The 144179-nt window shown below is 40.8% G+C and overlaps 2 protein-coding genes across 3 annotated transcripts; both read right to left on the bottom strand.

Annotated features, from left to right (window-relative positions):
- Positions 1 to 5668: 5668 nt before the first annotated feature.
- Positions 5669 to 23599, bottom strand: Dynlrb1 (dynein light chain roadblock-type 1). The gene is made up of 4 exons (XM_051192727.1): positions 23448 to 23599; positions 15827 to 15902; positions 9444 to 9611; positions 5669 to 5985 (listed from the first exon to the last, which is right to left on the bottom strand). Exons 1-4 carry the CDS (start codon positions 23448 to 23450, stop codon positions 5942 to 5944), a joined length of 291 nt encoding a protein of 96 aa, XP_051048684.1. The 5' UTR covers positions 23451 to 23599; the 3' UTR covers positions 5669 to 5941.
- A 6830-nt stretch (positions 23600 to 30429) lies between these two features.
- On the bottom strand, positions 30430 to 110037 carry Itch (itchy E3 ubiquitin protein ligase). Of its 2 annotated transcripts, XM_051192543.1 has the most exons (25): positions 109932 to 110037; positions 105094 to 105170; positions 96763 to 96853; positions 88452 to 88593; positions 84586 to 84710; positions 83488 to 83625; positions 76274 to 76319; positions 68979 to 69136; positions 67140 to 67341; positions 64323 to 64418; positions 62152 to 62326; positions 59328 to 59397; positions 56479 to 56563; positions 53549 to 53677; positions 51010 to 51082; positions 49965 to 50036; positions 47508 to 47596; positions 44417 to 44576; positions 43537 to 43670; positions 43075 to 43215; positions 41135 to 41255; positions 40278 to 40382; positions 36550 to 36646; positions 32876 to 32948; positions 30430 to 30539 (listed from the first exon to the last, which is right to left on the bottom strand). In XM_051192543.1, the coding sequence occupies exons 3-25, from the start codon at positions 96830 to 96832 to the stop codon at positions 30440 to 30442; spliced, it is 2601 nt and encodes an 866-aa protein (XP_051048500.1). In that variant the 5' UTR covers positions 96833 to 96853; positions 105094 to 105170; positions 109932 to 110037; the 3' UTR covers positions 30430 to 30439. The 2 variants fall into 2 exon arrangements, with proteins under 2 accessions (XP_051048500.1, XP_051048510.1); XM_051192553.1 differs by lacking the exons at positions 88452 to 88593; positions 96763 to 96853; positions 105094 to 105170; positions 109932 to 110037 and having other exon boundaries at positions 84582 to 84710.
- Positions 110038 to 144179: the final 34142 nt, after the last annotated feature.

The following is a 144179-nucleotide window of genomic DNA, read 5'->3' on the forward strand; positions in this document are numbered from 1 at the left end:
TTGTTTCTAGCTCTCTCCATTTACCTGTGAATTTTATAATTTCATTTTTCTTAATAGCTAAGTAGTGCTCTGTTGTGTGTAAATATGTCATATTTGATGGACATCTGGTTTGCTTCCATCTCTTGGCTGTTGTGCTAGAGAGGCAGTAAACAGTGAGCAGGTATCTGCAGTAGGATGTGGAGACCTTTGGGTCAGTACCTGAGGTGGTATACCTGGGTCACATAGTAGGTCTAGTTCTAGTTTGAGAAACCCCATCCTGATTTCTATGATGGGTGTACCAGTCTACATTCTCTCTAGCAGTGAATAAATATTGTTTTCCCCATATCCACAGCAGCATTTCTTGTCATTGTGTTTCTGTTTTGAGACAGGAGGCTGTCCCTATGTGGCTCTGGGTGCCATGAAACTATGCAGATTGGGCTGCGTTTGAATTCACAGAGATTTTCCTGCTTCTTTCTATGGAATGCTGGGATTTAAAGACCAGTGCCATGATGGCTGGCTAATCATTTTTGTTTGTTTTGTTTGGCTTTCCTGGAACTTGCTGTGTAGACCAAACTGGCCTTGAGATTAGGGAGTTCTGCCTGCCTGTGCCTCCTAAGTGCTGGGATTAAATGTGTTGCTACTGCCTCCCAGCTTTTTAAATTTTATTCATTCATATTGTGTGTGTGTACACGTGCCATAGGGGTGGAATTCGATTCTTTTCCGCCATTGGGTTCCTTATATTGAACTCAGGTCATGAGTCTTATCAGCAAGTGCCTTTATCAGCCCCTCTCCAGGTATTTTTTAAAATATATTCTTTGTGTGGTATATGTGTGATGAATTCCACAGTGTGTGTGGGTCAGAGGACAGTTTTATGGAGTCACTTCTCTCTTCCTTGGATTTCAGAAATGGAATTCAGGAAGTCCCTGTACTCGTGCATTACCTGCCAGAGGCCAGAGGAAGACACCTGGGACTTCTGCCCTTTACCTTAGCCCTTCAAGACAGGATCTCCCACTGAATGTGGAGGTTAGTTTTTTGACTAAGCTAGTAACCATTGAGCTCCAGCAGTAACCCTATCAGCCTCCATAGTGCTTAGGCTACAGGCTCACACCTGGCTTTTTACTGGCCTACCTGCTCAAGCCATTTTCCTATTCCTTCATATTTTTAACTCCCCCTCCCCATAAAGGCAGTCATCTTGCTGTCCCTTCTTAATCTTTTATTGTTTTTGTACCTCTCAGTGTGTTGTTAGCCTTCTGTATTCTAAATCATGGCTGACATGCCTCATGTCAGTGGTTCTTTTTGTTTTTTTGTTTTTTTGTTTTTTTTTTTTCTTCAAGACAGGGTTTCTTTGTGTACTGTTAGCTGTCCTAGAACTCATTCTATACACCAAGCTGGCCTTGAACTTGGAGATCCGCCTGCCTCTGTCTCCCAAGTGTTGGGATTAAAGGCATATACCACCATTGCCTGGTTATATCCTTGGTTCTTAACATAGTAGCTGCAAGTGTCCAAGGGCTTACTCTGAAGAATTGTTTTTTTTGGGGGGGGGAGCCCAGGCATAGTTGTGTTTTTATTAATTGGCTGTCTCATCTACATTAAACTACCTTCCCTCCCAACCCCCCCCCCCCGAGTTTTTTTGAGACAGGGTTTCCCTGTGTAAGAGCCCTGGCTGTCCTGTAGACCAGGCTGGCCTCAGACTCACAGAGATCCACCTGCCTCTGCCTTACGAGTGCTGGAATTAAAGGCATGCACCACCACCAACCAGCTTCGTTAAACTACTCTTAGCGCTATGTCCTTATGTATAGACTGGGTCTTGCACATAGTAGGCATTCACTGAGTGCTAGCTGAATGAATATCAAATGAAGCATGTTCCATAAAGGATGATTAAAAGGGAGGCACAGACATTAAATTTTGTTTTCCTACTAGGATATTAAAATCAAATGCAGGGGTTGGAGAGATGGCAGAGGTTAAGAGCACTGGCTGCTCTTCCACAGGTCCTCATGATGGCTCCCAAGCATCTGTAATAAGACCTGGTTCCTTCCCTCTTCTGGCCTGCAGGACACATCCTGACAGAACACTGTATATATAACAAGTAAATCTTTTTAAAAATCAAATGCATTCAGCACTTTAGAAAATTCAAAACATCACCAAATTCCCTATTTTATCATGCCATTTGTTGTAAATTTGGGTGTTAAATTGGATTTGGTATCACCTTATTGTGTTAGTGTGTGTGTGTGTGTGTGTGTGTGTGTGTGTGTGTGTAAGGCAGGAGGATTCTAAGAGGCTTCATGCTGTGAGACCCATAATCAGGGAGGGGTGATCTGGCTTCAGTTTGGGTCAACAGAGAGGAGGGGAACAGATAGATGCTAGGCAAATGTAAGCTCACAGCAGTGTGGATGAGCTTGCCTCTCCCAGCTCAACAGCCTCTTAGAACATTGGGGGAAAGTGAGGGTGGGCAGGAAGGTTAGGCCAGACTGTGTCACAGTGCCTGTCTCCATGAGGGACACCTGGTGAGACAGAGTGGGAAACAAGATCAAGCTTCTTTTGATGTGCTTGAAATTGTTTTGTTGTTTTGATATACAATCTTTTTTTTATGTAGCTCTAAACTTCTAATCTCTCTCTCTCTCTGTGTGTGTGTGTGTGTGTGAGAGAGAGAGAGAGTGTGTGTGTGTGTGTGTGTGAGAGAGAGTGAGAGAGAGAGAGAGAGAGAGAGAGGCATGCCTTTAATCCCAGCACTCCAAAGGCAGAGACTGGTAGATCTCTTGACCCAAGAAACAGCAGAACTTGGCAGTTTTGGCCATGTGGTTCTGGAGTTAAGGATAGAAGAAAGGGAAGTTGCCTCCATGATTAAGCAGCTGAGGCCAGGCATGTCAGGAGTGTCCCCAAATGGAGGCCCAGAGGGGCCATTTTGTGAAACTGAAGTTGAAGCCTGCTTTATCTTGGAGACCTCAAAATATTGGAAATGACAGAGTAATGGGAAGCTGCTAACAAGGAAAAGAACCAGCCTAGGAGAGAAGTATACTGCAATCAACAAAGCTGGCCAGAGTTGGAGATCTGAAGAGTGCTTTTGACATCAGACAGAGACAGTTTGGAGTTTGCCCAGATGGTTTTAGGTCTTGCTTTGGTTCGGTATTTTCTCAGTGTCCCTTCCCTGTGTTTGGATTAGTGATGTATATCCTATGCCATTATATGCTGGAAGTATGTGATCTGCTTTTTTATTTTGATTTTTACAGGGGGATTACATTTAAGAGATTGACATGAATCTCAGAAGAGACTTTGGACTTTGAAACAAGTTTGAGACTGTTACAGACTATGGGGACTTTTGAAGTTGGATGGATGTATTTTTGCATTATGATATGGTTACAAGCCTTTGGGAGCCAGGGAGTGGAAAGTGGCCCCTAAATGAAGTGGCACTATTAAGAGGTATGGCCTTGTTGGAGGAAGTATGTCACTGTGGGGGTGAGACTTGAGGTCTCTAAGCTTAAGCTACACCTAATGAGACAGACCACTTCCTTTTGCCTGCAAGTCCAGATGTAGAATTCTCAGCTCCTTCTCCTGCACCACATCTGACTGCATGCCACCATGGCACACCATGGCGAAAATGGACTAATCCTCTGCAAATGTAAGCCACTCCATTAAATGTATTCCTTCATAAGAGTTGCTGTGATATGGTATCTCCTCACAGTGATAGAAACCGTTGACTAAGCATATTTACTTATCCTTTCTGTACCTCTCAAGGAGACTGTAAACAACTACTGCTTTTCAGGGGCATGCTCTTTGTTTTGAAGGATTTAGTCACAAGATGGCCTTATGCAACATCCTTTGAGTCCCTCAGTATCACACCCATCTGAGGGAGTCAGGACAGTTTTTATGTTTGCTCCTTAAGTCAGCAGACTTGAGCCAGGTAGGGCAGAGACAACTGAATCAGGCCCCACCCTCGGATCTACACATGTATACACACACAAATAAAGAGTATTTGTGGGATATGTGTGCCATAGCAGCTATGTGGTAGTCAGTTCAGGCATTGATTTTTCTCTTCCACCATGTAGGTTCCAGAAATCAAACTCAGGCTATTAGGCTTGGTGGCAAGTGCTTTTACCAACTGAGCTACCTGCCTCATCCCTCACCCTCCTGGGCCAGGCTCCAATCCCCCACCCCCCAAGAAGGGTTTCTCTGTATTGCTTTGGCGCCTGTCCTGGAACTAACTCTGTAGACCATGCTGGCATCAAACTCATTCATCTGCCTGCCTCTGCCTCCCGAGTGCTGGGATTAAAGGTGTGTGCCACCAATGCCTAGCTTAGGCTCCAAACTCTTGAACTTTTGCCTGTGTGTGTGTGTGTGAGAGAGACATTTGTGCACTACATTCCTTGGGTGCTAGGAACTGAACTTGGGTCGTCTGGAAGAGCACAAGTTTCTCTGAATAGCTGAGCCAAGCCTCAAGCTTTTTTTTTTTTTTATTTCTGAGGTTATAATTAACATCGTTTTCCCTGCCCTTTCCTCCTACCAAACCCTCCCATACAACTCTCCTTGCTTGCTTTTAAATTCAGTCTCTTTTCATTAATTCTGAATCTCTTTTTTTAAAGGCAGAGTTTCATAACTCTTAACTAGATACATGCTGTTTATGGAATCCTGGGGCTTGAACCTAAGGCCTTGCAACATGCCAGGTGAGTGCTCTCCTAACTAAACACCAGCCATAACCCTTTGGAACATTTTTCTTAAAAGATTCTTAATTGTGTGTATGTCTGTGTGTGAGTATGTGCATGAGTACAGGTGCCCATGGAGGCCAGTGGAGGGTGTGGCATTCCCCTGCAGCTGGAGTCAGTGACAGGTGGTTGTGAGCTGCTTGACAGAGATGCTGGGAACTGAAATCAGGTTCTTTGCAAGAACAGTACACATTCAGAAACAAAGCAGTTACTACAGTTCCTCAATATTCTATTTTGTAGATAGTATATTCTCCTAATTTAGTGTGACCCACTAGAGTTAGAAAGCTGCACTAGTCTTTTTTCAATGCAACAAGGAACAGAAGACAAAAATGTAATGGCAACCACAGGTGGTTTTCAGGGTGGCGAGTTGAAGCAGAGTGGGTAGTCTATCCAGAGCCTTGGGGAGAGCTCCTGGTAAGGACCCCCACCACCTTGCACATAATGGTACAGGTAGAAGGGTGACCACCCAGAATGAGCTTGCCAGGGAAAGACAGATCAGTTTCTGAGGAAGACAGTGTGCAAAGAGCAGGCTACCTACAGACCCATGTTTCCAGTTGTGAGACCCTGGAAACTACCCGTTTCCTCCCACCTGCATTACTCTTAATCCCCAGTTCTCAGGCAGTTTTAACACAATGATGTGAGCACGTAGGATACACCAGGTGATTGTGGGTACTTAGTAGACAGCACTTTCTTCTTTGCTCAGTGCAGTGCAACAGAAAATCATTAGCAGGAGTAGGGTTTGATGAAGGCAGGTGTCTAAGGAAGGTAAAGAGGCCCAGGAACCAGGTACCAACAAATATATACCAAGGCTTATTCAGGGAGTATGCCTCAGGTAAAGTGAGGAACAGGACAAGGGACCATGAAAACCTGCCAGGGAATAGAGGCCATGGGTTTGGTCAGCTGACCATGTGCTGACATAGGAATAGACCTTTCCAATCTAATAACGACACAAGAGCCAGGCAGATTTTGAAGTTATTTTTAGTTAAAGAAAAAACAGGCTTTCCAAGGGTGACAAGATCAGAAGGAAGCTGGGTGTGGGCTTATCATAAGCTCCTACTCCAAAGCCTGAAAATAAGAACCAAGCTTTCTTAGGAACTGACTGGATTGCCACAGACACTTCTTGTTGGGGTGGACAGTAACCCTTGATCAATGGCATGGTCTACATAGACTCTCAGGCAACTACCATGTGCCCACTGACATGATTAACACTATTACTCTTGGGGGACCTTAAATTAAGGAATGACACAGGAAGCTGAGACAGTGGCTTATTCAGTTGGATTCTGAATCACAATCAGGAAATAGTCTTTATCTGAAAAAGAAAAACAAAAACAGAAAAATCACTAAATATAAACCGGAGAAAGACAACAGCTCCTTAATCACTAAGCATATGATGCCAGAGGAAGAAAACTTTGAGAAGAGCATCAGTGGCAGGTTATTTTCCACAGCTGGGAACAGGAGATAACCTACAAGTTTGTTTATTCCTCCTGCCAAGTGGCTGCTAGAACATGAGTCTTCACATGCAGGGCCAGCATGCTCTTTTTCATTTTGATTAATAAGACAGCCTGATAACCTGAGGGTTGAACCCCAGGACATACTTGGTAGAAACATCCAACTACTAAGGACTGTAACTAACCTCTGCACTTGAGTGTGTGTGGGTGGGTGCTTTTGTTCAGTGATTCTCAACCTGTGGGTCCCGATCCATTTGTAGTTTGCATATCAGATGCTTATATTATGATTCATAACAGTAGCAAAATTAGAGTTATGAAGTAGCAATGAAATAATTTAATGGTTGGGGTCACCTCAACATGAGGAACTGTATTAAAGGTTCACAGCATTAGGAAAGCTGAGAACCACTGTCTTAGTTCATCTTAACCCTGGCCTTTTACAACACATACCCTGATAGGTCACAGGAAGTTATTTGCTGCTTTGCAGCATTTTCCAGTGATATAGTCTCATGAATCAGACTATTCATAGAGATGACAGGCTTCATTTAGCAAGAAAACAGGGCAAAGTGCTGTCTGTCAAGACAAAACTCAGATTTTGATCATGTTTTAGATCAGTTTGTTTATTTTGTGGCACTAAAGGAACAAAGCTAGGGTCTTGTAAATGCTAGGCAAGTGCTATACCCTCGATCCCAAATTCATTTATGGACTTTAGACACAGGTACTCTGTTCAACACATGTGGATTCTAGGACTCAAGCTCAGGTGGTCAGGCTTGGCAACAAGAGCCTTTACTGGCTCAGCCATCTGGACAGGCAGGGATGTACTAGTAAAGGCTATTCTCGCACTGCCTCAAATAGCGAGGTTAATAAGTCCAACTATGTCAAATACCTTGGCTTGTTAAGATATGGCCTGGGAAGCTGTAAGCAGTCCGTTTATGTGAGTAAGAAAGGGACTGAACCTTTTCCCTCTTTCTCTCCAGTCTGCTCACTGCAAGGTGAGACCACAAGCCTCCCCTCCAAGACTCAGTGAGGCCCAATTCACACTGGGGTTGCCCTGAGGCAATCCTCAGGCATCCTAGCCCTACTGCCTCTGAGGCTTCTGCCCACAGTTCTGGCTCCAAACCTACTAGAATTTCTGTATTGACTACACAAAACTGGGAAAACTGGGTATACAAAGTAGTATTTCATCCCCGGGGCTGGAGAGACAGTTCAGCAATTGGTCAAGAGTACTTATTGCTCTTGTACAGGGCCTGTGATTAGTTCCTACCACTCACATGGTGGCTCATTCTGTTACTCCAGTTCCAAGGGGATCTGGTGCCCCCTTCTGACCTCTACTAGTAGTGCATGCACATACACATTCTCAGATACACATAAATATTTAAATACCATATCCCAGACATCCTTAATGCCTCTCTACTAAATCCAGCCTAACGCCTAACCGGGGGGGTGGGGGGTGGGATGGGGGGGTGGAATATCTGCAGTGGGAGGAAATTAAAGCCATATTGGACCCAGGCATGGGGGCATATGCCTTTGATCCCAGCACTTGGGAGGCAGAGGCAGGTAGACATCTGAATTCAAAGCAAGCTTGGTCTACATAGTGAGTTCCAAAACAGCCAGGGCTATGTAAAGAAACCTAATCTCAAAACAACAAAAAAGTCACCTGTTTAATGTATTTGTTAAATACTGCATTTACAAGTCCCTGCCCTCAAAGAACTTACTGTGGAAATGTAGCTAAGTAGCTGGTTAGCCAAGCAATGGGATGATGGCATGTTCTAGCAGGAGGGAGATGCATGCAGCAGTGTGGTGGCCCCAAGGAACACGACTGTTTATGGCTAACATGCCATATAGCCTGTAGCATAACTTGAGTGTGAGTGTGTGAGATGTACCGACTATCAGGCTGGCATGTGTACTCCTGCACCTCTCTCTGCTGCCTCTGTGAGGGTCTGGCCATTTATCTCCACTGATGAGACTGCTGGAACCACTGAGCCCATGAACCCCAATGAGAACTCAAGCACCAGCTACCCTCGGGGGCGCTGAATGCCATGGGTCCCCAAGGACAATCTGGAGGTGCTATTGCACTGAGCTGAGACCTGCATGATCAGGACTTCTCTGGAGCTCTAAGTGGAAAGACACTCATGTCTACCAAGTGTTTGTCTCCATGGCACTGGGTAGGTACCCTCATGTCTGCACTGAAATTACTAAATGGAAAGATGATGCCCAATACCGGTTTTAGGGACATGGAGCAGGAAGACTATTTGATTACAAGGCTTGGCTCTAACATGACCTTAACATATTCTTCTGCTGTGTTCCAGAGGGTCACAACAGCACCTGAATTTTTTTCTTTTTGGTTTTTCCAGACAGGGCTTCTCTGTGTATCCCTGGCTGTCCTGGAGCTCACTCTGAGTTTGCCTACCTCTGCCTCACAAGAGCTGGAATTAAAGGTGCAAGCCACCACCACCCTGCACCCCAACTCATAATCACTTCCTGCTCTCAGAACCTCTGCTCTCACAGAATCAGAGAGATCCACAGAGCTGGGTCTGGAGTCTGAGGCCCCTTCTAAGTTGGACCCACATCTCACTTTTCTTCACAGACAAGCTGATCTGCAAGCTGAGGCACCACCATGTGCAACCTCATGCATGTCCCAACCAAAGCTTGGCTGAAAAGACAGGGAGAGCGGTAACCACAGAAACAGAACCAGTCAGTCACTCTGGTCTGTGAGTTTGAGTTAGATGAGGAAGAGCAGGAGGTAACCCCATGCCTTCCCCTCTGCAGTTCCAATCCTTGTGGGCTCCTCCAAGTGTGAGCATCTCATTACACTGAGAGTGATCCTAAGGCTAAATACAGGCATGCTTGTACTACCCAGACAAGCTGTTCACTGATGAGCCAAAATAGCAATCCATAGTGGGTAATTGGCTGCATGGGCTGGAGACAGGACTATATATTCTTTTTCATATAGAAATAGCTTTTTCAACCCTCTGACTCATAATGTCCCAGCCCTTAAAATTCAGCTCTAACATCCTGCTTCTGAGAAATCTTTGTTGATTGCCCAGGCAGACCTGATCAACCCTTCCATATCCCAAGTTGAGAATGACTCAGTGTTAATGTCTTTCTCCCTCATGAAACTACAGTTCCCACGTGAGGCCTGATGAAGATCTGGTGGTGGATACCACCTAGATACTGGGTAGGCACTGAGGCAACTTAACTCTTTCCACCCCACCCCAGGCTTACCTTGAGGCTGTGGAGATAACAATGCCACACTTTCCAGATAAGCCACAGGGAACCTGCTATGGGTTCTGAAACTAAACATGGAGGGGCAAGAACTTACCTGGTGCAACCATAATTTCATTTTTCTTGGAGCGAATTCGAAGGAAGGTTAGGTCATTCTGGGGGTCAATTTCACGCACAGTGCTCCGTGCCTTCAAGATGAAGTTGTGCATGAGGTTGGCATATTGTGTAGTAGTGGGGTTGTCCATGGTGCTCTTGATGGGAATGCCTGTGGGATGAATAGAAACCAAGCAATTTACAGGAGTTCCTTTCTGTTAGTGTCTCACCTCACATCCCTAATTCTAGAGTATTGGGCTGGCAGCTAACAACCAATGCTACTATTTATAGAAGGCTTGCCATATGATAGCACAGTGCTGACCTTGTGTGCCAGTGTAAGACCCAGAGCCTCTGTGGGTGGTATCTCCATCTTCACTGGCTACCAGGCAACAGGAGAACTCAATAATGGGGTGACCCGCCTATAGGTACACAAATGATCTGGATTTAAATGCAGGCTTGGTTCAGCTCCATGTTCCTTTCCTAGGGCACACAAGCAATAGAAGGAGAGGTACTCTTTTGCAACACCTACAGCTTGAACTCAGTCATCACTTGGGAAGCAAAGGCAGGCAAATCTCTGGGTTCAAGGCCAGCTTGAGCTGCACAGCTAGAACCTGTCTCAAAAGAAGAGACTGAAAAGGAGGAAGAAAAAGGTCAGCTTGTGCCAGACCTAACCGCACATGTATGCCTCCCCACTCCAAGAGCCCACTGGAGCTGGAGATGGTTCGGCAGTTAAGAGCACTGGCTGCTCTTCTAGAGGACCAGGGTTCAATTCCCAGTACTTACATGGCAGCTCACAACTGTAACTCCAGTTCCAGGGGCTCTGATACCCTCACACACACATACATGCAGGCAAAACACCAATGTACATAAAATAAAAATAAATACATTTTAAAAAAGAAAGAGCCCACTAAGGGGTTGGAGGTATAGTCCAGTGGTAGAGTGCTTTGTGTGTCTGAGACCTGGGTCTAATGCTTAGCACAACAAAACAAAACATAGAAAGAGCCTGTGAAGTAAGACAGTCCCTAGATTCAACATTCCCCTATTGCTAGATGCTTAGGCTAGGATTTACCAGCCAGTGACCATCATTGTGCATCATGTATCTTTTTGAAGACTGAACAATTAAATGGACATTACTGGGTGTCCTACTATCATGGAGGTAAGGAATGTGGCTCAACCTAATGGCCACATTTGGGTTATCAGGTGCCTGGAATTGGCTGTGACCTGTCAGGAGGCTCCATCCAAGAGAAGTTCAGAGGTGATTGACACTTAAAAATATGGTATAAGTAAGTCTTCACATCTAGATAGCCAAGACATAGGCCCAGGGCTCTGTGAATCAGGCCAACAGGTGATCAGCTTAGAGATCAGTCAAAGACAGATATTCAGACTACTTTATTAGGGCACCAGATAGGAGGTAAGAGAGCAAGAACCAAAATTCAGAAGAATTTCAAACAAGGACAAAATTAAGTTCATATTCCTCATGAATGGCCTATTATTAGCAACCTAGTTCAGCCCTTTTCCTTCACAAATACCGTATGGCTTACAGAATTAGCTAGTTACTGGGGAACACAATTCTAGGCATGGTATAGTCAGGTGCTCTCATAGCAACAACAACAACAAAAAATCTGCCCAAGACCTTATTTACCTAGTGTGTACAAGGAATGAGTCTGAGTCCCAGCACTGAAAAAAGAAAATATTAACAGCTACTACTACCAAGCTCACATTCTGTACTAACCTAGGTGTGCTGGGAACAAAAGAGCAGATACTCTGTTGTTAACAATGTAGAACCTGCACAATCCTACTAGGTACAAGGCCCGGCCTGCAGCAACCTCAACACCCATGTTTTGGAGCCCAAGGTCTCATTCAAGCCATCCTTAAACTCAACATGTAGCTGTGGATGACTCTCTTGGGCTACTGTCTCCCTAGTGCAAGGATTATAGGCTGGTGCTACCATGCCAAGTGCTTACTTGATCTCTATTCTCAACCAACTTTCTTGTTGGTAAAATAGGTTATAGTTTAAAAAAAAAAAAAAATGCCTACCACCACTCACTACCCGCCTCTTTGAACTAGGGTTTCATTATATAGCCTTGACTGGCCTAGAACTCATGATGTGGACCAGAATAGCTTGGAATTTGCCATGATCTTCCTCTTGAATACAGACATTGCAGGTATACTGTCTCACTGGATAAGGACTTAGCTGCTGCTCCTTTTCCTAAAATACTTATATTTTTGTATATATTCCTGAGCGTGCGTGTGCTTGTGCGTGTGTGTGTACCATGTACATGTAGGAACCTGTGGAGGTTAAAAGGGGATCAGATCTCCCAGAACTAGAGTTACAGGTGGTTGTAAACTGCCATGTAAACTACATGCAATAGCAGTAAGTACTCTTAACTGCTGAGCCATCTCTCTAGACCTAGAGCTTAGCTTCTTCAAAGATGAGACTCTGAGGTGGTCTTGGAAGGAGGGTGACACAGCGAAAGGTGCATTCTAAGTAAGGGTAAAAACATGCCTAAGGTCAGAGAATAGACTTAAATGATGGAAGACTGACAGCTGTAGCCATCTCAGACAGCCAAATCCTTGGCCTACTCATACCTACAAGCTGTTTGCAGCTTCAGCACACTGGGGTCTGATGCCCTAGTCTGTCAGCTAGCTGTCTACACACTATAGAGGCCAGAAGCAGGGCCTCAAGGCTCTGCTGGAGCTCTCCCTCTTTTGTGGATAGACAGGTTCATGAACCTCTCTCTAAGGCTGGCTCCTCACTTTGGAAGGTATCGATACTTCATTGGCACATAGCTCATAGCTGCTCAAGTGCAATGGTGACTACACACCTACTCTTTCCCACCATTTTATTAACATTGACACTATCATGATTAGTAATGGAAGGAAAAGGGAAGCAAATGTGTTTTCCTCTAGTAGGCCATCTTGGAACACATTCCTCAGTGTGTAATTTTCAAATCCGGGCTAATGTTACCATTGACTGAGGCCTTTTCATTTAACAAATACCACTGCCTCAAATCCAGTGCTTACGCTGGATGGACAGCAAGCATTCCAGTATTGACTCAGACAATACTGGAAGGTCTTGCCTTCATGGTCCTTTCACAGCTGAACTGCTGTCAGCAGCAATGTCTGTCTTGGTACACACCTATTTTTTCCTAGCCCTAAGGAATAATTTATATTAATGTATTTAGCAGGTTAGTTTTAACTTTTGTCTTTTTGGTCTTTCTTTTGAGATGGGGTTTCACTGTGTAGTCCTGGCTAGCTTAGTACTCACTACCTAGAACATATTGGACTTTAATTCAGAGATTTGCCTGCCTCTGCTACTCGAGTACTGAGGTTAAGGTTGTGTGCCACCCTGCCTAGTTTTTTGTTTTAAAATTGGACATGCTTCTGCATGGTGGTGTCAGCAGCTTGAAGCTTCCAGAGTGCTGGGGTTACAGGTTTTACCACCTTACCCACTATATTTGTTGCTGGGAGTTGAACAATGTTCCCTGAATGTTGTTAGGCAAGCACTCTACCAACTGAGCTACATCTCTAGTCCAAAGCTATAGATTTTAGAACAAGAGCTTTAAATGCATGCCAGGCAAGATGTGTCTACTGGTGTTAACAGTGGCATGAAGGTTATGGGGATGACCATTTTCTGCTTAGATCTGAAGTCTGCTCCAAAAGAGGAAATTCATGTTTGGTACTACAAATTGGGGGTGGGGTGGGGGTGGAATACACGGTTTGGGAGATTGTAAACCCTAGGGGAGATACTACTATGGTTGTTTTGCTAATGGACATGTTACCAAACTGCCTTCTAAATATTTGTTTATACCCACAGCCCTGGCCAAAGAAACAGTGGGCAGCACTGCGGATAACCACAGTGTCCAGTGCTGAGCACATGTGGCTGTTGAGTGCTCAGCCCTAACCCCTCAGGGTTATCAGGCTCAGGGAATATCAGGATGGGAAGACTGCTTGAAAATCTGCCTTCTGAACAGGACATGGCCAGTGCACTCACCAACGCACTACTGCTCTGGTCACCTGCTCAAGGCCTTTAAAATCAGTCAGCATTCTAGTAGGCAGTGCTAATTAATCAGAATCATTTTAAAAGTACATGAAGATGAAAGGGGAGATAGCTGAGTGTTGTTGGGGATGGGGAGGACATAGCTGGATATGGGTACAATCAAGATACACTGAATACATGAAACTGTCAACAAATGATAGTTTAACCAGCCCACACCTTTCATCCCAGCACTAAGGAGGCAGAGGCAGGCAGATAGAGGTCAGCCTGGTCTACAGAGTGAGTTCCAGGATAAGAGGGCCCACACAGTGAAATCTTGTTTGAAAAAACAAAGTTTAAAAACAACAAAAGCTCTAAAATGACAGAGTTGTGGCCCACACCTAGAATCCTACACTAGCACTTGGAAGGTGGAAGAAGCTTACAAAGTAAATTCAAAGCAGATGTGTGTGTGTGTGTGTGAGCGTGCGTGCTTGCATGTAAGAGAGAAAGGGAGACCAAAGCCACCCTGTCTCCAAACACTGTGTGTGTGTGTGTGTGTGTGTGCGCGCGTGCGCGCCATGTAACAGCTCAGTGGGTAAAGGTGCTTGGCATGCAAACATGGCGACCTATATTTGCTCCCCAGAGCCCACATAATGATGGGCTAATGTGCACATATAACAAAAAAATTAAGAATAGACGAACAGTTTTGTAACACTGTGGCCTAGAGGCATAAGGCATGAAGCATATGGTGGCTGCCTTCAACCCAACAAGGTAACCCTAAGTAAGGATTTTACATTAACAGGTGCTGTAGGGTCAGAAATGAGGGTGACGATGAAGTGTTTGAGTTAATCTTTATACAGACTTACAGGTTTACAGGTGTGAGTGAGTTGCTGAGGCTACCCTTGAGGCATGCGGGGAGGGGCAGCATAGAGGCCCTTAGCGATGCAAACCACTCCAGTGCACTCAATTAGATTGACACCCTGGCTCTGCAGACTACAGGGATGGCTCGTCCAGGGGGCCTGGGTTTGAGTCCCAGCACCCACATGGCAGTTCACAACCTTCCGTAACTACAGTTCTAGAGGATCTCTAACATTCTTCTGGTCCCATGCACTGCACACACATGGTGCATGCTTATATGCAGGCAAAACACTCATTCATAAAGTAAAAATAAGTCTTAGAAAAGGTCTTGGCTTTGAAATGAGAAGTAATCTTATTTCTAGATTCAAGTTTTGTCAATAAATAGAGACAACAGGCTGCTTGAAGGAATAAAGCACCTGTCCTCAGATTTTGATACAATGTCGGTGTTTTCTGCTAGTTCCCTTTGTACACGTCTTGTGCAGGGAGAATCAGCATCTGCTTCTTATTAGCCATTTAGTAAGCTCATTTCCCTAAAAGGCAGGAAAGAGCTCTGGGCACAAAGAAATCAACACAGATGGATGCACAACACCCATCTAGTGAGCACACAAGAGCAGCAGCAACACAGATTAATCACCATACTTAGCTGGGCATGGTGACTCAAGTTTGTAACCTAAGAAAAGACTCGGGTAGGAGTGCCATAAATTCTAGGCTACTCTGGGCTATACAATGAGTTCCAGGCTAGTCCAAACTACAAAGTAAGATACTGTCTCAAAAAAAAAAAAAAACAAAAAAAACCTAAATAAATTGTACTAACACTTTAAATTTTTGCTTAAAGGGGCTAAAGGAGCATTTCAGTGGTAAAGTACTTGCTTAGTGGGTATAAAGCCTGGGCTCAATTCTTAGTAATAATAAAAGTTTTTGCTTATGTGAAATCTGCAAAACAAAACCTCAAGGTAAACATGTTTAAAAACATAGCAACAGTCAGGTGTGATGGAAAACACTTTTTTGAGGCTATTTTTTCTGAGACAGTTGCCCTGGAACTATGTAGCCTAGGCTGGCCTCAAACACAGTGATCCAACCACCATCCTGGCTCTGATGGGCACACTTTAACCCCAGCACCCAGGAAGCAAAGGGGTCTCTGTGAATTGAAGACAGACTTTATTTCAAAAACAAAAGTAACTGATTATCACAAGAAAAACAGATTTTTCGCAAGGGCTGAAAACAGCACAGATTATTGACAGCTGTGACTGGTCAGTGCAGTGAAACAAACAAAAAAAATTCCTATTTACTAAATTAAGATGTTTTCTTTTTTGGTTTGGTTTTTGAGACAAGGTTTCTCTCTGTAGAGTCTCCTGGAACTCGAACTCAGAGATCCTGTCTCTGCCTCCCAAGTGCTGGGATTGAAGGTGTGCTCCATCATCACCCTAGCATGTGAGAAGTAGAAACAGGAGGATCATGAGTTCCAGGACAACTTAGGTACTGAGGAAGGGCAATGCCATGTGGTGTGGGCTGTTTTGGGGAGCCTTCCTGAGGGTAGCCATGGCCTACCTTACCTTCTGTGTTCACCACGATGATCCCTTGCACTCCCTTCTGGCTCTGAAGTCTCTTGAGTGTTTCCTCCACCTCTGCCTGCCAGAAAAGGGAGACCAAGGTTAGATCTTCAGATCCCAGCAGATGAATGACACATTCATCTAACAAGCAAGTAACACCCAGACATTTGGCACTGCCCCAAAGCTGACCAGGCCAGGCCCACGGAGAGTGCTCCGTAGGCCACTGCGGGGATCTAGAGCTTCAGCCCTAGGCAGTTATTCCCTCCCTGTCCATCAGCTATTTGAGAACAGACTATAAACACTATTTCTGGAATACAGACACACCCATGACTCACATATGGTACAGTACTCTGATGATTTCGAAAACAAAACCTAAACAGTAGTTTCTAACAGGAAAGAGCCACTTTGTTACTTGTGGCTCAGACATCACAAATGAAAATATTTCAAATGATCAAAATAACTACAATAAACCTGGTGACTTAATCTGTCATCCTAGACATATGGCACATGGGCACAGGAAATGTGCTTTAGGAAGCGCTTACTAATTGTGATTATCCAGAAACTGCTCAAGGTGGGGCTGTCCTAGCACATGGAACTTGCCAACAGAACAATGTTTAGGCTCTTCCTCTGTCATATATGCTTCTAACTTGTCACTTCAAGACTTCACCTTTCCATCTATGCTCAATCTGCAGTTATGTCTCCTGTCTGTATTTTTTGTTTTTGAGACAGGGTCTCTTCACAGTAGATCAGGCTGGCCTCAAGCTCAGAGACTGCCTTCCTCTGCTTCCTGAGTGCTGGGATTAAAGGTGTGTACCACCACACCTGGCTTTCCCCAACTCTCTTTAAAAAAGGAAACCAAAAAACCTTACAAGGCTTCTTCTCTGAAACCCAATAGTCTTCCAGACCAGCTAAGACATCACCTCTTCTATGAAGCCTATAATCAATGATCCAACTCTTCAAGCCCTTGACTGCTTCTATAACACATGTATCAGGTACTGTGTCTAATTACTCAGTCTCCACAGTGGTCAGCAGAGTAGGGGCCCATAAACAGAAACCTACTTGTCCTTCCTCTCCCCATGGCTGGGAACCTGGTCTTGAAGTATGCTCTCTCTCAAGGTACCTCTTTCAGAGGTTCAAAATCTAGTCAAGCTCCTCAAAGGCAGGGTGTTGGGCCTGGCATGTGTATCTCTGAGTTCAAGGCCAGCCTGATCTACATGTCTCAAACAAAACAAAACAAAAAACCCAAGCAGATGGTCTTTAGAAATGGGTACCATTCACAGAAAGAATGATTCCCTGTTCCCTGGGGCAAAGGGACCAGGGCTGGGGGCTCCAGAACAACCGAAGACAGCACAACTGATTGTTTTTCTGGAAAGCACAGGCCGACAATCTAGTAACCACCACCTGGAAAGCACAGGCCGACAATCTAGTAACCACCACCCACTTCCTGTAAGAATAGTGCCAGATGCTGCAGAGATGGGCAGAGGCTCCTCCTACACAGTGGCAAGCAGCCCTGCCGCCGCCAAGATCTAGACCTGTGTGAAGGGCAGGGCTGGCTCTGGAGCACAGTACAATCAGTGTGACATGTATGAGATCCTGGTTATTTCAGACTTGCTGACCTCCGACATGCTAGGTGCTGTTAGTCAACCCTACTGGGAATCCATCCTATGGAAACAACCCCAAAGAACAAAAGGAATGTTATAAGATGTCTGCTACAGGAACACCTGCAAAAGCAAACATAAAAGGGAAATGCCCAATAATTGGGAGAGGGCCAAGGAAGACACCAAACACCCACTACAAGTGATGCTTCTCATTAGCTGAGAGACTAGACCATGAAATTACCTCCAAAGTCTGAGATTGATATTCCGAAAAAATAAGAGCAAAAAGTGTTTTTCCACAACTTCCTAGAAACAAGAAATCTTGAGATTATGAAAACAAAGCCATACAGTACGTGTAAACTCCAGCATTTGAAAGCCACAGACAGGAAAAAAAATGAGTAAACATCTAGTCAGCCAATTGTGCCATAGGTCTGTAATCGTACTTGGGAAGTAAAAGCTCAGCAGTTAAGAGCACTTACTACTCTTGCAGAGGACTTGGGTTTAGTTTCCAGCACTCAAATGGCAATTCACAACTACTTATAATTCAAGTTCCATATTCATCTTTCTTTTCTGGCACCTTTGATGCTCATACACACAGGCAGGTAAACACAATGTTAGCTCCATTCCCTGAGAGGTCACTACTACAGGGGCTGTGGAGCTTGACACACTCAATATCTTTCTGTTTTTGAAGGACACTTGTTGGAAATCTGCAGTCTTCTGTCTTCTGACCCTGCCCCCTGATGATGGGCGGGACACTCATGGCCATGTCATTGCTACATCACTCATTACAGGGTTGCATAGGCGACTCAGTTTCCCTTTTAAAGCAAGTGTGCCCCACCTTTCTGTCTGTCTCTTCTCCTCTCCTGCTTTCGGTTAACCACCAGCTACCCCCCCCCCTTCTCTCCACCAATAAACTCCACGTGGGCACTGAGTCTTGTGTTTGTGTTTTATAGGCGAAAGCAAAGCAAAACAACAGGTTTTTGTAGTTGTTGGGTTTTTTTTTTTTCTTTTTCTTTTCAAGACAGGGTTTCTCTTTGTATTGCTTTGGAGCTGTCCTGAAACTAGCTCTGTAGATCAGACTGGCCTGGAACTAACAGAGATCCACCTGCCTCTGCCTCTGCCTCCCGAATGCTGGGATTAAAGGTATGTGCCACCAATGCCTGGCTCATACTCAACATCTTAAGATGGCTCAGAGGTTAAAAGCACTGGCTGCTCTCCAGAGGTCCTCAGTTGTTCCCAGCAACTGCATAGTGGGATCTGGTGCCCCCTTCTGGCCTACATGCATACATGCAGACAGAACACTATACATTCTAGTAACACATAATAACAATAAGAATAGGTAACATGTTTATTTGATGGCTTGAATTAGAAAGGTCCCCATAGGCTCCCATGCGTGCACATTTGGCCTTTTGTTGGTGAAACTCTCAGGAGTATTTGGAGGTGTAATCTTATGGGAAGAAGGCTCTCTGCCTGCATTTTGCAGATAAGATGTGAGCTCACAGCGGGTCCTGCTGCAGTGCCTTTGCACGGCCATCGTGGACTCTGACCCTCTGAAACTATGAAACACTTTCTTTTATAAGTTGCTGTAGTTGAATCCTTGGTTCCCAGGATGGTGGACTGTTGGGAAGGATTAAGAGGTGTGAACTTTAAAAACAGAGGTGTGAACTTGTTGGAGAAGGTTTGTTGCTGCAGGTAGGCTTTGAGATTTCAAAAGTCCATGCCAGGCCCGCTGTCTGTCTGGGCTTGCACAATGCCTGTGGGTCAGGATGTAAAGCTCCCAGCTACTGCTCCAATACCATGCCTGTGTGCTTCCTACCATGATAGATGATGGACTAAGTGGCAAGCCAGCCCCCAGTTAATGCTTGCTCTTTTGAGTTGCCGTGGTCATGGTATTTCTTCACACACTAGAAATATAACTAAGAGTCTGTTATTGGTTAGTGTGTGTTTTGTTTTGAGGCAAGATTTTCACTTTACAGCCCAGACAAGCCTCCAACTCGTGGCTTTCCTTCTGCCTCAGACTCTTTTAATTTTTTTTTTTATTTTTGGTCTGTGGAGTCAGGGTCTAATTATGTAGCCTATTTTTAATCTTTGATTCATATGTTTGGGTGTATATGCATATGTGTGCACAGGTGCCTGTAGAGGGCCAAAGACAGGCCCCTTGGAGCTGTCTGAAGTTAAAGGTATCTGAATTGTCCAACAGTGCTAGTACCCAAAGATTAGTCCTCATGATTGAGTAGCAAGTATTTTTAATCACTGAGCCCATCTTTCTCTCACCCGATTCAGATAAATCATGTGAAAGAAATGCACTCTACGCAGAGGTGAAGAGGAGACAACGCTATGAGTTCTCTAGTTAGATCCAGGATTTGTGGGATCTGGTGCCACCACATCCAGTATCTTAGCATTTAGGAACATTGATGAGGTTCGGGCCAGCCTGAGCTACACAGTGCATTGAAGGCCTGCCTGAGCTACATACGGTGGCTGTCTCAGAACAAACATAGATGACAGACATATGCCCAGCAGGCATGAGACCTTGAGTTCTGTCCTTAGTGTAGCAAAATTTAACAGAAAAAATAACTTCAATAATATTACATAAAATGATTAAAGAAAATGTGTCCAATAAGAAGTACAAAACAATTCTAAGATAAATTACAAACATCTAAAAGATTGTTATTCCTTGTAAATGAATGAAAAGTTATAGCAATGTGGCACTATTTTAATGCTAGTCTCATTAAGGCAAAGCTCTTGAGGTGAATAACCTCCCAAGGATGGGACAAATACAGTCTAAGGCTCTAAGGACTGGGTCCTTTTGCCTCCATTTTGATAATTATTATAAGGAAATAATCTAATTTTAAAAACCAAGCAAAAATTATAGGCGACAGCATTATGACTTTGACTTAAGAACTGGAACCAATTTAGCTTGTTTCAGGGAAATAGTTTGCTAAATTCTAGTACAACCATGCACGGCTGGTCATGGTGGTGCACACATTTAATCCCAGCACTCAGGAGGCAGAGGCAATAAATCGTGAGTTCAAGGCTGGCCTGGCCTCTATAGCAAGTTCCTGGACAGCTAGTCCTCCACATGAGACCCTGTCAACACACTTAAACAACTAGTATGTAGTAAATAAAAGTAATTTTATATCTGATATAACAACATGGTTAAATGCTTTTGGACATTAAATAAAAACCAAATATGAACATCTTGAAAGATAACCATGTGAAAAAGAATATGAAAGGGGAAAACAGCTACATGGTGCAGGAAAAGATCGAACAAAAGTGTGGATGATTTTCTGTAATTGTACTAACGAAAAGTCTCCACTAATATACACTATCCTGTAGAAACACTGTCTGGAGAGGAAACTAAACTAAATGTACACTTGGTCATGCAGCCTTAAAATGCAGTAGGTTTGGAAAACGTGTGTGTGTGTGTGTGTGTGTGTGTGTGTGTGTGTGTGTGTGTGTGTGTTTGGAATGAGTATGAGTGTGTGATCCCAGGGTTCAGATCCTGTCTCTTGTAATGATAGGGTTTTTTGAGACAGGGTTTCTTTGTATAACAGTCCTGGATGTCTGGGACCTGGTTTTACAGACCAGGCTGATCCTCAAACTCACAGAGATCAGCCTGCCTCTGTCTACTGGGATTAAAGGCATGAGACACCACTGCCTGACTTTTTTTTTTTTTTAAGACAGGGTCTTTTTAAGACCAGGCAAACACTGAACTCAGAAACCCGCCTGCATGTTTCCCAAGTGCTGGCAGTAAAGATGTGAGCTACCAGGCCTGGCAATGCTAGATATATTTAAGTGAACAGAAGAATAAATTAATGAAAATATATGAATATGTATACACATTACATATAATTATTATTTTGTAATCATGTCTATGTGTATAGGTTTGTGCATATGAGTGTAGTGACCCAGGAGGCCAAAAGAGGTCTGGTTTCCTGGAACTGAAGTTACAGGCAGTTGTTGTGGGCTTTGGGAACCTAACTCTGGTTCTCTGGAATAGTAGGTGCTCATGATCACTGACTGAGCCATGGCTCCACCCCAGAAGCATCTTTATATTTATCATAAAGGAAACCTTATAGCAAACATGAATAGATTGTTCCAGTCTTGTGCAATAAAAAGCTTACCTATAAATACAATAACATTGCTGGGTATAGTGGCACATAACCAAAATCCCAGCACTTAAGAGGTAAACAAAGAATTGGGAGTTCAAGGTCATCCTTGGTTAAATGGCAAAATGAAGTAACTTGGGCTATAAAAGGGACAACGTAAAATAGTCCTTACATACCAAACAAATCCAGAAGGAAGCATACCCAACTGTCAGCAGTATTTCGCTTGGGAGAATAAGACAGACCCACATGCACTTCTTAAAGACTGTATATGACAGCGCTGTAAGAGTTCATTTGTTAATCTAAATATGTAACAATTTCATGAGTGCAAACAGCAGCACAATACTGGTTATAGAAAGCTACCACTTCAGTATACATGCTTATATAAATACACAAGAAATTGGCTGTTCCTGAAGGAGACTCAAACTGGCTTAGGGATGGATGAGAAACATACTTTCCACTTAATCCATTTCTTAAAACGGAATATGCTATTAAACATTTTATGTATTGTGTGTGCTAGAGTGTACACATATGTGATATGTGCCTGTAGGAGCCTGCAAAAGCCAGAAGAAAGTATCAGATTTGGAAGTAGAGTTACAAACCACTGTTCTGACATATCGGTGCTGGAAACTGAACCTGTCTTCTGCAAGAACAACAAATACTCTTAATGGCTGAGCCCATCTTTCCAGTCCCTTATTAAAATTTTTTACAGGTAAGTGTTGTGAAAGATCACATTACACAGATGTGAAGCAATACTGTTTTTGATCATGTGGAGACATTCTTTGTGGTATAATGAGAAATGTAGAACCCCCAATTAAATAGTTGATGGTGGCTACAGCAAATAAAAACGCAATAAGCAATGTGCCTAAGTAGTTGCCTCTAGATCAGTGGTTCTCAACCTTCCTAATGTTGCAACCCTTTACCACAGTTCCTCATATTGTGACCCCCCCCACCACAACAACAAAATTATTTTCATTGCTCCTTCGTCACTCATTTTGCTACTTTTATGAACTGTAACATAAATATCTGATATCCAGGATATCTGATATTTGACCTCAAGGGGTCTCAACCCATAGGTTGAGAAACAGTGCTCTAGGTGATGTCTGTGTTCCTGCTCAGTTTCTTACATATTTATAGTTTTCTGGGGAGCTGAAGAGATGGGCCTCTGCCAGCTCCAGGGAGCCTAACGGTGCAGAGACATATACACGCAATCAAAACATTATTCACAGACGTAAAAACTAAAAAGTTTCTATTACGTATCTGGTCTACAGATCGAGTTCCAGGACAGGCTCTAAAGCTACACAGAGACACCCTGTCTCGAAAACAAAGAAGTTTCTATTAAAGTTTTTGTTTTGCGACACGGACTCGAGTTTATGGCCCAGGCTGACCTCAAAGTGCAAACCCCAGCCTTCCCAATGCTGGAAGTTCCGGCGAGCACCATCATGCCAGTACTAAGATTCTGAGGTTTTGGGACCCCCGGGTGGACCTGCACCAAACTGAGCTCACAGGCGGCAGTCAAGCTTGTAGATGATTAGAGTCCCAGACGACTGTCTCTGGGTTCCAAGTGTGATATGGAGTTAATGGCCGTACCTACTCCACACAGCGGAGGGAGAAAGGCAACGCACGCAAAGCGCTTCGGTGCCAGCGTCTACAGGACCGCAGCAAGCGCTGCAGCCTGGCTGGGGTCGCCCGACACCGCCCAACGCTAGGCTACCAGCCACGGGAGGGCGGGCCGGGCCTCCGCTCACAGACCGGCTTCCGGTCAAGGGCCTGTGCATCCGGTCGCTCCGCCTCGCCGGGACCAGAGGCCCACACTGCGGGTCCCGCGAGGCGACGCCCAGCGCCTGGGACCCGGGCCGGCTTTGGACGCGCGTCTCGCGGGGTGGCCGGCGCCGCCGAGGCCCTGGGTGGACGGACACTCACCATCTCGGACCGATCCCGCAGCTCCGAGTCGCCGACGCTCAGCGAGTCCCCCGCCTTTCTGAGCCTGCGCACAGTTCTTCGTCGAGACGGACAGCTCGGGCAGCCTATCAGGAGCCAGTGGGGGATGAGGGCGGGCTGACGTGAGTCAGCGGGGCAGGGACTCTTCCCTCAAGGAAAGGCTGGAGCAGCTGTGGGGAATTCTCTCCAGCTGCGCAGAAGAGGCACGGGCTCTCCAGGTCTGTTTTCAATTTTCAACAGAGATCCCTGGGCGGAGGCGAACCGTTGCTGAAATTCCCCGATTGATGCAGAGACAAGAGCCAACATGAGCTGCAGCCCCCAAGATGGGCATCTCAGGAGCAAGCTCTGGGATAAACTGGACAGGACTACCCTATGCGTGTAAGATTTCCCGCACTCCTGTGTTCCTTTGGAGAAAATTGACACATCTGCCCTATTATTATCTTGCCTGTAAAATGGGACCCATTTTCCCAGAGTCCCGTCTTGTCCTCCGCTCTTTAAGTTTACTCTTTCAAGTTACGAAAAACATCCGGGTTTCAAGGAAACAGGTTAAAACATGGCTTGTAGTGAGCCTGGAGTCAGGTCCTGATCCCTTCATAAAGAACTCAGGAAAGAATCAAACGTCTCAAACAAAAGGTTAACTCACAAAGGGTAGTATCACAAAAGTCAGTTAAAAGTCTAGGTGACACCAATGTTGCAAGCAAGGGAGAGCTGTCCCCATTCCGCATCTGACATGCAGCGGCATGGGCAGAGGAGAAACGCCCACCGACCATCAAGCCCGAGACAGGTAGAGGAACTGTCCCTGCCCCTCACTAGCTTCAGCACTTGGAAGAGTGGCCCCTTCACCTGGCCTGGGTCCAAGTTGGGGCATGAAAGCAGGAGAACCGGCCCCACCCCTAGCTCAGTGCTTCAAGGGTGAATTAGCCAGGGCAGTGCTGGAGAGCTCACCCTGGTGGTCAAGTCAGACCAACCCTGCAGCTGCCCTGGCCCAGAACCAAGGTTAGGACTTAGCCTGCCCCAGCATCCACCCTATCTAGGATCTGGGGGAGCACGTGAAGGGACCTGATCTGCACACCCAAAGCTGTAGGATCTCCAGGACACAGACAACAACAGCATATCCAAGAAGACTCCCAGTGACGGGCCAGCATTGATAATGTAGAAACCAGAGGCCTGGCATCAGACCAATGACTGCAATGAACGCTTACAAGATACATGGACAAAAGGGTTTACTGTGTGACTGTCACTGCAGCTTCCAGGATGAGATTTTGAATGTCCTTCTTTCTCTTAAATTGTGTTTTATTGGGAGGGGTTACAGGGGTGGAGGGCAGATGCAAAGGGACAGGGAAATGAGTGGCATCAAGATGTATGATGTGAAAGACACATTGACTAAATAAAGTTCTTAAAAAGCCTATGTGATTAACACTCCAGAATTCAAGCTAGCTAGATGCAGTGCCCTGCAGGATCTCCCAATACGAGGGGAACTCACCTAGTCAGAGCACTTGATGTTCGTGCTGAGGACCTGGATTCAGTTCCCAGCACCCACATGGCAGTTCAGTCATCTAAAGTCCCATTCCAAGGTAGGCAATGACCTCTTCTGACCTCTGAGAGTACCAGGCACACACGTGGTGTACATACATACAGACAGGCAAAATACACATTAAAAAAAAATACTGTGCCAGGTGTGGTGGCAGGTGTCATTAGGGAGGCAGAGGCGGCTGATCTCTGATTTAGAGGGCAGCCAGGGCTACACAGAGAAACTCTGCTAAAAAAAAAATGTAAACAAATGGTTATTGAATGCTAGAAACATTAGGGATGTACCTCACCTCCAGATCTTCATTCCAAATAGGGGCAGAAGTGCTATAGTGAATGGACCCCTAAAAATCCCAGGAATTAGCTCAGCAAGGGCCATCACCTCCATCTTACACGTGAACCAGACGAACGCAGGATGGGGCACTGTGGTGAGGACTCAGGGGCATTTATCTAAAAGGACTTGGAAGTCTGATTAGACAAGATGCATGAGCTACCTGTGGAGAAGGATCTCAGCTTGTAATTCCAATACAGTGTAAAGGGATTCTGGAGTTTTAAAAAAAAATCCTGGATTCCAATTTCAACTCTCCATTTAATTCTTCGGTGTTAATATTCTGGGTTGTTTTCTTTAGTCAGTCACTAGTGACTGCAACATAGTAGTACCTATTGCTAGTCTGGGATGATGTCACTGTGGATGTGGTATTTTTTAACTATACCAGGGAAGTCAAATAGTACAGGTTTGAGTTAAAGATGAGAAAGAAAAAATAGCATGGCTGTTTAGTGATCTAAAGACATGACTGCAAATTTTCTAGGTATTTCTCTTAAGTTCTGAGGAAGCTCTATTGCCTAAAGCCACTCTTTGCTGAACAGGAACCACTTAGAAGCAAGCAACAGACCTAACCAGGACCTAGGAGGGGCCTGTAGTTTCTGCCCACTTCCAGAAGTTTCCTTCTGCTGGTTCAATTTTAAAAGAAGACACAACCCTTCTCTGCTTTCCTAAAACAGTTGTGTGGTTTGTGCCAAGGATGTGTGTGGGATTGGTTCTTTCTACCTTCTCCATGTGCTCTAAGGGTTGAACTCTGGGTTGTGTGACAAATATCTTTACCCAATGAGCAATTTGCCAAACTTATCCATGTTCTTGTAAACATTTTGTCTGTTTCCTGCATGCCACAGGATAAGTCTGTGGCAGACAGAGGACAATTTGGGGGAGTGGTTCTCTCCTCACACTCGGTGGTTCTGGGATTAATCTCAGATCTGTAGGCCTGCTTGTCGGCCAGTGCTCTGCCTCCAATCATCTCAACAGCGCTCACGCTTGGATTTCTAATGAGGTTCTTAAGTGGGTGAGGAGGCAGACTTGTGGAGAACAGTCAGTCTTTTTAGGAAAAAACATTACTTTATGAATGTTTAACCTGCATGTATGCATGTATGTGCACCATGGGCATGACTGGTCTTATGTAGGTCAGAAGGAAGCCTCATATCTCTTGGGATTAGAGTTGCAGGTGACAGTGAGCTAACCCAGAGGGGCACTGGAATCTGATTTTGATCCTCTGGTATAGTAGTAAGCACTTTTTTCTTTTCTTTTTTGGTCTTTCAAGACAGGGTTTTTCTCTGTGTAGTTCCAGCTGTCCTGGAATTCGCTCTGTAGACCAGGCTGGCCTTGAACTCAGAGATGCACCTGCCTCTGCCTCTGCCTGTGTGCTAGGATTAAAGGCATTACTGCCACCACCACTGGGGTGCAAGCATTCTTGCACTGAACTTATCTCTCCAGCTGTTTGGTTTTTGTTTGTTTGTGAGACCAGGTCTGTAACCCAGCTGTCCTGGAACTCACAGAGTTCTCCAGTGCTGGAATTGAAGGCACGAACCGCCAAGCCTGGTTCCACATTAAAAACTCACTAGCAGTTTCATGCCCAGATCTGGTGCATTCTGGTCACACTTACCCATCCCACCTCTCCATCCAATCTTCACGTCTCAAGGGTTTGTTTTGTGACCCAATGGTTTGAACCAGAGCCTTGCTTGTGGGTATGAGCATGACACTATCCACCATAACTCAGCAGTGGGTGTTTCGTCTTTGAGACAAGGTCTCAATGACCCTGGAGTTTATCTGGTCAGCTAGACTGTCTAGCTGGCCAGAGGCTTCAGGAATCTGCCTGTCTTCGCTGCCCTAGTGCTGCACAACACTGTTCCAGGCGTCCATCCATTAGGCTTGTGCAGCAAGCACTTTACTGACTGAGCCCTCTCTCCCTCAGACCACTTCTGTTGCAGGAAGAGGCAGTTCAGATGAAGGTCCCCTGTGGTCCTGCAGGTGGAGCCCCCTGTGGCCCCTGCAGGTGGCCTCACCCAGCTGCACCTGAGTAGCAGATCGACATTTTCTACACCCTCCACAACAGGCAGGCTGTCAACATGCAACTCTAAAGAAGTCACATAAAAAGCTTTGTTACATGCCATTTTCCTAACAAAAACAACAGGAAAGTGTGCAAAATGAAGGGCTCAAAGAACTTTAATTATAAAGTCTTACATCTTTTAAGGAAATCCAAGCAAGGCAACCTCCTCTCTGTGATGTGTAGTTACCTGAGCATTTTAAATCACAGTCTAAGAAAGCCAGGGAACAGGCAAGTGTGCCAATCCCTGGATGACTTGATAGAAACACATACAGACATTTGAAAGTGCAAAGAGAAACTGAAAGGGTGGCGGCTGGAAACACCAATGATATTGCACTGAAGTAGTGAAAGAAATTTAGACCCCAAACATGAATTACCCTGAAAACATTTCAGGTAATTTCACCAGGTAAGTAAAAAGTGACAGACAGCGTTTGACTGAGACAGTCATTTAGAGTGAGAACTTGTAGGCAGATGAGTGGATGTCCTTTGGTGACAAAAATACCTGAATCTTAAAAGAGTTATTTAAATAACTTCTAAATTTAAATGCTTCTACACAGGTCACTGCTATCAATTGCTCAGTTGGCTTTAAATCACTTCGTCTGATCAATTACCCAAGCCCCTTCCCTCTTGACTCTGCTGTGGAACCCACCAAAGAGCAAAAGAAAAGGCAAATGCTCACTGTACTCCGTTTTTATTTTCAATGTAACATGCAGTAAGAAAAAACTGAACAGGATTGATTAGCATTTACAATGCTTACAGAGAAAAAAGATTAAAAGCAACTTAGTCTGGATTTTAAGGAAAAGCACTAATTAACACAAGAAATCTATTTCCAAATACTCACTTTGAACCAAAATGTGAGAGCATTTGGTAAATATTTATGTCTGCTGTTTAGTTGCATTATTTTATATAATCTCTGATTCTTGGGATATCCAGCCCCATTTTCCTAACACAGCAGGGAAGACATATATATGTGATCAATTAAATTAAAGGAAGAAATGGAGTTGGGAGACTCCAGGGCTGCAAAAATATATACAAGCATTTACCTTTTCCAGAACTAAACATTTCTTCCATAAAAATATTAAATAGCCAAGCCCTATAGAACTAGGGCCAGGACTACTTCAAATATAACTTCTGTATTTTAAAAATATAGGGCAGAAAGCCTTTTGGGTGATATTTATACATTTTCACATAATATCTCTAGGTCCCTAAATGAATCATGAAGCATTATGCAGAAACAACAAAGCCTATTTTCTTACATTATTTCTTAATTTAATCTCATAAATCACTATGGATATGGTAGATGACTACATTTTAGTACAAGAATTTGATCCGATGGGAGGTCTTTGTAGAAGGCTTAGTATTTATAACCATATATTAAAGTCCAAGCCTATGTAGTAAATGGGTAGTTGGCAGACATTCGCTCTGTAAGACAAAGCAATAGCATATATATATTTTAACCCTACCAACAAAAAGGCAGAGAGTTCCTACTCTGGAGATAACTAGGGCCTCTAGAGATGACTTGTGTTTCCTGTGGTATACAGGGTGAAGAAGAGGGCTGGGACAAGCTGGGCTTCCCTTCACTGACAGTTTCTAGATGAGGCAGCCCTTCCTCAGTCACTCGTGTCTCCGCTGACCACCGATGGCAGTGTTAGAGCACAGCTGCACAAGTTCAAGATGTTCCAGGGTGAGAACAACAAGAGCAGCTAGGGACAGAGAGACATTTTCCTTCCTATGGAACAGGGGTTTGTCACTCTGTATTCTTCGCTTCATGCTATGCTACCGAACGTGTTCAAAAGTCCCTGTTAAGAGTTATAAGGCTGTTTTGGGGATTTGGCTATAACAGAGACTCACATGGCTGAGGCTTCAGTTTACTACTCATTAAGTCCAATCTAGGCAGCAGCCATCTGGACAGTCTACGTAAAGCCAAGGGAAACTGAGTACAGAGACAGTCAAAGTGCATTCATCAGTTACTAAAGGAACAGTCCGAAATAAACACGTCATGAAGAAGCAAAATCTAATGTTTTTAGGGGTGAGGAAAATACTGCAGATCAGGACCATGAGAGAATGGGAGCGCCTGTTCCCAAACGTGGCTGAAGTAGAAAGACAGCACAAATGTGCTGATGGACTCTGTCCTTTACTGATAGTGTCCTAGACCTCTATTTGGATTAGAAATGGTTGCAACTCGAATACCTTAGCATTAATGAAATGTTAACTGGGGTGTTGGGTTATGATAAAACCATAAAGCTTCAATTTCTGTGTAAGACTTAAAAATCAACAATGATCTTAGATGAATTCATCAAAATTAATTTTAATTTTAGGTTAACTTCTAAAATGTGAAGGAACCACAGTGCTGATACTGTTTGTAAAGTTTAGTATTTGCAAGGCAATAAAATAATTATAAACTGAATGAGGAGAGGTATGAAGTCATATGTCGATGGGGATCAAGGTTTCCCTGAATTCAAATAGACAAAACTATTTTGTAGAAAGGTGTGAGTCCTGCGTCACCTCCAGGAATAACTTCAGAGTGACGCACTGGTTCATGCTCCAGGGATGAAAACAACAGTCAGGCCAGGCTGAAATGAGAGGGAGAGCACAAGCGGCAGTTGCTCAAGTGCCGACGCGGGGCTGAGCTTGCACTGTTGTTGAGCACCTCCTAGCTAGAGGCTTTACCAGGAAGACCTTGTGTATTGCAGCTTTGGAGATGTCCCTGTGTGTCTGCAGAATCTTTACAACAGCCACCAAGAGACCTACTCCCAAGTGGGACTTTGACACCACAGAAAACTGTTGTTAAGGGAACAATCTAGTGGAATAAGACAAGGGAGATTTCATCGCTGTGTTAAATCTCATGTTAAGTAAGTTTCTGACTACTGTTTGTAGATCTGCTTTCTGGAGACGTCGAGCAGAAACCCAGAATCACTGGCAGATAAATCTCAACGGTAACATTGCTCTACTTACACTCAGATAACTCTCTAGTCACAGTCCAAGTTTACAATTAGATGTGCAACAGGCAGAGAAGGAAGGACAGGCACTGAAGATGAGTCCCTGTATTCTGGTGGCCTAAGGTCTCAACAGTTACTCTTGTCCAAATCCTTCTGTTTCTTCAATGGCAAATAACAGCTTTTCCTTCAGTTGCTCATAGCTCTTGTAGGGTGGGAGGTCCAGGCGGTTGAAACTGAAAATAAGAATTGTTGGCTTAAGAAAAGGAAGGATACAAAGACAGACATGGGCAGTGTCCAGCAGAAACACTGTGAAGTTCTGACAATGTGGGCTTGAATCAGGACCTTTGAGGAACTGATTTCAACCTTTCCTAGATTCTCTCAAGTGCCTTCTCTGTAAACCAGATAGCAACACACAGCTCAGAGTCAGAGCTGCACACAGCTCAGTGCCAATGCTCAGCAAATAACAATCTGCTCATGCTGCCCCAACTGCCATTCTAGATCAGTGGTCACAAACTTACTGTAACGGCCAAAAAGAAATACTTTAGACTTTGCAGGCTATAAAAGGTTTTAGGTATATTATGTTAGAATAAGAAATGATAGGCCAGGTGTGGTGGTACACCCCTTTAATCCCAGCACTCAGGAGGCAGAGGCAGGCTGATCTCTGAGTTTGAGGCCACCTGGTTTACATAGTGAGACCCTGTCTCAACATAAACAATATAAACAAATATAAGAAAATGACTCTCTAATACTTCACTCCCTCTACATTTCTCTGTTCTATTCTTAGCTGGGAATTTCTCCAGCCCAGCTTTAAGATTTTTAAGCACTGTCTTTTTTTGTTTGTGTTCCTACAGGTGTGAGACAAACAATTCCACCCTTAAAAAAAACCCAAGGAACTATTTATATTATTGTCAAATATAAGTTATTCTATTTTTTAACGTGTGTTTTGTTTACCTATATATCTATGAACTGCATGTGTGCCTAGAGCCCATGGAGGCCATAAGAGTGAACCAGATCTCTTGGATGTGGTTACAGTTGGTTGTCAGCCATCATGTGGGTGCTGGGAATAAAACCCAGGTCATTTGCAAGAGCAGCTAGGTCCATAAATAGTTGGGCATGATACCCTATGTCTATAATTTCAGTATTTGGTATTAGAGGCAGGATAAACAGGAATTCAAAGCTAGCCTAGGCTTCATGAGACCTTGTCTCAAAAACCAAGTCACATAAAAATATGTACAATTATTTTGTGTCAAAAGTAGTACGGAGGTGCTGGGCATTGGTGGCACACTCCTTTAGTCCCAGCACTCGGGAGGCAGAGACAATCGGATGTCTGTGAATTCAAGGCCAACCTGGTCTATGGAGCAAATTCCAGGGCAGGCTCCAAAACAATACAGAGAAACCCGGTCTCAAAGAAACAAAAAAGAAATAGGGAGGTTGAGGCTGTGGCTCAACAAAATGTTAGCCTAACAAAAATGTAGGTGCTGGCTTTGTTCCCTAATGTCACACGCAACACACAGTTGGTTAAATAAAAGGAAGAAAAAGATAATATGTACTGTAACACATCATTTAGAGTAAAATAAGCCAGGTAGAGAAGGACCTGATTCCACACTGAGAAAGGACCCGAATTAATCAAAAGTCCTAGAGATGAAAAGGATGTTGGTCACTAAGAGCTGGAGAGTGGAAGTGTGTTTTTAGTGACACGTCAGCCAACAGATGACAGGGATGCCTGCATAACCATGTGAACCTATTTAAAAACACTGAGCTACACACACCTGAAAAAGGTTAAAATCTAAATGTGACTACCACAAACTGAATTCCAACATGAACTGTATTTGAGGTTAACACTGGTTGCTTTTTAGTTTGGGAAAACAAGGTCTGGGGATATAGCTCTGTTATAGAGGGCTGCTTGGTATGTGAAAGGCGCTGGCTGGGCTCAATTCCTGGTACTGCAAAAAGAAAATCAAAAAGAGCAATAATTCTGTTCACCACATTACTAAGTAGGATACAAATATTCTAAATCCCATGTTAATACTTTAAGAGGTAGAAAAACTAATGCATGGTAAATGGGCACAAAAGGGATCATCTTGAAGGCAAGGCTCTAAAACAACTTTAGGCCTGTAAAGCTTTATCATGGATCAAAATTTGCAGGTTTGTAATCCCAGCACTTGGGAAGCAGAGGCAGGAAGATCAGGAGTTCAAGGGCAGCTTGGGCTATGAGATCATGTCTCAGTAAAAGGGGGGGGGGGGAGACACTGTTGAGATGGCTCAGTGGTTATGAGCTCTTATTGCTCTTCCAGAGGACCCAGGGTTCAATTCCCAGCACCTGAATCAGGTGGCTCACATCTGTAAGTTACACACGGTCACATACACTCATTCAGCGACACATACAAATAAAAATAAACCATCTTTTAAATGGGGGAAGGAATTTACTTTGTGAGAAATAAAATCTACCTCAGTAAAACTGTTAAGATATGGAGAAATTATTTCATTTCTATTCATTTCATTCTATTTCATTTCTAGCTAGAGGCTAAGTTGATAAAAGTTTATTTTGTATATTTCTCATTTTGCTTACCAAGTATGGCTTCTGGGTAACCAATTTTCTTTCCCAACTTTCTCAATGCAGAACTTCTGTGGTCCATTACTCCCTAAAGCACAGTAAAAGCATAAAGAAATTGTTGATTTAAAAGCTCTTAAATTATGCATCCCAGTTAAGCAGCAGCATTGCGATTCAGAATCCTGGACGCACACACAGACCTGTCCTAAACCTACTGCATCAACAACTCCAGAGGCAGGAGATTAGTGCACATTTTACCAAGATCCTGCCTCTGTTACAAGTGGTGAAATTCAAGAATCATTTTGTTAATGTATACTAAGAAGAAACCCTGCAGCTCTATATATCATTCCTTAGCTAGAATGGCACAATGCCCTGATTAATAGCCCACATAAGAAGACACAAATATCTAATTGTTGGAACTCTACTCATGTAAACAGCCAGCAAATTCAGTGTAAGGCCTCTGCTCACAGGTCCTGCACAGCTAACCTTGGACACACTCACCCTCCATGATGCTTGCCTCCTGGCTCCTGTTAGATGCAGCTGTGGTGCTCATCAGCACCAAGAACAGCTTTATTAAAGGACACTCCTGCTCCCTAGGAAGCACTCGATGGTGGTCAAAATGACTGGTAGTGGGTGCTGCTCGCCTTATTCTAAGTGTAAGGGGCACCCGGGCACAGAGCTCCTGTGTCCTAATGAGTAGGCCCAGAACAACAGAGATGGGTAGTTCTTTATGTCCCACATTCACAGGTATTTGCACATGAAATCCAGAAGGATAAGGGAACAAAGATGGTTATGAACAAGAACTGTTCAAAATGTTCTATACTAAAGACACATTTATTCCCTTTGCATGCTCCCTTCTATTCATTTCAATATTTCTTCCCCACTTCCCTCTTTTGATTTTTGAACAGTCTTTGTGTAGCCCTGGCTGACCTAGAACTCTCTGTAGATCAGGTTGGCTTTGAACTCACAGAGATTCATCTGCCTCTCCTCTCAAGTGATGGAACTAACGGCTCATTACAGTATTTGAACCACAGAATAAGCAGTCAATGATGTCAATTAACATGTAATAGAGAAGACTGTGAAATACAATAGAATCTCATGTGCCATATGTGTAGGGTAAAAAGGGCTAATGAAAAACACCCTGGCCCTGAGACCAAAGCCAAGGAAACACATGCTGTTCCTAACCAATTCAGGGACTGAAATCCAACCAATTCCTCAGCACAAAAACCAACTAATCTCAATCCTCACTCTGAAAACCTCCACCTTGTTAAGCTCCACCCCTAAGAAACCCTATATAAGGCCTGTACCTGTTCAGTTTGGGGCTACCCTTTTCCACCCTGGCAGAGGCAGCTACTCTCATGGATTCTTCCCTCCCAATAAATCTAAAGTGAGGTTTGTTTATAGTGACTTTCTTTCCCTGGGGCAGAGCAGAACTCTAACACTGTGTCTGGGGAAGCTTTCCCTTGCTGGAGCAGAACTGTTATACTCTGGGGAAGCTGAGCAGGGCTGTAACACTTCTGAGCAGAGCAAAGCAGAGGAAAGGAGAGGAGAGCACAGGAGGGGAGGGGAGAGGAGAGGGGAGGAGGGGAGGGGAGAAAAGAAGAGAGCAGAGCTCTAACAACCCAGTTGGGGAAACCCTCCCCTGCTGGATGGAGCAGAGCTGTTATACTGACATTAGAGAAACTGTTCCCAGAGCAAGGACCCAACTTCCCCCAGCCCCTTGCCAGAACAGAGCTGTAACACTTCTGTTGGGATACCTTTCCCTTCCAAGTTATAGGTATCCCTTGGCTTCCCACTGCCACGGTAGCTTTCCCTTCAGAGCTGTAACACAATATGACCATCACCATGACTGTATTCTCAAATTAGATGATGTAATAATACACTGAACTACAGGCCTGAAGCCTACAGTTCAGGTCAAAGTCAGCCTCTCCTACAGTTGAGGTCAGCCCTAGCTACCTGTTAAAGAAAAGAAGGGAAGAGAAAAAGATGGGAAAGAATCTAACTGTACAAGTAACATGCTTAAATTCTTTTTAGGTAGCCTCTTGCTTTTACTCTTACCTGACACTGTCCCTTAATTATATAACTTCCATGTAGACTCCTGCATCCACATTGCTATTTTTAATTTTATTTTTTATATTTTAATTTTTAACTTTATGTGCATGGTGTAAAGGTATCAGATCACTGAGAACTGGGTTATAGACAGTTATAAGCTGTCATGTGGGTGCTGGGAATTGAACCCTGGTCTTCTAGAAGAACAGCCAGTGCTCTTAACTATGGACCTATCTCTCAAGCACCTGTACAACTATCTTTAGTTGCTTTTTTTAAAATAAAAATATTTTAATGGTTTATTCTTATTTTATGTGCATTGGTATTTTGCCTGCATTTATGTCTGCATGAGGGTATCAAATTTTCTGGAACTAGAGCTAGAGACCGTGGGAGCTGCCATGTGGGTGCTAAGAATTGAACCCAGGTTTTCTGGAAGAGCAGCCAGTGCTCTTAACCACTAAGCCACCTGTCCAGCTCCTAAGATATATGCTTTGACACTAGTTTACTTCCTTTTAGGGATAAAATCCAGGATCTCATGCATGTTCAACAAGGGCTATACCATCAGCCTGATATTACACTTTTAAATAAGGTCCATTTTTATTTTTCCTCAAATTGATATTTTATAGTTTACTTAGCAAGTGTACTATTATCCTACTGAATTTAGCTTATTCCTTTTCTTTTCTTTTTTGTTTTTTAAGACAGGGTTCTTCTGTGTAAGACCTGTGCTGTCCTGGAATTCACTCTGTAGACCAGACTGGCCTTGAACTCACACACTTGGCTTCTTTTATTTTGAAGCTGGGTATTATGTAGTTCAGGTTGGCCTCAATCGTCCTATGTAGCTAAGGTAGTTAAAGGATGACTTGACTTCTGATCCTTCTACCTATACCTCCCAAGTCATGCAATTACAGGCATTTGCCAACATATCCAACTATTTCTCATCTTTTCTATATGCTTTATGATTTTCCAGTGCTTAGAGAGGATTTATTCTTGAACTCAAATATATTCTTAAAAATAGGAACAATTGGTACTGAAGAGATGGCTCAGTGGTTAAGAGCACTGGCTGTTCTTCTAAAGGACCAGGGTTCAATTCCTGGCACCCACATGACAGCTCACAACGGTCTGTAACTCCAGTTCCAAGATCTGACATTCTCACACAAGCATACACGCAGGCAAAACATCAATGCATATAAAAAATAAAAGAAAAATTAAAAGAAAAAAAAAGTAGTCCTCTTTCACCCCAAAATAGGTATTTGTCTGTTTAAATATATCTTCTACTACAGCACTTTATCAAACATACATATGGAGGTATGAGGCCAGGAATTCAGGGTTATCCTTGGCTACATAGTGAATCTGAAGCCATTCTAGGGGTCATGAGACCCCATCTTAAAAAAACAGGGAGGGAGGAAGAGGGAACTAGGATCAATATGTAAAATAAGAAAAAAGTAATAATAAAAAAAAAAAAAAAAAGGAAAAAATACACTGAGGCAAGAAATAAAAAGTCAACTCCAAGTCCACAAAATGCAGGTCAACTGTGGCTGGTTAAGAACAACTACACCTGTCTGTTGCTTCTGATAAGTTACACACACAATCATCCAAGGACAGTAAGGTTAACAGCCTTCTCTATGGAAAAGGACCTTTATACATACCCATGAGGTCAGCAAATCCTCCCACCGGCAATCGGCAGGTTCCAGTAACAAACTGCAGAAGTCTCATCCTCTTCTCGTTATCAATTTCTTTAACAAACTGTAAACATCATATTCAAGGAGAAATTTAAGTCTTGTTATATACAGCTCACTGAACAAGAAAAGAAAATGGTCACTTCAAATCTTAAATGAACTTGGGGTGCCAGCAACACTAGACAGTAAATTTACCCATGCCCATCAAAGCCTCAGCATCCTCCTTTACTCAGGATGAGAATCTCTGAAGGCTCTTGGCTCTGTTTTTCTAGGGCAGCCTTTCCTGTTCCCCTTAGACTTGTCTGTCCTATAGCACATTCCTGTGGTCACTCAGGACACAAAGGTCTAGTATGACAAATCAAATCACGCTTATGAAATGCAACAACCTCTTTCCTCAATATCTTGGTATATAGTTGAGAATGTCCTTACACTCCTAAGTGCTAGGATTATAGGCATGAGTGACCAATCTGGTTTCTTGTCAATTCAAGACAGGGTTTCTCTGTGTGTAGCCATGGCTCTTGGAACTTACTCTGTAGATCAGGCTGGCCTTGAACTCAGAGATCTGCCTGCCTCTCCCTCCCAAGTGCTGGGATTAAAGGTGTGTGCCACCATGCCTAACTAGTGTTTGTTTCTTAACATGAATTTTGTTACGTGTATAGAGGACATTAAAATTTTTTTAAAATTATGTTAAGTGACCAATGAGATGGCTCAGTGGACAAGGTGCTTGGCACCAAGCCTGATGATAAAGTTCAATCCTCAGGAGCCACTTGTTCTCTGAGTCCATATGCAAACCATGCCATATATGTACACACACAATAAACAAACAAATAAATATAAGATTAAGGTAAAATAAACCTAACAAAACTTGCCCTGTTGTTTCTGTGGGGTATATATACTGATCATGTGAGTGTGCACACCTGTTATTTCTGTGGGGTATGTATCCTGGCCATGTGAGTGTGCACCTTTGTTATTTCTGTGGGGTATGTATACTGGTCATGTGAGTATGCACATGTGTACTCAGATGAGAATGCATGTGTGGAGGCTACAGGGCAATCCTAGATATCTTCCTCAATGGCTCTCCACCTAATCTTCTGTGTCTGTTCAAACAGTCTCTCACGGAACCTGTAGCTTGTCCTCTCAGCTACACTAGATGGCTAGTACATCTCAGGGACGCTCATGTCTCTGCCTCCACAGCTCTGGCACCCAGGTGTATGCTGCTGTGCCCAGCTTTCTGTATGTGCTGTATGTATGTATGTGTATGTCTGTTCATCCATTAAAATGCAGATAGGTTAATTTTGCCTTTGGGTGAGCTGGAACAACACTACTATAAATACTGGCATGCAGCAATATCTGCTTGGGTCTCTGGGTTTAATTCTAGTAAAACTGGAAATCATGTATGTTAACTGTATATTTAAACTATTCTTGTTTTTTTTTTTTTTTTTTGTTTTTTTGTTTTGTTTTGTTTTGTTTTGCTTTAGCTGGGGGGGTGGGGTATGGGGTTTCAATACAAGATTTCTGTGTAGCTTTGGCTGTCCTGGAACTCATTCTGTAAACCAGGCTGGCCTTGATTCAAGAAAGCCACTTGCCTCTCTGCCTTCTGAGTGCTGGGAATAAAGGCATGCACCTCCACTGCCAGGCTCTTGTTTTTAAGACAAGATCTCATGAGGTTGGCCTTCAGCTCCTGATCAATCCTCTTGCCTCCCGCATGGTATTACAGGGATATGGCTACCATGCCTGGCTACTTTTAACTTTTTTGGTAAGCTGCCACACTTTTTCCCATTATTGCAGTATATAACTCTTAACAGAAATGAATGAAGGTTTCAAGTTTTCCACATTCTCATCAAAGGGTATGTTTCTCCTATTTCCTAATGTGTACAAAATACTATCTAGCTGGGGTTTGAATTTGTAGATCCTTAAGAATCAAACATTTCTGAGCACTAGTTACTTATTTTTATTTATTTTCAAGATTATTTTTATTTTTAATTATGTACAGGTGAGTGTGTCTACATGTAGGTGCTTGTGGAGGCCAGAGGCATTAGATACCCTGGAACTTTTGAGTCACAATAGGTACTACGAACCAAACTTGGTTCCTCTAGAACAACAGCAAGTGTTTTTAGCCACTGAGCCATCTCTCCAGACCCTATTTATTTTTTGAATTACTTGTTTTTGTGTGATTGTGTGTGAATGTGTTGATACTGAGTGCATATGAAAGCCAGAGGACAAATTCCACAGTTTGTACTCTCATTCTATCAGGGGAGTCCTAGGGAATCAAGCTTAGGTCATCATCTTTGCTGACAAGTGCCCTGGCCCACTAAGCCATCTTGCCACCAGTCCCAATTAAATAAGAAAAGGAAAATAAGTAACATTTTAAGTGTGTATGTGCCTGAGTTCATGTATATGTACCACATGTGTGCAAGTGTCCACGAAGGATGGAAGAGAATGTCAGGTCCCCTGAAATTGGTGGCACACAGCTGTGAACACCAATGTGGATATTGAAGATCAAACCTGGGTCCTTCGCAAGAGTACCAAGTACTCTACATTACCAGGCCCTCGCTCCAGCCCATTTTATTTTAAGATGTAATTGCATTTTATTCATTGAGAGTGTGCACAGGAGGGCCCAGTGCATGTGGAGGACAGAGGACAACTTTCAGAAGCTGCTTGTGTCCTGAAATCCAGGGTTCAAACTCAGGTCAGCAGAGCTGGCAGCAGGGACCTGTATGGGCTAAGCATCTCATCTCTTTAGCCCTCAATCTTATGCTTTTAGTTTGCTGGTAGTGGTGATGGTATGTACATGCTGGACACCTATGTTCACAGGTGTGCATGAATATCTGAGTATGTGTTTAGGTCAGAGGTCAATGTTACAAATTTTCCTCTATCATTCTCCAGCTTTTTTTTTTTTTTTTTTTTTTTTTTTTGCCTATGGTCTCTCACAGAACCTGGAGCACACTTACTGGCTAAAGTGGCCACTGAGGCCCCAGCATCTCCTATCTGTGCTCCCCAGCACTGAAGTTTGAAGCACGTCTCTGGGCCCGGCTTTTTCCCATGTGGATGCTGTATATCCAAACTCAGGTACTTGTGCTTCCGTAGTAAGCACTTTATTGGCCGAATAGCCCGGACAGCAAGCATTTTTTGAGAGCTCTCCTTATAACCCTTAAGCCAGATCTACTAAATCTGCCTTCCAAACATTACATAATTCTTAACGAAGGAGTAATGATCAAAACTATACTTTATAGTTCCATAAGATTCCAAAAGTATTGATGTAAAATATAAGTGAATCTTTCTTTTTTACAATTTTGTTAGACTTCTTACTGTATGTGCAGGAAGTGGTTTAACCTGCATGTATGTATGTACAGCACACACGGTATGGATGGTTGTGAGCCATCATGTGATGCTGGGAAACACTGCAAAAACAAGCTCTTTACCAATGAACGATCTCTCTAGCCCTACATGAATAAATCGTATCTTCTGAAATTAGCTTATACCTGGCAAAGGTACAAGGAACATGTTACTCATTAACAGTCTTTAGAGGATTCTGTAAAAATCATGCTCACTTGTTATAACATATTACTGTAATGCACAGCATAGGACAAAAATTCACATTTTGTTGTGTCACTTATTTGTGGTAAATTCTTAAAAAAAAAAAAAATGAAATACAACGTATGCTGTGTCTGTCCATAGAAATAAATTTAGAAACAAACCTGCCAAAACCACATGATCTGTTTGCTAGTCCTAGTGTAGTGACGATAGATGGCATGTCTTTGCCAGTCATTCAAATCAATCTCTTGCATTCCACACAAAAGGACCTACATGAATAAAACAAAGCAAGTTTAGGTAACTTTAGGTAACCAAAAATGTTTCACATAAATAAGACTAACATGAAACATAGTGATTGAAGATACACTAAGAAAGCCTCAGTAAACTCTATACCCTCAGTCCTAGCCATGTGACTCAGAGTCCTAGTCACATGACTCAGGGAGGGTACATATTGAGGGAAACAGTTACTGAATTGCAGAAAAACCTAATATCAAGACTTTTTAAAAGGAGTTTTTCAGTTTTGTTTTTGGTTTTATGAGTCAGGGTTTCTCTGTATTTCTTTGGAGCCTGCCCTTGAGCTAGCTCTGTAGACCAGGCTGGCCTTGAACTCACAGAAATCCACCAACCTTTGCCTCCTGCATGCTGGGATTAAAGGCATGTGCCACCAACACCCAGCTAAAAAGAGTTTTAAAAAATATTATTGACTTATTTTACAAGTTCGGATATTTAACTACATTAGTGTTTGTGTACTTCTAGATAGCCTGGTACCCTCAGATCTGGGAATTGAACTCAGGTCCTCTGGAAAAACAGGTAGAGCACACAACCCTTAGTCACCTCTCCAGGAACAATAGTTTTGTTTTGTTTTGAGGTAATGATCTTTTTTTGTTTCAGAATAAATTAAGGGTGTTTCAAACAACTGCTATCATAAAAATATACATTCCACAGAAAGATGAAAATACTAGTTTTAAAATAGATACCCGAGGGCATTTACTAGGTGTTGGAGTAAAGAAAAACTCATTACCTCTAATTCCTTTGCATCAAAATATTGTAAATATTGCTGGGGAAGAATTTCATTAAAGCCCTCAAAGAAAGCTTGTGTCTGTTCTTCAACACCTCGAGACAATCTCCACTCGGCTACCATCCTGGCAAATAAGAATGGAAATTGTATTAGGAAGTTAAGATTTTTAAGTTCTGCATATAAAATTAAAAATGTAAATGTTATTCTAAAACCCTGAAATATACACAAAACTTAGAGTACCATGAACACCTTGTTTTGAAAGAGAGCCTCACAATGTAACCCAGGCTGTCCTGTAACTCATTATGTAGCCCAGCCTGGCTTCAAGCTCAAGGCAATCTTCCTGCCTCAGCTTCCCAATGGCTATGATAACAGGTATGCACCACTATGCCATGTATGAAAATATGTTTTTGAGGAAATTACTTTCTTCCTTTTTTTTTTTTTTTTTTTTGGTTTTTCAAGACAGAGTTTCTCTGTATTGCCCTGGAGCCTGTCCTAGAACTCGCTCAGTAGACCAGGCTGGCCTTGAACTCACAGAGATCTCTCTGCCTCTCTCTCTCTCTGCCTCTACCTCTGCCCCTCTGCGCCTCTGCCCCTGCCTCTCTGCCTCCCAAGTGCTGGTGCTAAAGGCATGCACCACCACCGCCTGGCTTTTAAAAAAAAATTTTTAACAAGCAAACAAAGGTGTATATTTTAGTTATCTGAGTTCTTGACAATAACTACCCAACAATAGAAGCAAATATGTGCAAAAGACAGACTACATACTGGCTTATAACACAAGTTTCAAAACAAAATGTCATTTTAAAGAATATTCTCTGACTAAAAAGTATCAAATTTGAAAAACAAGAAAAAAAAAGATTGGGTAAAGGTGCTTGATTGGCACATTAAGGGCTTTGCTTTTGTTTTTTAGCCTATTTGATGTATTACTTATGAGGTACCCCCAAAACAAACACACACACACACACACACACACACACACACACACACACGCCTAATGAGCTTTCCTTGTTTTAGGCAACTCTCTCACGGTTTAGGCTTGTCTAGAATTTGCTCTATAGACAAAGATGACTTTGAACTTTTTCTCTTTGCCTAACAAGTGCTAGGACTGCAGGTATATGCCATGATGCCTGAAACAAATTAAACCTCTTAGGAAAAAAAAAAAAAAAAAATGAGCCTGCGATGGTGGCTCATGCCTTTGATTTCAAGCACTCAGGAGGCAGAGGCAGGAGGATCTCTGAATTTGAGGCCAGCCTGGTCTACACGGTGAGTTTTAGGAAAACCAGGGCTACACAGAGAAACACTGTCTAGAAAAAAAACAAAAATAAGAACCAAAATATGCTATGTAAAAGGGGATATCCATGCTAGGATTGGTGGTGCCAGCTTTTAATCCCAGCACTGGGAAAGCAGGAAAGGGTAGATCTCTATGAACTTCATTCAGATCAGCCTGAACTGCATAATAAGATCTATGCTAGCCATGGCTACATAGACCCTTTCTCAAACAAATAAACAAACAAACAAATAAATAAATAAATCGCCATGGCTTTCTACTTTTAAAATCCTATTTTTAGGCTGACACAAGAAATGAAAAATGACTGTTTACAAAAAAGTGCTACCATAAAAGCAAACAATATTTTAATAATTATTATCAGGCAATCATTAACAAAAAGGCTAAATTCTGTCAAAGGAACATTGTCTTATTTTCTAAAAAAGATGAATGTTTATTTTTGTGTGTGTGTGTTGTATATGCCACGTGTGTTAGTTTCCAGAGTACAGAAAATATTGATCCCCTGGAGCTAGAGTTCCAGATGGTTGTGAGCAGTCTGATACCGGTGTTATGAACAAACTTAGGGTCCTCTGGAAGAAAAGCAAGTACTGTTCACTGTTGAGCTACCCCCCCCCCCCCCGTAACCCTCCTCTTGCCTCTTTTTAGGGACACTGTCTCTTACCTGATGTATTCCTCCTTATTTTCTTCTGTCACAAGAATATTGCCACCATTGGGTTTCAAATCATGACTCTTAATTTCACCTAGAATTTCTTTATCAACAGAGAAGTACATTTCCAAACCACATTCTTCAATATTGTTTTCTCTGCACAAATTAAATTGGAATTATCTGTTATATACACAGCTCAATCATAATTCAAAAGTTTTAATTAAATTCAACTTCTGAATTTAAGTAATAAGCCTTAAATTATGACAACAAATTCAAAGAAATAGCGTATTATTATCATATTACCTAAGACTCTGGGTACACTTCTATAAAACTTATCATACTAAACATGAGAAAGGTTTGATGTCCATATCATTTAAATTCAATAAAACAATGACATGATTACAATGTGGAAGAATTTACCAGCACCATAATGAAAGCACACCATCTGTATTTTAATACATATAGAAAGAAACTTACTTAACCCAGATGAGAGAATTGTAAAATTCTGGATCAATAGATTCCAAATCCTTAAGTCCAACTGGTTTGTTCAAGATACGTTTATAGAATGGTAAAGAGAACCCAGTATCTATGAACTTTCCATGGAATAGAGCCTATACAGGAAGAAAGCAATAACGTTTAAGATAACTGCATAAAAGTCATTAAACATCAAAACATTAGATAAATTTTCCATTCAAAAAATTGTTGAGGCTGGGTGTGGTGGCACATGTCTTTATAGTAGCACTCCAAAGCCAAGGTAGGCAGATCTCCATGAACTGGAAAGAAGCCTGGTCTACACTGTTGATAGTCAAGGCATATGCTTGAACACATGTGAGTGTGCGCGCACATAATGAAGACCTCACTTCTCTAAAACCTTCATAGCTAGAGAGATGGCTCCACATTTAAGAGTACTTGCTGCTCTTCCAGAGGACCCAGCTTTAATTCCCAGCACCCTCATGGTGGCTCACTACTGTCTGTAACTCAAGTACCAGAGGATCTCATTCCTCTCCTGGCCTCCACAGACACCAGGCATGCACATGGTGCTCAGACATACATGCAGGCAAAACACCCAGACAGATAAAAATAAATAAAAATGTAAAATTCTGTTGCAATGGACAGTAATGGCACATGCCTTTAATCATAACACTGAGGAGGCAGAGGCAGGTGGATCTTCTTAAGTTCGAGGCCAGCCTGGTCTACAGAGTGAGTTCCAAGACAGCCAGGGCTGCATAGAGAAACCCTTCTCAAAAATCAAAAAGAAAAGGGGAATGGGAGGGGAAATTCTGTCACACAATCTGCTATAATACACAAAAATTTAGTATTGCTGAATGATTAAATGCAGTTTTGCACCTGTACTTACCATGGCAATAAATCTGCCGATAAATCGGAAATATTTCAGGTGGTCTGGATTGATGTAAGAAGCGGGGTTTATCTGCAGACAGTAGTTATCCTTCCCTGCATATTCAAACAGGCAATACATTGGGTTCAACACTTCATGTGACAAAAGAAAGAACCATTCTCTGAAATCAAAAGAAAACTCAGGATGAAAAGTCTTGTAGGAAACCATGTCAACAAATCACAGAGCAGCATTATATTACAGATTTGTCAGGAACCTGCCTGCCTCAACTACAATGTTTTTCTAATTTTGTATTGATTTTTCTTGGTTCTGTTCAAACTACATTATGTTATACAGGATATTTATATGCTCTCAAATTTCAAATGATTTAAGATATCATTAACTTTAAAGGCCCTTACTTGATTGCCCTCTAAAATTTTTCTAATCACAATCATAATATGCACCCTAACTCCAAAGATATGAAAATGTGAAAATTGTTAGTTGATAAAATTTTATAGACAGACAAGTTTAAAATTTACTATTGGTGCAGGTAATTAGAGCAGCTGAATTACAATTCCCATTCCATCTTCAATTAAGTCTCATAGTGTACTTAAGGAGCGGCACTATGGCAAATACCTCATTTTCACAGGGAAAGTACCTATTCCAGCCATTCATCTATTAGAATAATGCCCTGAGAAGTTCATTCTTGCTGTGACAGAGGGAAGGAGAGAGGGAGCGGGGACAGGCACGTAAATTTGGAAGTCAAAGTTGATTCTCTTTCTACCTTTATGGGGATTCTGGGGACTGAACTCTGGTCCACAGGTTTGTGCAACAATCATCTCACCAGCCTTCCTGAAGCTATAATCTAAGTGACTTGAAAACACCAACATAAGATTATGTCACTATGTAACATGGATGGGTCTATCTGGTCCAATAACTATGCAATCGGCATGTATCCTAGACCTCTTGTCTTGTTAGCACACAACATTTGATGAGAATATTAACACTGCTGGGCATTCTTCTGATTATGACCATGATTTGGCTGTCTCCTGAATGATCTAAGTGTGCATATTTATTACTTGAGATTACGTCATGTATTTTCAAATAGTTTAACTACATTTTAGAATTTATTAAGCTATAAAAAAAATTACTCAGGCTAGAGATGGCTCAGTGGTTAAGAACACAGTCTGCTCTTCCAGAGGACTGGAGTTCAGCTCCCAGCACCATATCAGGCAGCTCATAGCTGGCTGTAATTCTTGCCCAAAGGATATGATGCTGTCTTCTGGACTCTTTAAGCACTGTATGCATATGGCATATGTATAACAACTTACCCCACACACGTGTACATACATAATTACAAATAAAATCTTGAGGGAAAAAAAAAAAAAAGAGTGACTAGTAAGATGTACTCACTCACCAGTTAACAGAAACAAAGATTTATTTAAAAAAAAAAAAAATCTTTACATTGTTAAAAAAAAAAACAAAAAACAAAAACAGTATTTTCAGCCAGACATGGTGGCACACACCTTTAATGCCAGCATTCAGAAGGATCAGGCAAAAACAGGAGGATCTCTGTGAGTTCAAGACAGTCAGGGCTATACTGGCTGCTCTTTCAGAGGACCTGGATTTAGTTTCCAGTACCTACATGATGGCTTACAGCTGTCTGTGACTCCAGTTCCAGGAAACCAACACCCTCTTCTGACCAAGAGCACCAGGTAAAAACATGCACACAGGCAAAAACTCATGCACATGAAAAATATTAATAAATCTAAAGAATTTTAAAAACAAAAAACCCAAAATATATCTACCCTTCATAGTAATCCTAGAAACACAGATACTTGCTCAAAATAAAAAAAAAAAAATAAAAAAAAAAAAAAAAAAAAATTCAAGCTGTCTTTCCTTAAAATTCTTGCCCTTCCACACTGCTACGACTTTGTAATTTATTTTTATTTTATTTTATGTTAGAAAAGATTCATGTAGCCCAGGCTAGACTTGAACTTTAGCTCCTCCCTACTTCTACCTCCCAAGTGCTGGGATTAGTCATGTGCTACCACACACAGCTTAAAATTTTATTACCTACTTAGTTTTAAATATATTTTTCTTTTATTGTTTATTATCATCGTATGTGTGCTGCATGTGAGTGTATTCGGGTATATGTATCTATGTATGTATGTGCAGATCATAGTACACAAAGGCCACAGTGTGCATGAGGAGGTTACACGACAGTTTTGGGAAACTGATTTCTCTCCTTCTCCTGTAGGTTTTGGTAACTACACTCAAATTGCAGGTTGTATAGAAAACAGTTATCCACTGAGCCATCTTGTGACCCTAGTTAATAACTTTTTATTTTATTTTGTTTGGTGTTTTTGAGACAGGGTTTCTTTGTAGTTTTGGAGTCTGTCCAGGAACTAGCTCTGTAGAGCAGACTGGCCTGAAACTCACAGAGATCCACCTGCCTCTGCCTTCTAGTCCTGGGATTAAAGGTGTGCACCACTTCTGCCTGGCCCTAGTTTAAAATTTTAAACTGGTGTAATACTGTCATGGGATAAGCAAAGCTATCTCTTGCTCAAGGATGTTTTCTAGAGTCTGAATGGTTGCTCCAAAACTAATAGAGCAGAACAAAGATTCAGCTCTTTTCTCATAGTCCTCTATGTTCTCAACACTAAGTTAATCCTAGGTAGGAACTGAGTCGCTATCAACTTTCTCAGTACTCTAGTGAGGAGGAAATGACTTGAACACACCACAGGGCTCTAGGTAATACATGGAACAGATAGAAGTTGGTTGACTGACACTAGTTACTGATCAGAAAATGAAAAGTTACACCTGGCTATAACTTATGTGCCCTAGATGAATCTCTAAACCTCATCTGTAAAATCCTATCCCACGGGGTTACTCTGAGGACCATGTGATTGATGTAGGTGTCATCAACTAGCAGTTCTTAGAAAATAGGCACTAAGTTAATGTTTGTTGAAAGTCTGTGGTGCATAATGAAGCTATAATAATTTTCCATATGTCATTTTCCTGAAACATTAGATTGAGAAAATAACACTGTGAACAAAGTGTAATGATACCTTTGGAGGAAAGGACTAAGTTCTGAGTATTCATATATCACTACCTTGCTACACCTCCATAATCTAAACCTTCTTCTCCTGGGAAAATCACCCACAAACGTCTTCTCAGATCTTGCGGGCTGAAGCTCATTATCTACAAAACAATAAAGTGAGAGAACTGTAACTGCAATTGTGGAAACATCACTGTCACTTCCTACTTACTCCATTCCACATGAAATAGAATGTTTACATTTATAGAAACACATAGTAATGTTTCATATACTTATATAAGCATCTGTTTTTTTATATACATTATACACTTTTACATGAAACTTACGAGTTGTTCTATTAATTGTGTAGTGTACAAAGTAACTCTAGGCACAGTCACAGATTGGGTGTTTTCCTCCTCTTCCTCCCGGTTTGGTTTTGTTTCACAGTCAAAAGATACATATACTAACTAACTGACTTAACAGTGGCTGCAGACATCTTTGGAAATACACACAAAGGAAGTCTATAATTATACAGAAAACCTACTCTTTGCCTTCCACAATGGGTGGATAACAGTGTCATCTTCAGATGTGAAGGGCAGCAGTGTTACAAAGCTACAGTATATAGGTCAATCTGTTTCTCCCTCAGTAAAATTATTTAGTTACTTCTGCTTAGGAGAATCCCACAGGGACTTGCAAGGGATAGTTTGATATGATGTCTATACTTTATCACGTGATAAGGATAAACTGTTAATAAATACACAAAGAGGATTGGTAAGTTCTCTCCATTCCCTATGAAAGAGACATGGACACTCAAACAGCACACCCAGGTCTAACAAAAAAGTTCAGTGTTTGTAACTGCATGGTTATGATAAATACCCTACACTGCCATGAGCTCAGCACTCAGCTACAAACCTGAGAGATGTCACAAGGTTACAACTAGTTTGAACAGTTCCCTTTAACAAATGCTAAAGGAAAGGGACTTTTTGCCTTCTACACATTCCACCACAAACAGTTGTACTATGCTAACAAAAAACACCATTTAAAGCAATTTTATCCACCATCTATGAAGAAAGCCTGTTGCTAACTTTTAAGTTACACCTTATTTTGATACTAGATTTATTACCTTTAAGCAACCATATTTTCTCTTACATTATAACTGCCCATTTATTTGGTGTATGTCAAATCTAAGACAAGACTTTTAAATGTTTTAGTACATCATCATGTCACTGCAAAAGCCTTTGGTTGTAAGAGCACAGAGATAAAAGGTTTGTTTAATCACGATCTGTATCTTGTCACTACAGCTACTAGGGAGCTAATTTTCTTAAAAAAAGTGACATAAGAACAATCACAAGTATGAGGACTAGGAATGAATAAGCCATTGGCTGAGAATGGCCATGGAGGTTTACATCAGGCCATAGGTATAAACAGAATTCTCTAAGTGCCTCAGTTAATCGCCAAGGTCCACTCTCTGTTCCAATGTAGCAGAATGTCAACCGACTTTTCTCTTGAATGTTAATAACAGAGGTTCCATTCAAAAAGGAACAAAACTCTTCCTGAAATGAAGCAGCCAGGTAAGGCCAATGGCTCCAACCTCTCTTCCTGTGCATACAGTTCAGTGCTTAGGAAACCACCTATCACAATATACTGCCGGTGCCATCCACAGAATGTTTTTTTATTCTAACACAATCTAACACTTAATTGCAGTTGGCTTGAGGGTGATGTCTACAGTATTAAGATAAATAGTGAACTGACTCACTCACAGATGGAAATGAAAACTTAGATACCAATGGCTAATTTCTTTCCTACTTAAAATACATTATTTCTAAGAGAAACAAATGTTTATCATAAAAATCCAAAGTTAATACAAAAGTGTAAAAACAAAATCTTTCTTCATCTCCCTGCCCATTACAAGTTCACATGGCTATTTCCAGACCTCCTTCTAGTGACAGACTATATTTCTATCTGTGTATCATTTCCGATCACACACTTAGTTAGCAGCTTAGACATAGAACTTCAAACTCAGTAATAATTTACAATGGAAAGCAGAAAACACTGCACAAGGGCACTTGCACACTCCTAACGACGACGTACTAAGATAGCTGGCAACAAAATTAAACTGAAAAATCAAGAATAGAGGCTGAGGAGATGGCTAAGGAATAAAGTGCTTCCTGTGCAAGCTTGAGGACCTATGGTCAAATCTCTAGCAACCCACATGGGAGCCTAGTGGTGACAGTGCATTCCTGTAACCCCAGCTCCAGAGGAGCAAATACAGTCAGATCCTAAGGGTTTGCTAGCTAGCTGCTCTAGTCCAAATGTCAGCTCCAGGTTCAGTGAGGTGCCCTGTCTCAAAATAGAAGGTAGAGAGTGATGGGGCAAGACACCTGAAATACCTCTGGCCTCCACACTTGTACTTGCATGCACATAAGTGTGCATGAGCCACACAAACACATTCACTCTAACTTAAGAAGTTATAAGCTAAACGATTGAGAGCAAACCATCAGTACCAGAAGGTAGTCATTACTGAGATAATACCTGTTGAAAGGAATCCTCAAACAATGTTTTTCTTGTCACTGTGATCTTTATATGCTGTGGCATGGCCAGTTGCTGAAATATAAGAATAATTTTTTAAAAAATGTTATTTAAAAAATTATTTTTCATTTTATATACCAACCTCAGTTCCCCTTCTCTCCCCTGCTCCCCCATGTAAGAATAAAGTCAATTCTCACCATTAAAATGGCCTAAAAAGAAATTTTTACTTAATCTTTGCAAATGAAAACAGATTTTGAATATGAATTTATACCATGATTGCCAACACACCTATCAGCATTCATGTTGATTCTTTTCGATGAGAGTAAAAAGAAAATCAGATCTCATATGTAAAGTATTTATTTAAAAACTCAAGTAAGTCAGATTTTCAAATTTAATTCAGAATTATGTTTCCCAGTCAATTACAAAAATTTGAATTTAAGAATTTAACATAATAGTTCAATTAATGCACTCATTTTATTTAGAACCCATACAGAAAATCATTTATATAGACATCAGAAAAAATCACTGAATATATGTTTGTATGTAAATGATCATATGTGTACTTATCAAAGACAGTTCCATCAAACATTCAACATGGAGTTTTATGCCTGAGGCAAACACCTATAATTGCAGCACTCAGGAGGCTGACATGGGAGGATTTTAAATTCAAAGCCAGTGTGGGCTATTTAGATTGTCCTGTCTCAAACACACACACACACACACACACACACACACTAGATCTACTAGAGAGGTAAGTGGCCAACTGCAATCTGTTTGTCAGAAAATACTTTGTTTCAAGATTTATGCAACTTGAAAACAATAGGTACTGAAGAAAAAGTCATATTTTCTCATTCAAATGATTTCTAGCTCAATCTGTTGAACAACAGAAGATATAATTATCTAATTGATAAATATATTTCATAGTCCTAAAAATGGATGACTCCAATGCTTCACATTTTTCTTCTTAATACGCATTTGCAGAACTGCTGTATAACATAAGCAATGTAAAAAAAGGAAAGAGATAAAGAGACACAAAGCCAACACTAACCTGACACCAGAACCGGAAATACTGAACCTTTGCTTTGAAGTCCCTCACATAGGCTATTTGAGGTCCATTGTCTCTGAAAAACAAATGCAATTGCTTGTAAAAAGGAATGCTACAGGAAAGCAAACACAGCCACTCCCCACCCCTGTTGCAACCCATTACTCAGCAGACAAGTACAAAGGCACCAGGCAGAACATATTCCTAATAAAACTCTTTTTCTGTTTTGAATGTTTCCTCAGGACTATTTTTAAGTAAAATCTTGTTGAAGCCACTGCTAGGGGAGCTTTTTCTATGTGCAGGTGGATATAATAGAGCTGGATAAAAGAGTTCCCACAAAAATGTCACCCATCACATCTACTACTCTATCCTTTTGTCTTTAACTGAGACTCACGGTCAACCAAGTGAATGCTACCTAGGACAGACATTTCCTAGTGTGTTTATGAGACTTCAGGTCTGTCTAAGGAGCTCTAATGACAAGTGCTGTAGGGGCTTTCAACAAATCAATTTTTAAAAGAGAAAGGATGTCGGGTTCAGGATTTTACTGTTCCCCATTCCAGTGTAGCCTTTCTCCAAATGAAAAAGCACAATGACGATGGAAGCCTATGTTTGGCTGTTTAAATGTGGAATTACATCTGATTCTGTACCCTGCAATCTTGGAAATATTACAAGCTCTAGTAGTTTTCTCTATATTCCTTTTAACTTTCACTACATATGATTCTTAAAAAATAGCCTTACTTCCTCCTCTCCAGCCTGTCTCTTCTACACTTGATTGCCAGTACGATGCTGAGTGGCAGTAATGCTGATAGGCACCCTTGCTCTTGTAGGGGAATTAGTTGTCTGTAATTTTGTAGGTAAGAACATTTCCAAGGCAGGTGAAAGTGGATCATAAAATTGCTTTGTAGTTCAATAAAAGCTTTTACTAAAAGATTATGACTTCTTTTAAAAGGTGTGTGTGTGTGTGTGTGTTGGCCTATAGGGTGTATATGTAAAAGGTATGTGTGGGGGGGTGTGGTGGGTGTGGGTGTTGGCCTGAATGTGTGTATATGTAAAAGGTAGGTGTGTATGTGTGTGTATGTATGTGTATGTGTTGGCCTGTATGTGTGTCTGTATACCATGTGAATGCCTGATGCCCAATGAGGCCTGAGAAGGCACTGGATACCCTGGAACTACATTTACAGATTGTTTTTTGATGCTATGTGGATGACAGGAACTGAACTAGAATCCTTTCCATGAGCAACAAGTGCTATTAACTACTAAGACACTGCTCCAGCCACTGATCATACCATGTTTCTCTGCTAGTCTATACCATGGTGCTCTAGTGTCAGAGGACAACTTGTGTGAGTCAGTTATCTCCTTCAGCTATGTGGGTCCCAGATCTCAAATTCAGATCCTCAGACTTGGCAATAGGTGCCTTTACCCACTGAGTCCTTTTGTGTCATCTCTCTCTCTCTCTCTCTCTCTCTCTCTCTCTCTCTCTCTCTCTCTCGCTATGTATGTATGTATGTATGTATGTATGTATGTGTGTGTATGTATGTATATATGTATATATGTATATATGTATGTATATGTATATATGTATGTATGTATGTTTCTTGAGATACAGTTTCTCTGTATAACAGTTCTATCTGTCCTCACGATGTACACCAGGCTGGTCTCAAACTCACAGATCCATCCACTTGCCTTTTGCCTCCCTAGTGCTGGTATTAAAGGCATGTACTACTACATCCAGCTTAGTGCCCCACTTTTAATTATTATTTAGAGTATATTTCTACTAACATAAAAAGTTCAGCCAAGTACAATGACATACACTTTTCAATACTAGCACTTATGCAACAGAGGCAGATACCTCTGTAAATTCAAGGCCAACCCGGTCTACACTGCCAGGTTTACATAGTCAGACTGCATCAAAAGAAAAGAAAAAAAAAAAGAAAAGAAAAGAAACAAAGTAGTTTACTATGAAGCGGCCATATTATACAGGCTAAACATCACACACTTTGTGCTTACTATATATTCTTGATTACATCATTTTTTTTTCCAGCGCTTTATTTAATCGTGTGTTTTGTTCACCACAATTTTAGGAATACTAGGTCATATCTAGGCTAAGTGTACATGACATATAGTCTAGACAAACAGCAGGTTTAATTCATCTACACTTGTGAAAGCATAGTCTTCAATGCTTATACAATGGTGCATTTCTCATAATATATCAAGTGACTCCTGCCAATATATAAAAGACTCCAAGGCTGAACATGGTAGTACACCTCTTTAATACCAGTAGAAGCAAAGGCAGATGATCTCTGTTAAGCTCAAGGCCAGCCTGGTCTACAGAGTGAATTCTAGGTCAGAGCTAGAGCTAGTCAGAGGGAACCTGTTCCCCACCTTGCCCAGCACCCAAATAAACAAACAAAACCAATCAGATTCAGTATTCAGAGACATATGGATAAGCCATCTCAAGTACACCTCCAGTCTTTGCTTACTGAAATCTTTGTCAAAATCTAAGAAATATGTTGTGCTTTTAACTAGTAATGTTTAGAAAACTTACAGGGCAGATTTTCCTGTTCGTGGATCTATGTAAGTGGTTGTTCTTTTATTGTGGTCCACAAAATACGGAATTCCATCCACTGTAAATCTCATTTCCCAGCCTTCTGGTAAGGGTTTTTCATTTAACTGACTATAAAATACAGAGGAAAGTATAAACAAAATATATTAAAGACTTGCTTCTTTGCCAAAAACAGAAACTATAAATACCTGTAAACAGAATAAAATCTTTCAGAAAACCTACATGGTCCTATATTTTCAGATAATAGATAGCTCTACTCAGGCATTCTACAAACACATTAAAGTCATCAACAACAACATTAAAAATGAATCATCATCATCATATTACTCTGCCATCTACTTAATAACTCACCTCAAATAGCCATGGTACCAAACTCCCCCATTCTTCCTTTGAAGTCTTTCTACTCGACCCTTCTTTGTTTCCCATCATTACTCTCTGGTCTTCATCTAAACTTTCTGAACAGATACCTACATGGTCTGCTGCTCCTAGTCTCACTCAGACCTATGTAATGATCTTGTTGACAGAGCATCTCCCTAAAACAGACCTCTCATCAACTCAGTTTCTCTTTTAGACTCCCTCTCAGGAATCCTGAAATTTCTCCTCTCCAGTGATCATGTTCCCAAACAAGTCACATCTGTAACAGTTCTGAATGACATCTTCCCCCATTGACAAATCTATTTTTTCTGTTAAGGCAAATTAAAAGTTTGTTATGAAATATCCCTATCTTCTTCCTTAACATCTATCTTTATACCCTGAAAACTCTGGGCTGCCTTCTTTAAACTTCAGGCTTTTTATCCATAAATTGCAGAGAACAGCCAGATATGATGGTACATGCCTTTAATCTCAGTACCCAGGAGGCAGGGGCAGGGGCACAGGGGCCCATGGGAGGGCAGGAAGGCTAGGAAGAGTAGGGCAGAGAATGAGGCAGAGGGAGTCAAAGAGAGAGAAGCAGAGGGGGAGCCAGGGGGAACAGAGAGACAGGGTCAGAGAGACATGAGTGGAGAGGGGCAGAGATGGAGAGGCAGACGGGAAGAGGTGAAGGTAGAGGGAGAGCTAAAAACTGGGCTATTCTTTCCCCGCTTCACCCCCCCCCCCCCCCCGCGTTTTATAGCTTCAAGACTGGTATGAAGAAACAGTGGAAATATTCAAGTTTATATCACAAAGGAAGAAAAACAGATCTGGAGATATTCAAGCTCACTATTTAGAGAAACATTATTAGTTTGGACTGTTGTTTTCCTCAAGTATACTTTAGAAGAACACTGCCTTAAATCATATTTTACAAACTATCAAAATGTTAAGAATATTTATTTTAGTCTTATTCATATAATTCCATACAAATGGCAGGGAAGACTAACCAAAAATAAAAAAAGGTATTTCACTTCCATTGTGATTATAGTTGCTAGATAAGCTCAATAACCAGTTGTTTTTGAAAACAAACTAAAGACAAATTGGCATATGGTATTGGTGAATTATCCTAAGCTACTCAAACAATGGAAAAATGCATTAAAGGGTATAAGCACCTCTTTTTAAATAAATATTTTAAATGAGTGAAGTGGTAGAACTTGGTCACTTGTGACATCTCATAAAATGACTATAATTTAAGCTCTAAAACTTTATCAAGTCCAAAAGGGACAAAACAACAGCAACAACAAGGGACAGAAAGGTGACTTGTTCAGTTTATCTTGAAAGAGAAGTCATTCCTCCTTCCTGACCCAGGGATGCTGGAGGTCAAAGCCATGGATATGATGCTAGACATCAAATGTTGACATCATGCATGTTAGACAAGCACTGTATCGCTGAGCTTCATGTGCAGCCCAGAGACAATTTCACTGGGGAATCAAATGTTTTATCCTTAAAGCTCTTCATCATCCTATTTAAGATAATATAATAGTTATATAAGAAAATTGATATTGCTGGACTTATAAACAGGTATTTTAAATTCAAATCATACCTTAAAAAACATAAGCTAAGCTATTTGCCAGGTGGTGATGGCATACACCTTTAATGCCAGCATTTGGGAAGCAGAAGCAGATGAATCTCTGAGTTTGGGACCAGCCTGTTCTACAGAGTGACTTTCAGGCCAGCAGGAGCTGCACGGAGAGACCTTGCCTCAGAAAACAAGACAAGGAAGAGGAGGAAGTGGAGGAGATGTTAGTGTAGGAGGGCTGGAGTGCCCCTTTTCCTGGTTGTCAGAGGACTATAGTCTGCTGACACCTTGGTTTCTCACTTCCAGCTTCCAGAACTCTTAAGACTGTAAGTTTTTGTTTAAAAACAGAAACAGACAATCCCTCCCTTTCCCCTCTCCCCTCCCACCCCCTCTCTCTCTCAGACAGTGTCTCACTATGAAGCCCTGGGTGGCCTCAAACTCATAGACATGTCTCTGCCTCCCAAGCGCTGGGATTAAAGGTGTGCATTACTACTCCTGGCCTGAGAATTTGCTTGAGTAGTATTCTTTTCTTAACAAGGTCTTAGCTAACTTTAGTGCACAGAATGACATAAATCATTGTATACTGTCATCAAAGCATTAAAAAGGCAAACTTGTAATATCTCTTGGTATGTTAACCAGCAAGTTCTCACAATATAATATAACATATAACATATAAACATATTTTAAGATGTCTACAACAACCACAGAGTTTTGTTTTGTTTTGTTTTTAACCAAAGTATTTTTTTTTTTTTTTTTAGTTCTGTAATTTTACTGGTGTAGAAAAAAGAAAACCAGTGAGTTGTGCCAACTTGTTCCCACCTCATTCTCATTAAACCCAAGCTTTTCATTACAGGAAAGTAATACTTTTTTTTTCTTCCAAGGTATGTAGGTAATTAGTGTTTGAGGTTTTTAAGGAAAGAATACACAAATGAGTCAAAAACAGATAGGCAATGTCTAGAAGTCATACATACAATGAAGTTCTTACCCTTGACTTCTGGGGTCTTCCCACTGTGTAATTCGAGTGTTGTGGTTGACAAAATACATTCTGCCATTGCTATCAGTTCTCTTCTCTTTATTATAAACAAAATGAAAAACAGTGTTAATGTTGGAATAGTCTTTTCCTCTCAAACTCTGACCATACAGTGACTACTGATTTTATAATTACTGTATCATATCACACATACAAAAGCTTAGCCTTTGAACATATGCCCGTTTTCCATCTCACTAGCCCATTTACACTTTTAAGAGTGCTTTTTTTTCTTAATGAAGTTATTAAGTATCATTTCTGAGCTGGGAGAGATGGCTTAGCAGTTAAGAGCACTTATGCTCTTCTAGAAGATGTAAGTTCAGTTCGCAGCTAGTTCACAACCATCTGTTACTCAAGGACACCTGAATTTATGTGCACAGACACACATAATTAAAAACATTTTTTAATTAAATAAAATTTCTAAGATGGTAAAAAAGGTTTAATTCATAACACCCTGTTCATATATAGATCTCTCAGTTATTTAGCATTTTACAAATGACATCTGGCTTTGTGTGTTAAAGTTGGTATGACTTAGGGTATTATGAGTACTAGGTAAGTAATTTATGCCTGAGGTACTTCTTTAGCTCTATCTCACATAAACACAGAAGGTAAATACAGCTTTTGTAGGCAAGCTTTGCTATAACAGTGACAAAGCTCACAACTCAGATTTCTGAGACCAAGAAGTGGTTTTTCCCTGTAGATGCTTCAAGAGTAAAACTGGTCTGTTAATAATCATCACCATAAAAATAAGTCATAGTTCTTTCGTCATAAAATGAAGGGTAAGGGCTGGAAAGATGACTTAGTGGTTAAGAGAACTGGCTACTCTTACAAAGATCCTGAGTTCATTCCCAGCACCCATGTGGTGGCTCACAACTCCCGTTCCAAACCTGATGCCCTCTTGTGTGGGGACCAGGCATACACATGGTATACAGATACATATGCAGGCAAAACGCCCATACACATAAAAGAAAAATATACATAAATCTTAAAACCTAAAGTGTGGACAGGGTATAAATATATAACCCTCTATATTCTTTCAGTGAGTGTACAAAACATACACAGAATGATTGTAGAAACAAAGCACATAATCTATGTCCAGGAATGCAATCTGACAGGTTCAACACCTAAATGCCACACCCCCTTTTCTAAAGCATTTTGTTGTTGTTTTGTTCTGTTTTAGATCAACCATGCTCTAACCCTTCTACTACCCTGACCACCAAAACTCCACCTCTGAACTACCAGGCTTTGGAGGAGACAAGAACAACTTTCATATATCCTCTCTGACATGATATGATGACAAGTTCTAAATACAGCTTAATATGTTTTGTTTTAACCTTCTTTGCTCAGAGAAGTAGTTTATTTTGTTTTGTTTCTTGGTGGTGTATACACTTGTTTATACCAAATGGATGTGATGTGCAGGTACAAGCACATTTATGCATACACATAGGGAGTTCAAAGGACAACCTCAGGTGTGTTCCTCCTCAGGCACTATTTACCTTGGTTTTTTGAGACAAGAGTCTCTCATTATTCTAGGATTCACTTGATTCAGCTAACCTGGTCAGCCAGCAAACTCAGGGATCCTCTCAAATATTTCTAAGATTATATGTGTTTGCCAACACACAGTAAACTCAGCTTCTCATGCTCGAACAGCAACAACTTTACTGAAATCCCTCTGCCTTTATTTGGTTGAGTCATATTTTCTGACAGCTTAGGCTGGTTTTAAACTCATTGTATAGCCAAGGCTGGACCAGAACTCCTGATCCTTTAACCTCTAACTCCCAGGCCCTGGAATTACATCATACTGGGTTATCACGAAAATGTTTTGAGCATTGCTGTGGAATAATCCTTTTGTACACTGTGAACATGTGTTGTTCTCATTGTTAATAAAAAGCTGATTGGCCAATGGCTAGGCAGGATTTTGGGGATTTGGGGGACAGAGAGAATGCTGGGGAGAAGAAGTGCAGAGTTGGTGGAGAAACCATGAGATGCAGATCAAGCAAGATGAGAAGTGTGTAGATGAGGTAAACAGCCTCAGGGCAGCACGTAGATTAATAGAAATGGGTTAACTTAAGTTATGAGCTAGCTAAAAAAGTGAGCCTGCACTATCACCCAAGCATTTATAATTAATATTAAGTCTCTGTGCTTATTTGGGGAGCAGCTGGCAGGCCAAAGTTGATCAGCAGTCTAGATGGAAAACTCTGCCTACATAGCATACATGATTTTAAGGAAAAAACAATGGGATTTTTTTCAAAATAGATTATATACGTACCACCATGTCTGGCTTCCCTAAGTTTTGAGACAAGTCTCTCGCTAAACCTGGAGGTCACCAATCCGACTAGGCTAACTGACCAAATGAGCTTCAGGGAGCTTGAGGAATCCTCAACACTCATGGGACTGCAGACATGTGCTACCACACCTGGCTTTTTACCTGGGTTCTGGGAATTCGGTTTAAGATCTTCTTGTTAGCATGGCCAATACCTTTCTGACTTGAGCCATTTCCCCAACATATCCTCTTAATTATACAGGATCTGTTTCAAGTATTCGGTAATAGTAATAGAAACTGGAGCCACAAGAGTAATATGATTATTGCAATCCTATGAAACTGATTCTCTTCTCTAAGCACCAGCATCATTGAGGTCCTTCCAGATTATTGTTATCAATAATCTGGTTTTTTTACCTTTGCAGCGCTACTGACTCAATTCAGAGCTCTGCCCATGCTTCACAAATATTCCGTCTATCCACTGTGCAGCCAGCCTGCTGCACATCTTCTAAAATAACAGACTTTAAATTAAAACTGATATGCTTACCCCATCCAGGGGGCAGAGGACCAAGAGGATCAAATTCTTTATTTTGTGATGTAGCAAACAAATCTTGATTCTATAAAGAATAAAAAAAATGAATAATCAGACAAGTAATTCACAACATAAATAGATCATTTTAGAGCAAAAGGATAAATTCCAGTTTGGCGTCACAGCTTAGAAAAGTTCTATTTTTGGTTAAAAAAAAAAAAAAAAACCTTTGGAAAACCCTATGTAATATTACCTAACACTTAAAGTTATGTAAAATTAAGATATTATATAAACTATATAAATTCTTATCTGCGAATTACTAGTTTTTCCCTTGTGCTACAGAGTTTCCTCTACTAGGAACATGACAATTAGACAGTCATATATCCCCCTTCAAATCATTTATAAAACTAGTATCTGGAGTAATCAGATAGCTCAGAAAAGTCTTGTATACTCAAAACCAAAAGTTCACACATATAGAAGAGAGTTGGGAGTAGACAGACAACAACAAAACACCATCAAGGCAATGAAATGCATGTCTATTTCACTTAAAAAGTAAATGATTCCTGGTGCCGTTAAGTAGCTCATCCAAAATTATTCAAAGTACCTGACTCCAAACCCATTGGATATTCATGTGGAACTAGGGTTGGAAAAAGCGGGAAGTTAAGGATCCATACCTGGAAGAAATTTACCTATAATAATTTAGACAGAACCTAAAATGTAAAATAGAACAAACCTAAAAAGAAAACAGATAGGATATGACTGGCACACGCTTGTAATCTTAGTCGTTAGAAGGTTTAGCTAAGAAGATCAAGTCGAAGGCCAGCCTGAGAATTTAGTGAAACCATGTCTCAAAATAAAATGCAAAAAGGCTAGGGCAGCAACAATGGCTCTGCACTACCCTGTGGCAGTGGGCCCTACCAGACAGAAGTGATAAAGAATGGGAGAAAGCTGAGGCATGGCCAGTGCTGTGAACACCTCACCAAGCATACCACATCTGTGTGATACAGGGTAAGAGGCTTTGTGCTTTATGAGCAGTACACCATGTCAATGCTACAGAGGTTTCTAAGGCCAAGAAAGAGGTGGATGTACATCCATATCCAGGTAAGTGCAAGAAGCTGAGTAGAGTGTTGGAAGCCATGAGAAAAGCAGATGCCAAGGTTTAAGTCTACATTTCCTCTCTCAGTAATCACCCCCATGAAAACATTCTCATTCTCTCTCTCTCTCTCTCTCTCTCTCTCTCTCTCTCTCTCTCTCTCTCTCACACACACACACACACACACACACACACACCAAAAATGAATTTAACCTCTAAAACTGGGAAGGGGAATATAGTGACATGTTTCCATAAGCAGTGATGGGAAAACACTTATTAGAGTGAAAGATGTCTTGATCATATATGAGCAGTGAAGAAAAGGCTGCTGAGAAAGTCAAATTTGTCACATCAGTAAGTGGTAACTATTCTAACAATGAGGTCCAAGAAAATTGCAAGAGAGTCCAGAGTAATGGCTAATGGTTAAGAACACTGGTTACTTGCAGAGGACCCAGGTTCTATTTCTAGCATCCATATGGCAGCTTTACAGCCAGCTGTAATTCCAGTCCAATCCCATAGGATCTCTAACACCCTCTGCTGACTATATGCATGTGGTGCACAGACATACATACGTTCAGGAACTCAAACACATAAAATAAAAATAAAAACTCAAATAAAAGAAACAGCAGGAAAACGGTGGAAAGGTAATGTCTAAGGAAGAAAAGTAAACATGTTTTATTTACTCTGGTGCATTCTAAAGGGAAGATCACATGACACTGAGGCAATTGCAATGGAGAGTGCCAGGTTCTCCAGGCCTCTGACAGAGCAGACTTGCTTTGGTTTAAGTTCTAAATACTACTCCAACAAACCAACCTATTTTGGCATGGACTATTTTACTTTTCTCAGACAGATCTGTGATCTATTATGATTTGAGATTATAAAATTTCCAGATTACACAGCAAGGGAAGCACTAATATATTTAGTGTTTTTTTGCACTATTAATCTGAAGGAAAACACATATCTATTTGCTTATATATAGGAAAGGTTTTTTGTTTGTTTGTTTGTTTTGTTTTGTTCTGGTCTATCCCCACCCTATCCTACCCCATCCTAGCTGAGCTGGAACTCATAATATAGACCAGGATGGTCTAAAATTCGGAGATCCAAATGCCTCTGCCTCCCAAGTCTCCTAAGTGCTGGAATTAAAGTCATTTACCACCATGTCTGAGTAGTTAGTTTATTTATTTTTATGTTTTGTTTTTGAGCTGTGTCTTGCACTGTCTGGACTAGCCTTGAATTCTTGAGCTCAAGTGAGTCATGTGCCTCGACTTCTCAAATGTTGAGGTAATAGATGAATGCCATTACATCCAACTTTGCAAAGAACATACTTCATAAACATATATTGTATAAACATGTATACAGTGTATCACTATATGGATGGACACTCTTCAGTAGAGTAGCGGTTTCATCTGTGAGTGTCTAGTGAATCCACACTACTGTTATTTCTACACAACCACTTTAGTTGGGCTCATTAAGACTAGAACATTCAAACTTTCTAGTGAGTTACATTCAGAATTGTTTTAATTCTTTCCAAACTTGTCCATGAATTTTAAATTGCTCTAACTTGTTTTTTTGCTTATTTTTGACACCTACAGAAAAGACACAACTCACAAGATCAATACCTACCTACAGCAGCAACTGGCTCACCACCCTACTCTGTTGTCTTTTTAGTGCTTTATATGATACATGCAGACAGCTCTTAAAGACTGAAGACTTTTGTAGTTACAATAACCAATAAACCAACAGGCTGCTTACCCCATAGATGAATCTCTGGTTAAACTGCTGCATTGCTCCCTGAAGCTGACTACGTTGCAGCTGCCACTGTTCATAGTTCCTGACCGATTCCAGTGTTGGCCTCTGCCATGTTGTTGTTCTTGTGAAATGGTCAACATAATAAATACGTCCCATATTGTCCACACGCCGTTCCCAACTAAACCAGAAAAGAAGCAACTAATTTAAGAAATATCTGTGAAAAACATGTAAGACAAATTTTGCCTTGAGAAACTAATAAGTATTTCTCTCTTTGTACTTAAGACTAAATCCAGGGCCTTGCACATGCTAATTAATGCTCTATCACTGAGCTATATCCTTAGTTCTTTCTGATTTATTTGAACTCATTCATATTTATAAACTGAACTTCAATGCTTTTAAAATTTTGTCCTTTAAAAGTCTGTAACAAATATCAGTGAAGTCTTTTAAATATAATATATATTCAGAGAGTCTCAAAGGAAAGTTTCTTTGTTCCCTGCCCCTCAGTAACCTTTATACTCCAGCAAACATCATGGGAGACATCAGTTGTACACAGAATTTTTCACAGATGAAAAAGCATTCTGTTCTACCTTTTTACTTACATGTAGTAAAATGGTAACTTCAAGACAACAAAGTTTTTTTCTTCAAATTATTTCACAATATAGAATTACCAAGAATATATGTATGTATTGATATGTATAGACATAGATTGATATACATATATATTGATCTATATCTACCTGGAAAGCTATTTATAGTAGGATCAAATTACACTATTACCAGCATTACTATGGTTAGAGTTCCTCATCAATACTTAATATTACCTGCTAATTTAACAAGTCACACCACACTTTTTAGGTATGTATTTCTTTAAGGGTTAGTTAATGCTAGTTAATAGCTAGCAAGATTAATTATTTTTCTTTTCTTTCTTCCTTTCTTTCTTTTTTTTTTTTTTTTTTTTTTTTTTTTTTTGGATTTTTGAAACAGGGTTTTTCTGTGTGGCCTTGGCTGTCCTAGAACTCGCTTTGTAGACCAACCTGGGGCACTAACTCAAGAGATTTGTCTACCTCTGCCTCCTGAGTGCTAGGATTAAAGGTGTGTGCCACCACTACCCAGTAATACTTTTCTAAAGATTTTTATTTATATGTGTGTATGTGTACGTATGTACACATGGTGCTGGTTACCACAGAGGTCAAAAGAGAGAAATGAATCCCTTGGAGCTAGAGTTATAGGCAGTTGTAAGCTGCCTGGTGTTTATGCTGAGAACCAAACTCACAAACCCTAGAAGAGCAGCAAACACCCTTACCATTGAGCAATCTTCAACCTCAGAGTAGACCACACTCCCCATGTTTGCTACATATATTTCCCTTTGGGTTAAAAAAGTATTTTCTTTCATTTAATATAATATACACATCAAATATTTAATACCAACATGTCCTTAACTTTCTCAACCATTTCTAATGATTTGAATATACATTAGTTTTAATAACAGAGACTTTGTCTTAATATATAACAGGCAGTTTAACTCTTTCCCTGGGATGGAGGGCTGAGACAGGTCTTAGCACAGACCAGCTTCTAACATGACCTCCTGATTCTCCAGCCTCTACCTCCCAATATTAAGACTGCAGGGAAGTGGCACCATGCTTGGTTACTATAACTCTTATTTAGTTAAATGATTATTCTTAAAGAAACTAATTAAAAATTCTGTGGCTCTTAGCCAGGAATATAGCTCAGATAGGAAAATACAAATAATAAGAACTGTGGGTTGGTTCTTTAAATTAGAAATGTTAAAAGTAAAAATCATTCATCACAGTATGGAGCATAGGCGTGTAACCCCAGAACTTGCAAGGCTGAAAGGCTGAGGCAGGAGAAGAATTCCTCCTGGGATACAGTGACACTCTTGTTTCCAAAAACAAAATCAGTCACAACAGCAACAACCCCTCAGCATGCTGGGAGTGGTTCTCTAACTCTCTTCTTTCTAGTGTGAGTCTAACAGAGGAGAAAAGAGGAGAACTGGAGGCAACACTGGGTACAGGTACAATTTGTTCTTCTCAATAAACTTTTTGTTTGTTAGTTTTATATTTTTTATTTTACACATTGATCCCAGTTCCCTCTCTCCCTCCTTCCCTTCCTCCCTCCCATGCCCCCGTTAACTTTTGTTAAATTCATACACGTACCCAGGAGGTAGAGGTTCTGGTCTATCCCATGTTGTTCGTTTTTCAACATGGTCTACATAGTAAACACGCCCATGCTGGTCCACTCTCTGCTCCCACCTTAAATACAAATCAAAGACTAGTAAGGGCACTTTGTATTAGTTTGGCTTTTTAATCCTGTCTACATCTTTTCACTTTAAATGACCATCTTATGTAACTAAGGAAAGTTAGCCTGTTAGTCTATAAAGAAAAAAGAATAAAAATATAGACAAGAGTTATCACCTAAAAAGAGAGGAAAAAGCACCAAGAGTGACACACACAATAGTGAATGAGGTTTCTTTTTCCTAAGTGCTTGTTCTGGAAATAACATGCATTTTAAAGTCAGCCCATCCACCCACAAGACCTAAGTTTCTCAATCTGATCAAACTATACTCAGAAGTTGAGAGGAAAAGAAAGCATCAACACCCTGAAACCTGAATAACTGAGCTAAATGAAAAGCAACATTCTGATTACACTCTAGAAAAACTGAAATCAAAGCATGTCATTATCAGACATTACAGGATGAGCGTTATAGACTGGCCACTGTAAGTACTCTAGTATTCTGGGTAGGTTTGTTGCCAAAGAAAAGAGAATAGCAGTAAAGCTTCACAGCTTGTTATTTTAACCATTACTTGCTTATTTATTTTTATGTGTATGGGTACTTTGACTGCATGTATACTTGTATACCATATGTGTACCTAGTAACCACGAAGCCAGAAGAGGACATCAGACCCCCTAAGAGAGGAGTTAAACAGCTATGTAGATGCTGAGAATCAAAACCAAGTCATGTGAAGAGCAGCCAATATTCCTAACTGATAAGCCATTATTCCACACCTTAAAGTCTCTTTTATTTTTAATTTTATTTTTTATATTTATTTTATTGAATGTGTATCAGTATTATGCCCGCATTTATAAGAGCACCACGTGCATGCCTGGTGCCTGCAGAGGTCAGAAGAGGGCACAGAATCCCCTGGAACTGGAGATACAGGAGGTTGTGAGACACCATGTAGGTGCTGGAAGCTGAATCTAGCCTCTGCAAGAATAGCAAGGGCTATCTCTCAACCCCAGATCACTTGTTCTTAAGCACAAACAATCTTCTAATTTAGCTTGTCATGTGATATGGTTTGGATATAAACTGTTCCTGTCTTTCCACTCCACCTACTATACCTGCTCATGTCTTTGAATACTTGGTCCCCAGCTAGTAGTATTCTTTTGGAAGGTCGTGGAACCTTTAGGATACAGATTCTACCTAGAAGATGGTAAGGCCTTGTTGAGGGCTGTAACTGGGCTTGCTTCTACTTAAGCTCTGCTTTCAAACTGCCACAGTGATAAGACTAGTTACCAACAAAAGAGATCAAGTCAAAATCTCTCCCTCAAGTGGCTCTCTCAGGTTCTGTCACACTGCTGAGTACAGTAACTAAAAGACCACATAAGCTTCTAAAAGAAAAATGACCTAGTTAACAACAAGTATAATCTGTGTAAGTAGCTGAAACCTTCACCATAAGTTTATTAATTTACCAGTTACCAAATAACTTTGGCTAGCATTTTGAGCCCTGATCACAAGTTTTTGCTTTATGTGTGTGGCACTGAAGGTAGAACTTGCAACTGCACACATACTAGACATGCTCTACTACTAAGCCAAACCTTTAGCCCTGACTGAGCTCTCAATTTGATCAAAGTATTAAGGTTAAAAGTAGGGGTTGGGGAAATGGCTCAGTAGTTAAGAACACTTGTTATTCTTACAAAGGACACAAGCTCAATATCCAGAACTCACATCAGATGGATCAGAACTGCCTATAACTCAAGTTCCAGGGGGTTCCAATATCCTCCTCTACGCTACAGGCACTGTCCACATGTGGTACACACACAGACAAGGCAAATAGATATGCATACACACACACACACACACACACACAAACATAATTTTAAAAAAAAATTAATTACAAATTAAAATGACATTATGGAACTAATTTATCAGTTTAAATTATTACTTGCTATGATGATTATATAATAAAATGTTTTTAAAAGGTATTTACTTTTTCCCCACCTAAAGAAGCAGCATATAGTCACATGACTATTTTATTACTTGACTCTCATTATCTTTCTTTTTTTTTAAAAGATAATTTATTTAATGTATGTGCATTGGTATGAAAGTGTCAGATCCCCTGAAACTGCAGTTAGAGACAGTTGTGAACAGCCATGTGGGTGCTGGGAGTTGAACTCACATCCTCTGGGAGAGCAATCACTGCTCTTAACCTCTGAACCATCTCTCCAGCCCTCGACTTTTATTAATTTTCTATGGGTGGTAGTAGGGGTCCTTCAATAGTTGTCTCATTTTCCAGGTGTAATGGTACACACCTGGAATCTACACTTCAGAAATAGACAGCAGAAGGATCAGTAGTTCAAGGCTATCGTCATCTACACATTAAGTTTGAGGTCAGTGAGGGCTATATATCACTCTGCCTTGAAACACACACACACAAAACAAACAAACAACCTGTTTTTGAGACAGAGTCTCATATTGTAGCCCAAGCTGATCTGGAACTCATAATAATACTCCTGTCTCAGACTTCCAAGTGAGGAGATTATAGTCATGTTCTAACATACCCAGCTAATTTTTTTTTTCCTACTTCCCAAAAAAGGAAGAGGTAGTATTTAAAACATGTTAAACTTTCTTGGATTCCACACTCCCCAAATAAATTACAATTACTTAAAAGACAATTAATGAAAGAATATAGTATAATCTTTTGTAAATTAATGAGTGCATGCAAAGGTGGAAAGCAAATGTTAGCAGTTACTTACCCTGGGGGCAGGGGAGCCTGACTTACAGTATTCAGTGGCCTCGGGCCTGAGCCTCCAGATATAGTAAGAGGAATGATTAACCCAGATGCTGCTCCTTCGGATGTACTTGTGCTTGTGTTTACATTTGTGTTTGTTGGTGGCAAAGAGCCTGTACTAGATCCATCACTTTCAGAATTGGTAGATGGTGAACCGTTGACAGATGCTATGAAAGATTTAGGGAAAGTATTAGAAGCTTTTGCTTTCTGAAATCTAAAATCATGATCAAATTTTAAGAGTTTAAAAGTACATAACAAGTAAAACCTATGATGTGTATATACAGGTCTCATCAAATTGCATAGCATATATAATTCTGAATTCATAAACATATAAACTACTTAGTTGTTTGATTTTTGTGGTGCAAGGACCTCAGCACAATAGGCAAGTACTCTGACTGACCTACAACTCCCAGCCCAGTAAAAACTTTTAGAATAGGAAGTCATGGGTACCACTTTCCAGATCCTTAAAACTGCCTTTTCTATGTGACCCTGAAGGTCTAAGACTAATTTGTGATGTTGTTAATAAGTGTACTAATGCTACTGATGGCTAATCAGAAAATGGATATTCTGTATAAATGTTACTATATGTTTATATTGTTACTACATATGTTCAGTTCATGAATTTTTCTGTTTAAAAACTGATCATCATTTACCAGTAAGCTTTTTTTTTTTTTAAACAGATCTTTATTATATATACAGTATCCTGCCTGCATGTGTGGTTGAACACCAGAAGAGGGCACCAGATCTCATTATAGGTAATTGTGAGCTACCATGTGGTTGCTGGTAATTGAACTCAGGACCTCTAGAAGAGGAGCCATGATAAAAAAAAAAAAAAAAAGTTTTTAAAGCTTATTGGTAAGGGGCTGGAGAGATGGCTCAGAGTTTAAGAGCACTAGCTACTACTCTTCCACAGCTCCTGACTTAAATTCCCAGCAAACACATGGTAGCTCACAACCATCTATGAGATCTGGTGACCTCTTCTGTTGTGCAGACATACATGCAAGCATAATACTGTATTCATAATAAATAAATCTTAAAAGAAAATTTTTATCAAATTTATTCACTTATATTTTGTCTTTGGTCTGCATGTATATCCGTGCACCACATGTGTGCCTAGTGCATGCAAAGGTAAGAAGAGGAAACAGGAGTTATGGATGGTAGTGAACTACCATGTGGGTGCTGGGAATTTAATGCAGTTGTTGCTCTTAACTGCCGAGGCCTCTTCCCCAGGCCCCCAATCAGCTTTTCAAAAGATAAAATGAACTAAGCAACCAAATTTTTAACTATAAGATAGGTCACAATTACCAACCACACAAAGAAGTTTCAATCTTACTCTTCTATACTGTTTATATTTTATATAATACATGTTATTTTCATTCTTAATAAAGCACTCCCACATGGAACTTCATTCCTGGAAGGAAAACTTAAAGAAAAAGCAATTCTTAGTCACCCATGGAAAATTCATTCTTGGTCACGTCTCTAAACATAAAAACAAAGCTAGAAACCAGACATGGTGGGTCACACCTGCAATCCCAGCACTTAAGAGGGCTGAAGCAGATGGATTTCTAGGTTTGAAGCCAGCCTATGTTACAGAGTAAGATTCTACTTACACAAAACACCATGACCTGATACTTAGCTATCGATCAGTTTCCAAACAGAACATTATTTAAGAACACTAGGCATGATGCCAGGCTGAGGAAGGAAGCAATTGAGGCTAACATGGGCAACTTCTAGAAACTGTGTTGTCAACCCTTCCTACCAAAAGAGCATTATTTAAAAAGCAAGACAAAGCTGGAATATATACCTGGTCTTCGTGGGGTGGGTGGAGGTGGTCTTGAAGGTCTTGGAGGTCTAGAAGGCTTAAAACCACCATTTGAAAGGGATGGAGAGTTGTTCCCATTTGCCCTCTTGCTTTCCCCCAACACTGCAACCTCTGGGTCATCTGATCCATTTGTGCTCACTCTGGATAAGGGCAAGGAGGGGAGAGAGGAAGGGAACAAAACAAATGCTCCTTATTTACTTAAGAATACCAAGAAACCTAATATTTAATATTGTAGGAATTTGATAAATAGCCTTTCTTTCTTCCTTTCTTTCTTTATTCCTTTCTTCCTGTCTTCCTTTTCTTCCTAATTTCAGACCAGCCTTATCAAATAAAGAGGCCATAGGCTAAAGTTTTATATAATTCCTTGGGATGGTTTGAATGAGAATTGCCTCATAGGCTCATACGTTTGATTGCTTAGTCACCAGGAAGTGGAATCATTTGACAAAGATTAGAAGGTATGGTCTTATTGGAGTAGACGTGACACTGAAGGTGGGCTTTGAAGTTTCAAAAACCCATGCCAGGCCCAGTTTCTCTTGGTCTGGCTTCCTATGGATCAGAATATAAAGCTCTCAGTTCCTGATCCAGTGTCATGCCTGCCTGCTCCCTACCATTAAGATAACACAACTAATCCTTTGAAACTGTAAGCAAACCCCAATGAAACTGTAAGCAAACCCCAATTAAATTCTTATTTATAAGAGTTGCCTTGGTCACAGTATTTCTTCACAGCAATAGAAGAGTAACAACCTGACATAGATAGTGAGGAGCCACTCAAAGGGTCAAACTTGAGCCCATTCAAAATTACTAGGTATGACTGCAGAAAGGCTTCAGAATGCTTTGTATATGCAGGAATGATATCAGGTTCTTCAAAATCCTAATGCCTATCTGTAAAAATGCCAAACAATCCAAGGATACTTACCTAGCGTACTGGTTTGAAAGGGCTTTTCCTTTTTGCTTTCAATGCTATATACACACACATACATAATATTTATATTATATATTTACAGTATTTATATATAATTAATACAAATTAAATATATATACCTTTGTTTATTTATTTTGGTTTTTCAGGACAGCATTTCTCTTGTGTAATACCTGAGCTATCCTGGAATTTATTATGTAGAACAGGATGACCTAAAACTCACAGACATTCACCTGCCTCTACCTTCCAAATACTGGGATCAAATGCATGCACCACCACAGCCTGGCTCCATGCTAATATTTCTATGTAATTAAATTAATTCAACAATGAGCTAGCCACATTTTCTTTCAACAGTTTTATAGCTTCATCTTTTGAAATCTATTTAAAATCAACTTGGAATTTACTCTTGGGATAAAGGCTGTAGCTAGATTTTACTTTTGCTAGCTTTCCTAGAATATTACTAACCTATGATCATAATGACTTCTGCAGCATTTAACACTGTTCATTAAATACTCTTGGCTTTTTGTTGCTGTTATTGTTACTGTTTTAATGAGACAAGGAGAGGCTTTGTCTCGTAAGTAGCCCAGGCTGGCCTCAAATTGAAGATTTCCTGACTCATCCTCCCAAGTACAGAGACTACAAATACATTATGCCATCATACCCAGTACTATCCCATCTCTTTGTGTGTTGCGGGGGGTGTTGAAGGGGAATAGGATCTCACTTTGTAGCCTTGGTTGCCCAGAACTTACTAAGTCAACCAGACTAGCCTCAAACTCACAGAGATCCCCTTGCTTCTGCCCCTCAAGTACTGAGATTAAAGGCATGAGCCACTTTTACTTTTATATTAGATTTTTTTGTACTTTCTAGATTAGATTTATCTTATTTATGTATATGAATGTTTTGCTTACATGCATATATGTGTACCACGTTTGTTGGATCTTGATCACTGAGTTTATGGATGGTTATGAGCTACCATGTAAGGGTTGGAAATGTAACCTGAGTCTTTTGCAAGTTCTCTTAGTCTAAGCCATTACTCCAGCCCCATCATGACATATTTAGAAGCCAGCTTTCTCTAACTTGTCATTCTTCTTTTATCATCTTATACTTAGATTTCTAATCACCCTACAATTCTTCCTCTTCCTCGGATTTTAGGATCTCAAATCTCATAATTCTGAAGATATCTCTAAAGATTATCTCCAAGTCAGAATTTCTATAATTAATGGGACTCTCTCCCATCACCCAGTATCAAGTTATTAACAAAATGCAGGAGGTACAGCTCTCTAACCCTGTCTAGATTCTTCCTTCTAGATGTTCTTAATTTCTAAGTCCACTTGATACTGCTTTCACATTCTCCCTCTACTCTTCTACCATGCCTGCCTCATCTACCTCTTAGTCTATATTGATTTTGTATCTGTTTCTCCCATCTTCACTGGAGGCAATATAAAGAGGAAAATTTAAAGGGGACACCAGAAAGGAAAGGGGCCCCTCATGCTGAGGTCTATTTTACCTTGTCTGTTGATTAGTCAAAAAATTTAAACACAACCCAAAAAGCCCAAATTGCTTTGAGAGATAATGTGTGTTTTCCTAAAGACATTTAAAAAGGATGTTAGAAACAACAGATGCACTACACTTACAAGAACTAGAATGCATATAACCATGAGCTTTACCACATTGTTTCCCTCTTATCCCTAAATCTAAAGTACGTAACTCATAAACAACCTTGCATGTTCATTTCAAAAGAGTCCTTAAGATGGAGAGAAATGAGTGAACCAGCTCATAGATTTTTATTTAATTAAAAGATTTTAAATTTTATTATTATTGTGAATGTACAATGTATGGGGGAGGTGCATCCAAGCCATTGGGCATGTGTGTTCAGGGTATATCCAAGCCAGGAGGCATGTGGGGAGGGGTGCATCTTGAGCCTTGGGGCATGTGTGTAGAGGTCAGAGGACAACGTTATGGAATGAGTTATCGCCTTCCTATTTTATCAGGGTTCAAAGATTCAAATTCAAGTTTTCAGAGTAAACACATCAAATGTTTCTTACCTGTCAAGACATCTAGCTGTCCTAATTTTTAAACTTTATTTAAATTTTAAGCTTTGCTTAATTTTAAACCTTGTTAATAAGTTAATACTTTGAGGAATGAGACTTGGAAAGCCACAGGATCATATACAAAGCTATTATAAAGACATGTAAGCACAACTCTATCTCAAGAAAACCACAATCACATCTTGGAGTTACATTCTGTTCCTTTTCCTGTACGTTTAAGCACTAACTAATTCCACTTTACCCTGGCTCATCCTGAAACTCTTTATATTCAGGGTGGGGCTTTAACTGTGTGGAAGTCCCTAAGGGAGAAGAGAACTCTTCAAGTAGCTCATGGCATATGGAGATATCTCCAGCTGTTGCTGACATACTCATAACATAAACTACACTACATAGCACTGCCAAATAAAATTAATTTTCTTATAGAATTCTGATCATATTAATCCCCCTATTTAACCTCTATTTAGCCACATAACAATCTACCTAATATTTAAAATAAATAATATTCAGAATGAGGGAGATGGCTTGGTTTGTAAATGGCATACTGCACAAATATGAGTAACTGAGTTTAGGTCCCCAGCATCCACATAAAACATAATGAGCCAGGCATGGTAGTTGACACCTACAGTGAGTACTAGGAAGGCAGAGATGGGAAGGTGCCTAAGGCTTGCTGGCCAGCCAGTCTAGCCAAATCAGTGTGCTCCAGTTTAGTAAAAAAACAATCCTGACTCCAAAAACTAAGGCAGAGAAGAAATTGAGTAATAATACACACATACATACATACACACATAAAATAAAAATTAAAATAAATAACAACTAGATAGACTTGCTAGTGCATATCTTTAACTCTAGCACTCAAGAGAAAGAAGGAGGGGGCTTCTAAGTTGCAGGCCAGTCTTAGCTACTTAGCTGAACCATATATTAATAAACCAAAACAATAAAAGGGTTCACATGTATTAACAACTAAACATTTGCTTATGTAATATTACACCAGCTTAGGTGGTAGTAAAGTATAATAGTTACGAGTTCAGGCTCTGAGGATTAGGCAGTTCTTATATTCAACGATACCACATGCACTACAAACCCAGGCAAGATCTTTCCTCTTTCTGAACCTCTGTATTTTTCATCACTTTCAGCATAGTAGATGGCACATAAGAAACAATGTTAATTCCAATTCTACTCTGAAACTGACCAACTGCACTTTTCTTTTAAATATCTTAGTTAGGGTTTCTATTGCTGTGAATAGACAAGGCACCATGACCATAGCGACTCTTATAAAGGAAAACATTTAATTGGGGCCGGCATACAGTTTCAGAAGTTTTGTCCATTAGTATCATGGCAGAACATGACAGCATGCAGGCAGACATGGTACTGGAGAAGGAGCTGAGAGTTCTACATCTTGATCTGCAGGTAACAGGAAGTGAACTGTATATCCTACACTGAACATAGCTTGAGCATATGACACCTTAAAGTCCATCCCCACATTGACAAACTTCCTCCAACAAGGCCGCACCTCATGATATTGCCTCTCACAATAGGGCAAGCATTGGAACACATTTCTATTCAAACCACCTCATAGCCTTACTTCAGTCACTATTAAAAAGACAGTTTCTCTCCACCACACTGGTTTTTTTTTTTTTTTTTTCTCCTTCAATCTAGAATTCCTTCCTTTTCCACAATTCCTCTTACATCAAGTGTTATTTTTTCCATGATTACTATACATTTTAATGTTAACACTACTTCATTTAGACCTTTTCAGATTCTATGTTTTTTTCTAATAAACACAAATTTCAAAAGACAGTAAGATTCAACTAGCTTGGGTAAAAAAGAGGATAAGATTAAAATGAGTGACATTTCCTGTTAACTAGGGCTTCTATGAAATGGACTGGGTTATGTACTACAAAACTTCTAGAACAGCTGTAATCTCAAAGCTTTTGTAAACCCAGTTTAGCGTAAGAGTATTAACATTACCTGAAAACTTGTTAATATGAAAACTTTGTCCCACCCAAGTAATGAATCAGAGAATGAGACCTAGCAATTTGTGCTTTATCGAGTCCTGGGGGAGAATCTGATGTACCACAAAGTTTGAGGGCCAACAGGATGGCTCAGCAGGTAAAGATGCTTGGGGCCAAGCCTGAGAGTCTGAGTTGTATCCTTGGAATACACATGATGGAACAAGAGAATCAGTCCCATCATTCATTCTCTCTCTCTTCCTCCCTCCCTCCCTCTCTCTCTCTCTCTCTCTCTCTCTCTCTCAGAGATCTCTCTGTAAGCAAGCCCCAAAACCCATAGCACTGCCCCCAGTTACTATGAGTTACTATGATCATGATTATTGACCTGGGAAGTCAGAAAGAACTGACTAAACAAATGGCAAGAGCTGGAGCTAGAATGGTTTCACAAGTATAATAAAAGACATGTAAATAAGATGTTTACAGCCAAAACAAATGACTCCTTTTGATGTATACATGTTCTGCCAGCATGTATGTGTATGTGCCACATGGTGCTTGGTGCCTGCAGCAGCCAGAAGAGAGTGCTGGATCCTGGGATCCTGGGTATTGGAGTTACAGAAAATTGTGAGACATCATATGGATGCTGGGAATTGAACTTGAGTACTATAGAAGAGCAGCCAGCCATTTTAACTGCTGAGTCATCTCTCCAGCCTCCTACAGTTTTCTCTTAAAGTCCAATGTTCTTTGGAAACCACCTTATGTTGTCATTTATTAAAAAGTTCCCATAGTGAACCTTTAAACAAGGTAACTTCTGAAGGCACCAAAATCATATATATTGTTATTGTTAAGACATTGTCACATGATTCTTCTTGAGAGGCCTGTACTCATGTCTTGGGTGGCCTTTTCCTAAGTGACTCCTTCCCTTAATGTTAGGCTTCCATTTATGTTAAAAACAAAACAAGAAAAGCCTTTTTTTCTAGCCAGGCAGGGTTACACATACCTATAAACACAGAACTCAAGAAGTGGAAACTGGAGGATTAGGGAATTCAAGACCAGTCTTGACTACAAATAAAGTTTAGGCCAAAGAAAGTACATGAAAGTAAAACTACTTTTCCATTATAAGTAACTATTCTCAGTAAGATTAATATAGTGTGATTCAAAGACTGTAGAGTTCTATTTGCTTTGACAGAACATTATGACTTTGGTTTTCCTGAAGATTTTAACAAACTGTGTGTCATATGTTTTTGCCCTTTTGGGAATAGAATCCATGACTTTTGGGACACTGGACAAGTGTTCCAACACTGTCCTTTAAAATATTTTTACTATGAAAATTTCCACACATTACAAAAGTAGATAGGTAACATGGGAGCTTGTTGTACTAGTTTGCCCAACTTCCAAACCATAATATTGAGCTCTATTTCCCTTTACATAGCACAAGACAGTCTTAAACTCAAGCAGTCAAAGTTGGTCTCTGATCTGTGACCCTCCTGACTCTACCTCCTAAGTACTGGAATTCCAGGTATATCCCCTGTGCTTGCTTCTAGGTTATCTATTCTCCCCTGCAGCAGTGTGACAATATGGCATGCACTTTTTTCTGGATGATTTTCTCTTATGATCTGTGACACTGCTTTTTTGGTTCTCCCACTTAAATTTTCAATAGATTTATTTTTATTTTATTATTTATATGTATGTCTGTGTGTGTAGACATATACATTTATGCTAGCACCCACAGAGGCCAAAGAGGTGTTGGACCCCTGAGACTGGAGTTACAAGCAGTTTATGAGCCATCTAACAAGAGTACTGGCAGAACTTGAGTCTTTTGAAGAGCAGCATGTACTCCTTATTGCTGAGTCATCTCTCTAGCATCCTTTTTCATGTTTTTTGTTGAGACTACATTTCACATAACTCAAGCTAGTTTTGAATTCCTAATCTTATCTTCTTCTACAAAATGCTAGATTACAGGTGTGCACCAACACCCCCAACTTTTTAATGATATTTTTAAGACAGGGATTCTCACTTTGTAGCCCAGGCTAGTCCAAATATAAGCTTTGCAGCCCAAGCTGGCTTTAAACTCACAAATAGCCTCCTGCCTTAACCATCCAGATGCTGGGGTCACATAGGTAAGTCAGCATACTTGGCCCACAATTTATCAATCTGAACCTGAAAATTGGTAACTAGTTATTCATGTGCATGTGCGTGTGCGTGTATGTGTAGATGTGTATATGTGTCTATGAAAGCCAGAAGACATCTGATCTCCTGAGCCAACTTTCCAATCCCCTAAAGCTGAAGTTAAATGAATTAACACAAGTTAATTCTTTCTTGTCTATTTCTGCATTCTGTGGTAAGCAATCAGTGAACTCCTACCTTGTTTCATCTTTGGGTCTGCAGCCATCATCATTCTGTGAAGTACCTTTAACAATAAATTTGGACAAAATGAGATTCAAGAGAGTAATTTTCAATTGAAACTAAAATTAAAAGTTAAAAAAAAAAAGCCTTTTACTAAAACTATTAAACCCTCCTAGCACAGAATACAGAATATACCTCCAAACATATATATTAAAGGGAAAATACAATGGTGTATAAATTCAATTCTATACATAACGTTATTCATTGAGAGATTAGTTAAGGTGCATTATTCACACCCTACTTCTGCTTTTTTTTTTAAGATATGTTTTTTTACTCTAATTCAAACCCAGGATTTAGCCATTTTCTCAAAGCTCAGGCTGGCACTGAACTCCTCATGTCCCTGCCTCAGACATGTTGTGCATCCTCATACACAGCTTTTAATCACTTACTTAATCTGAAATAGAGGGGAGGGGGATACTAATCAATAACAGAACAGTCAATATAAAACAACTCTGAAATAGCACAGCCAATAATAACTCTTTCTTTATCTAAAGAAGCTGAAAAGAAACTCAGAGAAATGAAAGACACAAAGAACTCTGAAAGGAAGACTCTATCTGAAAGAAAAACAAAAACCAAGTAAGTTTCAAAGAGGCCTAAATAAATGCCATAATATTCATGCATTCTTCCCATTTTATTCACAGAAAGAGGAGGAAAACTGAAAACTGTGTAAGAACTCAAGTTAAACAGTCTAGACACAACCGGCAAAAGAACCAAAGCAAAGCCATGGTTTCAACAGTAAAATCACAGTACACTATACCATAGCATATAGCCATATTATGCCACAGCTAGCAAGGGTTGTAGAAGTTCTACTTTTTTCCTGTTTTTAAGTACTGAAGATCATAGAAATATACATTTAAAAAATTATAGTGGAACAGATGAAATGTGAAAGTTTCTTTGTAATTGACAAGAGTGAAAACCCACAAGTAATATATTATTTTTTTAATTCAGAAAAATTATTACTACAAAAAATATAGATATAGAAGGAAAAAATACAGATAGATGCAATGGCACTATTTATGTCTTTAATATATAGACCGTATGGTAGTTTTCATGAGTGTTTACTTTGTAATGTGGGCTTAGACCTCAAATACATACTAAATAGGAGAATACAAATCAAAGTGCTTCATAAACTGAAAAAAATTAATGAATACAATAAAAGTCCTACCTAAAAAATAGGACCACAGCCTAACAGCTTCAATTTTTAAAGCACCCTTCATCATGTCAAACAAAAATATAAACAAAAGGGCAGGAAAACTGACCCAGCAGTTTAGAGCACATATTGTTTCTGCAAAGGACCTGAGTTCAATTCCCAGCACCAACATAGTAGCTCTAGATCCAACACCCTCTTCTGATCCCTGTGGAAACCAGGCACAAACAGGTGCACATACATACATGCAGGCAAAACACTTACACATATAACAATGACAAAGGAATCCTGTTGGCCTTTGGGGGAAGGCAAGTTAGCTAGTATTTTGAGCAGTGTGTGGTGGTACACACCTTTAACCCCAGCACTCAGAGAGGCAGAAGAATAGGGATCTGAGTTAGAGGACAGTCTGGTCTACTTAGTGAGTTCCGGGGCAGCCAAGGCTATATAGAGAGTCTGTCTTTAAAAAATCAAAACAAAGAATATAGGAGCTAGAAAGTGGCTCAGCGGTTAAGAGAACCTGTTGCTTTTGCAGAGAGACCTTGCCAAAAAAAAAAGGAGTAAGAAAAAGAAAAAAATAGAGTAAGAAGAGGAAGCAGAAAGAGGGTTAAAAATTTTAAAAATAGTGAAATAATTTAGTATATTACTAAATGAGAGAAATATCTGTTAAGAATAAACTGGAGGGGCTGGAGAGATGACTCAGAGGTTAGAGCACTGGCTGCTCCTCCAGAGATCCTGGGTTCAATTCCCAGCACCCACATGGCAGCTCACTGCTGTCCTCTTCTAGGAGATCTGATTCCCCCCATACAGATATACTTGCAGGAAAACACCAATGTATATAAAATTTAAAAGAAAAGTTTAAAAAGAGAACTGCTTTAAATTCAAGACCAATGCAAAGTACAAAGAAAGCTGAAGGACAGCCTAAGCCACCCAGTGAGACCCTTTCTCAAAAAACAAAATAGTAACAACAGGAACCCAAGCCAGACATGGCAGTTCACACCTTTACATTTCACTCTAAAGTAAAAGACTCATGAGCATGACTTCTGCATTCAAGTGCCAGACACCGAGAAGACAAACACGAAGCTGTAAATACACAGGGTTAAGGGAGCTTAACAACGTGACTTATCTATAGATGTTTTAGTGTGTGTGTGTGTGTGTGAGAGTGAGAGAGAGAGAGAGAGAGAGAGAGAGAGAGAGAGAGAGAGAGAGAGAATGTAACTATTATAGATCCTGTGAACATTCAACTGAAGTTCAATTCAGAAGCAATGTAATCATTTCTGAATTTTCCTTCAACTTTGTAATTTCTTTTTAAAAAAAAAAAAAAAAGGAGGGAAGGCCACAAAAAGGCTCAGAGTCCATTAAGGCACTTGCCATCAAGCCTAATGAGCTATGTTCAACACTCAGGACCAACATGGTAGAAGTAAAAAACTGACTCGCATGTGTTTTCCTCTGATCCCCATATGTATGCTATGGCACAAGTATTCCTACACACACACACACACACACACACACACACACACATACAAAATGAAAAACAGAATTTAAACACAGTGTAGAAAATTGTTCTGAACTAGCTTCAAGCTCCTGCTATAAAAAAAGTTGTGCTAAAGAGTAATTCCTTCACCAATGAAGCAACAGAGGGTCATAGCACCTGACAGCTGGAACCACTTTATAATAACTTCCGTTCTAAGTAAACAAGTCTTTCTCAGACCAAACACCAAAACTATTAATGCAGAGTTCTAAAAGTAGAGTGGTGGCGCACACCTTTAATCCCAGCCCTCAGGAGGCAGGGGCAGGTGGATCTCTATAAATTCAAGGCCAGCCTGGTCTACAGAGTAAAGTTCCAGAACAGCTATATAGTGAGACCTTGTCCAAAAAAAAAAAAAAAGGAATAAGGAAAAAGAAAACAATAGAGTGGAAAGAAGAAGCAGGAAGAGGGTTAAAATTTTAAAAAATGTGAAATAATTTAGTATATTACTAAATGAGAGAAATATCTGTTAAGAATAACCTGGAGGGGCTGGAGAGATGGCTCAGAGGTTAGAACACTGGCTGCTCCTCCAGAGGTCCTGAGTTCAATTCTCAGCATACACATGGTGGCTCACAGCCATCTGTAATGAGACCTAGCGTCCTCTTCTAGCATATAGGCATACATGCAGGCAGAATACAACACAATATAAACAAATAAATTTAAAAAAAAATATTTAAAAAAAAAACTGGAAAGAAGTTTTACTAAAGACAATACCAGATAAGGTGCCACTGGAAACTTCTTTATTATACTTAACTCCTCTTTAACACAAACCAGTATACCCTACAAATTGTAAAACGTACCAGCACAGAGATAATGAGTCAGGTTTTTAACTATAATAACACAGAAGATATCCCTGAAAGTGTGGTTTACAGAATGGGCATAGAAATGGCAAATGGATTCCAGCTTGTACTGACTGTCCAGTACTACAGGATCTGAAATTATTTAAACTCAATCAGTCACTGCTACAGGTGGTAACGTATATCCACCATTGGCAGTAGAAGGAGTAGCCTTCAAAGATACCATATTAGCTGATATGAATAGCATTTAGGATATACTTTATCAATCAGTTCAATAGTCACAGGCCAACTGTGAATCAACTTTTTTTTAATGATTTATTTTTATTTTTTTATGTACACTGGTGTTTTGCCTGCATGAATGTCTGAGTGAGGGTAAAGGATTCCCCAGAACTGTAGTTACAGGCAGTTGTGAGCTATCATATAGGTACTGAGAAATAAACCCAGGTCCTCCAAAAGAGCAGTCTCTTAATCACTGGGCCATGTCTCCAATCCAAAAATATTTTGCCTGGGATTTGGGTGTTTTTTGTTGTTGCTATTGTTATTTTGTTTTTCAAGACAGGGTAGCGTTGGTTGTCCTGGAACAAACTCTGTAGACCAGGCTATCCTCGAACTCCAAGATCTGCCTGCCTCTGCCTCATGAGTGCTGGGATTAAAGGCACACAACACCACTATCCAGTGTGATTCAACCTTTATTCTTCCAGCCTTTTAACTTGAGGAATTTTTAAAATTTTTAAATTTTTAAAAAGAAAAATTTTTAAATTTATAGAAACACTGCAACAAAACATTTAATATGATCAGTGTCTTTTTTATTATTTATTATGACATTGGGAATTGAATTTAGGGTCATGTACATACTAGGTAAACACTCTACCACTAAGCTATATACCTTTTTAAAAAGAAAATAAACACTTTTTTTCTGGAAAAAAAGAACAATAATAACGCTTTTCTCTGCAGAGATGTAGCAGGCAAAGGAGATGCAGGTCTGGCATTCCTAACTAATATGGTTTGATGATGCAAGACCCCGTGAAGCAGTGGCCCAGGTGATCCAACATTCAAAACAGCTGGGACAAGGCATCCTTGCAGACCACTACAGCCAGCATTTCTGAGTCTTCTTAGGATCTGAAAGACAGAGCCCCCTAACAGCAGGAAGTAGATTGGAAAGAACAATGCCCACATTCCCAAATATTCTTTATAAATGTTTGTTTTCATTTATATGGGGTTGATTATAAATGGTAATGATCACAGTCAATCTCTTTTTAAAGGAAAAAAGGGGGAAATGATATAGGAATGAATACTTTGCATTGGTATGGATTTTCATTTATTGACACAAATTTAAGGTCAATTTTGTGATATGTAAATTCCTCCTCTTGTGTTTATGCAGATCTTTTAAAATGTAATGCAAAATTAAATACAGATTATATATAATCACCTATAGTAGTCAAAACTTATGTTAGTTAGGATTTCTAGATATACAGAGATATATTTGAGATGGATAGTCTTTCAAAGACCTTCAGAAAATGGCATTTAAAATGGTTCAGAGTTTTTCATGACTTTGAGGCACAACTGCTCCTGGCAAAACCAATTACATCTGAGAGGAAGATGGGCATCGAAGAAACTTGTTACGGAGTTTGATTTTGATATAGCAAAACTAGCCATTTGGGCAAGAAACTGCTAGAGTGACCACAAACCTTGCCTAGACTGTTTGGCTGTTGCTGCATAAACTGAACATGCAGGACCCACAGGAAAGTGACTGCTGAACTCGAAAAACAAGATGGACAGTCCTAAAGGGTTCCTGCTTCGTGGAGGAATCTGCCAGACATTCTGCAGGACACAGAGAAAAATGACTGACAAACTGTTTTAAATTCCCTGCTTCACTGAGAAGTCTGTCAGATACACTATGGCCTATGGGCTGAAGGTGGATGCCCCAACATTACAGAAGAACTTCAGGTGACTGTCCAGGTAGCAAATGTCTCTGTCAACTCTAGAGTTTATATATTATCCTTCTGTGTTCTTTGATGGAGTTGAAGACATATGGTTATAGTTTTCCTTAGTTAGGATTAAAGATAAGTTACATATAAGACTTCAGAATCAAAGATAGATGATAGAATATTTTCTTTAATTCTTGACGTTAATGAACTAAACATTGTAATTATATTCTTGCTTAATAACTGTTTTGTTATATGTAATTTTATTATGTTAAAGTTAAAACCCTTCTTTGTATTTAGACAGAAAAGAAGAAATGATGGGAAATGTTCTTCCGTATGTATATATGTTTGTCTTATTGGTTGATGAATAAAACACTTTTTGGCCAGGCAGGAAGTGAGGTAGCATGGCAGATACTGCCACTAGCTAACCATAGAGGTCTAGAGGTCTGTATAGACAGGCAGGAAGTGACGTAGCTGGGCAGAATCAGAATATAAGCAGGGACAAACAGGAAATTGCTCTTTTCTCTGCAGAGATGTAGCAGGCAAAGGAGATGGAGGTCTGGCATTCCCGGTAAGCCAAGACCACATGGAAATACTTAAGATTAATAGAAAATGTGTTAATGATTAAAGTCAGAGGTAGCCAATAAGAAAAAGTAGCTAATAGCCAACAGTTTCACAATTAATATAGTGTCGGAGTGTTTCTTTGGGGCTGTGAAGGGTGGTGTGACCTGCTGAGCCAGAAAGCTAATCGTAACATAGAATATAAATGTTATTTTTAAAAAAAGAAAATAGGCAGTGTTGATGGTAATAAGACTTGATGAATGTAATTAATGCCATTGTGCACTCGTAAAGGGATACAACTATATTTTAAAGATTAAAAAAAAACAGTAATAACAATAATTACAAATACCACACTAGCTATTGTTGTCAGAAGAATCATAAGAGACCTTAACCACAAAGCAGTAACTGAGCTGGACATGCTGGCCTATGTCTGCCCATAATCCCAGCACTTGGAAGGCCAAGGTGAGAAGATGGATGCTCAAGACCAACCTAGTACTAGGGAGATGCTCAGTGGGTAAAGTGTTTGCTGTAAAACATGAAGACCTAGGTTCAGATCCTTTGCATCCATGTAGAGACCTTGTGAGGCAGCATTTGCTTCTAATGCCAGCAATAAGCAGAAGGGTGGAAACAGGTGGATCCTGAGGCTCTCTGGTTAGACACCATAGATAAACTGGAGGATTGAGAGAAATCCTGTCTCAAAGAAACACGGCAGACAGAGGCTGAAGAGAGGGCTTCGTAGTTAAGAACACATATTGCTCTTGTAAGGACCAAAGTTAGATTCCCAGCATCCATGTCAGGCAGTTCACAACCACCTAGCTCCACCAGATAGTTCAGGGAATACACACACATGACATACACTCACAGACAAACATTTACATGTAGTTAAAAATATTTTTTAAAGGCAGATAAATGACTGAGGAAGACATCCTGATGTCAACCTGGGACCCACTCATGTATGCACGGGTTAGTGTACCACCACCACCCATCTACACAGTATATTATTATCTTCAAAACAGGAAGGGAAAATGTAACCACTTAGCCACACTGTGGAAATACACACCTTTAATCCCAGCACTCTGGAAGCAGAGGCAGGTGGATTTCTGAGTTGAGGTCAGCCTGGTCTACAGAGCAAGTCCTAGGACAGCCGGGGCTACCCAGAGAAACCCTGTCATGAAAAACCAAGAACAAACAAACAAACAAAAAAGGTAATCACTTACTTTCTGAGCATGAAGTTTCACCATTAGTAACAACTTCAGCTTCTACTTGCAGCCCATCAAGACAAACTGACAAGTCTCCCATTGTTTCTGTTGGCTCTTTGTCACCTAAAAGCTGCAAAGTCATAACTACTTCTTCAACTGAAAAAGAACAAAAAGTATACAAGATTTGTAAATTGTTTTACTGGACAAAGGTTTAAGGACCTTTGAGACTACAACATTGCTTTTTTAAAAAGAAAATAAACTTCACCAGTATATATAATATTTAATATAACATATAATATATTAGATAACCAAATCATTTCTTATAGTCATCCCCCTTGAAAAAACAATAGTATAAATCAAACTAGCATGAAAACAAAGATCATATACCAATATAAACTTGGACTATATTGAATGAAAACATAATTTAAGAATGGATTATATATGATAAAGATCTAAATAAGGGAAAAAGTTCTTAGAATTATGTTAAAGGATAGAAAAACAATTCACATTTAAAATATGAGTTCTAACTAAAATGCGTTATGATTTTAAAAATGAAAATAAAACAACCATCAAAATTAAGCAGTAGAAACACTGAAAAATCTACCTACACCTTTAACCCTAATAGCACATTTGTCTCCCGTATTTTTTTCTTCATGTCTGCTTTAAATCTTTTAGTTTTTATATAATTTACTATGTGTTACTTTATTAATATTTATTAGTGAAATAAATATTTACTAAAATCGTATCTCCAAAATGAATGACCAAAATCAAGATTATTCAGAATGCTCTAAATAGTTTTAACACTTTTCTGTCACTCCCTATAACCACATAGATACTTGTTGTAGTTGTTTGTTTTGCTTTAATCTCATAATGTAGACCTGGCTGGCCTGGAACTCAATACATAGACCAGGCTGGCCTCGACTTTGTAGAACTCCATCTAACTCTGCTTCCCAGGTGCTACAATGAAGTGTATCAACCACCCAGCTCAATAATCATTTAAATATTAAATAATAATATTTAAGGACAAATAATGATGTGGGTTGTTTCACCTTTTTAACATAAGAGTTTCTTCCAAAAAACAGCAAAGTACATTTTATGTAACTCTTACATACATACGTTTCATATTGTTTGACTTTAATGTTTCATTAATATCTAATGCAGCAGTTCCCAACAAAACATCTGATTTCAGGGTCTGGTGACTCCACACACGAAAATGTAATTTACTCGTAGGGGTAACGATACTGAAAGTAAAAAAGGAGAGAAATATTGTTTTCATTAAACATCATAATGAGACCCTTAATAAGTTAAAATAAGTTAAAAATCAAGCTTTAGCATCTAAAATTTTTTCATTGTACCTCTTTTTCTTAAATTAAAACAAATTATGTTTATTTAATTAGCTGAATGTGGAGGTTAAAGGACAACTTGTAGGAGTTGGTTCTCTCCTTCCACCAAGTGGATCTCAGAGATCTAACTGAGGTAGTCAGTCTTGGAGGCAAACACCTTTACCCACTGGGCTATGTGGGCATTCCCTCATTGGGCCTCTTAAAGTTTACTATTAGCCAGGTGGTCTATACTCTGAAATCTCATGAAACCTGTATTTGAATGCAACTGGAACACACACACACACACACACACACACACACCAAAATTGCTTGTAAGGTAACAAACTATTAAAAGAGTGAATTTACTGAAACAATAAAACATGCCCCCAAAAATATATATAACTTTATGTGTCAATTTTAAAATACATTTTTTTGAAAATAGTAAATTTACAAATTAAATTCTTACTTATGCAATGCATTAAACTGAGCTTGAGGTAGTTTCATTAATGCCCATTCTCATATGAGAATTAATACTAAGCATGATGCCCTTCAGAGAAGTTGAGCAAACTGCCAAGGTCATCCAGCTAGTAAGCTAGCTGAAGTTTGAACTAAAGTCTACTATTATACACCAAAAGTTCCGCAGGCCACCATTCATTTTTAAAAATTATATAGCTAAACAAGTTTCACGGTGCCGGAGGCAAAGTCACCAGGATAACCATCACATATAGATGTGCAAGACTGGACAACACAATGAGACCTTGTCTCCACTTGGCAAAAGCACACAAGAAAGAATGTACTCTATAATGCTGTTTCCAAGGCAATAGAAATTAGGAGATCAGGAAAATTCTGCACACAAAATCTAAATTGACCTTCAGTAAATTCTTACTAATTCAATTTTATTTTTATCTCTTTTGTCTTTTAAAACAGGGTCCGACTTACATAACCCTAGCTGGCCTAGAACTCACTGTGTAGAATTCACTGGCCTAGAACTCAGGCTGGTCTGAAATCTAAAATCCTCTGAAGAGCTAGGATCACACACACGTAATTTTTAAATTTCATTCATTTTCTTAAAATTATCATTAGACACATCAAAAAGTTCCTAAGACTTCAGACATTCATATTATAGGTATATCAATTGGTTTGCCATTTACTGGGAATAAATATAATAAGTAAAAGTTATTGTTTGAAAAGAAAACTTTATAGTTTCTCATCTTGACATTTAAAAGAACATCCTTTTTTCCTAGTCATTAGTTTAATTATTTAAGTGAAACAAAATCAAGAGTTGCAAATATCAGGTAGTAAAAATAATCTGTATTTTTGTTATTGTTACTGACGTCCTGTTTTTTGAGACAGTGTTTCTCTGTGTAACTATTCTGGAACTTTCTCTGTATACCAGGCTGGCTTCAAACTCACAGATATGCACCAGCCTTTGCCTCCCAAGTGGTGGGATTAAAGGTGTGCAACACCACCACCCAGCACTTGGTATTTTATATTGAAACAACTCATGACATTCTGATCACATTTTAACCTATGCTCCCCAAATCTTATGTGCTGCATTATTCTAAAATCTATTCATTGGCAAATAATGCTTTTCCTCTTAATTTTAAAAATTACAGTCCCTTTCAATGAGTGCTCAAATGTTTCAGGTTGTACTATCAACATCTGACATTTTACCAGTTAAGTGTTCAAACTGAGTGCTATCTTATTTTTATAAATTTATACTAATGATAAAAATTATCAGCATACACGCCCATGCATAGATATAAATTATACAAGCCTAGTACCTTAATATTAGCACATATTAGAAAACAACTATTTTAGGAGAGAAATTGCATAAAGCTACATAAAGATATTAGTTGTATTATACTTAACTAGAAGTATAAACATGATATGATTATTAAGTATAAAAGCAGAGTTATAGGAGCTAGAAAGATGGCAAAGAATGTAAAACACTTGTAGTACAATTTCAGTGACTTCCGAGATCAGTCCCTAGAATCCACAAAGAAAATTTGGCTCCACAAAGTTGTTCCCTAACTTCATGACTACCACAGCATGCGCCCCCTCATAAACACACACAGAATAATAATAAATTAATTTAAATAAATTAAAATAAGGGCCAGAAGGTTAGCTCAGTGCTTAAAAGCACTAAACATGCTTCCAAAGGAGCAGAGTTTGATCCCAGCTCCAGGGGATCTATAGCTCTCTTTTGACCTCTGAGGTTACCCTCACCCATTTGCAGACAGAGATGCACACACACATAAATAAAATTAAAGTATTTTTAAAATAAAAATAAATAAAAACAATGCTACAGAATAAAATGTGTGGTAAAACTTTTTGGCATAACATATTTTATATAATATTTTTAAAATGTAACAAAATTGAATGTTGGTTTGCAGAGGCACTATGATTAAAATACACAAAACTATTTCTTTTTTTAAGATTTATTTATTTATTATATATACAGTATTCTGTCTGTATGTATGCCTGTAAGCCAAAAGGGGAACCACCATGTGGTTGCTGAGAATTGAACTCAGGACCTTTGGAAGAATAGCCAGTGCTTTTAACCGCTGAGCCATCTCTCCAGCCTAATGAAACTATTTCTTTAAATAGTGTTTTGCAATGTGGTTCAGGTATGCCTAATACGTGTAGTCCCCCATCTTAACCTGAGAAGGTTTGGAATTATATGCATGTTAAAACCATACCCAACATATGCATATACATAAAACCCTAATTTAAAAAACAGAGTTGCAGGAATGAATGGTAACACACACCTTTAATCCCAGCTCTTGGGAGGCAGAGGAAAATAGATATTTGAGTTAGAGGCCAGTCTGGTCTACAGAGTAGGTTCAAGGACAGCCAGGACTATGAAGAAAAGTCCTTTCTCAAAAAGGAAAACAGGAATAATTGAGTACTGTGCATTAAAGCACATACCTATAGTACATGCATTCAGGAGGCTTGAAGTTAAAGGGATAAAGAATTTAAAGCTAGTCTGAGCTACATAACAAGTTCCAAGCAAACCTGAACTATGTAGCAATACCCTGTCTTAGAACAAAACAAAAAAGATTCTTTAAAAGTGAGTTAATCTCTGATTCAGCCCCAATTAAAGAAAAGGGCTACTAGGACTAGAAAGATGGCTCAGGGATTGTGAGCTATTGCTAATTTTTGCAGAGGAACTGGATTCTCTTCCTAACATATACATGGTGGCTAACAACCATTTGTATCTCCAGTTCCAAGGGACATGACACCTTCTTCTGACCTCCTAGGACATTATATACATTTGGTGCATAGTCACATACACAGGCAAAACACACATACTCATAAAATAAAATCTTTCTTAAAGGCTGTTATAATGATATAAATAATACTAATTAATGTAAGAAATTTATTTAGAAAACTAAAATTAAAAGGGACAGCTATTATAAAGAGTTCTTCCCACTTTTCTTCAATGGCTACAGTGATACCATCACCCACTAAACTGGAGAAGATGAAGACAGACCAGAACAGGAAATCATCTAAAGAGAAACAAAAAGGAAACCAGATGAAAGAATCCTAGGAGCAGGTGGGGAAAGGTAAAAGAGAAAAGGGAATGCAAAGAAACAGGCATATTGGGAGTCACATCTCTGCTCATGTATAAACAAGTATCACACTGTAGGAACTTACACTGTAAGGGGTTGCTTCCATTTGGGACTGTTTGTATTGTTGCATTTTTCTGTCTTCTTTGACTGCCCATCTACTGCGACTTCTACATAAGGACTTGGCCCAAACCAATTCTTTTTATTTTCTTTAAGTTTGGCTGAGATGACTGTAAAAGAAAAAGTAATTTAACATTTGAAATATTAGTTTACTCCTTGACCAATGCCATTTCATTAAAGATTTAGCTGGTTATTTTAATTTAGAAGCAACTATTTCCTAAAATATTTATTAATTGTATTTATAGTATTTGTACTTCTTATATCTTCCTATATTAGTAAATACACACATATATACAGGACTTCTACACATCAGATACTCAAATAACTACCAGAGACCCACCCTCCATAGCCAGTGCCAGGAACATAGGCATGGCCACCATGCCTGGCTCCCCAAGAAGCATAACATGTACTTTAACATCTAGGAACTGAGCAAACTCAGGCCCAGGAGATGGCCATAAATCTCTGACTTCCCACAGATCAAATTGTTTCCTAACATGACTTCAGCCAAATCATTTCTTGTTTTCCACTAGTGTGTGTGTGTGTGTGTATGTGTGTGCGTGCATATTCTCTCTCTCTCACACACGCACGCGCATACACACACACACACACACACACACACAAAGCTGACATAGAACATGGTATGGTGGTTTTAATAAAAATGGCCCCCATAGATTCATATATTTGAATGCTTAGTCACCAGGGAGTGGCACTATTTGAAAGGATTAGAAGGATTAGGAGGTGTGGCCTTGTTGGAAGAAATGTGTCACTGGGGGCAGGCTATGAGGTTTCTAAATCCTATGCCAGTCCCAGGCTCTCTCTCTGACTGCAGATCTGAATATAGAACTCCTGGAAGCCGGGCATTGGTGGCGCACGCCTTTAATCCCAGCACTTGGGAGGCAGGGGCAGGTGGATCGAGGCCAGCCTGGTCTACAGAGTGAGTGTCAGGCCAGGCTCAAAAACAATACAGAGAAACCCTGTCTCAAATTAAAAAAAATAAATAAAATAAAAGAACTCTTGGCTACTTCTCCAACACCAAGTCTGCCTATGTGCCACCATGCTCCCTACTCCCCACCCCACTATGATGACAATGGAACAAACCTCTGAAACTATAAGAAAACCCCTTATTAAATGTTTTCCTTTATAAGAGTTGCAATGATCAAGCCACAGGATGGTGGCACACAACTTTAAGCCCAGCACTAGGGAAGCAAAAGGCAGGTACATCTCTGAATTCTAGGCCAGCCTGGTCTACAGAAGATGTTCCAGGCCAGCCAGGGCTACACTGACAGACCCTGTCTCAAAAAAAGAAAAGAAAAAAAAAAAAGTTATCATGGTCTTCACAGCAATAGAAACCCTAAGACAGTAGGATTTAAAACCCATGTATTTATGTATGCACGCATGCATGCATGTACATTTATATTTCATATATATATATATGTATTTTCATTTTACATTGTATTTATTTTATGCATTGGAAGGAGTGCTTGTGCCACAGTGAAAATGTGAAGGCCAGAGCACGACTTGAGGGGGACAGTTTTCCCCTTCTACCATGCGGGTTCTAGAGATTGAACTCAGGTCACCAGGCTTCGTGGCCAAGTGCCTTTACCCACTAAGCTATCCCTGGCTCAATCCATTTCTTTTTATAAGTTCATTATCTCAGAGATTTGTTACAGTATCAGAAATCTGACAAATATATGATATACTTGCTGAAAATAATTTTTATCTGTTATTTGTTTTTCCACTTTTCTTATATGGGTGTGGTATGTGTCTAGACATGTGTCTAATCATGGGTCTTTGCATGTATTTGGGTTGCATATGTGGGTAAGTATACATGTGTGTATGAATGCATTTGAAGGCTCAAGGTTGATGGTGGGAATCATCCTTAATTGCTCCTCTATTTTATGTACTAAAGGGAGGTCTCTCATTTAAAGCTACAGTTGGCTGTACGGCTGTTCTTGCTAACTTTTCCACCTTCCAAGGCTTGAATTACAGGTAGGCCACCACAGTCACCCAGCATTTACTTGGATTTCTGAGGAAAGGAACCCCAGAGTCCTCATATTTGCACAGCAAGCACTTTTACTACTGAACCATATTCCTAGTTCCTTATTATATTTGTTTGCTTGTTTGTTTATTTATTTTTTTAAGTCCTGTGTTTGAGAAGCCTTGGAACTTTTAGACAAAATATTAAAATGGCTAGACATACTAACTCTGTGATATCATCAAGAAGTTACTCCCCCCTCACCCCACCCCCAGAGAGGGTTTCTCCATGTTAACAGCCTGGGCTGTAGTGAAATTCACTCTATTGATCAGGTTGGCCTTAAACTTACAGAGATCCTCCTGTGTCTGCCTCCAGAGTGCTGGGATTAAAGGTGTGCACCACCACAGCCCAGTTTGCCCTCAGATTTTGATAAATTGAATGTAGCAATTAAGATACATGTTGGAGGCCACATACATATACATATAATTTCTTAAAGGGATATGATTTGTGGCCTAACACATTCACAATCTAGATGATGTAAACAAAGAATAGTAGAAACTAAGTAATACACCAGGGTGTGGAGTGGTCTATAATCAACAAATGTTAAAGGGAAAGAGACTGGGGATCACTGTGTAGTAAAAGCTATAGGTACCTGCCATGCCTTTAAAAAAAAAATCTAGCATTTCATCTTGACTACATGAAACTATACTGTGGAAAGTCTTAACTAAGACTAAAAAATTTCTACACCTCAATGAAAAGAAGCAATGCAGGTTTCTGGGAAGAAACATAACGTAAGGGGTAGCATGTTAAAATATTAATCTTAAAATGATGTACAGTATGGCTAAAGGGATACACAAAGATTTAGATGTTACTTAACAATAGGAACCAGATTTGAATAGCCATTTTTCCAAAACAAATTAAAAAAGTAGCCAACAAGTACACAAAAACATGCTGAGCATCACTAGCTATCAGGAAAAAAAAAAAACCACAGCTAGCAGAATGGGTACAATCAAAATGACAGACGACAAGCATTGGGAAGAGGTGGGGAAATTAGAAACTTATTATGTTGCTGATGAAATTGCATAATGTTGCATCTGTTATGAAAAATAACCTGGAATCCTCAAAATGCTAAATACGAATACTATATGAACAAACAATTCAACTCCTACAAATACACCCAAGTAAACAGAAAGAACACAACCTCACAAAAAGTGTACAAATGTTCATAATATTATTCATAGAGTATTATCCATAATAGATTAAAAAAATAGAACTGTAGCAAGATGGCTCAGAGAACATAGGCGTTTGCTGAGGACTTTAGTTTGATCCAAAGAACCTCATGGTGGAGAGAACCACCAGTGGCTTCCATACATATGTACACTTGCATGTGCATAGAAATCAAACACACACACATAAATACACACACACATAAAATAAATGTAAAAATAAACAAAAGAAACAATCCAAATATTCATCAAGTAAGAAATACATAAATATTATACATTAACATAATGGAATGTTATTTGGCAATAAAAAGAAGTACTGATATATGCTATGACATGAATGAACCCTGAAAACATGTTAAGTGAAAGAAGACACAAAACGTCATAAATTGTATTGAGAGATCCAAATCCACAAAAATGGGCAAGTGGCTGCCTAACTTTGTGGTTACTGCTCACTGAATAAATGGTTCGTGATGCTAATGGACATAAGGATTCTTTCTGGAGAGACAAAAATCATTCTAAAATGTTAAAGCAGGCTTGGCGGCATGTCTGCAATCCCAGCACTTAGGAGGGAAGCAAGGGCTGCAAATCATATTTGGCACCAGACTGAGCCAGGAAACCTTGTCTAAGAAAACTAAACAAAACACAAAGTAAATAAAAACAGAGTGACACATCAAATGGACCTAACATATCTACAGAATATTCCACTTAACATCATAGAACATGATCTCAGGAGAAAAAACAAAGCCAAACAAATTAAGAAAAACTGAAACGACTCTGTGGATACTATCTGACAATAATACAATAAAGCTTTAAATAAACATCAAGTGATCCTCTAATAATTACATAAATTAATGGACATTAAACAGATTACTGGAAAAAAACAGATTATTGAATGATGGATCAGTCAAAGAAACACTTCAGGAAGAAATCTAAAAAGAAATAAAAATTTCCTCAAATTAAATGAAAAAGAAAACACAACAAAACCTTTGGGACACATTAAAAGCAGTTCTAAGAGGGAAGTTTTCAACCCATGTTGAAAAATGGATCAAGCCAGGAGTTTGTGGCACAAGCCTTTAATCCCAGCACTCTTGGGAGGCAAAAGCAGGCAGATCTCTGTGAATTCAAAGCCAGCCTGGTCTACAGAGCAACAGCCAGGGCTACACAGAGAAACCTTGTCTTGAAAAAGGGGGGGGGGGGAGAATGGATCAAAGATTTTAATCCTGTGAATGTGAAACCTAAAACACTGAAACTGCTGGAAGAGATCATGGAGAAGTAACCTACAAGATAAAGATGTAAGAAAGGACTTTCTGAACAAGACTCCATTTATTCCTGAATTAAGTAAGGCCAACAATTGCTAAATGGGACCTTATAAAACTGTCTTTTGTATAGCAAAGGAAACAATCAACTGAGTGAAGAGGAAGAGAATTTTTGCCAACTATTGCTATGGAATAATCTTCTGTACACTGTAAAGATTTGTGGCTGAAATTCGTTTAATAAGACGCTGATTGGCCAATAGCCAAGCAGAGTGACCAAACTAAGGATGATGGGAAGGAGAAGGATAGAGTCAGGAGATACTGGTTAGACAAGGACAGAGCAAGATGGACACACCTTACTGAGAAAAGGTGCCGCCACATGGCAGATAGTAAATAAGGGATACAGGCTTACTTAAAATGTAAGCACTAGATAACAATAAACCTGAGCTATTGGTCAAGCATTTGTAAGTAATTTTAAGTCTCTGTGTGGCAATTTGTGAAGAGACTGCTGGGTATTTGGGACTGAGCAGCTCTGAGACAGGAAAATTCCACCTACAAACTATAGATCTGATAAAGGATTAATATCCAGTATAAATGAAGACCTCAAAGCTATGGGTCTAAACACAGACTTCTCAAAAGAAATAAAAATGACTAAGAAATAAAAGTTTTCAGCATTTCTGGGCAGTGGTGGCACACACTTTTAATCCCAGGAATTGGCAGACGGAGGCAGGCGATCTCTGTGAATTCAAGGCCAGCCTGATCTACAGAGTATGGGCCAAGACAGGCTCCAAAGCTACACAGAGAAACTCTGCCTGGAAAAACAAAAAGCAAAAACAAAAAAAAAAAAAAAAAGAAAAGAAAAAGTGTTCAGAATCATCAGCAATTTGAGAAATGAAAACCAAAGCCACTCTGAGATTTCTACTTACCCCAATCAATTATAATGACTAAGATAAAACAAAAACAAATAAATAAACTAACACAAGTGCTAGGGAAGATGTGGGCAAAGAGAAATTACATTGTTGGTGGAACTGCAAACTGGCACTGCCACTATGAAAATCAGCATAAAGAATTCTCTAAAAAGTAGATATACCATAGGATCAAGCTATATTATTCCTTGGCATATGCACAAAGGATTCGACAAACTACTTTCCAGATACCTGCTAGGTCATTTTTACTACTGCTCCACTCACAATAGCAAGAAAATGGAAATAATCTACATGTTCAACTAATGAAAATGTTGTACACTTATACAATAGAATTCTATTCACTGTAAAGAAAAGTGAAATCATGCAATTTGCAAGTAAATGGATAGACCTTTAAACAATCATCCTGAGTGAGTTAACCTAGACCCAGAAAGGTGACAGCTACATGTTCTTTCTTACTTGTGGACCATCCCATCTCTGAATCTTTAGATATGAGTATATAATTTTTGGTATAGCTGCAGAAACCAAGAAAGTAAAAGGGATCATGGGGGCAGAGTGGGAGGAAGAGCTCTAAAGAGAATAGCAGGACATGGGTTCTATGAAGTGGGAAATGAGAGAAAAAAGAGAGGCAATACAGAGAAAGAGGGAAGGAAAAGAAGAATAAATAACATTAAGAAGATTTGAAAAAGTCATAAGGAAACATTGCATGTTGACTTAATATATATCATATATAACATAAATAAGCATATACAGCCCATACACACATTATATGTAAGTGTATATACACACACATATATGCATTTTTAAATGAAATTATGCCATTTCCCCCTAAGAGCAATAGACATCTAACAAAAGCCCCAGATAAGATAGAGAAACCTCCCTTTCAGCTGTTGGTCAGGAGAGTCCAAGGGACTCCCAAAAAACAGTAGAGGCTATTGCCATTGCTCTAACTGGCCTATCAGAACTTAAAGACAAGACCCTATTGCTAAAGACACTACTAACACACTCATTTCACTTTAGACACAGGAATTGGAAGAATCAAGCTGGAACTGACCTGGAAGTCTCTTCCCTATAGACTAGCTCTCTCTCACAGTATCCAAAGATGCTAACAAGCTGCTAGGAGAGAAAAGCAATCAATAGTTCTACCCTAATGTAAAACCTGTGAACCATAACAATGACGAGCACATCCAGATACCCACAAGAGTACAATAGTGACACATATCTTAGGGGTAACCAACAGCCATTTAATTTAAGGCAAACTCAATTGGAGAGAATTCATGCCTGCTACCACAAACCTAGCCAACTACCTGTGGTTAGTGAGGTCATGGACCCTAGAGGAAAACCTACTACTGTAACTTTCCTAATATAGTGTTATTCCATATTGCATTCTAAGTACTTACTTACTTCTGTCCACAAATAAGTGTATTTTCACCTTTAACAAAGTAGCTTCAGCAAGTAATGGTGGGGCACACCTTTAATCTTAGCACTTGAGAGGCAGAGGCAGGCAGAATCTCTCTGAGTTCAAGGCTAACCTGGTTTACAAAGTGAGTTCCAGAACAGGCTCCAAAGATACACAGAGAAACCTTGTCTCAAAAAAAAGAAAAAGAAAAAACCAAAAAAAAAAAAAAAAAAAAAAAAAAGTAGCTTTCTTTTGAAGCAGATAGGGACCATCCAGAAATCCACAATTGGTCAAAATTCAGAGAATAATTAACCATAGGGTGCCCAACTCCAATTGCTACATCTACAACACAACCTTATACCTAAGACTCAAGGAACAATGCAGAAGAGGGAGCAGAAAACTTTGAAAAGCCAGAAGAGTGAACTGCAACACAGTGTCTTCTATATATGAGAGGGGAACTGTACCCATTAAATCTCAACAATACGTCCCCTAAATAAGGCCTGCACAATGACAATATCAGCCAACACCAACATGGTTTGGGAAAAATCTTCTAAGACCCACCCCTAGATGAAAAGCCACCGACAATTAATGACCTAAGAGAAGGAGAATCAGTCTTCTCTAGGAATGAGCACACTGATAATTATCCAACTCCAAGTAGTCAGCCCTAAACATACATAACACCACCACCACCAACAACAACAACAACACAATAACAACAACAAGGGTGTGTTCTGTAGTATGTGTGTGTATAAAACAATATAATTAAAGAAGAGGTCATACAATTGCGTAGGGAAGAACACAGAAGTTAGACGGGGAGGGAAAATTAAAAATTTAAAAGGGTAAGTGGTGATAATGGCTCTATTATGTCTATAGCTCAATAAAATTATTAATAATCAACAGTAATTACCTAGATACCAGTTTAATGAAGGAGAATGGATCTATAAAATGTCTTGAGGCAAAAATGATTTTTATGTATCTCAACATTCTGTTCAAATATTCATTCACCAAATACTGACTTGGTACCTGTAATATAACAGTCCACTAAAGATTTTGTTCTCATATTTAAAAAGAAAATTTTAGACTATGTTTTAAAACTGAGATGCATGTACATGTATGTAAGTGAATGACACCTCTGACTGCAGGTGTCCTCAGAGGTCAAAAGAAGTTACTGGGTCCTCTGGAGTTGGGGTTGTGAGTCTCCATGTATGATGTGGGTATTGGAACCTGAACCAGGGTCTTCTAGAAGAGCAGAAAGTACTCTGAACCACTGATTATTTTTTAATAGAGGAGGCAGTTTTTAAGACTTAACAATGGGAACTGGAGAGATGGTTCAGCAGTTAAGAGCAGTGACTGCTCTTCCAGAGGTCCTAGGTTCAAGTCTCAGCACCCACATGGCAGCTCACAACTGTCTGTAACTCCAGTTTCAGGAGACTCAGAACTTCCCATGGCAAAACACTAATACACATAAAAAAAAAAAAAAAAACAAAAACAAAAAAACCTCACCAGTGATCTGAAGTTGTGATTTCATGGTTAAGCTACCCACTGAATGAAGCTGTGATCCACTGTCAGACATACCATCAATAAGACAGCAAACCTGAAAACAAGACAAATGAGATATTATTAGCATCAAAATTTTCCATTTAAAAATATGTAAATAGCTATAGTCTAGCCTTTCATACTAAAGGCTTCATAATAATCAATGGTATTCACAATGCTAAACACAGTTTTCAATTCTAGTATTCATTCTATTATCAGTAAAACTGAAATCTCTTCCTCTAATATAAACAACAATCTTCCCTTGAGTTCCCAAAATACATTTTCTTTTTTTTCTTAAAGATTTATTTATTATTTACACAGTGTTCTGTCTGCATGTAGGCCTGCAGGCCAGAGGCCAGAAGAGGACACCAGATCTCATTACAGATGGTATGCACCACCATGTGGTTGCTGGGAATTGAATTCAGGACCTCTAGAAGAGCAGTCAATGCTCTTAACCTCTGAGCCATCTCTACAGCCCACCCCATCCCCCAACCCCCCCACCCCTGCACACACACACACACACACACATTTTCTAGGTTTATGGTCTTCTGGTTAATTTCTTCTCAGTCTCTTTAAAGATTCCTTTTCTTGGGGCTGAAGAGATGGTTCTGTGCTTAAGAACACTTGCTGTTCTTACTAAGGACTGCAGTTCAGTTCTCAGTACCCATATGGAGGATCAGAACCATCTGTATTCCAGTTCCAGGAGACCTAATGCCCTTTTTCCTCCTTAGGCACCAGGTACACAAGTGGAATGCAGACATACAAGCAGGCAAAACACTCATGCACATAAAAGAAAATAATTTTTTTAAGTGTCTTTTTCTTCTCTCTGCTCCTAATGCTGGCTTATGCAGGCTCAATTACTGGTTCTCTCTAGATTCATTCCCTTGAGGACACTATCAGGTTTTAGGGCTTTAAACTGCATCTATATAAAAACATGACCCAATCGACTAAATCTCTGGCCCAGATCTTACTCCTAAAACCTAAAAAACTTCACTTGGTTACTTAAGACACCCCATACTGAAGATACCCCAAACTCAACTCCTGATCTTTTCTATAGACCTCTACTCAAATACTCAATTTTCACCAGTAGGTCTAGATTCTAACTTCTAGATGTTCAAGCTAAAAACTTTGGAATCATTCTTGACAATTTTCCTTATATTTTGCTTCCAAGCTGCCTACAAATTAAGTATCTCTACTGATAGAGTCCTTTCAGTCTGAATAAAATATATCTCATAGTCATTAGTAGTCACCTAAATTAAAGAGAAATGAGATATAATATAAGGGTTTGAACTCTGCATTGTATGATGCTACTATCTGATTCCCAAAGAACCCTCAGAAACATCACCATTGTTCTGTAGTTTATTACCTAGTCCTCAATATCCAAAAGCATATTTAACACAAATCTATGACAAAACAAAAACATCAGGAAATACAGAAGCACTCAAGCAAAAGTCCTTGAGATCTTACAAATAAGATAGGTGGGAGTAGTAGAAAATCTTGTAATTTAAATTTTATTTCTTCCTTTTACTCATTATTACTTCCTTCATATGATGTTTTATTTTATATGACTCTTCTTAAGCTACTATAATAGTTCAACACTTCCTCATGAAAAAAGAAAACAAAGCAATGGAACAGAAAAACAGAACTGAGGGCTAAGGGTACAACTCAGTTGGCAGAGTACATGGGCAGTGTATATGAAGCCCTGGATTGAGGCCCAACACCACACAAAATTCAGGCATGGTGATTCGTGAGTCCTGTAATCCCAGGACTCCAACAATGGAAGCAATAGAATCAGAAGTTAGCTATGCAGCCAGTTAGAAGCTAGCCTTAGCTACATGAAACTCTAGTCTCAAAAAGAAAAAAAAATTTTTTTTAAAGCCAACTATAAAGATTATGGAGAGCCAGGAGTAATATGGCACATGCCTTTAATCCCAGCACACAGGAAGCAAAAGCAGACAGATCTCTGAGTTCATGGCCAGCCTAGTCTACAGAGTGAGTTCCAGGATAGCCAAAGCTACACAGAGAAACCCTGCCTCAAAAAACAAAACAAAAAAAACAATGGAGGAGAGATAGTTTAGTAATTGAGATTTCTTGTTTCTCTGACAGAGATCAGAGTTCAGTTGCTAACATCTATGTCAGAAAGCTCACAACTACCTATAATGAACATCTTCTTCTGGCCTCTGAAGGCACCCAAATGCATATGCATTCCATAAACACACATACATACACACACACACACACACACACACACAGACACACACACACACACACGCTAAATACTTTAATAAATAATGAGCCAGGTGGTGGTGCACACCTTTAATCCCAGCACTCGGGAGGCAGGGGCAGGCAGATCTCTGTTGAGTTCAAGCCCAGCCTGGACTACAGAGCAAGTTCCAGGACAGCTTCCAAAGTTACAGAGTTATACTCTGACCTCTACACATGCACTGTAGTGCTCATGCAAGCGTGCACATACACACACACACACACACACACACATAAATAAATACATAATTTGTGTATAAAAAAAGTTTTGCTGGGCAGTGGTGGTGCACCCCTTTAATCCAGCACTCGAGAAGCAGACACAAGAAGATCTCTGAATTTGAGGTCAGCCTGGTCTATAGGGTGAGTTCCAGGGTGGCCAAAGTTGTTTCACAAAGAAACCCTGTCTCGGGGAAAAAAAGTTTTCTTTCATAAAGTATGAAACCCAATAAAATAGTATCTATTTCCTCAGAAAGCAACTTTATTGTGGGGCTGAAGAACAGTTTAGTGGATAAAACACTTGCTGTGCACAAGCATGAGAAACTGAGTTCAAACCAAAGCACCCACATAAAAAGTCAGGCATGACCATGCCTCAAACATCAGTGTTGTAAGGAGCACAGACAAGAGGATAGCTGGGGCTTGCCAGCAGCCAGCCTAGCTCTAAATTTTGTGAGGACTCTATATCAGGGGCATAAAGTACAGAGTGATGTAACACCCGATGTCCTTTGAGTATAGGCACACACATGTGTACATTCAACATACACAAACACACACAAACAAAACCAAAAACAAGCAAGCCACTGTTAGTTTTTCTGTGGCTAAGCTCAATATTGTAGGAGTTCTTACTATAAGTGGTAGGGTATGAAAATGCTCTTTTCTAGAATAGAAAAATATCTAAATATTAGAAGAACATTTCTAGATGTGGGAATTGGAAGTTTCTTCCTAGCAAACACTGCTTTTTCTTCTTGCTTATCTCTCTTCTTTTCCTCTCTTGAGAAGGGTCTCATGTAGACCCAAGAGGCTCAAACTTGCTATATAACTGAAAACGACCATGAATTTCTGACTCTCCTGAGGGCTAGGATCACTCTGCCATGTTGTGGGCAGAACCAAAGGCTTTGTGAATAAATGCTCAGTGGTTCTCTACCTACACTCCCAGACCCACACCTCACTATTTTTTTAAAAAAAATATAGCCCAGGTTGATACTTAGCAGAATATATTCAGTTATTTTAAAGAAACCAGGAAACAAGAGATAAGCATCTTAAATTTCAATTCCAGGCAAGCTTTTAATAATACTTATTATATTGAAGTGTGACTGCTGGCAAACAGCTTTGTTTTTCTAAACAAAACCAAAAAAAAAACAAACAAACAAACAAACAAAAAAGCCAAAACTAGCAAAGTCCTTAAAGCAGGAAGATCCTTGGGACCTAATACAGAAACAGCTCAACAAATACTTGCTAAGTATTATCAATTTAAACCAGTGTTGTGGTCCATGTCTATAATCTCAGCACTGGGAGGTAAATGCATGAGGCTCATCAGTTACAAAGCAATTTAGAGGCCAGCCTGGGTTACATGAGACCCTCTTTCAAAAAAAAAATAACAGAACACACTAATATTTTTATGCTTTGCTTTGCTTCCTTCCAGTCTTTGTGCCAAAGTTTAAAGCAGAAATTAAGACAATGTGGCCTCTTTTTTTTTTTTTTAAGGCAGGGTTGGTGATGTATTATTTATGATTTATTAAAGCTTGCCTGAGGATTCAGAAAGCAAAGTCAGCCACAAGCCATAGATGTCAGGCAGTGATGATATACACCTTTAATCCCAGCAGCCATAGAGCTAGGAGGTGATGATACACACCTTTAATCCCAGGTCTCAGGATTAAGAGCTAGACTGATCTCTGTTAGTTTAAGGCCACACTGACTACATGAAATTGGTTCAGTCCTAAAGAGAACAGCTCACACAAAGTTGATATCAGCACCTGGGATCACACACCTTTAATCACAGCACTAGGGAGGTGGTGTAAGGAGTTATGTGACTGGGTGGAGAAAGGAGTAAAAGGTAGAAACAGGATCTGACAGACTTTTACTTCTGACGATTTGTGGAGACAGGACTGCCATTTCAGCTGGGTAGAGAGGGGTAAGATAGAGGAGTAAGATCTACTGGTTTGGCAGCTTTGCTTCTCTGATCTTCAGCATGAAGCTTGAACCCCAATATTTGTCTCTGGATCTTTTATTTTTTTGTGCTACAACAGGATCTCTCTATGTAGACCAGGCAGACTAGGCTAGCCTCAAACTCAGAGATCTCTACCTGCCTCTGCCTCCAAGTGCTAGGATTATAGCTGGCTCAGCTTCTCATTTGTAAAACAGTGAATATTAAAAATTCTTATGTTACTGATACTAGTCCTATATCATGAGGTCAATAAAGTACTAAAAAGGTAGTGACTCAGCCAGTCAATAGTGACGCATGCCTTTAGTCCCAGAACTCAGGAGGCAGAGGCAGGCAGATCTCTGTGAGTTCGAGACCAGCTTAGTCTACAATACTACACAGAGAAACCTGTCTTGAAAAAAAAAAAACAAAAAAATGTACTGACTCAGCACATGAATCACAAAGTATAATCAGAGAGTGGACAAGAAGGCATCTGAGAGGTCACAAGCAAACTCAGTAGACAGGGACAGAGTGGGGCACCCTTGGAATCCCAGCACTTGGGAGGATTAAACTTCAAGGTAGTCCTTAGCTACAGTGAGTTTAAGGCCTCGGCTTAACCTATCTTTTCATTCATTCATTCATTCACTCATTTATTTATTGGTAGAGAGAGGTTATTAGACTCTGAGAGATTTAAATCAACTGCCCAAGATTACTGAATATAAAAACTACCACACAAGTCTCTCGGATATCTTTCCAAAAAGAATTCTCTGTGAACTGGAGTAAAATGGCTATTCTGAGGAACATTTTCAAGATCCTTGGAAACAAAAACAATCTTTCCCAGTACATTTCTTTTCTAGGAAATTTCTTTATTTCTGGTAAGATAGGCCATCATTGAAGGAATAGAAGCTGATTTGCTTCTTTATTGCAGGTAACAGCTTCTTTTCCTCCTTTTAAAGTCTATATACTTCATTTTCATGCCTTCTAACAATCTGAAGCAACTTCTTTGCAATCTCATTTAACTACTCTCCCTTGTACTCATCTCCTTTATCTTTCACAAATCACATCCTTTCTCTCCATAACTATCAAAAAGAGCACAGTTAAGCAAGCATCTGATTATAGCAAGTGAGATTCCTTTACATAAACCTATCAAAGCCTTCTTCTGTCGTAAGCATTAAAGGGCAACTAGTTAACACAAACACAAACTAAATCAAAAGGTCACACAGGTGAGAGAACAATGAACATTAATGCTCACAGTGGAGACAAAGCATGACTGAGTTTGCCAAAAGACATGATGATGATGGTGACTGACAATAGTCTCAAGTTTATGGTTAGGCACTGATCCTCAGGAACTGATTTTCTTTTCCCTTGTTCCCTTGCTCCCTTCTTTCCTTCTCTTTCTTTCTTTCCTTCTTCCTTTTTTTTTTTTTTTTTTTTTTTTTTTTTGTGTATATGCATCTTTTTTAAGACAAGGTCTTGCTTGGATCATCCAGACTACCTCAAACTTACTGTGTACCACAGGAATAACCTTACACTCTGGATCCTTCTGCTTTGGCTATTCTAGAACTCACTATGTAGACCTTGAACTCATAAAAATTTGCCAGCCTCTACAAAGGGGAATGTTACAACACCCAGCCTTTCTATTTAAAAAAAAAAAAAAATTATCATTGTATATGTATATGTGTGAGTGTGGGTGTGCATACATATGGTGGTAAGAGGACAACTTATGGGAGTCAGTTCTCTCCTTTCACCATGGGTTCTGGGAATCTAACTCAGGTCATTATGTTGTTCAACAAGCCCTTATCATTTGCTGCCCCATCTCACTGGAAGCTCTCTCTCTCTCTCTCTCTCTCTCTCTCTCTCTCTCTCTCTCTCTCCCTCTCTCTTCGTGTGTGTGTGTGTGTGTGTGTGTGTGCTCACTTGTGCATGCATGTGGTGTATGATGTATGCATTTTGTATACATGAGTATAGAGGCTAGAGGTAGACAGATGTCAGTTTGCTTGCTTGCTTCCTATCTTTTAAGCCTGAGGGCAATTTTATTAGAATTTTAAAAAGAAAGATACCAGAACAAGGTCCAAATTTCAGCATCTGTCAAAAGGGAAATGACAAAGAGGAAGAGAAAAGCCATGCTATTTAAACCTGTTTAGCAATACAGGTTAGCCATCAACAGCATGGAAAAATATCAGGGAAGGAGTTATAACTTAAAAAAAAAAAGGAAGGAAGGAAGAAAGGAAGGAAGGAAGGGAGAGTATCAGGAAAAGCATGATTTAGAAGGAGATAAAGGAAAAGGAAGGACTCAGAGAAGAGGGCACATTTAACATAGCTACATGGCTTTAGCTCCATAAGCAACTGTCCAGCTCTCTCCTCAGTTTTACACCTTTTGTTTTTGAGACAGAATCTGTCTCTCACTGATCCTGAGGCCCACTGATTCTTTTAGACAGACTAGTGAATAAGTTTAGAGATTTGTCTCTCTGTTCCACACTCCCCAGTGGGGGAGTTACAGGCACAAGCCACTGTGCTGGCTTCTTAGGTGGGCTCTGGTATCCCAAACTCAGGCCCTCATGCTTGTAAGGCAGACACTACACCAAACAAGCCACTTCCACAGCTCAAATTTTACTCTTTTAGTGAATTTCAAGTCCCTCATTATTACTGGGTTTTGAAGGGGACAAGGGGAGAAAAAGCCTTGCCAAGTAGCCCAGGCTAAACTCACAAGCTTCCTACTTTGGTCTTACAAGAGCTGGGATTACAGTTATTAGCCACTATGCCCAACAGGTTTTCAAATTTTATTCATCTTCTAAGTTTGTTTCCTTTGATCAACATCTCCCCATTTTTTGTTACTAATTCTTGGTAGCAACCTTCTCTCCAATTCTAAGAGTGACTTTATTCTATATATAAGTGAGATCATACATTTGTCTGTGCACTGATTTATCTGACATGATTTCTTTCAGGTTCATCTATGCTATCCTAAAAGGGCAGATTTCCTTCTATTTTAAGTAGAACTTCCTATTACACATATATATCACATTGTGCATGTTTGTGTATATAAAATATAAAAGTTCACATTTACCCATTTACCTATTAACAGACATGTCTATGTTTCTATTATCTTGGCGGTTGTAAACACTACTGCAACAAACCAATAGCAATACAGGTATTTCTCAGAGGTAGTGATTATAATTCCTTTCAGTTACACCTGCACTATACACACACACACACACACACACACACACACACACACACACATCTCCAGCCCCTTATATAATTCCTTTCAGTTATACCTGCAAACACAAACACACATGTAGACATATATACATCTCCAGCACTTATTCTTGATACTGAATATTTAACAGGTATTTTTTATTTGGTCCTCACAATAATCCCAGGGAGGTAGAAAAGAATTAATATATCTATACATAAAGATAGATAACCTGAGGCAGGCAAGAAAATGACTAAAGTAACATAGACTGTCAGTGCAACATCAAATCAGAGCCCAGACCTTTTTTTCTATTCTATACTATACTATATTGCATTCTTATGAATTCTTCTATTTTTTTTTTTTTCCTCTCCCTAGAGACAGGGTTTCTCTACACATCCCTGGTGGTCCTGGAACTCAGAGTTGACCTTGAACTCAGAGTACTCTGCCTTCTGAGTGCTGGGATTAAAGGTATGCACAACCACCACCCAGCAATTTCTCCACTTTTTAACCACCACATGTATATGTTTGGACATGTTTAAGGGGATAAATATTTATAACACAGCACAAGTGGGAAAAGCCAATTGATGTAACCAGTAACTAACATCCTCTCCCACACAGCTCTTCATCTCCACAGCAGTTATGTGACCAGGACCTGCCCTCTGCTCCATACTGCCCCCAAATGTCTCTCACAGGAAAGTCACCACACCTGAAGTTCTCACTGGTTGAGTCACTTCTTTGGGTTAAGGCGTTGTTTCCAGAAGGCCACTGTGAAATGCATGTTACCTGAAAAAGAAGGGTCCATTAACAAAGAACTCTGGTTAAACAGATTCATGATAACCTTGAGAATCTCAAAAAAAAAAAAGGTCTTTATTTGTCCCAGCATAAAGCCTCCTACAAAAAAAGAATCCACAAGAAAGACTTTTTATACAGAACAGATAAGATAAAACTTCTGGGGAAATGACTCCTGCACAGTATGGGATTATATTCATTATATTCACTTGGATATGATGGACATTTGCAAAATAAGGATAACTGAATACACATATTCTCTCCCTAAGGGGCACTGTAAAGTTGATTCCTACAAGTCAGTTGCTCCTAGAAACAGAAACACAGGCTGGGGGGAAGCACTGAGTATCATTAGTTTTAAAAAGCAGCAACTGAGTCAAGCTGACAGTAGCTTTCCAACAACGGTCACTACTAGACTGGAAGAGGGCAGGGCCCAGGACAGCTTCTCATAAGTACTACTACTCATTTAAAAAAAAAAAAAAAAGCCACAATTTAATATTTTTGGATGAGGGCAAACCTCTCAACCAGGGAAGGCCCCTTTACTGATCTATACTGACTCAAAATCAGTACCACAGCACAAAAGTTAGCATGTCTTTACTAAATGCTTTTTATGAACCCATAATTTACTATGTACTATAAATACAGAAAAAACAAACTTATGTTTTTATTGGTTCTTATAACCAATCCCCAAACTAAGAGAGGTAAGGCACAAGAAAGGAAAGGGAGCCTTGAGCCTCGAGACTGGCAGTTTCCTGTTAGTACTAACTCAATTTCCTGAGTCAAACCGAGTAAACTGAACTCCTTTCTAGACTAAAAGTCATTAACCTCTTGTCTATACAATAAATAGGCATAAGTAGAAGTATTTTTTCCTCATTTGACAACAGTATGTCTTAGTGGCAAACACTCACTTCAGTAAACTGGAGAGTATGAGAGTTATAGCATTTGGTCTTAGTTCTAGCTCTGACTCTAACTAGTTTTAGGTAAAATATCTTTCTTCTTCTTTGAGACAAGCTCTCACTATGTATATCTGGTTCACCTGAAACTAGCTATATAGGCCAGACAGATAGATCTCTATGAGTTCAACATCAGCCTGGTCTACATACTGAGTGAGACCCTATCTTCAAAAACAAAAACAGAAAGCTAAGAGACTGGGCCAGTAAAATACTATGTATATGGCATATGTATGTGTGTGCATGCACACATACAGACTACCTACTAGATAACTGTTCACTAGAGATATCAGTCATCAATCATAACATAACTCCTGAGAGAAGTAATAAAACCAGAATCCACTTTTGTTTTGGGGAGGGGGGGGATGAGGACTTCACACGGCGGCATGGATTGGCCGGGATCCTCCCTAACAGTAAGTACTTCCAGAAGCTATTTCCAACCAAAGTTGGCCTACAACCTAAAACATATTTGCCACTATAAAGTAAACAATCTCTTCCAACTGGAAAACTCAAGAACTAAGTTTCTGTGACTAGAAGGAAAATACATTGAGCAAACATGGATTGATGTGCTGACAGTCACATAGCAAAACTCAAGCTCACTTCCAGACTGCATCTGATCTAGCTCTAATTTCTCAAATAGGCTAATGACTACAAGAGAAAAAGAACCCTTTAACCAGACCAGCCCTAAAACAATCCTATCAAAAAACATGGCAACCCCTTAGTCAGTCCACCTCCAAGGCCAGCATCTGTCACTTACAAGGGAGACTTCTGCAACACTTTCACTCTTTCCCTTTTATCCCAGAGTCATCTTTTTAAAACGAGCACCTACTTACATTACTTCCTTTCCCCAAAACCTTTATCTCTAACAACATAAAACTCAAAACTATTGGCACTGTACACAGAAGTTTTCTATAACGGATACTCCTTTTACCTTCCTAGCCCTGAGTCCCACAATGCTGTCCTCCACTCTGCTTCCTGCTCACCGAACTCCTTTTCTCCCACATTCTGCCTGCTTGACACACAGCCTTGAGACATTAAGGTATTTCCTTTCTGCACTGCCTTCCCTTTCCTTGCCTCTGCCATATTCCTACTTATCCTTTAGAGCGGTGGTTCTCAACCTTCCCAATGTTACAACCCTTTAACACAGTTCCTCATGTTGTGCTGACCACCACCACCCTTCAACCAATGCTTGAAAACCAATGCTCTAGACAGAACTCAGATGCGTAGGTTTTTGTTTGTTTGTTTTGTTGTTGTTGTTGTTGTTTGAAACCAGGTCTCACTATGTTGCACTGGTGAACCTGGAACTCACTATATTGACCAGGCTAACCTTGAGTTAGTACACCACCAAGCCTAATCCTTAATAGACCAGTCTTCCCACTTCCTTCAATAATTACCACACTAGTTACTTCCACTTCCTTTCCTATCTCAAAGCTTTTTGAGCTGTCCTTGGTATAGCCACACTATTGTTTGCCTCAGTAGCTCCCAAGACCACCCAACTATCTGAGACATATTTTCAAATAAACTAGTAGAAGCCAATCCTGACCTACAAATCAATCTCAAAAATGAAACCTGAAAACATCTCCCTTTTTTCCAAAAGGGTCTTAATTAGCATTGACCTCACCTCCCAATGCTATTGAGACTTAAATTCTGGACCTTGTATATGGTAAGCAAGCACTCTACCAACTGAGCTGCATATTCTACTTTAAAACAGAAATCTGTCAGCTGGGTGTTTGTGGTGCACATCTTTAGTCCCAGCGCCTGGGAGGCAGAGGCAGGAAAATCTCTGTGAGTTCACAGCCAGCCTGGTCTACAGAGCTAGTTCCAGGACAGGCTCCAAAGCAATACAGAGAAACCCTGTCTCTAAAAACAAAAACAAAACAAAATCTGTCCTGAGCTGTGCAGTGGTGGTGCAGGCCTTTAATCCCAGCACTTGTGAGGCAGAGGCAGGTCCAACCAAGGTCAGCCTCACTACAGAGTGAGTTCCAGGACAGCCAGGACTATACAGAGAAAGCCTGTGCCCCCCCCCAAAAAAAAAAAAAAACATTCTTCTGGTTCAGCAGAATAGTTCATTGAGAAAAACATTTGCTATACAAGCCTGATGACCTGAGTTTGATCCCTGGAACCCACAGAGTAGGAGGAAACACTCCTGAGGGTTACCTTCTCACCTCCAACTCAAATCATGGCATACACACACATATTAACAAATCTAAAAGTTTCTCCTGTGCCCATCATGTTGGCATGTACCTATAACTCCAGCTCCTATGAGGCAGAGACAGGAAGATACAATTAAATGTGATGTCAGTCTAAGTTTACATAGTGTATTCCAAAGCTATATAGCAAGATAATGTCTCAAAACAAAAAAGATTAAAAGCTCTTGTAACTATGCCAATGGACAAGTTTTGGGATCATGGGTCAGTCTGTCTCTTAATGATGTAAAGCTATTTTTAAAAGAATAAATTTACTTACTCTAGAATACTTGCTTTTGGTTTCATATTATATCCTTGTTGACGTCTAGTCTAAAGTCTGAATTCATGAGTTCACACACACAAAGTACACTCACTGTTCAAAAGAGTGTTTCATCTTTTCTAAAACCTGGAAAATTAAGCCTTGGAAAAAACCTGTGATACACAAGGCTGAATCTCATCAAATTTGCCCCCCTCCAGAAAAAAAAAAAAAGTTTGTTTCGGATGAGAACCAGTTGCCAGTTGCCAACCCTGAGTGAACATACACGGCCTTCACCTGTTTTAATAAGATCTCACAGATACAGGAGAAGCACCGCACTTAAGAGTACAATGATGGATGGCTAGATTGTGTTCTGTAACTTTGAAGGGGAAAAAAAAACCTCTTGCTTTTCTCCCCATTCCTCCCTTCAGACAAGTTCACTACAACTGTTAGAGAGAAGCAGAAAATTCAACAAGATTACGATTCTCACACAACCAAGAAAACCAGTGTCTGGGGAACCATCAGTTTCGGGTATCCCGAAAGTTTACCTGGTCACATATCTAACTTTAGGCCCAATGCCTACCTCTCCGGTGCACTGACTCTTACATATTTTTTCCTCTTTTGAAGTTGCAGCCCGGAGCCATGTCTCAAAACTCGAGTCTTCTACTTTAAAGTCATGTCCTCATCGGGCTTCGACCCTTCAAATACGCTCACCTCTACTTTTTCTTCGCTAAAGAAAAGTACGCTCTTGAAAGGAAGGACAGTGACAGCTCCACGTCCGCAAAAGTCGGCGGCTCGGGCCTGGGCCGGGACCACCATGAGTGGGGACAATGGAGGGAGGAGGGGAGTGAAAGACTAGGAAGGGGAGCAGCCACGGGAGAAGGTCCTCCGCGAGTGGGAGCTTGGAAAAGTCTCGGGGGAGCCTGCCAGGTGGCAGGTGGGCCCGGCCGCCGCCCCTCAAAGGGCCACGTCGCTCGGGCGGGCCGCTGCCACCGGGCCCCGCGCGTAGGCCGAGCCGCGGGAGAGGAGCCCCCCGGCGCGACAGCGGGGCTCGGGGCTGGACCCTGCCCACGTCCGCCTCGGCTCGGCTCTCTTCCAACTTGGGTTCGCGGGGCCCCCGGCTGTGGCGCCTAGGCCAGACACTAGCCGCTCGGCTCGTCCCACTGACCCACCCTCCGCCCGGCTCGGGCCACCAGTCGCAGCTCCGGGCGCCCCCCACGGACACCGGCTGCGGGAAGAGCAGCCTCGGCTCTGGGTCCCGACTAACGCGCCGCACTCCTCTACCCCTCGCACTCTCCATGCCTTTCCCCATGCCAAGCTCCCTCCTAACCACAGAACTGCCCCCAGTCCGCCCGCGGGTGTTTACCGGGACTCGGGGCGGCGACGACTCCTCAGTCCCTCCACTAAGATGGCAGCCGGTCCCGAGCCCCGACTACAGCGACTAGAGCGAGTTCGCACCCAGTGCGCAGGCGCGCCCCCTAAGGCGCACTCGGGACTACAGGCCCCAGCAGGCCTTGCGCGCCAGCCTGCTAAATCATTTTCCTCACCTCCAGGTGAAGAGGACCCAGTCTTGTTCTCTACATCTCCAAGGCTTTTTTTGTTTTCTTTCATCTTTTTCTCCCCTTCTTCCTTTTTTCCATTCCTTACTTTCTTCCCTTTTTTTTAAACACTTCTCCTCACCACCCACCCCCTACCCTATCCCACTCTCCACCCCTGCCAAAACCTCTAAAGACTGTTACCAAACTCTAGCGTGCCTTAGAATTCCTTGAACAGCTTTTAAAAACAGACTTTTGAGCCCCCACCGCCAGCTTCTGACTCAGTAGATCTGGGATGGGGTGGGGAGTGTTTTATAATTTGCATTTCTAACAAGTTCTCCAGTGATACTACTGACAGCAGGGATCACAATTTGAGAACCACTGAGCCAGTTCGATCCTTCTGGAATTACACTGATTGGGTTCAAATTCTCTTTTCTACACCTTTTTGACAGGGCGTTCTTAGGAGGGTGACAGCTTGACAGAGCCAACGCGGCAGGAGTTCTAAAATATGAAAAACATACTTCTTGATCCTTACCACAAAACTATGAGAAAAATGCCATTTGTTATCTTTTTCAGATGCTTAAATTAAGCTGCATGTAGGATAAGTGCATCTAAGCCTATCCTCAACCTCCCTCGGAAGTGTTTGTGAGAATTAATAGGCTGTGCAAACAGAGGCACTACTTAACCGTTTGATAATTATCCATCTTGGCCACTATTGTTTAGCCTGTTTCCTTGTAAGGAACCCATCTAGGAAGTCACTTACACTTTTTGAAGTACCTCTGAAGCTACTGTATTCTGCATTATGTGCTAGGAGAGTTTATTTAGTGTGTGTGTGTGTGTGTGTGTGTGTGTGTGTGTGTGTATGTGTGCTGGGAAGAGCATTTGCCATTCAAACACAAGGATGTGAATTGAATCCCCAGGGTCCATGTACAAGCTGGCATAAACCACCCTGCAGCATTGGGGCCAGAGGCAGGAGCTCCCTAGTCAGCCAGCCAAGACCACACAGCAAGCTTTCAGGTTCAGTGAGAAGATAAAGACAGCTGGATCTCCAGAAGTTCACGGTTATCCAGGTCTAAATAGAGAGTTCTTGGGGTTGCACAGTGAACTCTGGGTTTTAGGGTATTTGGTTTGGTTTTGAGGTATTTAAAAGTTCGTCTGCACTTCCAACCCATGTTTACCCTGTTAGGAATTATGCTGTAAGGGTAAGGATGTCACTCACTGGTAGAGCACTTGCCTAGCACTGGTGAGGCCCAAGATTCTATTCCCAGTATTGAGAGGGTAGTGTGCTCTAGGGGAGTCTAGGTAATTCTTGTCACCAGGTATACTATAAAATATTAAGGGTTTTTGAGCATATGGGGTGTGGGGGGCAGTGAATGGAGAGGGAACTAGGAGAAAGAGAAGGTGGGAGAGGAGAAGAGGAAAGCACGTGGAACTAGGAAGATTGAGTCGGGAATAGACGAGAGGGGTAGAGAGAGAGAGAGAGAGAGAGAGAATAAAAGAGGAAGCCATTATAGGTTTGAAGAGAAAACTGAACCTAGAGAAATGTCCAGAGACCTACAAGATTGACCCCAACCAACAATTTGAGTAACAGTGGAAAGGCTACCATAAATGCCCTTCCCTGATAATGAGATGGACAACTAATTTATCCACCATCATGAAGCCCTCATCTAGTAGCTGATGGAAACAGAAGCAAACACCCACAACTAAACACTGAGCAGAACTGGAATCCAGATGCAGAGAGGGAGGACAAGACCAGGCTACAGAAACACATAGAGACAGCTGACCTGAACAAGGAGGAAAAAATGGACCCCCAGACAGATAGATGGGATTCCAGCATGGGACTGACTCGGATCCCCTGAATATGGGTCTCAGTTAAAAGGCCTGGGCAGTCTAAGGGACCTCGGACAGTGGAACCAGGATGTATCCCTGGTGCACAAAAGGACTTTGGGAGCACATCCCCCATGGAGAGATACTCCCTTAACCTAGACACAGGAGAGAAGGCCTAGTCCCTACTCCAAATGACTTGACAGATTTAGATGACCCCTCCTGGAAGGCATGTGGAGTGGAGGGGGGTGGGAGAGTGGGAGGGAGGGAGGGAGAGGGAACTGGGATGGATATGCAAAATAAAAAATGGGAAAAATTAAGGGTTTTATTACTTTATACAGAGGGGGGAAAACCGAGTATGAAGGAAATTACCAACTGGCCCAAGACCACTAAGGAATGAGAAAAGTCATCTCCTTCCAGATTCTTTATCTATCTTTTGTTTGGGGACAAATTTTCACTATGTAACCTCAAACCCAGTCTTCTTCATCTTCAACCTTTCCAGTTCTGGGATTGATTACAAGCATGTATTATTACCACACTCAACTTGTCTGCATGCTTATTTTAAATTCTGTTTTACTTATTATTAGTAGTATGGAGATCAGAGGACAACTTTCTAGAACTGGCTCTCTCCTCCCATTGTGGGATCCAGGTATCAAGCAAGGATGGAACTCAAGGAGTCAGATTTGTAGATTATTTGGCCAGCCCCACAATTTTAAAATTCTATAATAGTGGGTAAAACTAAGCTGTTAGAAATCAAAAACTATACTCCAAACCTCCCCCAAGAATGTCCTTTTTAAAAATTATTGTTCTGGGGATTTTGGTAAAACATGGGCATGCTAGGTATGTGTTGTGTCCCTGAGCTGTACCCAACCCCTAGAAGCTCTTAGAAAGTTCTAGGATGAGGCCAAGAATGGGCATTTCTAACACATTTTCAGGTGAGGCTGACTCCAAGGAGTCATATTTTGTGACCATTGAACTGTGCTGACCTAAGCTTCTTGCCAGTGTCAACAGAGCAAACTAACCCTGATTTATGAGGCAGGAACTGACAAGAATTGATAATGTGGACTTCAGAGAAACATAAAAATTCAGTCCTTCTATCAATAACTTGCTGTTACTGAGCCCATGTCCAACTGCTTGCCACTGGCCAGCCCTCCTCTAGAGGTGGGAGACCAAGTAAGAAGGAAGCCAGTTTTATTCAGATACTGGCATCCTAAGGAGATGAGGCCTATTGCCTCAGAACCCCATCTCAGGAAACTTGAGGGCACAAATTGAGTGTGTGTGTGTGTGTGTGTGTGTGTGTGTGTATGTGTGTAGTAGTAGTAGTAGTAGTAGGTGTGTATACGCACCTGTCTGTCTGCCTGTGTGTCTTTGGGGAAGGGGACACAGAGGGCAGAGGTTGATGCCAAGTATTTTCCTTAATCACTACTTTCTGAGACAGGGTCACTTACTAAACCAAAAGCTCACTGATTCAGCTAGTCTACCCCAGGATTCTCCCCTCTCTGCCTCCCCAGTGCTGAGATTACAGGTATGTGCCACCAAGGCCTGTTTTTCACATGGGTGCTGGGAATTATAACCTCACACTTGCACAGTAAAGTGTTCTACCTACTAAACGATCTCCCCAGCCTAACAAAGGGCTTTTACAAGAAGGGGAAAGAGGGAAGATGGCAAAGGGCAGACCTCCTAAAATATACTATTTCCTACAGGTTAAACATCACATCAACTTTTATGTTTTATATTATCTGATGCCCAGAATCAAAGAATATGAAGTGGCAGCACACATTCTGATCTTATATGCAGGTCAAGGTTCTGTAAAATCTAAAGTAAGGTTACTTAACAGTTATCATCTTAATCATCTAAGTAAAAACTGGGAATTTAGAATGAGAATTTAGAATACCCAGCAAAGGGAGGGGAATGTAAAATAACTGAGCCAAGGGAGACACTCAAGTGAGCAGCCAACGTCACTTTGCTTTCAAAGTCACAGACACGGTCATCTGAGCCCCCACAACCAAACTGACATGTGAAAATAGTAGATCCTGTAACAGAGATGTGAGTGTCAGAGCCAAGGCCTGACAGTGCTGACAAGCTAGGCTGGCCCCAAAAGGCCAATGAAAGAGACAAAGTAATGTTGACAAGCAGAAAAAGGAGATTTGATGCACCGAGAAGAGCAGCAAAGATGTCCAGTGAACCCCTCAAGTCCAATGTTAGGGTCCTGACACAAGGCTTAGGTTTAAATAGACAGCAAGGGTATGCATAGCTAAATGGTCGTAGATAAAGTGAACTTGGTCATTGTCTGGATTCCAGTCTCTCTTGAAAGTTAAATTGTCAGAACTTTGTGGCATCTTTTTGGGATAAAGTTCTCCTCTGCCTGGCTCCAAGACCTTTCCCTTCACCAGAACGAAGCTCCTGGGAAGATTCTAATTTCTTGGGGTCTTTGTCCCAATAGTTTGATAGCTGAAAGGACAGGTACAAGTATCTCTTTTGATGTTTTCATTCCTGCCAGGATGGTTACAAGCCCACCTCCCAGGATGTTGTGAAGATCCAGGCAGACATAAAATAGGTACTTGGTGATTCTCCAAGAAGCTGTATTGGTCAAGGCAGCAAATCACACCTAGGCCATTTCCTCATTCTTTCACGCTGTGTGGTTCTGGCTCTCAGTTTTCTTGAGTCAGAACTACCCTAGTCTTGGCCTGACTGAAAAAATTAAAATGCAGAAACAGTGGTTAGTAAAACCTCAAACCACTTTCATTTTCCTTCTGTCTAGGACATCAGGTCAGCCAGGAACAAAAGCCCTTGCTACAGCAAAGTCTTGAAGTCTGAAAGAGCTGGCTATAAGCAAAGGAAGGTGGTACCCAGATGCACATGTCAGTAATACCTGCACTTTGAAGATGGAGGCAAGAGGATCAAGAACTTAAGGTCACCGTTGGCTACATAGTGAGCTTGAGGACAGCTTGAGGAGCATAAGACCCTGTCTCAAAGAACAGAAGGGGGAGAAGCTAAAGGAGGGTGAGGAGAAAAGAGGAGGAGGAGAAAGGGGGAGCAGAGAGAAGGAGCCCATTTCAGAAAGGAGTTGAGAAAGACACCTCCCTGGCCCATATGCCACCTGTCCCTTACTGGCTCTCCCTACAGAACACTTAGTCATGCTGCTGTCCCTCTCTTTCCTGGATTTGCTCCACTTCTAATTGCCACAGGCAGGGAAGGCTTAATAGCTGTGTTAATGGAGAGAGATGCTTGATAGGACATCAGATCTGGATCTGGATCCAGATCCAGAGATTCCTTACAACCTAAGGCTGGGGAGCAGAGGTTGTAGCTCAGTTGATGGAGTGCTTGCCTAGCATGAATGTAGCACTGGGCTTCATCCTTTGTACCACATGAACCATGTGTAGCAGTAGATGCCTGTAATCCCAGCAGTGAGGAGGATCGCTCCAAAGCCATCCTTGGCTACTACATAGGGAGTTCTAAGTCAGCCTGAGGTACGTTAGACCTCGTCTGTGAAAATAAAGGGGGGTGGGGTGGCATCGAGATAAATTAGGTATAATTAGGCATATCACAAAGATAAAATAGATAATAGAATATTTTCTTTAATTTTGCCAAATATAAGGGAACTAGATATTGTAACTGTTTTGTTGTAATAACCTTACTATGTTAAAGTTAAAGCCTTACTTTTTAATTAGACAAATAGGGGGAAATGTGGAATATTCCTTTACACTGTGTGAATATATCTCACTGTGATTGGTTTAATAAAAAAAAGCTGACTGGCCAATAGCTGAACAGGGTAAAGTTAGGCAGGAGAGCCAAACTGAGAATGATGGGAAAAAGAAGGATGGAGTCAGAGGAATAGCGAGCAGACACAGAGAGAAGCCAGACGGCCATGCTGCACTGAGGAAAGGTACCAAGCTATGTGGCAAAGCATACATATAAATATGGGTTCATTGAAAGTGAAAGGGTTAGCTAGTAACAGGCCTGATCTATTGGCTGAGCATTTATAACATTAAGCCTCTGTGTGGTTACTTGGGATTGGTTTTTGGGACAGAAACTTCCGCCTACAAATTTCTAATCATCTAAATTCAATCCCTAGGACTCACCCAGATGGAGAAAAGAAAACAAACTCCTACAAGTTGTCCTGATTTCCACATACAGCACATCCTGATACACAAGCATCTACACAGAAACACACACACACATGCCTTTTGCTGGGCATGGTGGCATATCCCTTAGTTCCAGCACCAGAGAAGGCAGAGATGACAGCAGAGTTTATGGCCATCCTCCCCTATATTCTGAGCTCCAGGTGAGCCTCAGCTCATGGGACCCTGGAGTGTGTGAAGGAGGACACCTAAGGCTAGAGCTACATCATTTCCTTTCTTTGAGGCTGTTTCCACATCTGCAAAATGAATTACACGGTCCTGTCTTTGCTCCTGAGTCAGATAAAAGACAAGGAAAATCCTGAGGACCTGAGAAGAAAATTAAGTCCTTCCACAGCACGGGGTTGAAGTCTCTCGACAGCTGATAAATCAAGCACAATTAACAATGTTTACTGAGAAAGTTGCAAATACAAAGCTATTTCTTTCATCTATAGATATTTCATGTTAAAATAGGGATGAACCAGGCTCCAGGCCTGAAAGCATATGACCTTGGAAAGGGCCTCCTTCTTCTCCCAGACACTTTCTGGGAAACCTACAAACAAGACTATTCACTTTGCTTACAATAAATGTCTTCTGACCTGCATTCTTATGATCTAGACTTTTTCCTTATCAGTTGCCACCCTCTCAGATGGGCCTAGGAACCACACTGTCATCTCATTTGGTTCTTTAGTAACACTTGGAAGACAATAGTTTCAAAAGTCTCCAAAATGCTATATACGTAGTTATTGAGCAGCCCAAGTCCATGCTGTTCCCAAGTTTCCTATTTCTTTCACAAGCTCCTTCTTCCTCAGAACCCTCCTGTTTAAAACCTGCATTGAAACCACTCACACTCTTTTAATCCTAGCACTCAGGAGGCAGAGGCAGGGAGATCTCTGTGAGTTTGAGACTAGCTTGGTCTACAGAGGGAGTTCCAGGACAACGGTGGCTACACAGAGAAAGACTAGGATTAAAGGTGTACACTACCCCCACCCCGATTAGTATTATATTTTTACAGCCAAAATTGTATGTGTCTAACTTATGCTTTTTTTTTTTTTTTTTCATTATCTAAGGAGAAAAAATGTTTGAGACAGGGTTTTACTGTGTAGCTCTGGCTGGCTTAGAACTCACTGTGTAGACTAAATTGGCCTTGAACTCATAGGAATTTACCCAAGTACTGAAATTAAAAGCATGTACCACCACACCTGGTTAATGTTCAAAACTTTTAAAATTTTGGTTTTAATTGGTTTTAAAATTTTAATGACTTTTTTATTTATTCTGTGTGTCAAGTCATGCTGTGTATGGAGGTCAGAAGGCAGCTTTGCAGAAGTTGCTTCTCTCTTCCTATCACATGGTTCCCAAGTATTGAACTTCAGTCAGTGTTGGTGACAAGTGCCTTTAATGGACGAGTTGGCTCTCTGGCCATAATTAATTTGTAGGTACATACAAAGAACAGTATTTCATTGTGGCATATGTATATATGTACATATGTATCATAATGCCTTGTTTTTATTCACTTCTCTATTGCCCTCCCTCATGGCCCTTCACTCCGAAAATTCAAATTTAACTGGGTATCCTATCTGGTATTTGGCAACTTTGCTTCCTACTAATAATCAAGTTAGTAAAATAAAAATTTCCTAATGTTACTCTTACATTGTAATCACTAACTTACTATTCTTACATTGTAATCAATCACTAAATCTTGCCCTAAGAGTTTTGAATGTACTATGCCATTAAACATGTATGCCAACCTCAGTAGGATGGTCAGTTTCCTCATGTATAAGATGGGTATAGTAATGCATTTGCATTTAGTATTATCGGGGATTAAATTAGCTAATACATGTAAAACACAACTGTCAGGCCTTATGGTTCATATCTTAATGCTAGCACTTGCAAGGCTGAGACAGGAGGAATCTTGCAAGCTGATGGCCAACCTGAACTGCATTATGAGTACCAAGCCAGACAGGGATATAGAGAAATACCTGTCTCAAAACAAAAAAATAAACAACAAAAACAACAGGGAGACATACACCTTCAATCCCAACACTCAGGAGGGGAGTCAGGAGGCAGAAGCTCATGGTCAGCTGGTACGTACTCAGAAGGGAAAACACTTGCTCAGCTTCTAAGAATTCACATAAAGCTAGCTAGACAGGGTAAGCCAGGCAGAGGTGGAGCTCAGCAGTGGTGGTGTACACCTTTAATCCCAGCACTTGGGAGGCCCATCTTTGTGAGTTCAAGACCAGCCTGGTCTATAGAGCAAGACAGTGCAGCATTCCAATACCAAAATGAGAGGCAGGCACAGGAGAATGCCCAGAATCTCAAAGGTCAGCCTGGCCTCCACAGTAGCAAAAGAGAAACCCTTTCTCAAACAAAGAAAAAGTCAAGGACTTATATTTGTAATTGTCATCAGACCTATACACACACCACAAAAAAGAATGAATAAAATACATTTAGAAAATGAAGTTTGAAGTCATCCTCAGTTATTTAGTGAAATTGAGGCCAGTATGGGTTATATAGCGAGACTCTGTCTCCAAAAAAAATTTAAAAATAGGAGCTGGAGAGACACTGTAGTAGTTAAAAACATTTCCTGCTTTTTCAGAGGACCTGAATTCAGTTTCATTATCAACATCAAACAGTTCACAAGTGTCTATAACTCTGGTGCCAAGGGGGCCTCCTTGGACATCTGAATGCACATGGGAATACTAACATGCAGACACATGCAAAACAAATCTTTAAAAATTAAAAAGAAGCCAGGCAGTGATGGCAAATGCCTTTAATCCCAGCACACAGGAGGCAGAGGCAGGTGGAACTCTGTGTTTGAGTTCAGCCTGATCTACAAAGTGAGTTCCAGGACAGCCAGGGTTACACAGAGAAACCCTGTCTTGAAAAACCAATCCCCCCAAAAAACAAAACAAAACAAACAACAAATAAAATAAAATAAATAGATCCAAAACACACAAAAAAAAATTCAAAAGAAAATATTGGAAACCAATCCAAGGTACTGTTTCATATAGGAGAATTAGTAAGCTGTCAAATGTTCATCTAGACAATGGAATACAAGTAAGCAAAGAGAAAAAACAAATTGTGACAACACAAATTATGATTGTGTAAAAGATGATAGATAGGTATGTAGGTAGGTAGACAGGCAGGAAGAATAGTCAGCCAGATAGATCATACATACATACATACAAAGACAGCTAGATGGAAGATAGGTAGATGGTACATCAATAACAGGTCCCCATCTATCTACAGGTACCCATCTATCTGATTCACACAGGTAGGTAGATAGATGACAGATATTGATATGTCCTGATTTCTGACATGCAGTTCCTAAAATATTCTCAAATACTCCCAACTAAAAAGTGTCTTTCTATATGTTGAGTCCACTGTTGGCTTATGACCCCTAGGTAGCTCTGGGATGGGGTCACTGGAAAAACCAAAGCATGTTTCAAAGGATGAGGTTTTTCTATGCTACATACCCCCAGCTAACTGGCCTGGGGCTACGAAGAGAAAACCATGTCTCCAAAAACAAAAATAATAAAAAAGACATGGAGACTTACAATTTAGGATCAGTCAGTTTTGGTTTGACCCGTTGGGCCCAGTTTAGGAGCTCAATCTACAGCAATGTCTGCTTTGTATTTTATTTAACATAAGCAAAGCCAAATGCTGAATGCTAGTTAGTGATGGTCATGCTAAAGTGCTTGTAGTAGAGTGGACTCTACAGCTTCATTGAAACTGTCAAAAAAAATTGAGATGAATGGGCAGAGGCAAGGGGGGGTCATTAAATGAATGTGTGACAGGGCAAACAGCAATCAGTTGATAATTACAGAATCTAAGTGGTAGGTAGGTGGGTATTTGCTGTTCAGTCTTTCCACTGTACACAGTTCTACCTGTTTAAATGTTTTCATAGTGAAATGTTGAGGGTGGGAATCCTGGTACATCCCCCACAAGTTTTCTCCTTTTTTGCTTTCAAATTTAATGTTATCCTTAGCCCTTGAAACCTCCAGTAACCAACATTTTCTTTCCCTAGAGTGCTCACGGGAGATGTCTGTCCTAAACTAGACTCTGCAATCCAAAGAGGCAGAGCAGCAGCAACAGTAACAACAAAAATGCAGACTAAATTTACACCTAAAAATTCTTCAGGCAAAGATAGAATCAAGCAGCAAGCATCCAGGTCACTTTACATAAGCTGGGAAGGCGTCAGACTGAAAGACTTCCTGGAATCTTAGAGCCTACCCTGATTCACACAGACGTCTCTGCAGGTGGTACAGGGTGCAATGAGAAATATGCAAACGCTGAGGCTTTCTGCTAAGTCCCAGGGGAGTCTCTAGGCTTGGGTGGAGAGGAGACAGGTCCCGCAAGGTCAACTGGTCTAGTCAGCTGCATTCAGACTGTTTCTTCATCTGTGAAGCAGGACCAGTGGTGACATCTTGCATACCTCACAGGCTCACAGGAAAGATGAAACCAGAAGGCAAAGCAGGGGGTAGATCCAAGGGTGCAATAAAAACGTTGCATCCCAGAACAGTTGAGATCAGCTGAGGACTGGCCCTCCCCAATTCTAGAGTCCTCTCACTCTACCAGGTTAAACCAGTGTCTTTTAAGAAGTTGTGCAATGGTGGATATGCATAAATATGATTTTACATCGAACCATAAGTGAGCACATAAAATCTTTACTGCTGTGTATGTAAGCTCGTTGGTAGAGCACGTTCTTAGCATGAATGAGATCCTTGATCTAATCCCCATCATGAAACACACACACACACACACAACTTTCAATGATAACATTTTTAATGATAAAAACCCATGATGGTGGCACATACCTATAATGTCAGCTCTTGAGAGGTGAAGAGGAGGGTCAACTCAAGACCAGCTTCAACTATGTGAAACCATACCTCAAAAACACAAACCTTTGGGCTAGACACTTAGCTGAGTTAACAGAGTGCTTGCCCAACATGCATGAAGCTTTGGCTGCAATACCTGTATAAATTACATGTGATGGTGCATGCCTGTAATCCCATCGCTCAGGAGGCAGACCAGCACTTGGGAGGCAGAGGCAGGTGGAGCTCTGTGAGTTTGAGGCCAGCCTGGCCTACAGAACAAGTTCCAAAACAATCAGTACTGTTACACAGAGAAACCCTGCCTCAAAAAAAAAAAAAAAGTTTGTGGCCATTCTGGGCTACATTTAGTAAGCTCAGAAGCCAACCTGAACTATATGAGACCTTATCCCTTATCTTTAAAAAAAAAAAAAAAAAAAAAAAAAGGCAATGGGGCTGGGGGTATGGCTCAGTGGTTAAGAACATTGGCTGTTCTTCCAGAGGTCCTGGGGTTCAATTCCCAGCACTCACATGGCAGCTCACACCTGTCTGTAACTCCAGCTTCTGGGGATCCAACACCCTCACACAGACACGAATTCGGACAAAACATGAATGCACATAAACTAGAAATCAAATCTTTTTTTGAAAAACAGTGAATTGTTCACTTAAATGCTTAATTTTACATTATATGGTTTTCAGTGAGATTAAATAGAAGACACCATTAAGAGTTGGGACTGTGGTTTGTGTTGGAACACTAGACTAGGATGGACAATGACCTGGGTTCAAGAAGACCCATAAAACCGGGAGATGGCTAGTTAGTAAAGTACTTGCCATGCAAGCAGGGGACCTGAGTTCATATCCCAGCACAGACATACAAAGTCAGGCTTGGCCTCAGGCCCCACTGTCACCCATCGCTGTAAGGGGTGGAGACAGGAGGAGTACTGGGGCTTGCTGGCCACCAGCCTCCCTTCAGGATCAGTGAGCAATTCTACCTTAAAGGAATAAAGCAGAGACTGATAAGCCCTGTCAACCAATGTCCTATGACACCTGCAAGTATACACAAAGATGTGCATGCCCACACTACAGACACATACCACACTCCACACATGTGAGAGTGGGTAGCATTCCTGAGACCAAATTCTTTTCTCCACATTCACACTTATGTATATGCACGTGCTCTCTAGCACACACAGGCAGACAGACTGACAGATGATAGCTAACAGGTCGATAGAGAATCTGTCACCATTAGGAAAATGATAAGTGGAGCTGGAAAAATGGCTCAGTGGTTAATAGCGCTGTCAGTCCTTCCAACCTACAGGGGTTCAGTTCCCAACACCCACTTGATGGTTCAACTCTCCCTGTAACTCCAGTTTCAGGGACTCTGAAATTTTTGTATGGCCTCTGTGTGTACCATGAACGTTCATGATGCAAAACACTCCATACACTTAAAATTAAATTTAAGGAGAGAAAATGAGGCAAGGGTGTTTGTGTGTATGGAGAGGGTGCATGCCTTTAATTCCAGCACTTGAAAGGCAGAGGCAGGTGTATCTGCATAAGTTAGAGGCCAGCCTGGTCTACAGAGTGAGTTCTAGGACAGGCTACAAAGCTACATAGAGAAACTCTTGTCTCTGCAGCTACTATTGCAATTGTGAATCCTCCAGTGGTGTGATGGTTTATATTGATTTTCAGATTGACAGGATTGAGAGTCATTGAGAAGACCAACCTCTGGTGTGTCTGTGAGAAGTTTTCTGAGGTGACCCACCTTAAATGTGGGCAGTACCACTTTGTGATTTTGAGAGTTTACTCATTTTTAATTTATGTGTATGAGTGCTTGATTGAATGTACATCTGTGATCTATGCTCATGCCTGGTGCCCTTAGAGGCTAAAAGATGACATGGGATCTCCTGGGACTGGAGTGACAGGCAGCTATAAACTACCATGTATGTGCTGGGAATTGAACACAGGTCCTCTGCAAGAGCAATCAGTGTTCTTAACCTCCAAGTCATCTCACACATCCCTAGAGGTTTGACTTCTTTTATGTCTTCCATGTGTTTGCTTAATTTTTGGTAATATATAATATAGTTACAATCATTGTTTTAATGTCCTTGTCTCCTGATTCTAACTTCCATTTCTGGGTTGGTTTTAATTAATTTTCATTATTATTTCCTGCTACAGAAAGGCACTTAGGTATAAAAACCCAGTATACCTTTAAAAAAATGAAAAAGCAAACTCATAAAGAAAATTGATTTATTTGTAGTTTAGCCAAAATGGAGAGAGAGACTCCTAGTTTCATTCCATCATGTGTACCAGGTTTTTGTTGTTTGTTTGTTTGTTTGTTTTTGTCAGACTATCTTTAGGTCACTAGCCCCCAAATAATAACACGGAAACGTATCAACAATTATGAAAGCTTGGTCTTTAGCTTAGGTTTGTTTCTAACTAGCTCTTATAACTTAATTAACCCATAGTTTTTAATCTACATTCTGCCACGTGGCTCAGTAACCTTTCACCAGTATGGCATGTCTGACTTGCTCCAAGTCTGCTGGCAAAATCTGCATGCCTAGATTCCTCCTTTCTCTCCTTCTTCATAAGTCCCACGTATTCCCTCTTGCCTAGCTATTGGTCATTCAGCTCTTTATTAAACCAATCAGAAGGCATCTTAGGCAGAGACACATCTTTACAGGGTAAACAATTATTCTGCAACAGTCATGTAGTACCAGTACAATGTTATAGAAAAGGGGATATAGCACAAGTTCATAGGGAAAGTGAAGCAAAAGCCGGGAAATAAGCATGTGGTGATCTGTCAGAGCTTGCTGAAACCTCATGAGTGGTAGAGCATGGGTCTAGAATGCACCAGGACCTGGGTTCAAGTCTCAATGTTACATAAACATCCAAAATTATATATCATACAGCAACTTCTAGGCCAGTCAAGGGCTACATAGTGAAACTCTGCCTCAAGAAAGTATATATTTGGGGGCTAGAAAGATGGCTCAGGGATTAAGAGCACTGATTGACTACTCTTCCAGAGGAGCCAGGTTCAATTCCCAGCACCCACATGACAGCTCACAACTATCTGTAACTCCAGTTCCAGGGGACCTGAAACTCATATTCACACAGGCAGGCAAAACACCAATACACATAAAAATAAATACATTTTTTCAAAGCTTGTATTTTATTTACTATTGAGGTGCTTGCAGGTGTGTGTGTGTGTGTGTGTGTGTGTGTGTGTGTGTGTGCTCACGCGGGCGTTTGGGCTCATGATTCCAGTACATGGCTTGTGTACTATGGCAGATGTGTAGAGGTCAGAGGACAACTTACAGACTGCTCTTTTCCACCACATGGCACCTGGAGATGGAACACAGGCTGTCAGACTTGGCAGCAAGCATTTTCACCCACTGAGCCATCTCACCATCCCTAACATTTTTTAAGAATGCAACTTTGTACCAGGCACAGCAGCACACCGCACACCGCTGTAACTCCAATGTCAGGAGTCAGAACAGAGTCATGGAAAGTTTGAGACCAGATAGGTTACATAGCAAATTCCAGGCCAGCCAAGGTTATACAGCAAGAAATGCCGAAAAACAACAAAAATACTAGACTTAAAAATAAGTACTTGCTATAGTAATTTTTATGAGTTTGAGCATAAGTTCGTTTGTGGACACAGGGTTTCACTGTGTAGTTCTGGCTGGCCTGGATCTTATTATGTAGACCAAACTAGCCTCAAACTCACAGAAATGTGCCAGCCCCTGCCTGCTACATATTGGGGTTAAAGGTGAGCACCACCACATGTGGACGTAAATTTTTTTTTTTTTTTTTTTTTTTTTTTTTTTCTTATTTGGTTTCTCTGTGTGACAGCAGTCATGGTTTTCCTGGAATCGATTTGTAGAGTAGGCTGGCCTCTAACTCAGAGCTCTGCCTGCCTTGCCCCCTGAGTGCTGGGATTAAAGGTGTGTGCTGCCACCAACTGGCACCCTGCCATAAATTCTTTAGAAATGGATGAAGAAGCTAGTAATTGATCCAGTGAGCAACTTGCACTGGATATCTGGAACCTACATAGAGGTAGGGGAGAGAGCCAACTCGAGGAATTTGTCCTTACACACACACATGCACACGCACACACAGACACAGACACACAATACGTGTGTGTACACACACCACCACCACCCCACACCCACTAATACTAACAAATAAGTTCCAATGGGATCACATCTGTGGTTGGCAAGACTCAGAATAGCCATTTTAGAATTTTGCAAACTGTTTGGCTATTGACCATACTATACAGTTACTTTCATTGTGAACAGAATTTCAGGAAATAATTGTGATTGGCAGCATTAGTTAGGACCATCATGACTTTTTTTTTTTTTTTTTTTTTTCTCTCTCAGAAATACACTCAAACTGTTTTCGGTCTAAAGAATGACAAGAGTTTTCAATACTAGGTGACATTTAGCCACAGACCCCCAGGGTTATTTTTGTGTTTGAGAATAAACAGATTTTCCAAATAAGGCAGAATTATTTGCTTGCAGATGTAGTCAAGATTTAGGATGTATGGCATGCCAGTGTCTTTCCATCATGAGGAGGTGTCAGGAGCCGTGCAGCCTAGTATTGGATAAGCATATGACTACCTGTCCAACGGGTTTCCTTGGGGAAAGGAACCTGTGGAAACAGACTCTCACTTGGCATAGGAATTTATAAAATTCATGAAGCTTGCAAGCTCTTTTCTCTCTCATTATATTGATGATTGTTTGGGTGGTTTTTAGATTTGTCAGTTATCCATGCAATAGCTGTAATTTCCCCTGGAAATTCTGCTCTTTCTCAAATATGTTCCCCTAAGATTCAACAGGGGACTAATACTTCTCAAATCTCTTATCTGGAATTACTAACTAAAACTCCTAATCCTGGGAACTTTTCTGACTCAATAGAGATAGTTAGGTACATATGAGAAATCCATACTTGGAACATTAACCACGTTTCACAGTTCTGGAAAGGAGAGTAAGGCAATCATACACAGAATTGGGGAAGTCTCAGGAATACACATAGTGCCAACTGTTGACAATATGGTCCCTGGACACCAAGCATAGAATCATTGGTGGGATTTGGTGTGCTGTAAGGGGAAAGAATACAATGCAAAGTGTGGATGGAGAGATCTACCTTTTCTTTTATTGGGAGATTATATTGGTGGGAGAAGTATGGTATAGTGGAATGGGAAGAGTGTCTTATCAAAGTCTGACTTTTAGGAGAGATTGAGACATGGGACCCTCTTGTAGAGAAAAGGACTGTATAAAAGCATATCTTGCAGACATGAAATAATTGTCTGGGTTTGAATATTGTTGTCCTTAAAGCATTGTGCCCATGTCTATTACTTTTTAACGTTGTAACCACAGTAGCTGCCAGCTGACATAAGTACTGCAAAAGCAGGATGTGTCTGCCTTGATGTTTAGTTAAGCCTGCAAAAATGCTGAACTCTGGGTCTATAAAAAGGTTATGCAAGGGGTGGGAAAGTGTATTTAGGGAAGCAAAAATGGGAACAATGTGAGATTTCATAATGATCACGATGTATTCCTTAAATTGTGTTGAATTTCTTAAAATCAAAACTAGAAGCTAATAATGACCCGAGCTATTTTGGGTCACTTGAATGCAACCCACTTGATAGTCAGAAGTTTTCCTTGCGTGGATGTCCCTTCCCCAGTTCAGGACCTGAACCCGAGCTGAGGTTGGACCCCAGCAGGGAGGGGTCTGGGAATATACTCAGTGAGAGAGGTCTCCCCTAGCGTATTTGAGGCCCTGGGCTCAGTCCCTAGTAGTGCAAAGGAACAAACAAGCAAACAAACAAAAGTCACTGGAGCACTTCTTAGATAGAGTACACAATGTGAGGACATGTCTAGTCATCTTTGCTTAAAGAGCACAGTCATGCTGAGCAAACAGCCGAAGCCTGCGTTCCTAGCTGATGTGGGAGGAAGGTCTCCATAACTCTGAAGCTAATTTAGGCTACACATGGAGTTCCAGCCTAGTCCAAAATGGCTGAAGAAAGAGACCTAGCCTCTAAATTTATACATACGTACATACGTACGTACATACGTACATACATATATATACAAAAAAGATTATAGGCATAGTCAGTTAGGAGCAAGGTTAGTGTGTTTTATGCCAACTTGACACAAGCTAGAGTTATCTGAGAGGAAGGAATGTCGCTTGAGGAAGTATCTCCATAAGATCGGGGTGTAGTGACTGAGTGGAGGGCCCAGCCCAGCCACTCCTGGGCTGGTGGTCCTGGGCTCTACAATAAAGCAGGCTGAGCAAACTAGGAGGAGCAAACCAGTAAGCAGCACCTGCCATGTCTTGTGTATCAGTTCCAGCCTCCCGGTTCCTGCCCTCCTTGAATTCTTATCCTGACTTCTTCCAATGATGAACAGTAATGTGAAACTGTAAGCCAAATAAACCCTTTTCTCCCTGCTTTGCTTTCGGCCATGGCATTTCATCACAGCAATAGTAACTCTAAGATAGCTAGGTAGGGTTATCACCCTTAACGATTCTGATTTAGAGAGCATCCACTTGGTAAAGGGTGCCTTGAAGTGCCACGTGTTAGAAGACTTCTATCATACGAGAGGTTTTTTTTTTTTTTTTTCTTTTTCATTGTTTGAGATAAGGTTACACTGTGTATCCCTGGCTGTCCTGAAGCTTGGTTTGCAGATCAGCCTGACCTTGAACTAACAGAGCTCCTCCTGCCCCTGCCTCCTTAGTCCTAGGACTAAAGGCATGTGCCACCTCGTTCAGCTACCGTCATGAGTTCTTAATGTATCACCTACTTCTGAAGCAAAATTTGGAATATTTGGTTGGGTAGGATAATGGGTCTCTAACACAGACAAAAACAAGAACTTTGGACCTTTTACCAATTTAGGAAGCAGTGTCTGTGCTATGAGGCTCATTCTCCGACAGAAAAACATACACTTCCCATATTCAATAATAACAAGTTAAACAGAAGTAGGCTGGGTTTGAAATAGGAAGACTGCCCAGTGGCGAGCTGCTTTTGTTTTCTGAGACAGAGTTTCATTGTAGCCCAGCTGGCCTCAAACTTACTCTGTAGTCAAGGATGACCTTGAACTCATCACTTTCTTTCCTGCCTCCACCTCCCAAGTTCTGGGAGTACAGGCCTGTGCCACCACTCCTGGCACAAAAGGAAAGTTTTTATCTGAATGGTCCTGATTATAAATAGCAGAAGTGTTTTAAAAAATTTCTCTGGCTATTCCATGTGTCAATAGTCCAGATATAATGCATACACACTGAATAACAGTGAGCCCTGCACTGATTGGTTACTTCAGAGGTATTTAATATGTGCCTTTAGCTCCTCAAAGTTTTTCATAATATATAGGTAGGTTTTAGACATATTGATTTAGACATTACAGATACACCGGGTCTTAAATGTATTAAAATCACCTAAGGGGATAGCAAGATGGCTCATCAGATTAACGAGTTTACCTGTTGATCTGACTTTGATCCTTGCCATCCTTACGATGAAAGGAGAAAGCCATCTCCCATAAGCTGTTCTCTGATCCCAATTATGCTCTGTGTGTGCCTATGGTGTGCACACTACTCACTAAATGTAAGAAAGATTAAGACAAAGGCTGGAGACATGGCTCAGTGGTTAAGAGCACTAGTTTACTCTCCCAGAAGACCCAAGTTCAATTCCCAGAACCCACATGTGCCCTCTTCTGGATTCCTCAGCTACCAGGCACACCTGTGATACACAGTCATACATCAGGCAAAACACATTACACATAACATAAAATATATAAATAAAATTGCTTGAAGTCAGTTGTTTATTAAAATGGTTATTTAAAAAACCTTCACCTAAGTAGATACTTGAATGAACTTTGGTTTTGTTAGCACTGTTTCCTGAGTAGTCAAAAGTCTGATGAAATCAACAGAAAACATAAGCAATTGACTTAATAAAACATAAAATCTTGTCCCCTTATCTAATTCCTTTTTGTAAATATCACTGAAACAAGTACAATGCTTTTAAGAAAGCCTTGTTTCTTTAGACACAAAGAATTTGTTCAAGTTTTACATTGTTGTAGTGAATTTTGACCTTAGGAAATCCTTTAGATAAAGTTACATTTTAAGGACAAAGGATGTTGTCCAGTAAATAGTGCACTTGCCTAGTATGCACAAAACCTAGTTTTGACCCCAGTACCACATAAATCAGACATGGAGGCCCAAGCCTGTTATCTCAGCCTCCGGAGCTAGTGAGTTTGTGGCCAGTTTGGTCTACATGAGGCCTTATCTCAAAGCAAAACAAAATAAAACACCATTTAAGAAAAAGCGTAGTTTAAAATGAACAGCGGTAACACATGTCTTTAATACCAGCATTTGGGAGGCAGAGGCAATCAGATCTCTGTGAGTTTGAGGCCAGCCTGTTATACAGAGTTAGTTCCAGGGCAGTCAAGTTATACAGTGAAACCCTGACTTGAAAAAAAGAAAGACAAAGCATATTTTAACAATGTAGTCATGCTGTAAAAGCTAGGTATTAGTGTGTGTGTGTGTGTGTGCATGCTACCATGCCATAGAACACAGACTGAGGACAAAGGACATCTTGCAGGGGTCACTTTCCTCCTGTCATCCTGTGGGTTCAGGGACTGAACTCAGGTCATCAGGCTAACAGTGATAGTCTTCGCCCATTAAGCCATCTTTCCTGACCCCTGATTTTTTTTCTTTAATTGGATACTGGATATGTGAGTTCCACTAGTTAAGTGCTAGATATTTTTGTTTGTTTGGTTGGTTTTTAGAGACTGGGTTTCTCTGTGTAGTCTTGGCTGCCCTCAAACCAGCTCTGTAGACCAGGCTAACCTCAAACTCACAGAGATCCACCTGCTTCTGACTCCTGAGTGCTGGGACCAGAGGTATGTGCCACCACCACCCAGCTCCTAGATACTGTTGTAATTCTTTAGGTATTACCTTCTTCCTTTGGGATGCAATTCAGTTATTTGGAAATGGTTTGATCTTTGGGGTCTTGGTTTTAATATTACGTGTGGTGTGATCAAGGTACTTTTGAGTTTGGGATAATTTCCCATCAGTACTGAGGCAATACTCTTCTGTGTACTCTACCAAATGCCTGGGGAATCATGAGGCTCCTTAGCTTTCGTGCAGGGCGCAGATGGTATTCCTGGGCCTGTATGAGTCCTAAATACTGTTACTGCCAGCTCTTCGAAGTATTCCCCCTTATCTTAAGGTCATTTCCTTGCATGCACATATCCTTGAGTGCTCGGCTGAACGCTTGAATAGCACTGTCCATGCAGCAATACCCCTGAGCACCCTGCTCTGGAAACTCTGACCTCCGGAGTCTCCTCAGATTCAGTTCCTTCTCCCCAGAGTCTGCGGGCCTTCACTGGGTTTCCTTTCCCTGTTCTATGACCTGTAAACTGTCTTGACAGTAGTTTATGGAAATCTTGGTCTTGTGGAGTAATCTTTTGTACACTGTGGAGATATGTCACTCTGATTGGTTTAAGAAAAAGCTGACTGTCCAATAGCTAGGTGGAACTTCTGGGCAAAGGGTACTGGGAAGAGGAAGGCTGAGACTGAGGAGATGCAGAGAAAGCAGGGTGGGCACTATGGAGATGAGGTAAGAAAGCCATGAGGCAGAAAGTAAACCAATAGAAATGGATTAAGTTATAAGAGCTAGTTAGAAACAAGCCTAAGCTAAGGCTGAGCTTTCATAATTAATATGTCTCCATGTCTTTTTTTTTTTTTTTTTTTTTTTTTGTGAACTGATAGCCCAAAGAAAAACCCATCTCCATGATCTTTGCTCATTTGTTTTCCATCTCAGGGGTCAGTTTTCCTTCGCTATTTGATCCCTGTTTGAATTGTCTCATTTCGTTCCATTCTTGTTTTCAGATGGCTAGGTAAATCCAGTCCCTTTAACTTCAGAAGAACAAGACTTTTAAATAATTTTGATGTCCAGGCCACATCCTAGATAGACAAATCAGGATCTTTGGAGGTGACTACATTAACCCCTTAGGTTATTCCAACATGCACCCAAACTTAGGAACTAATAATAGCCAATAAGATTCCACTTACAAGTAATTTATTTGGGAGCTGGGGTAATAATTCAGCTGATAGAGTACTTGCCTTAAAAATGTGAGGAGCTGAATTAAGATCTCTACAACCCATGTTAAAAGGAAAGAAAGAAAGCCAGGGGTGGTGGTGGTGCAGCCCTTGGGAGGCAGAAGCAGAAGCAGGAGGATCTTTGTGAGTTTGAGGCCAGCCTGGGCTACAGAGTGCCAGGACAGCCAGAGCTGTTACACAGAGAAACCCTTTTTCAAAAAACAAACAAAATGAAAAAGTGTAGTCAAGTAGTAGAATGTTTGTCTAGAGTACCTAGAATCTTAAGTTTGATTCCAAGCACCATGCATACAAATAATAATAATAATAATAATAATAATAATAACAACAACAATAATAATACAACTAAAAACAATTTATTTTCTATTGTAATCCCTGTACTTGGAAATCTGAGCCAGGAAGATCATGAGTTTAAGGTCCACAATAACAAAAACAAAACAAAACAAAAACAAACTGGACAATGTTGGTACACACCTTTAGGCCCCTCACTCAGGAAGCAGGTGAATCTCTGTGAGAGTTGGAGGCCAGCCTGATCTGCAGAGCCAGTTCCAGAACAGGCTCCAAAGCTACATAGAAACCCTGTCTCCAAAGCAAAATAAAACAACAACAAGCCCCTCCTCTTAATCTGGTTTAGCTGCTGAAGGAAGGAAGGTACTGGAATACGTTTGCAAGTTGTGCTGAAAGCCTGAATAAAGATATTGAAAGTCCCATGATCTAAGAGACAGAAGTGGTCTCTACAGCAGAGCAGGGCGGAACCTGTGAGTGTTAAGCCTCTCCCACTGTGAGGAAAGGATGCTGGGCTGGGGCGGGGCTGTACCTGACAGTTGCAGAGGGCTTCCGTTTATCCTACTCTTCAGTCTTCATACCTATTTTCTTTCCCCAGCAGCAAAAAGGCAGAATTCACTCTGTTTGGCAGATGAAGAAATAGGGTTCAAGAGGTTGAGAAACTTTTCAAAGTGCGAATCTGCAGCACAGTTAAAATTTAAACCCGTTTCCCAGAGATGGATTAAGGAGCAAAACAGTCCTTAGCTGGGCAGCTTCCAGAGGTCAGGGAACGTCAGGGAAAAGTGCTGAGATGGAGCAAATTTTTGGAACATAGACCTCCTAGCAGAAGAGCCAAGAAATACCTGATAAATTCCAGGGTGGGGTGTGAGAAACTGGAATCTTTAGGGGAAGAAGCGACAGGATACCCATACTGACTTAGGGAGAGGGAGGGAATGGAGAGACCCTGCAGCATTTGTCCTTGGGCTGGTGGGTATTTCAGACCTGAACTCAGAATGAAATTGTTAGAAAGAAAATGAATGGCCCTACCTCAAGGCTCTGCTCTTCGTTAATAAAAACCACATGGGGCTGGTGAGATAGCTCAGTGGGTAAAAGTAGTTGCTCTGCAAGTTTGACAGCTTAAGTTCGATCGCTAGTGGAAGGAGAGACATGTCCTCGACCTCTGCAAGCATACCAGAGCATGGTGTGCCCACTCAAGAGCACATGTGTACGTACACACACACACAATAGCAGTAATAAACGGATGTTTAGCTAACTAAATAATAATATAGCAACATTGCCCCCATCTGTTTGGATCTACATTCTGTATGTGTTAGTAGCAGAAACTATACTCATCCATCCTCACTTTTAAATAAAGGAAAGACTGATTCGATGCTGGGTGGTTAGGAGAGGATTGTCCTCTGACCTCCACGTGTGCACCAAGGCATGTATGTGTACACAGTCACATGCACACTTTATACACATACATGATAATAAGCTAATTTAAATTTAAAAAGATAAAGGAAAAATGTTTGCATTCATCATTTCTACATAAGAAATTACTACACACCTTGACAGCTTAAAACAAGAAGACTCTGGAATTCTCATGAGGGTCTAGTGAAGATGTGAACTAGGGTTGCAGGCATTTAGAGCCCTGAGTGGGGCTAGGGGTGGGGATCCAGTTCTCAGGGGGCTCAGGCACATGGCTGGCAAATCAGTTGGCTGTTGGAGGGGGTCTCTGTACTTGCCTATGGTCTGAATGCCCCTTCTAAAACTAATATTGATGTTACTTACTACTCTGAGAGTGTTGGGAGGTTCCGGGGATTGTCAAAAGGTTTATTAGGTCAGGAAGGCTAAAATCAACATTGTGGGAGTGGGTTGATAATCAGAAGCCTGGGTTTGCTCTAAGAGCAAAACTAGCCCCCCCCCCCACTCACCCTTGCCTTCAGCCCTTGCACAAGCTCCTTGGCCACTTGATTCCTCTTGCTGGATATGATGCAGCCAGAAGACCCTCAGCAGAACTGGGCTTTTGGTCTCAGACTCCCTGACCTTGAGGACTTTGAGCCAATTCAACTTTATAACGTAATGTGTGGTACTATAGCAACACACAGCTGTGTGGGTCTCTCCACTGGGCTACCTGTCTATAGTGAATGGCCTCTGATGCTCTCCCCACATAGAGGTTCAAGAGAGCAAGATAGAACTTCCAGTGTTTTGTTTTGGGTTTTTTGTTTGTTTGTTTATCTCTGAAGTTGGGCTTTCACTACTACGGTCTTCCAGTGGTTACAGAGGTCAGTGGTGTTGGCGAAGAAGGAACTGCCAAAGTAAGGGGATAGATACCCTGAGGCAGGACCATGGGGAAACTGCCCACAGAAGGAAATCCATACATTGAAGTAACTGCCTAGATGAAGGGATAGACGCCCTGAGGTAAGGATCTTGGATGGCCGGCCATCTTGGAGCCACTACCACAGCAACAAACTAATTCACATCAGGTGACACGCATAGGAAGTGTTAGTTGTAGGTTTTGTGTGCATGTGTGATATGTGAATATGTGTCTGGGGTGTGTCTGCTCATATGGGTGTATGTTGAAGCCTCAGGTCAACAGCTAGTATCTTCCTTAGTTGATTCTGCACCTGATTTTTGAGACAAGGTTTCTCCTTGAACCAGGAGCTGGATGGTTTGACTAGATTGGTTGGCTAGAAAGCCCCACCCACAGGATCCACTCATGGCTACTCCCTCCCAGAGCTGGGATTCCAGGGGCTCACTACCACACCTGGATTTTTTGTGAGTTCTGGGGATTTGAACTCTGAGACTTATGCTTTTACCCACCAGGCATTTTCCCAGCCCTGGAGGCAGGCTTTGAACTCAATTACCACATCACAGGCTTGACAGTCAGACAGGCAAGTGCTGCCGATTGCTCCTGTCCAGGAGTCCTCCATGCTTGAGATCCTGATTCCAATTCCAGTGGTCATGTGGTCAGACACTATCTTCTGTGTCAGATGGACACTTATCAAAGACACAGAATTGAGCATGCTTATAAAAGGTGCAAACATCACTTCCTGGTGTGGACTTACTGTATCAAAGGGAACCTGGATTTTAGCCCCAGCTTTGTGGTTAATTTCCTACGGTACCTCAAACAACTTTCAGTTCCTTGGGGAGCCTTTGTTTTCTCACCCATATGCCAGAATAGTTCAGTTCCAGGAACGCTGAGGTCCCCTACCAGGGAGAATGGGCATTTCATGCTTAGAGATGTTCACCAGGAACACTGAGGGCCTTTCCCTCTCTCCACATTCCCTGACTCTCCCCAGTCCTTGGCAAAGTGCTTCCAAACTTTTCCCTGATTGGTGGATAATTGTCTCCAAGTGAAGTGGACTCTTCAGGTATTTGGGGTGCCCTTCTGGATGCCTCCCAGATCAGGCGAGGCTGCTGAGCCCTACTTCGCCCGCAGCTGGCTGGCACCATTGTTTGCCCATGAAGCTGGGCCCCTTTCCAACTGCTGATGCCCTCTGGCCAGGGGAGAGGCTCAAAGGACTTAGTTGTATGGCTTCCTCCCTCCCCTAGGGCAGTCCTGGGTCACCCAACAGGCTGACTCAGCCCCAGCAAAGGAACAAAGGAGATTGAGATGGTAAAAGAAAGAATTTGACATTTACTACCCCCCCAAAAAAAAAAAACTTCAAAATAATTAGCATGAGGAATAGCCCTTTACACTTATTCCAAAGTCCAGTGACATTCAGCAAACATTGGGGTGTGGGTGTCATTTCTAGTTTTAGTACCTAGGGATCCATATCATTATTTTAAAGATTTATTTTTTTATTTTTAGGTGTGTGTATGTGTGTGTGTGCTGTGCATATGAGTGCACTCACCCATGCATGTATTTGGAGGTCAGAGGTCAAGTGTCTTTCTCTGTCTTCTCTGCCTTATTTTTTGAGAGAAAGTTGCTTGCTTGAACCTGGAATGACACTGGCTGGCAAGTGTGCCCCAGGGATCTACCTGTCTCTATGCCCCTGTGCTGGGGTTATTGATGAGAATTACTTTGTTGTTGGTTTTGTTTCTTGTTTTATTTTTTTCTCTGTGTAGCTGTGGCTGTCCTAGAATTTGTTCTGTAGATTAGGGGTCCTCAATCTCAGAGATCCACCTGCCTCTGCCTCCAAGTGCTGGGATTAAAGGCGTGCGCCACCGCTGCCCAGCTCCTTGTTTTTTACTGTGAGTGTGATGTGAAAGCTCAGGTCCTCACACTTACACAGCACTTTACCAGCCCTCATAACCCTTTAGCTTTAAAGTTTCTCCTCAGAATTAAGTCCTGTAGGAATGGTGAAGAGGGAGCTCTATTTCCATCTCTACAACAGGAGTAGGCAGTGTGTGTGTGTGTGTGTGTGTGTGTGTGTGTGTGTGTGTGTGTGCCTCTGCCTCTGCCTCTGCCTCTGCCTCTGCCTCCTGAGTACTAAGACTAAAGGTGTGTGCCATCACTGCCTAGTTTACTTTTTAAAACAGTTTCAAGAAGCCCAGGCTGATCTTGAGAACTCACTCTGTAGCCCATGACAACTCTGAACTCCTGTTTCTCCTACTTCCAGCTCTTGAGTGGTGGGATTATAGGTGTGTGCCACTAAACCAAGCATTGAATTAGTACTTTTGTTTGTTTGTTTTGAGCAAAGACTCCCCGTGTATCCCTGGTTATTCTGGAATTTGCTCTAAGACAAGGCTGGTCTCAAACTCAAGAGATCCTCCTGCCTCTGCCTCCTGAGCGCTGGGATAAAAAGCCTGCAACACCACCACCCAGCTTGAATTAGTGTGTGTGTGTGTGTGTGTGTGTGTGTGTGTGTGTGTGTGTAGTGGGTTCTGGGAACTGAACTCAGGTACTTTAGAAGAGCACTCAGTGCTCTTAACTGCTGAGCCATCTCTCCAGCTCTTTAATTCATACTTTTTAAATTGGTACTCAATATTCCTTACTATGTGGGGTTGTGAGGATACACCCCATGCTTACATGAGACCCCTTCCTTCCTATCTGCTTCATATGCATGTCTCATTTCCACGTTATTGACTGGTCACTATCATCTTACCCATTTTGAAAATAAAGAAGGCTGCAGATATGGCTCAGTGGTAGAGTACTTTCCTAGTATGGTCAGTCTTCACTATGGGGGGGGGGGACGGTTAGGGAGAGAAGCAGGGGGAACGGAGAAGAGGTGTGGAGAGGTTTACAGCCATGCATTATATAACAGTATTTTGGCCAATGAGGAAATGACAGTGCTACTTTAGGATTATGAAGGAAAGCAGGCCATGGTGGCAATCCAGCACTGGAGAGACTGAGGCAGCATGGATGTGTTGGTTAGTTCTATGTCAATTCGACACAAGCTAGGGTCATCTGGGAAGAGGAAAGCACAATTGAGAAAAGGCCTCAGATTGGGCTGTAGGCAAGCCTATGGGGCATTTTCTTGATTCATATGATCCATGTGGGGGGCTGGGAGCAGTGCCATCCCTAAGCGGGTGGTCCTGGGTGGTGCAAGAAAGCAGACTTGGGGCTGGGGAGATGGCTCAGTGGTTAAGAGCACTGGCTGCTCTTCCAGACAACCCAAGTTCAATTCCCAGCACTCACATGGCAGCTCACAACTGTCTGTAACCCCCGTTCCAGGGGATCCAAGACCTCCACACAGGCAAAACACCAATGTACATAAAATACAGATAAATGATAAATAATATATATAAAAAAAGCGGGCCGAACAAGCAGCAATCCTTCATATTCTCTGCTTCAGTTTCTTTTCCTCTTGCCTTATTTCCTGTCCTGACTTCCCTCAGGATGAATGCTAAAAAGGAAATAAATTCTAGCCAGGTGGTGATGGCACACACCTTTAATCCCAGCACTCGTGAGGCAGAGTCAGGAGGTTCTCTGTGAGTTTATGAGCCTGGTCTTACAGAGCCAGTTCTACGACAGCCAGAGCTGTTACACAGACAGACCCTGTCTTGAAAAACAAAAACAAGCAAAGATGAAATAAATCCTTTCCTCTCAAGTTGCCTTTGGTTACTATGTTTATTACAGCAATAGAAAGCAAACTAGGCCAATGAACTACATAGCAAGGCCTTATCTCAATACATATAGTTGGGGCTGGAGCAGTAGGTCGCTCAGTAGTTAAGAGCATTTGCTCTTACAGAGGACCTGGGATCTAAAACCTTCTTCTGACCTCCATGGGCACTCACATGGGGCACAGATATACATGTGAGCAGAACACTCAAACACATAAAATGAATAAATCTAAAATATTTTAAAATTACAAGGAAGCTGAAAATTTTCCATTTCCCAGGGATGCTGTAGTTCCCGTTACTGTTTGGCACAGCTCTGTTCTTGTGCTATTCCTGTTGTAAATCCACTGCATTGCCAGCATAAAACATTACAGCAGTACAATTGTGTATAGTACACAATACATGATAAGGACCATAAACCATAGGTCTTAAAATCTTATTTTAAAAAAAGGCTCACTGTATAAGGGAGGTGGTGTCACATGCTTTAATTTCAGCACTCAGGAGACAGAGGCAGGTGGAGCTCTTTCCAGTTCAAAGCCAGTGATCTACAGAGTGAGTTCCAGGACAGCCAGGGTTACACAGAGAAACCTGTCTTGGAACACAAAAACAGATTGACAAAAAAATTCACTGTAAAAGAGATTGCTCAAGGGGGTCTCTGCAGGTGTCATTCAGGGAAGCAAACATCAGGAAGAGATAAGAATGAAAAGCAGGTGCAGCCTGACTTCATCAACCTGGATCAGACTTTGGGGAGTCTGCTAACAGGAGGTTTATTCCCAATGTATTTAAGCCTAGGGTAATTTCAAAAGGAAAGGTTCCTGGTGGAATACAATCCCTGTGGATGATGAAGCCCAATTACATTGAAACTCTACTCAGGGTATATGTCATGTAGAAGATGGGTTCTAGAGATAGGCTACCCAAACTAGCTCATAGACCTAAGGGTCTGGTCTGATCTTGGTCACACAGATAATGTGGTCATTCGAGCTATTAGCCAGCTATGGTCCTGGTTGTGGGAGCTTGGGAGAGTGTCTGGCTATCAGGGTCATTTGGATTACTAGCCATCTCCCTGTCTTGGTTGTAAGAGATTGATATGGCCTGGCCCAACACAGGACACAGATCGCCAGGCTGTTAATCATTTCCAATTCTCAGCTTTCTGGATGGAAGAACAGGTTTTTCATCTTTCCCATTGGAAAGACAATCCTGGGTGCTTAACATTCCTGGTTTCTCTGGAGATCTGTGGGTGCAAGGACTGTCGTGCTATGCTCTCAACAAACTCTGTAGGCTGGCATTGTGGCACAGGGCTGTAATCCCAGCATTTGGGAGGTGAAGACAGGAAGATCAGGAATTTAAAGTCATCCTCAGCTACATTCAAGGCCAACCTGGGCTACAGGAGACCCTGTCTCAAACAAACAAATGGAAAAAGAAAGGTGTGCGGTGTTACACCAACAACAGCCTCTTTCATCTTGTTTTTATAATGTCTCAACTCTGTCAAGAGGCCACGTTGAGTGGCTGCCATATATACACCATATATGTTTGCATAAGTACCCTTTGATGTTTGCACAATGACAAAATTGCCTAATGATGCATTTCTCAGGATGTAACTCTGCCAGATAAATGAAGGATGATGTATCTCACTAGTGAGTGGAGTAGCATTTGAACTGAGTTCACTTTTGACCTAAGTGACTTCTAAAATGGAAGCAATTTGTTCATTTCTTCCTCCCTGGCATGTACTTAGGCTCCTGCCCAACTTTCCCCTTTAAAAAAAAATTATTAAAGTGGACATCCTTGTACATGCTACTTTTTATCTACATGGATGTTTCCCAGAGTAGGTTGTGATGGTGCACAGGGTAGGAAATCTTATCTTTTTGTTTGTTAGTTTGTTAGTTTTTATTTTTCAAGACAGGGTTTCTTTGTAACCTTGGCTGTCCTAAAACTAGCTTTGTAGACCAGGCTGGCCTTGAATTCATAGCAATCTACCTACCTCTGCCTCTTTAATCCCTAGTACTGGAATTAAAACCATGGTCCACCACCACCTAACTAAGGAATCATTGCCTTTTCTTATATACTGAAATTGGCAATATTTCTCCAGAAAGTTGGTTTGCTGTTTTGTTCTGTTTGGTTTTTTAAGGTTTATATATTTATATTTTATGTGTTTTGGTGCTTTACCTGCATATATGTCTGTACACTACATGTATGCAGTGCTCATGTAGTCAGAAGAGGGTGTTTTGAATGAAAATAGCCCCCACAGACTCTCAGGGAGTGGCCTTGTTGGAGGAAGTGTGTCATGGTGGGTGGGCTTTGAGGTTTTAGAAGCTGAGTCAGGCCCAGGTTCTCTTTCTGCTGTCTGCAGATCAGGATGTAGAAATTTCACCTACTTCTCTGGAAACAAATCTGCCTTCCTGCCAACCATGCCCCCCACCATGATGATAATGGACTAACCTCTGAAACTGTAAGCATGCCCTCAATTAAATGCTTTCTTTTGTAAGACTTGCCTTGGTGGCTATGGTGTCTCTCGAAGCAACAGAACAGTGACTAAGACATATGGTGACAATAGAATAATGACTAAGGCACCCAGGCCTATAATCTCAGCACTTGGGAGGTGTGGGTGGAGGGTTTAGAGTTTAAGTTCAGCCTGGGCTACTCGGAAAAACCAGCTCTAGCAGGGAAGAAAGAGGAAAAGCTGGGCACGGTCATCACACCGGTAATCTTAACACTTGGGAGGTAGAGACAAGAGGATCAGGAGTTCAAGGCCACTTTCAGGTACAATGTGAGTTGGAGACCAACCTGAGCTACAACAGGAGGTTTATTCCCAATGTATTTAAGCCTAGGGTAATTTCAAAAGTAAAGTTTCCTGGTGGAATACAATCCCTGTGGATGATGAAGCCCAATTACATTGAAATTCCACTCAGGGTATATGTCATGTTTTCCAAGAAGATGGGTTCTAGAGATAGGCTACCCAAACTAGCTCATAGACCTAAGGGTCTGGTCTGATCTTGGTCACACAGATAATGTGGTCATTCGAGCTATGGTCCTGGTTGTGGGAGCTTGGGAGAGTGTCTGGCTATCAGGGTCATTTGGATTACTAGCCATCTCCCTGTCTTGGTTGTAAGAGATTGATATGGCCTGGCCCAACACAGGACACAGATCACCAGACTGTTAATCATTTACAGCCTGTCAAGAGAGAAAGAGTAATGGAGAGAGGGAGAGAGAGACTAGCTAGAGAGATGGTTAAGAGTACTTGCTACTCTTCCAGAGGACCTGATGAGTTTGGTTCCCTGCACCCACATGGTGGCTGAAAACTGTAACAGGGCCCTCAGCCTTAGTAGCCCCCAAGACCTTAGTACAGATGACTACATGATGGAAGTGCCATTCAGGCTGTAAAACTTAGCACATACACAGTACCACCTGCCAAAACTAAAGACACAATGCATCAAAGCCCATAGTTCTGGGAAAGTCTTTAACTGTACCTCATTTTTTGTTTGGTTTTTTTTTTTTTTTTTTTTTTTTTTTTTTTGGCCTCTGTAGTTCCTCTTTGGCTAATTGTTTCTATTAACTGACAAATGTCAACCAAGGATATAGTTTTATGCTTAAAATTTCACCCTGAGAAAGTCTTGGAGCTCCACTGGATCCTGAACATACAGTGTAATCACAGATGGGCTAATAAAGATTTTCTATTAGCTTAACCCACATCCTAGCACCTTTTTTGGTGGATACCCCACAACAAGCACCATCTATAATTCTTGGTCCAGATGATCTGCTGTGTTCTTCTGGCCTCCATGGGCACTGCACACATGTCACACATGTGATACACATACATACCACATACAGGCAGAATACTCATATATAATATAGGCAGTCAGAGTTATTAGAGTCAGGAAACATCTGAGGAAATTTATTTTCTTTGAAAGTAGATCTCATATAAGCCTAGACTGTTCTGGAAGCCAAGAATAACCTTGAACTCTTGACTCTCTGGGATCATGAGTGTGCACCTCTATGCTGGCTTGGAGATTTTCCTTCCTTGTTGCAAAGTGGCAAATGGAAGATAAGGCCCTTGTTCTTGCCTCTGGACACTGTCCTAAAGATAAGGTACCTCAGTTTCAGTAGCCATCTGCTGAGCATGCGAGAAGCCAGTCTGATGACCCAGATAATGCCTGAGGCTAGCAGAAAAGGGAGAGAGAAGAACCTGGGTAGCTGTTGAAGTTACAGAACTGTCACAGAATTGATGTTCCTGGAGCCCGTCAAGTACCGATTCTTGTAAATCAGGGATAATAACATTCTTCCATTGCTGAGCCCTTCTACAGTTGGACTTTAGGCAATTTGTAGCTAACTTCTGACTGTCCCAGTGAAGGATAAGGTCCAAGGTGTGTCCAACGAGGACAGGGGCTGATATGAAGGAGCAGTGAAGGTCATGGGTGGCCAGGAGGTGAGGAGTCAAGAGGCCAAGGTAGGGTGTGGTCAACCTCATGAAATGACAATTGTCCAAGGGGATGGGAGGGCTTAGGAGGGACAAGGAGAGCACAGGGCAGGGGCCAATCTGCAGTAAATGAAGAGGAGGCCAGGAGAGGCAGGGCAGGAGGGAAAGTCACTGAATAGTACAGAACTGTAAAGAGCTGGTGTTCGGATGTGGGGAGGGAGAAGGGATAAATTAGGCACATGAAAAGCAGTTGATGTCAGGTAAAATAGTGCCCAACTGTAACCCTAGCTGAGTACCCCATTGAGACAGGAGAATTTGAGTTCCAGGTCAGCCAAAGCTCCATAGTGAAACTATGCCTCAACACACCCAAACAACGACAAAAATCCTGCGCATGGCCAGTGCTCCTGGAACCCCAACACTCTGAGGATGGGGAAGGATGGGGATCAGAGGGTCTCTGGGGCTTATTGACTGCCAGCTGAGCCCAAACCTGGAAGAGCGCCAAGCAAAATGAGAGACCTTGTCTCAAGGGAATAAAGTGGAGACTGATAGAAGACCTTTGGACTCCAGTGCATGCACAGGAACGAACACACACACACACACACACACACACACACACACACACACACACACACACCAAACAAAACAAACAAAAACACAGAAACAAACAAACAAAAAAAATCAATGAAAAGAAACAGTCCTGCCACTTAGATCTCTCCTGGTTTGAAGAGCCTGTTCTGTCAGGCTCTTTCTAGCCTTAATCTTTCAGTGAGTTTGCCTTTTCTCATCACCTTATAGAAAGTCTTCCTCCTCCTCAAAAAAAAAAAAACAAAAAAACAAAAAAACAAAAACAAAAACAAAAAAACACCACACAAAAAACAAACAAACAAACAAACAAAAAAACCAACAGGGTTTCTCTATGTAGCTTTGGAGCCTGTCCTGGAACTAGCTCTTGTAGACCAGGCTGGTCTTGAACTCACAGAGATTCACCTGCCTTTGCCTCCCAGGTGCTGGGATTAAAGGCGTGCACCACCACCACCCAGCTAGTTGTATCTTTTCTCCATTCATGGCTTCTTTTCACTTTTAAGCAAATACTTGTTAATTTCATATCCAATCCTATGTGTATAAAATGGTTCTTTTTCTCCCGTAAGGGTGCAGGCAGCGTCTCTGACTTGGCACTGGTCAAAGTACAGATTTTTTTCCTTAAGGTTTGTTTTTTTATTCTATGTATAGGAATTTTTTTTTTTTTTTTGCATGGATGTACATGCATCACATGTGTGCTTGGTACCAGTGGAAGTTGGAGGAGAGGATCAAATCCCTTTGGCGTTACAGATGGTTGTGAACCACCATGAAGGTGCTGGGAACCTGATCCGGGTCTTTTGGAAAAGCAGCTAGTGCTCTTAACTGCTGAGTCATCTCTTCAGCCCCTGCAGTACTGGATTTTGGACCTGTTGTCCCTCTCGATCTCCCTCTGCCACCAGAGGTCACACAGTGAGCTCTGGTCTGCTGGGTTGATGAGGTCAGGTGGCTTAGCTTGGTCACCACATACTCATTCCAGATAAGGTTAGTGGGTCTAGGGACCAAGCTCTGGCCTTGGGTCTGGCAGAACAAGGTGCTCTGGGGTGCCAAGCTGTCATGTTTTCATGGATCTTAGGACCTGCATCACCCACACCAGGGTACAGGCAGGATTCATATGCAGAGCAGGCCTGGAGTGCTACCATGTAGCTTCTCAGACAACCTCTCCAGGGTGACTTTGTGTTTCCCTGTTGGAGGGAGGCTAGAGGCTCTGTACTCAAATATCCTATAAACGGAGCCATCAAGGTGGTTCAGTGACAACCTGATAACCCAAGTTCAAGTCCTGGGGTCTGCAAGTTGTTCTCTGACCTGCACTTACTTTTCACAAGTTTGCCCTCAACAATGATAATTCAAAATGGAATAGGAAGTATGCATGGGGCACTAAAGATTTTACATCCATCGTTTCATTTACTTACTCAGCAGTACTAGGGGTCTACACTACTGTCTTTATCCAAAGGTGGACATGAACCTAGAGAGTCCACCTCTGCTTTAGACCTGGAAAAATGACTTGTGGTAGGTAAATGGCTCTGATAGATAGATTCGCATCTGGACTAGCATGTCCAAAACCCTATATTGGATCCCTAGCATGGCCAAGAAGGAAAAGTATATGGGCACACTCAGAGAGCAGCTTCCTCTTCCCTACAGTGTAAGATCCTAGGTCTGGCAACTCGAGAAGAGGCTATGAGCATCTTCCTGGATGCCTGGATTTAAGGAGACCACCGATGTTTGCATTTCAGGGTCCAGGTCTTCTGGAATGACCTTTCAGGATCCTTCTCCACACTCTTTTGTTACCCTTTCTCCATTTCACAGCCTTTCACTATTGGAAAGGGGAAACTGCAATATTAATTATTAACACAACCCTGGCATCTAAGAAGTGCCTGTTAGATAGACAAGGTACAAAAGAAAACTGGCAGATTTAGACGTGGGATCCCACTCTCTCTCTTTATTTTTGCCTTAGAGGAC

The sequence above is a fragment of the Phodopus roborovskii genome, unplaced genomic scaffold (genome assembly GCF_943737965.1).
Source record: "Phodopus roborovskii unplaced genomic scaffold, PHOROB, whole genome shotgun sequence".
Taxonomy (NCBI): domain Eukaryota; kingdom Metazoa; phylum Chordata; class Mammalia; order Rodentia; family Cricetidae; genus Phodopus; species Phodopus roborovskii.

Excerpts from the sequence above, each read along its gene's own strand:
- Dynlrb1 (XM_051192727.1), bottom strand. Across the intron at positions 9,612-15,826 it reads CATCGTGGTGAACACAGAAG|GCATTCCCATCAAGAGCACC; the intron begins GTAAGGTAGGCC and ends TTCATCCCACAG. Across the intron at positions 5,986-9,443 it reads TGAAATTATGGTTGCACCAG|ATAAAGACTATTTCCTGATT; the intron begins GTAAGTTCTTGC and ends TTTCTTTTTCAG.
- Itch (XM_051192543.1), bottom strand. The coding sequence starts at position 96,832 with ATGTCTGACAGTGGATCACAGCTTCATTCAGTGGGTAGCTTAACCATG. Across the intron at positions 62,327-64,322 it reads CCAGAACCTCTACCTCCTGG|TTGGGAACGGCGTGTGGACA; the intron begins GTACGTGTATGA and ends TTTCTGGTTTAG. Across the intron at positions 43,671-44,416 it reads TCGGCAGATTTATTGCCATG|GCTCTATTCCATGGAAAGTT; the intron begins GTAAGTACAGGT and ends CTTCCTGTATAG.